The 144,179-nt window shown below is 41.5% G+C and overlaps 1 protein-coding gene and 1 non-coding gene across 6 annotated transcripts; both read right to left on the bottom strand.

Annotated features, from left to right (window-relative positions):
• Positions 1-53,486: 53,486 nt before the first annotated feature.
• Positions 53,487-53,590, bottom strand: LOC116276033. Its single transcript, XR_004185488.1, has one exon. It is a non-coding gene; the product is annotated as a U6 spliceosomal RNA (small nuclear RNA).
• A 27,071-nt stretch (positions 53,591-80,661) lies between these two features.
• On the bottom strand, positions 80,662-133,436 carry MTHFS (methenyltetrahydrofolate synthetase). Of its 5 annotated transcripts, none has more exons than XM_017960847.2 (3): positions 133,203-133,436; positions 123,894-124,155; positions 80,662-81,133 (listed from the first exon to the last, which is right to left on the bottom strand). In XM_017960847.2, exons 2-3 carry the CDS (start codon positions 124,099-124,101, stop codon positions 80,901-80,903), a joined length of 441 nt encoding a protein of 146 aa, XP_017816336.1. In that variant the 5' UTR covers positions 124,102-124,155; positions 133,203-133,436; the 3' UTR covers positions 80,662-80,900. The 5 variants fall into 5 exon arrangements, with proteins under 5 accessions (XP_017816336.1, XP_017816338.1, XP_003901337.3 ...); XM_017960849.3 differs by lacking the exon at positions 133,203-133,436 and adding an exon at positions 132,076-132,305; XM_003901288.5 differs by lacking the exon at positions 133,203-133,436 and adding an exon at positions 131,663-131,988.
• Between the last annotated feature and the right edge of the window lie 10,743 nt (positions 133,437-144,179).

Genomic DNA, 144,179 nt, shown 5'->3' with positions numbered 1-144,179 from the left:
CTACCATGCCCGGCTAATTTTTTGTATTTTTAGTAGAGATGGGGTTTCACCGTGTTAGCCAGGATGGTCTCCATCTCCTGACCTTGTGATCTGCCCTCCTCGGCCTCCCAAAGTGCTGGGATTACAGGCGTGAGCCACCGCACCCAGGCTCATCTTCCAGTTTTTAAATTTTGTCCCATGCTAATCAGCTCTAAAGTATCACACCTCCAGTCTGTCTGACCGATGGGCTTTCTTCCTATGTGAGATGATAAATTCCTGGGTCCGTTAAGCCTTTTTGAGTTTACTTGCATTTGAACACACTGTAAACAATACATTACCAATATCAGCCAGTCATTGAATTTCGTTAACTGTAACAGAAAACTCAAGAGAAGCTGAACCAGGCATGGTGGCTCACATCTGTAATCCAAGCTACTCAGGAGGCTGAGTGAGGAGGATCGCTTGAGCCAGGGGATTGAGACCAGCCTGGGCAACATAGCAAGACCTCATCTCAAAAAGAGGGGCGAAGAGAGAGAGAGAGAAGCCTAGTAAGAAAGGAGATTATTTCTGTCCTGTAATAGTAAGCCTAGAGACAGATAATTCATGGCATTGGTTTATTGGCTCAAGGATGTCAGGGCTAAGATCTCTAAAATTATCTTGGCTTTTTCCTCATATTTGGAAAAAAGATGCTTCAGCTCCAGTCATTGTATCTGAGTTCCAATAATGGGGAAGGACCACAAGGAGGAAGGCATAGTGTTAACTTTAAGAAAGCAAAACTTTATCAATAATCCCCAGAAGGTTTTTGTTTCCAACTACTGATTTCAAAGATGGTGTAGAATAATAGTTTTTCATCTGAGCACAATGCCATTCTCAACAAAGGAGTTTTTGTTTGCTTTCTTTCGTTTTAGTAAGGAAAAGGAGGAGAATAGCTACTGGGTAGAAAAACAGAAGTTTCTGCCATATCACTTTTTAATGTTGAGAGCTGAAACTTCCATTGAAAGAAGAATCTGTGTCCTCAACTGGAATATCCAGAATCCAATCAAAGTAGGCAATGAGTAGTCAAAAAGTACCATGCATGAATGATCTCTGACACCATAAAAGATCTAACAAAGGAGAAGTTTTGTAACCAAAGGGGATACAAGCAAGGGATCTGGACAACAAAGGTGAGAGTTTAAACAATCATCTGAGCATGGACCTTGAGAAAATCACGTCAAGGAAATGGTGCTTTGCCTCAGCCTGGGAGCTGTTTGGGAATGAATGAGTTGCAAGTATTGCTAGTCCAAGGTTTGCTGAGACAGTAAGTGGAGAAGCTGTCTGTATGGGGAAGGAGAGTACAAAAAGGTAGCTCCACAACCTCACTTAAACGATGTTATTCTTCTATTCAAGAGCTTTACTAGCTGTTCCCAGATGGAAAGTGAAACCCATGCAATCATCTTCCTGCTCCCCCAATTTTCTAATAAAATGTCTAAGAACATAAAGACAGAAAAATATGTATCAGCACAATGGAGAGTACCATCAAAGGCAAGAAATTTTATAGAATTCATGTAGATTGAAACTGGTTGAAGAAATTTTTATTCATCTCCTAGTTGATAGCATCTAAAGAAAAAGCTCTTATAGGCAGCAAGTGGGATGTATCCCTAGTAGAACCATTCTTCAGCCATTCTTTTTCTCTTGTCACTCTGAGATTCAAATTCCTCATACAGCTGGTCTCTGTCTGATATTGTCCAGTGGTATGCTGGTTAACGTGTAACAGTAAGCTCTCCAGGGAGCGAGAGATGGTTCCTGGTGTGTGGCATTTGCTGATTTCCATGATAAATAACTCCACTAAGGTCAATTTCAGTTCAGTTCTTTGTCACTGAACAAAGAGTTGGAAAAATATGTGCATAATTGTCTCTCATAAGCTAGTGAAAGCTAGCTGTACTACACCACTGGCATTGTGGCACAGATTTTGAATGCTCTGTTCTGGGTTTGTTGTGGGTTGTTGCTTTTTTAAAAAATCTTTTTCCTTTTTAAATTTCATTTAGCTAATTCTGATTAACTTATCTTCAGGTTCACTGATCATTTCCTTGGCTGTGTTGTGTCTACTAATAAGCCCATAGAAAGTATTCTTCTGCGTTACTATGTTTCTCAGTCCTAGCATTTTCATCCAATTATTTCATAGTTTCCATCTCTCTAATAAAATCAACCATCTGGTTCATGCATGTTGCCCACCTTTTCCATTATCCTTTTTAACATATTAATCATTGTTGTTTTAAATTTCCTGTGTGACAGTTCCAACTTCTGTGTCATATCTCAGTCTGCTACAGTTTATTTCTTTGTCTCTTCACAGTGTGTTGGTTTCTTCTTGCTTCTTTGTATGCTTCATAAATACATGTTGAAAGCTGATAGGATATGAGAGAATATATTAAGTAAGTATGACACCTGGAAATGCCTTTCCTTCTGCCAGAACTTTAATGTGATATTTGAATCAACTTAGTTGGAAGTTAAACAAGTTTTGGAATTTGTTGTTGTTATGGTTAATCTCAGTGTTCTATAGTCTTCAAAATTCTCCAGTGTTGCTTTTTGTTCAGAGTGGGGGCTGGTATGCCAGAGAGGGTTTCTTAACATATGCTCTACTCACAACTTTGGGGCTTCCCTTCGCACTGAATTTCAGAGAAGATTTCCTCCCATGCTGCTGTCCCTCTCCCAGAATATCCCACTGTTACTTGACATTTATTAGCCTGATGAGGTGGGTGAAAAACAGGGGGCAGCATTTTCAGTATTCTTAATTAAACCTCAGACATGGACAGGCACTGTATCCACAAATCTTAAGGGTGGAATATTTTCAGTGGTCCTTCCCTGCCCCCAGTTGTAGGTCTGGACTGGTCACATATCCTTACCCATCTCTTAGGGGCAGAGGGTTTTTTCTATTTCCTTCCACCCACTGCAATGCGTTTTCACCTGTGCCCTATAGGCAAAGTACTTTTCCCTATCCCACAGGACTTGGGACTTTTGTCCCAGAGAGAAGATGTTGTTCCACTCCACCAGTGCTGCACCAGAATGGACACTTTCTTAGGACTCTTACCCTGCCCCTAATCTTTTTTCTGAGCACCTGTTGAGATCCTTGGAGAAGAGTCTCAGGTGGGTGGGAATTCCCTTTGTGTCTGTGGTCCCAGATACTATATATTCTCTCACTAGCCCACACTCTGCCTTTAACATTTTGTTAAGGTTTTAGCTGAATTCTTCTTACCAGCATCCACTGTCATCTACCCTGGGTAAGGAAATGCTCATGACCCATCTCTCCTTGGTGATGCTGCCTTTCCCTAGATTTTATTTCAGTCAGTTGTCCTGCAGCCTCAGCTCTCTGACGAATTCAAGAAAAGTTGTGTATTTGTAGATTTCCAGTACTGTCTTAGCTATAAAAATGAAAACTAGTTTCTTCCCTGCTCTCCACATCCCAGGCAGAAACCAGAAGCCCCAAATATGGACTCTCCATATGTAAATTATAAAAGGATGCTGTGTTCATCTGTAAAAATAAATTTCAAAATCTCTGTGAAATATATATATTTCTTTAAATCTTATTCTCAAAGTTATATAAACTATTTTGCTATTATTAAAACTTGAAGATATGAAACTGGTTTGTTGATGGTCTGAACTCAGTGGGACACAAATATTAATTTTTTTCAGAGTCTTCGACTCTGCCTTGTCTATTTCTCTTATCAACACCTTGATGACACTTAGGACAAAACCTACATAGCTCTCTGGTCACTTTTAGGTAATTTTTTAAGGTCCAGTTGCATTTAAAACTTAAACTTCTTATCATCCTGTCTCCTCTCCCAAGTGTTTTCTTAGTTACACTGACTGACCATCCATGCCCTCCATATAGCAGGCACTCAAGTGCTGGTTCTTGGGGAGGTTAGAGGCAGCAGGGCATGAGTTTTTCAGAAACGTACTCTCCGTGACACAGGGAGATGGCTCTGGGACCTCTCTCAATGTGGAATATTTGGTATTTATTTTCCTCAACTTTAAGGCATTGACAGCAATTCTAGACAACACAGAAAGCCATGCTTATCAATATTCTTTCACACAAGCTTCCCCTCTCTGGTATATCTTCTGCATTTCAGAAAGATAAACCACATTCAATAATGTCATCTGATTATCTTTGAGCAGCTCCCCATCACTAAGAGTACAATGCTTAAATTCCTTAATAGGAACTACTGTAAGGGAAAAGGGGCAAGGAGCTAACATTTGCTGAAAGTCTACAGTGCGCCAACCACTTTACCTGGGTTATTTTATTTGAAGCTTATAACCCCCTTGAGAGGTAAGTCTTATTATTCTAAGTTTTTAATTAAAGAAAGTCAGTCACAGGAAGATTAAGTAGTTACCTACAGCACATAGCTATAAGCATAGATGTGGGATTTGAACCCAATTCTAAATCTAAACTTAAAACCTGAACCCTGGTTTCCAGGGCCCAGTTGATCCCACTACTACACTTCGCTGCCTTCCTTCCTGATGTGGAACCTCTCTCTGTCTTTGAGCAGGGGCTTCCAACCTTGGCTGCAGATTGGAATCACCTGGGAAACTGTTTATGAGTGGGTAGGGGTGGGGGTGGGGGTGGTCTGGAGGAGGATAGCGTTTGAAAAGCCCCAGGGATTTTAGTGTGCAGCCAAGGCTGAGAACAGCTGCTTTAGAGCTCATCTCTGACCTCTTTCTTCCAAGCGCTCTGCTCTAACCTCAGAGATTCTTGGGGGGCTCTCCCACATGGGGCATGCTTATTCCACCTCCAGGCCTTTGCACATGCTATTCTCTCAGAGTTGAAAATCCCCCCCATGATTTCTCATCATACAAGATTCAGTCCCAGTGTCATCTCCTCTGTGAATCGTTCCCCAGACCCCCTTGGTACAGTTTCTTGCTCCTTTATCCTTAAGGCACACTATGTATAAATCTGTTGCCATTTATCCCAAGTTATTTTAATGATTATTGAATAATAATTCTTACCTTTGAGAATCTGAGCTCTTTGATAAATATTCTCTGTTTCTCCATCTCATAACATCATCCATGACCCATATCAGGCCTTCAGAAATATTAGTTAAATTAATAAATTTCACTTTCATAGGAATAAAAATCATAATTTTGCAAGGAAGACTCTACTTGCTCTCAGATTCTTCTGTCTCCACCTAAGGTGAGCTTGACCTTGAAACCACATGGGTGGAGTCTTGACATACAAAGAGCAATAAAGCAGCTGCAGGAGAGAGCTGCCCTTGCAAATGTAGCCCGCCCCTTAAGGTGACAGCTTATGTGGCAGCTGGTATTCTGCTACCACAGCCAGGCCCAGCTCCTGGCCGGGCCCTTCCTTGCTTGCCTGCTGTCCCATTCCCTGGGCTCCATCTGCAGAACAGGACAGCTCCCATTGCCCTTTCTCTTCACTCCAAGGAACGCTGCATTGTGGATTTAACTTGAAGTTCAAAATTCCCAGAAACACTCCACTTTAGAATAGTGACCCTCAGGAGTGGAAAGTAAGGCTGGCATCCAGCACTTCCCATCAGAGTCTATGAGCCACTGTCATATATATCTTCGCTTATAAGCCTCTAAACTCCTCTCAAAAGTAGGCATTATCATACTCATTAAACAGATCAGGAAAGCATGGGTCAGCAGGAAAAAGGGACTCATCGCTCATTGCACAACTAATCAGAGACAGAGCCGGGATCCAGTGCCAGCCAGGTCCCCAAGCCCTGGAGCCAGCACCTCCATCCCTCAGGGCTGCCTGATTCCACTGGGGACATTCCTAGGAGGTGAAACAGAGTTTCTCAACCTTGGCACTGTTGACACTTTGGACTAGATAATTCTTTTGTACAGGGGCTGTGCTGGGCACAGTAAGATGCATGCCTGGCCTCTATCCATTAGATGCCAGTAGCACCTCCCAGTTATGACAACAAAAAATAAAAATTGCCAAACAACCCCTGGTGGCAAAATCCCCCATGGATGTTCACAGTGTAAAGGATTGGACCCCATTCCAGTCTCAGATCTTGCTTGCAAATAACCGAAACTGATCCTGGTTCACTTAAGGGGAGAAAAAAGGGATGCATTGGAAATGGTATTGGATGACTCATAAGATCCATGGGGATGCTGTAGAATAAGATTCAGAAAAAAAGAGGAAGGAACAGAGGAAGCCAGATCACCAAAATCACACCACAGGAAGATTTCATTCATTCTTCCAACAAATATTTAATTTAACACCGATGGACGGAATGCCTACCATGTGCCAGGTCCTTAGGATACATCAGCAAACAAAACAGACAAAGCTCTCATCCCCATGAAGCTTAGATTCCAGTGGGGAAAACCATAAACAATAAACATTTTAGAAAGTAAGTAACATGGTATATTAGAAAATGGCAAATGCAGCCTTTTTTAAAAGTAGAGGAAGATAAGGGGGAGATGTGGATGCTGAGAGGGGATAGGGAAAGATAGGCCTGATTTAGTCTAGCTGAGACATCACTGCCACATGCAAGTCACTCACTACTTCTGGCACCTGCCTGCTGCCCACTAGAGACCATGAATATCAATTCTGTCCCGAGACTGTAGAGGTCACTGCTAGAGGAATGAATTCTCTGTCCCTTGCTTCTCAGCATCACTAACTCCAGCTTTATTGTCTCAGGTAGGAGCATCTGCTTGGACAAGCCTGGATCACATGACTGCATCCCAGCTCACATGACTACATCTCAGCTCCCCAGACATGGGATGGCAAATGTCTGGCCATTTTGGCTTCTATAGTAGGACATACACGTCAGATGCCGGGCTAAAAAAAATAAAAGAATGCCCATTGTGAGGACATAACCTCAGAAATTAGGCCAACAGGCAGGGCCGATGAGAGGAATGAGGTAAAGAGATCAGCACACATTGGCAGAGGCTTTATGAGATGAGATTCTGATTTCAGAGACCAGCTCAGTGGAGCCCATTATGTGTCTTCTTATAAACAGTTCCTTTAAAAGAATCCAACAAACTGTAAATAATTCTGTACAAACTAGATTTCCACTTCAATGAGTCTGTGTTAAGCAAAGTCTGATGAAGAAAAATCGAGCCATTTTTAGATTGCTGTTTCCATAACCAGCACTGAGTATCACATTTAAATTTGTAGGAACAGTGATTAGGGCATGGGGGGTCATCTTTTCAAATGCAGCATCTCTCTCCTGTGTTGTATTAAGCACCTCTTCTGGCTGTTTGCCTGAACACGGGGTCTTGATTCATCCTCTAATTGTTGTCAAGATGCAGTTCAGTCACGAAGGTCAAAAAAACAAAATGTCTAAATCAGCAGAGAAATGAACAGTCATGCTCCTTCCCGTTTCTTTAATCTATTTAAGCCAATTTTGCATCTATTGTTTATGAGATTTTCCTATTGGTTGGTGGCTTTGCAGCACATGTTCAGTCAGGACACATTGCCACAGCCATCCTGTTGTTGATGGCCAAGAACTACCAAGATTAGTAGGTAGCCATGCTATACCAGACACTAAATATTTGAACACCTCTCTGGTAGAGCCTCGGGGGAAATTGGCCCTTCTTCTATGTAAGTCATGAAACAGAAATTTGGAAGTGACCTTACAGGGTATGGGATCCACTTCACAGGAGTGAAAACAGAGGCCAAACAAAAGCAAGGACTTCCTTAAAGATACACAGTAAGCCCCTGACTTCCTGGCTTCCTTCCTGGTTCAGAATGAGAATTAAGATCAGCAGAACTAGAGCAGCTCTGGCCAGTGGAAACACAACACAAGCCACAAATGCAAGCTGCACGTGTCATTCTAAATTTTTCAGGAGGCACATTTTTAAAAGATAAAAAAAGAACCAAGTGAAATAAGCACAAATAATATATATTTTATTTAACTCAGTATATCCAATGTGTTATCATTTCAACATGTAATCAATAGAAAAATTATTAATTAAGTCTTTTACATTTTTACTAAGTCTTCAAACCCCAGTGTGTGTGCATTTTCTACTTGCAGCACATCTCCGTCAGGAGTAACTGCACGCAGCTCCTGAGGCTACCATATTGGACAGCGAGGGAGCCTGCTCTATTTTTGCATCTGGGAAGTTCTTTCTCTAATTAACCAATGAGTTCTCAAAAAAATCTTTTAAGAGTTAGCAGAATGTGAAAAAAAAATAGTGTAATCATTAGAAATTTCCGGTTGGGCAGTTGGATGAATTTCAGTGCCTTGCAGTGTATTTCCAGGGAGGATTCAGTGCATTTCCCTCTCTGGCAATTTTAAGGAACAACTGGACTCCACAAATAGTCATTGAGGGCTGACAGTGCCCCAGGTACTGAGCCAGCTGCTGAGGATGCCCCATTAACAAGACAGGCTTTCCCTCTCCTCAAAACCCTTGGCCCTCAGCAGAGGAACGATCTGTGCAAAGAAGGGGCTGGGGATGAATCCACACCATGTCTGTGATCATGGGATGATAGCACCACTCTGTGGGACACCCATGGCCACTGGAAAGAGGATGGAATAAAGTGCTGGAATGCAGAGTGCTAATAAAGCACTCCTCTTCTTTCTAGGGCTTTAACCAATTGAGAGATGCCACAGAATTCAGATGGCTATCAATGTGTCAGTCTGATGGCTGCTAGTTAGCTCCAAGGATAAAATAGTCTTCCTTCTCCTTTCCCATGAGGGAACTCCTAGTTACAGAGAGAACAGCTGTAACTCCTAGTTACACAGAGAACAGCTGGACACCTGTGTCTCTCCTCACCAAGAAGCTAGGCCTGCCACATGCAAGAATGCATGAAAAATTCCCAGAAAATGCCATGAAATATGCCCAGAAAAAGAGGGCCAATGAGAGAGGAAATTAGGCTCTACAGGGGCAATGCCCTATTCTAACCTCATTATCAGGTGAGCCATGCCAATTGCGCTGGGGGTGAGAAGAGCGGTGCCTTCTCCTCAACCCCTCCATGACTCTGGAAGCTCCCAGGAGCCAGGCTGGTCAGGGAACAGTGGTTTATCTTACTCAAGGTGACTGTTCTACGGCCTTCACAATGAAGCACTACATGGTCAGCCGGGAGCATTGGTGTCCCCTGAGAAATGGGACAGAAAAGGGAGACCAGACTTTCATCAAGACAGGCCTGCTCCTCCTTTCCGTGTGGCTCCTCTGCAAATAGCAACCTCTCCTTCGGGAGTGATGGCAGTTCAGTTTTTGCCACCATTCTAGAACTCTGGGATGGATCCAAACAGCATATTAGCTAAAGGCCATACTGAACTTTAGGCCAAAAAGGCAGTCACTATTCTATTTCTAATTTTAAATTTTGCACAGCCACATTGTTTAGATAGCCCACTCAGAGAGTAAGTAACAAATACAAATGACAACACAGAATTTCTCCAAGAATTACAATGCCAATCATATAATAGTGCTCTAAGTTGGACCTCCTCTCATGTCTAATTTCCCAAGAAAAGTTGAAGTCCAAAAACATAAGTTCCCTTCCCTTGTAACTTGAAGTTCATGCAAATTCTCATGGTTTCTTTTGCTCACTGATCTTTCAATTCAATCTGTCAATCCCAGCAGTTAAGGTTACAGCCTGACCAGAGAGAAGCTTCTGTCAGCCACTCTCAGTCTGGGCTCTTTTCCGGGAGTGGTTTAAACTCTTTCAGGCTCAGTATTTTAGACTCTAAGTGTCCATAGGCTACAGAAAGATATCAGAGCACCAGCCTCAGCCACCATCATCCTTAGATGCCAGAGAAGTTGTCCCAGGGGACATTTAATTTTCAGGATGCGGTGCCCAATGTCACCCAGACCCACATTGCTATTGTTGGAAAACAATCCAGCAGAGATTTAGTGGCCTCCAAACAGAAAAATCGTGAAAGGAAAGAAAAAGCCTTCTTTTTTTCAGTTGTGCCAGGATGCTGGCCCATCCACACTGGTCATCTAGAGTTCATGACCAGCGAGCGTTCACTCCAGTGGAAGAAACTTCTCATCAAGGGTGCAGTTGTGCTCCCAAGTCCTTCTCCTCCCCAACCAGGGAGAAGGTGGACGCTCTCTCAGCCCCGGGCTTCCTGTGGAAACTCAAAGAGAGGCAATATCCTCCACCATGTGCTTTTTCCCCAAATCTTGCCTTTTCAGCTTTTAATTTCTTGTGCCTTAGTTAACCTTCTCTGCTCTGATGGGAGTATAAAAAACATTTCCACCCACTCTTTTCCTGTTTCAGCAAGATTTGATTTATCCTGGATGCCAATCCCTTAACCAGAGTTGAAAAAAAAAGGATGAAGGCAAAAACAAGCAAAAAAAAAAAATGTATTTGCCTTTTACCCCCAATCCTCAGCAGTGCACAAACTAAATGCTAGAAATCAATGCATGTGCACTTGAACCTGGTGCCCCAGGGACTGGGGCAAAACAACATGAGGGTCTACCTCCTCCCCTACAGTCCAGGAGACAGCAAAGACCTCGCCCTCTTCATGTGGGACTCTGAAGTCCCCAAGGAGTGAAGCTGCTTCCTCAGTGTCAGCTCCCTAAGAAAGATCGTCCTGAGACCCAGAGAGGAAATAGCTACTTCAGTCTGAGAATAGACTTCCGCATGCTAAGGTCCCAAACAAGCCCATCTTGACCTAAGGTAAACAAGGCAAAGCAATGCTTGGGTAACCCACTGACCAATGAGGTCCACTCATATGAAAGAAGCCTGTTTGGCCAGCACCTATTTCAACCTACTACACACGTAAAAACATCAGTCGTGATGCAAACTATTGCAGACCACAAACACCAAGTGGTCTAACTAAACCTTCCAAGCTGTGCCAATCAAATCTCACCATGCAGGATTTTAGTTACCATGCTGTTACTGTTTCTCAGTAGGGTTTCCCAGTCAGTATACCATATGTTGAAGATTCAGGGCAGTGATTAATTACACTCCTCTCCATTTCATAATATGGAACACACCAATCTCATGGAAATCAAAATATCTATTTATTGCTGGCAAAGTTGGATGAGGTTAGAAAATGGAAATTATACCCAAGGGCAAAGTGCTTTTTCTCCATCCAACTGCAAGCAGAGGATCTAGACAACTTCAGGCTGCCCTTAGGGCCTCCTCACCGTGCCCTCGCAGGGGCAGAGCCTGCCCCATGTTGCTCATTGTGTGCAGGAAGCAGAGAAGAGGAGAGGAGGCAGGTGCTAACAAGATTCCAAAATAGGCCGGGCATGGCGGCTCACATCTGTAATCCCAATACTTCAGGAGGCCGAGGTGGGTGAAATGCCTGAGACCAGGAGTTCAAGATCAGCCTGGGCAACACGGCGAAAACCCATCTCTACAAAAAATTATCTGTACACAGTGGCACACACCAGTAGTCCCAGCTACTGGTGAGGTTGAGGTGGGAGGTTGAGGCCACAGTAAGCTGACATCGTGCTACTGCACTCCAGCCTGGGCAATGGAGACTCTGTATCAAAAAAAATAAAAATAAAAAAGTCAGGCAAGGACACATCTGTGTGATGGCATTTTTCCAAACCTCACCCATGAAACAGGTACCCTGCCACTGCCTCCAAGGGAGAAACAAAGAAGGGGTGGAGGAAAAGGCAGAAGCCATCTCCCAGGGCTCTCAGGGTGCAAGTTCCCAATGCAGGGAGATGAAAGGGATGGTTCCTTTGCAGAAATATGTGAAGAATTAGTTTTGCTAAAACTCTTCAGAAGTCAGTGGAAAGTTGGTCGTCGAGGGACCTTAAGACCCCAGGGAAGCTAATTGACTTGTTCACGGTCATACAAGAAAGCTCCTCTGAAATCCTAGACCTCCTGGTGCCCCAGTGTGTGCTCTGTACTGAAACCACACAGGCTTATCCATGTATTTTTAAGCTAACAATGATTAAGCACTTACCATATGCCAAGTATGTGGTATTACATTTAACTTATACAAGAATACTATAAGAAGGGGACTATTATATCCATATTATAGATATGGAAATTTGGGCATAGAAAGGTTAAATAACTTATCTCTCTCTCAGTACAGTGTGTACTGCCTGCAGTCCAGCGGGTGCCTGCACCTGGAAGCCAGGCCCCTTGTCTCAATTACTGTTCTCCCCAGTCTTGACTTGTAGGAGGTCCCTGCTTAGGGATGGAACACGCCTGGTAGGATTGTTTGGGAACCCTCTCTCTCACCTGCCCAAGAAGAGACTCACCTCCTCATCTCCTATATTCACAAAGACACCACCAGATATTTCTTTGGTTTTGAGGTAGAATGGCAAGCAAGATACTGTCCCTGCCCTCTGGAACCCACAGTCTTCTCAGAAAGACTGACCTGTAAATAGAGTATTATAAAACAATGTGGTATTGCTGAAGCAGTATTGCTGAAGCAGGGATGTGTACAAGCTGCTGTGGGGTGTATTAGTCCATTCTCATACTGCTATAGAGAACTACCTGAGACTGGGTAATTTATGAAGAAAGGAGGTTTAATCGACTCACAGTTCTACAGGCTATACAGGAAGCATGGAGGCCTGATTTTAAGTTTCCCTCCTAGGAGGCTCCAGGAAACTTACAATCATGTTGGAAGGTAAAGGAGAAGCAAGCACATTTTACCATGGTGGACCAGGAGAGAGAGAGAGCAAAGAGGGAAGTGCTACACACTTCCAAACAACTAGATCTTGGGAGAATTATATCACGAGAACAGCAAGGGGGAAGCCATCCCCCTGATTCAATCACCTCTCACCAGGCCCTTCATTCAACACATGGGGATTACAATTTGGCATGAGATTTGGGTGGGGACACAGAGCCAAATCATATCGGGGGCATAGATGAGACTGTGATTAACTCTGTATCAAGCAGGGTCCTGGTAGGACCCATACGATGCACCCAAATAGGTTCATTTGAAGACAGACTAAGAAAGAGACTACCTACAAAGGTGAAAGCAAAATTAAATACAACACCTGGAACAGCCTGAAGACATCACCACTCCCAGCTGTGTCAGACAGCCCTCTGCACCCATCTCCCCATTCCAGATTCCAGTAACTACACATTATCTCCAGGAAAGGTAACTTTTAAGAACTATTTCTGTGGGCTACTAACTGGATCCCTGTTAGTATACATTAAGGAGAGTGCGATAGCAACCCTTAAAATTGCTCTTGGCTGCTGGATATATTTTGCTGCATGCAATATTGACTTATGCTGGGCTGCTTGGAAGTAGAGCTCTTATCTAGATTACCTATTTACAGAGATTCATAAAATCATGCATTCTGTAGGAAGCTTGGTAAAGGCAGACAGATGGAGGCAGAAGATATGGGGGATGAGACTTGCTGAAAATGTAGATTTGAGACAGGCTGAGCATAGTCTTGCTGTCCATGGAATGCCTGCCGGGGAAATACACAGAGAGAGTCCTGGGTCCAATCCAAAAAGTGAGAACTGGACCAGGAGGTGAGGGAAGAAACAAATCTTCACTGGAGAAAACTACAGGAAGGTTGATTGACCGAGGCAATAATCTATGAGGATTGAGGTGCCAGAAAGCTAGTAATCAAAGTGAGTACTGAATAGAGAGAACTATACGTGCCTGAGACAGTGTGCACTTGAAATGTTTTGCTGACCTAGGATCAACTCTAAAAACGGCAGTCTCCAGTTGGCATGAGATTCCACCAGACTCTCTCAGTTAAGGACCCATGGCAGCCCTGAGCAAGCTAGAAGATGAAGCCCAATAACCAAATGTGCTGGCTGAAGTCAAGCCATCAGAGTTTGACTTGGAAAGCTGTGTTTATGTTTAGACAGGAATCCTTTCCTAGCTTTCAGGATTTCTGACTTGGAGTGGGAGAGAAGGGAGTGATAACGGCACCTACAGTGGAAAGAACAGAGGCTAAGTTACATCATCTGCAGGGATCCTCGTCCTGGTCTTTCTTTGAAGGCAGAGGAAATGGGATACAAAACAGTCAATCAACTGGGTCATCAAATGCCAAGAAGAGGTGGCAAAGCCAACAGCAATGGAAATCTCAGGAGGGTCCTACAGGAGAACAAAGGCCTGGCACTGCCTGTTCTCCACGCCACACTCTGCACTCATGTATTAGGCAGTTCTTGCACTGCTTTAAACAAATACCTGAGACTGGGTAATTTATAAGAAAATAAGTTTAATTGGCTCACAGTTCTGCAGGCTATGCGGGAAGCATGGCCGCATCTGCTTCTGGTGAGGGCCTCAGGAAGCTTCCAATCATGGCAAAAAGTGAAGGGGGGCAGGCACATCACATGGCAAAAGCAGGAGCAAGAGAAGGGGAATGCAGGTAGTTGTAGGGTCTGGGGTACCATATGCCACACACTTTTAAATGACCAGCTCTTGCAATCACAAAGACAGCACCTAGCCATAAGGAATCTGCCTCAATGCTCCAAACATCTCCCACCAGGCCCCACTTCCAGCATTAAGGATTACAATTCAACTTGATATTTGGGTGGGGACAAATATCCAAACTATATCAACTCACATACCTAGACACTTGCACAAAGCGCATGAGTGTATTTGGAGACCTGTCCCTTAGCTGGGTGAGCTCTAAGGGTCAAATGCTAACATAAAAATAACTACCCTTGCCACAGGTAATCTTTAAATCTAGGGACCTGGCCACACTTGTAAAGGGAAAGTCAAATACGGGTATTTAGGCTGAAATGGGCATGTTTTTCATAAAACAAAGCATCTGAGTACATCAAAGAACTGGGAAGGAGGCTCCACTGTACTGACAGTTCTGTTATTCAGCCAGAATTTAATGAGCTCTGTCTGAAATAACATCACTGAGAATGCTTGCAAATCATGTTTGCTAAGAGTAAACAGCCAAATTTTCAATACACCTCACTTAGAAATTAGCATAGTGCCTTGAGAGTAATTAAACATCATTACTTTAGAACCAAAATGTCCCACACAGTGGAAAAATAACTGCATACATAACTGTCTAGATACTCCCTTAAACAAAAGACAGCCTAGTCGAATAGGGAGATGGGTGATGGAATTGGGTCGAATTTTATATTGGTCTTGTTTTTCTGTGTGAACCTGCCTTAAAGTCCCACAGTGGTGGTTTTTATAGTTTTCACATTTTGTTTTCAACTAAGAATAGAAAGTTCTTTCATGTTGACCTGAGAGGCTCATATTCCCTCTTTAATATCATCATGCATCTTATCGCAACTTCAGTATTTATGGGTACTTCCTGCCTTCTCATGTTGAAGCCCTAAGAACACAGTGAGCCAGGACTCCTGGCCTTGACCCCTCACAGCACACACACACACCAGGTCTAGAGCAGGGTTTTCAACCATGGCATTCTTGACATTTCAGGTAAGATAGTTCTTTGTTGTGAGAGGCTGTCCTGTGCATTGTAGGATTTTTAGCAGCAGGTACCTGTAGTACCCCTCCCCCAAGCTGTAGCAACCAAATATGTCTCCAGACATTGCCAAATGTCCCATAGAGGGCAACATCACCCCTGGTTCAGCACCACTGGCCTAGACAATCAAGGTCTGCATGGAAGCCCTTCCACCTTTTCAAGGTAAATGGGGAGTCAAGGGCCTAACTCAAGAAACGGACTTGCAGACATTTGCCTTGAACTCTAAAATAGACCCCCCAGTCTGGGTGCCGGTAATGTCAGCTGGTGCCAGTAATGTGCAACCGGCACAAGAAAACCACCAAACCAGTTTCAAAGCTACCCTGTTTTAGATTGTGATTAAACTGTTCGGAAAAATGTCCTTCCCTGTTAAGAAGTATCTGACAGAAAGTCAGATGTAAAACAACCAAATAAAGCAAATAAGTCTTCAACATAAAGTGGTCATTAATTTCTTTTTTTAAGTGACAGGGTCTTGCTCTGTTGCCCAGGCTGGAGGGCAGTGGCATGAACATGTCTCACTGCAGCCTTGACCTCCTGGGCTCAGGCAATCCTCCCACCTCAGCCTCCCAAGTAGCTGGGACCACAGGCATGCACCATGACACCAAGATAGTTTTTTAAAACATTTTTGTAGAGACAAGCTCTTGCCATGTTGTCCACACTGGTCTAACTCCTCAACTCAAGTGATCCACCCACCTCAGCCTCCCAAAGTGCTGGGATTACAGACATAAGCCATTGTGCCGGGCTGGTTATCGACTTTTTTTTTTTTAAAGAAGAGGATTTAAAATAATTAATAACTTAGCAAAGGTTGGTTGGTTGATTGATAGTGGTGTACATCCCTGTCTGCTTCCCACAAGTTTTTAAGACACTAAAGTGGTTCTTTTCCTGAATGAGCAGAAATAGTCACAAGTGTTTTCTAATGGATTTTTTATTGATATATAATATTTGTACATATTTATGCGGTACATGTGGTCATTACACATTCTGTGCATTTGTCAAGTTTTTGTGCAAAAGAAGAACAGCCAGATGGCTGGTTAGAAGCAGCTATAGTGCGTCGCACTCACAGAAAGGAGCACAAGGGACAAGTAAGCACAGCACCTTCAACTGAAACACCCAGGTACTCATATTGAGATTATTCAGGGAAACAGCTTGACCCATGTAGAATGGAGGAAAGCAGGGCAAGGCAATGGCTCACCCAGAAGTGACATGGAGCCAGGGGAACCCCTACCCTCAGCCAAGGGAAGTGGTGAGTGAATGTGCAACCCCAGGAAACCACGCTTCTCCCATAGATCTCTGCAACCACGGACCAGGAGGTCCCCTCATAAACCCACTCCACCAGAGCCTTGGGTCTCACACACAGAGCTGTGTGGAGTCTTGGCAGAGCAGCTGCTCAGGCATGCACAGAGACCCAGAAGCTTTATATACTGCAGCCCCAGGATCCCCGGCAAAGATGACTGCAACTCAGGCAAGGCAAAAGGTCTGTACATACCCCTAGGAAGGGGGCTGAATCCAGGGAGCCAAGCAGCATCAGTCTGCAGGCCCCACTTCCATGGTACCTCACAAAAAAAGACCAACAGGCTTGGAATTCCAACCAGCCACCAGCAACAGGGTATTGCCTACCTGAGATGGGAGGGAGCTCCCCCTTTTTGCTGTTTGGACAACTCAGCCTTTCCAGCCTGTGGGCTTCGGAGAGTCCAAATGGACCAGAGGAGAAAGGGATTCCATAGCACAGCACAGCTGCTTTACCAAAACGTAGCCAGGCTGCTTTATGCAGGACCCAGATCCATTCCTTCTCACTGGGCGGGACCTCCCAGACAGGGCTTCCAGCCACCCAACCCATATCCAAAGACTGGCCAAGAGTTCTGATTTCTCCATGGGATAGAGTGTCTGCAGGGAGGGCAGACCACCACCTTTGCTGTTTGGGCAACTCAGCCAATCCAGATTGTGGGCTTTGGAGAGCCCAAACCAACTGAAGTGGAGGCAATACCCTAGCACACCACAGCTGCTTTGCAGAGGCATGGCCAGGCTGCTGCTTTAAACAGGACCTCAATCCATTCCACCACACTGGGTGGGACCTCCCAGCCAGGCCCTCCAGCTACCCCCAGCCATGTTCTGCAGCCAACAGAGTTATCATTTCTCCCTGGGACGGAGTGCCTGGGGAATGGGGCAGCCCGCCACCTTTGCTATTTGGGAGTCTCAGTCTTGGAGAGCCCAAACCAATGGAGAGCTGAAGGGATTCCCCAGTACAGCACAGCTGCTCTACCAAAACACAGTCAGACCACTTCTTTAAGAGAGTTCCTGATCTCATTCTACTAACTGGGTGGGACCTCTCAACTGGGGTCTCCAGCCATCTCCTACAGTGCATCAAGGCCAGCAACAGGTCCGTACCCTCCTGGGATAGAGTTCCCAGAGGGAAGGGCAGGCTGCCATCTTTGTTGTTTTGCAGCCTTCACTGGTGATACCTCCAGGTACCAGAATATCTGAGGTGACTAGAGTATGGAGTGGACCCCCAGCGAACTGCAGGAGCCCTACAGAAAACCGACCAGCCTGTTAAAAGACAGACAAACAACAACAAAAACACACACAAAAATAAACCTCATCCAAAAGGTCAGCAACCTCAAAGGTAGACAAAGAAATCAGCATAAAAATCCTGAAAACTCAAAAAGTCAGAATGCCCTCTTTCTTCCAAGTTACCCTAACACCTCTCCAACAAGGGTTCAGAACTGGGCTGAGGACAAGATGGCCGAAATCACAAAGTAAGCTTCAGAAAATGGATAAAAACAAACTTTGCTGAGCTAAAGGAGCACATTGTAACCCAATGCAAGGAAGGTAAAAATCATGGTAAAACAATATAGGAGCTAACAGCCAAAATAGCCAGTATAGAGAGGAACATAACTGACCTGAGAGAGCTTGAAAAATATACTACACGAACTTCACAATGTAATCACAAATATTAATAGCAGAGTAGACCAAGTAGAGGAAAGAATCTCAGAGCCTGAAGACTGGCTTTCTGAAATAAGACAAGCAGACAAGAATAGAGAAAAAAGGAATGAAAAGGAATGGACAAAACCTTCGAGACATATGGGATTATGTAAAGAGACTGAATCTATGACCAACTGGGGTACCCGAAAGAGATGGGGAGAATGGGACCAATTTGGAAAACATATTTCAGGATATCATCAAGGAGAACTTCCCCAACCTAATTAGACAGGCCAACATTCAAATTCAGGAAATGCAGAGAACCCCAGTAAGATACTCCACAAGATCATCCCCAAGAAACATAATCATCAGATTCTCCAAGGTTGAAATGAAAGAAAAAAATGTTAAGGGCAGTCAGAAAGACAGACCAGGTCACCTACAAAGAGAAGCCCACCAGGTTAACAGTGGACCTCTCAGTGGAAATCCTATATGCCAAAAGAGATGGGACCAATATTCAACAGTCTTAAAGAATATAAATTCCAACCCGGAATTTCATATCTGGCCAAACTGAGCTTCATAAGTGAAGGAGAAATAAGATCCTTTTCAGACAAGCATATGCTGAGGAAATTCATTACCACCAGACCTGCCTTAAAAGAGCTCCTGAAGGAAGCACTAAATATGGAAAAGGAAAAATCATTACTAAGCCACTACAAAAACACACTGAGGTACACAGACCAGTGACACTATGAAGCAACCACAAAAATAAGTCTGCAAAATAACCAGCTAGCATCATGATGACAGGATCAAATCCACACATAACAATACTAACCTTACATGTAAATGGGCTAAATGCTCCAATTAAAAGACACAGAGTGGCAAGCTGGATAAAGAATCAAGACCCACTGGTATGCTGTCTTTCAGAGACCTATCTCGCATGCAAAGACACACATAGGCTGAAAATAACGGGATGGAAAAAAATTTATCAAGCAAATGCAAATCTAATATCTGACAAAACAGACTTTGAAGCAACAAAGATCCAAAAAGACTAAGAAGGGCATTACATAATAGTAATTATATAATTTAACAAGAAGAACTACTATCCTAAATATATATACACCCAGTATAGGAGCACCCAGATTCATAAAGCAAGTTCTTGGAGACTGTCAAAGAGACTTAGACTACCACACAATAATAGTAGGAGACTTTAACACTCCACTGACAACACTAGATAGATCATCAAGACAGAAAATTAACAAAGATAGTCAGGACCTGAACTTGGCACTGTATCAAATGGACCTGATAGATATCTATAGAACTGTCTACCCAAAAACAATAGAATATACATTCTTCTTATCACCACTTGGCACTTACTCTAAAATGGATCACATAATTGGAAGTAAAATGCTTCAGCAAACACAAAAGAACTGAAATCCTAACAGTCTCTTGGACCACAGTGCAATCAAATTAGAACTCAAGACTAAGAAATTCACTCAAAACCATACAACTACATGGAAATTAAACGACCTGCTCCTGAATGACTTTTGGGTAAATAATGAAATTAAAGCAGAAATCCAGAAGTTCTTTGAAACTAATGAGAACAAAGATAAAACATACCAGAACCTCTGGGACACAGCTGAGGCAGTGTTAAGAGGAGGAATTTATAGCACTAAATACTCACATCAAAAAGCTAGAAAGATCTCAAGTTAATAACCTAACATCACAACTAAAAGAACTAGAGAACCAAGAACAAACAAACCCCAAAGCTAGCAGAAGACAAGAAATAACCAAAATCGGAGCTGAACTGAAGGAAATGGAGACATGAAAAACCCTTCAAAAGATCAACAAATCCAGGAGCTGTTTTTTGGCAAAAAATAATAATAATAATAATAAAATAGACCACAAGCTAGACTAATAAATAAGAAAAAAGAGAAGATTCAAATAAACATAATCAGAAATGATAAGGGGGATATCACCACTGACCCCACAGAAATACAAGTAACCATCAGAGAATATTATAAACACCTCTATGCAAACAAACCAGAATATCTAGAAGAAATGGATAAATTCCCAGACACATAAACCTTCACAAGACTGAACCAGGAAGAAATTGAATCCCTGAACAGACCAATAAGGAGTTCTGAAATTGAGGCAGTAATAAATAGCCTACAAACCAAAAAAAGCCCAGGACTAGAGAATTTCACAGCTGAATTCTACCAGATGTACAAAGAGGAGCTGATATCATTTCTACTGAAACTATTTCAAAAAATTGAAAAGAAGGGACTCCTCCCTAACTCATTCTATGAGGCCACCATCATTCTGATACCAAAACCTGGCAGAGATACGACAAAAAAAGAAAACTTCAGGCCAATATCCTTGATGAACATTGATGCAAAAATCCTCAACAAAATACTGAATTCAGCAGCACATCAAAAAGCTTATCCACTACGATAAAGTGGGCTTCATCCCCAGGATGCAAGGTTGGTTCAACATATGCAAATTAATAAATGTGATTTATCACATAATCAGAAGTAAAGACCAAAAACAAAAGACACACAATGGATGATGGCCAGGTGTGGTGACTCACACCTGTAATCCCAGCACTTTGGGAGGCCGAAGCAGGCAGATCACCTGAGATCAGGAGTTCAAGACCAGCCTGGCCAACATGGTGAAATCCCATCCCTACTAAAAATAACAAAAATTAACCGGGTGTGGTGGCAGGCACCTGTAATCCCAGCTACTTGGGAGGTTGAGGCAGGAGAATCACCTGAACCCAGGAGGTTGCAGTGAGCCGAGATCATGCCAATGCACTCCAGCCTGGGCAACAAGAGCAGAACTCCATCTAAAAGAAAAAAAAATATTATCTCAATAGATGTAGAAAAGGCTTTGCTAAATTTGCCATTTCTTCATGTTAAAAATTCTGAATAAACTAGATATTGAAGGAACATAGCTCAGAATCATAAGAGCTATTTATGACAAACCCACAGCCAATATCATACTGAATGCACAAAAGCTGGAAGCATTCCCCTTGAATACTGGCACTAAAGAAGAATGCCCCCTCTCACCACTCCTATTCAACATAGATTGGAAGTTGTGGCCAGGGCAATCAGGCAAGATAAAGAAATAAAGGACATTCAAATACGAAGAGAGAAAGTCAAACTATTTTTGTTTGCAGGCAATGTGGTCCTATATCTAGAAAATACCATTATCTCAATCCAAAAGTTTCTTAAGCTGATAAGCAACTTTAGCACAATCTCAGGATACAAAATCCATGTGCAAAAATTGCCAGTATTCCTATACACTAACAACAGGCAAACTAAGAGCCAAATCATGAAGGAACTCCCACTCACAATTGCCACGAAAATAATAGGAATACAGCTAACAAGGGAATACTCTCTACAAGGAGAGCCACAAACCACTGCTCAGATAAATCAGAGATGACACAAACAAATGGAAAAACATTCCATGCTCATGGATAGAAAGAATCAATAGCATGAAAATGGCCATATTGCCTAAAGCAATGTATAGATTCAGTGCTATTCCCATTAAACTACCATTGACATTCTTCACAGAACTAGAAAAAAACTATTTAAACATTCATATGAAACCAAAAGAAAAGCCCAAATAGCCAAGACGATCCTAAGCAAAAAGAACAAAGCTGGAGGCAGCATGCTACCTGACTTTAAACTATACTACTGGTGTACAATAAACAAAACAGCATAGTAGAAGAACAGATACATAGACCAATGGAACAGAATAGATAACCCAGAAATAAGACTACACACCTACAACCATCTAATCTTTGACAAACCTGACCAAAAAAAGCAACAGGGAAAAAATCCCTATTTAATAAATTGTGCTGGGAGAACTGGCTAGTCATATGCAGAAAATTGAGAATGGACCCCTTCCTTGCACCATATACAAAAACAAACTCAAGATGGATTAAAAACTTAAATTTAAAACCAAAAACTATAAAAACCCTAGAAGAAAACCTAGGTAATACCATTAAGGACATCGGCATGGGCGAAGATTTCATCATGAAATCACCAAAAGCAATTGCAACAAAAGCAACATTTGACAAATAGGATCTAATTAAACTAAAGAGCTTCTGCAGAGCAAAAGAAACTATCAACAGAGTAAACAGACAACCTATGGAATGGTAGAAAAATTATCCAAACTATGCATCTGGCAAAGGTGTAATATCCAGCATCTATAAGAAACAAACAAATTCATAAGAAAAAAAAAAAACATAAAAAAAGTGAGCAAAGGACATGAACTGACACTTTTCAAAAGAAGACATACACGCAGCCAACAATCATATGAAACAAAGCTCAACATCACTGATCATTAGAAAAATGCAAATCAAAACCAAAATGAGACACCATCTCACACCAGTCAAAATGGTTATTATTTAAAAAATCAAAAAACAATAGATGCTTGTTGCAGGAAGTCAGGGACCCCAAACAGAGGGACCAGCTGAAGCCGCGGCAGAAGAACATAAATTGTGAAGATTTCATGGACATTTATTAGTTCCCTAAATTAACACTTTTGTAATTTCTTATGCCTGTATTTACTGCAGTCTCTGAACATAAAATATGAAGATTTCATGGACACTTATCACTTCACCAATCAATACCCTTGTGATTTCCTATGCCTGTCTTTACTTTAATCTCTTAATCCTGTCATCTTCTTCGTAAGCCAAGGAGGATGAATGTTGCCTCAGGACCCTGTGATGATTGCATTAACTGCACAAGTTGTTTGTAGAGCATGTGTGTTTGAACAATATGAAATCTGAGCATCTTGAAAAAAGAGCAGGATAACAGCAATGTTCAGGAAACAAAAGAGATAAGACTTCTCGCCACCAGTGAGCTGGACAGAACAGAGCCATATTTCTCCTCTTTCAAAAGCAAATAGGACAAATATCGCTGAATTCTTTTACTCAGCAAGGAACATCCCTGAGAAAGAGAATGAGCCCTGAAGGTAGGCTTATAGACAGCCCCTTTAAGGTGTGCCGCCTTTTACGGTCGAAGCCGAAGGGATGAAATAAGCCCAGGTCTCCTGTAGTGCTCCCAGGCTTATTAGGAGGAGGAAAATTCCTGCCTAATAAATTTTGGTCAGACAGGTTGTCTGCTCTCAAACCCTGTTTCCTGAAAAGATGTTATCAGTGACAATGCGTGCCCGAAACTTCATTAGCAATTTTAATTTCGCCCCATCCAGTGGTCCTGTGATCTCGCCCTGCCTCCACTTGCTTTGTGATATTTTATTATCTTGTGAAGTACGTGATCTCTGTGACCCACACGCTATTTGTGCACTCCCCCTTCCCTTTTGAAAATTGCTAATAAAAATTTGCTGGTTTTACAGCTTGGGGAACATCATGGATCCTGCCAACATATGATGTCTCCCCTGGACACTCAGCTTTAAATTTCTCTCTTGTGCTCTTTCTCTGTATTTCTCAAACCAGCCGAGACACTTAGGAAATAGAAAATAACTCACGTAACTATTGAGAGCCGGTTCTCTCGACAGACGCTGGCAAGGTTGTGGAGAAAAAATGGAATGTTTTTATACTGTTGGTGGGAGTGTAAATTAGTTCAACCATTGTGGAAAACAGTGTGGTGCTTCCTCAAAGACCTACAGACAGAAATACCATTCGACCCAGCAATTCCATTACTGGGTATATGCCCAAAGGAATATAAATTGTTCTATTATAAAGACATATGCACGAATATGTTCATTGCAGCACTATTCACAATCGCAAAGACATGGAATTAACCTAAATGTCCATCAATGATAGACTGCATGAGGAAAATGTGGTACATATACACCATGGAATACTACACAGCCATAAAAAGGAACAAGATCACATCCTTTGCAGGGACATGGATGGAGCTGGAGGTCATTATCCTTAGCAAACTAATGCAGTAAGAGAAAACCAAATACCACATGTCCTCACTTATAAGTGGGAGCTAAATGATGAGAACACATGGACACATAGAGGTGAACAATACACACTGGAGGGCAGAGGTTGGGAGGAGGGAGAAAATCAGGAAAAATCATTAATGGGTGCTAGGCTTAATACCTGGTGATGAAATAACCTGTACAACAAACCCCCATGACACATGTTTATCTATGTAACAAACGTGCACATCCTGTACATGTACACCTGATCTTAAAATAAAAGTTAAAAAAGAAAAAAAGGAACAACTAGGTAACATGTTATCTTTTTCTTTCTCTCTGTTTTTGATGGGGAAGAGAAAGATGAACAAAAGAGTAAGGGTAGCACAATGCAACTGAAGGTCTTTACCCAATGGAGAAAGAAAGGAGAAAGGGCATTAACATTTATTTTGAGGCTGCTCCATACTAAGAACTTCACTGGCATGTGTATCCTCATTGGAGGGTTGTGAAGTGGGTTCACCATGCACTAGTTCCCAACTTGTCTGAGTCAGTGAGACAGAACACATTCATACACAAGTAACAAGAAGCAGGTTCATTACTTACAGATACACAGCAAGGGATGACAGAAGCCTAGCATTTACTGTGACCTGGTCCCCCCAAGCTTAGAAAAGCTGCCTGGGGTGGATGGAGTCTTATCTTCACATGGCACACTTGTACCACAGCTGAGGAACCCCAAATGGCAGCCTGTCCCAAATTATATACCTCTGGGTAACATGACACACTGGGCTATGGTGTTGAAGAGCATCCTGTTCTCCACAGGGGACTTAATAGAGCCTAGGCTGTTCCAGTCAATTCCCCCTTATCTCAGGATGTTGCATTGCCAGCACATTCTACAGTTATATTTGAGAACTACAAATGAGACAAGTGCAGGGGAGAAACTAAGTCAGCTCAAGGCCACCCAGAGAATTCTCCTACAAGGGTCACCTCGTCCTTTGCATTCAGATAGAATTGACTCAAACTTCCTCTTTTGGGCTCTGTGGGGAATCCAATCCCTCTTTAAGATTTCTGTGAATTCCTTCAGCCTTAGATTCTCACGGGAACACCTTTACTCAAATGCCCTGTGCCTTCTGGGTTCCACTCACATCCCACACCATTTGTTTCTCCCTCAAACATGGGGCACAATCTTTTTCTTTGACTTCTCCAAATTTTATTTATTTATTTACTTATTTATTTATTTATTTATCATTCTTTCTTCTGCCTTTCTTTCTTCTGCCTTTCTTTCCTTCCTTCCTTCCTTCTCTTCCTTTCTTTCTCTCTCTCTCTCTCTCTTTCTTTCTTCCCTTCCTTCTTTCCGTCTGTCTGTCTTTTAGTCTTCCAAACAAACGTTTGTTGGGCATTTACCATGTACTCAGCAACTATACTAGGCACTGAAGACAGACTGATGAGTGAACTCAGACATGCTGTCATGCAGCTTACAGTAGAAAATATGGACCAGAGTCAAATAATGATACAACTTGATACAGAATCATAGGGTCATAAGAACAAAAGAGCACCTGACAGCAGAGCAAAGACACCAAGGAATTTCAGGTGTTGGTGGGAGGGAGAGTCTAGGGTGGGTTAAGGAGTGATGAAAGGCATGGCTATAATTTTCAAGAAAAAAAAAGGTGCATGTACAAATCAATGAGTATTGCAAATGTAATTACCAATACCCAAATAAGATACAGAATAGTTCATCTCCTCAGAAAGTTATGTCAGTCCTTTCCAGTCAACCTCCAACACCCTCACCCACAACTACCATTGCTTTTATTTTTCTCACCCTCAAATAGTTTTGCCTGTTCTCAGACTACAGTGGAATCATATGGCATACATAGTTTCACATACCATGGCTGCAGTGTGAACAGCAGATTGTAGAGAAACAATCGTGGATGTGAAGTGGCCCAGAGAGAGATAAAGACCATTCAGACAACCATAGTGATGGTGGGGATGGAAAGAAAGTACATGGATTTAGGAGGGAGCTATTTCTCTCCTTTTTTTTTTTTTTTTTTTTTTTGAGATGGAGGTTCACTCTTGTCACCTAGGCTGGAATGCAGTGATGCAATCTTGGCTCACTGCAACCTCTGCCCTCCTGAGTTCAAGCAATTCTCCTGCCTCAGCCTCTCAAGTAGCTGGGATTACAGGCACCCACCACCATGTCCAGCTAATTTCTTGTATTTTTTGGTAGAGATGGAGTTTCACCATGTTGGCCAGGCTGGTCTCAAACTCCTGACTTCAGGTGATCCATCCGCCTTGGCCTCCCAAAGTGCTGAGATTACAGGTGTGAACCACTGCACCTGGCCAGAGGGAGCTATTTCTAAGGTAAAATCAACAACGAAGGACTGGATGTAGAGCTTGAGAGACAGGTGTCATGGGTAACATAGGCATTAGTGTGTTTAGCAGACTTTGAAAGTTTGGAAACTTGAAAAATTCCAATAGACCCAACAACTTTAAATTGTGCATAAGAATGGTGGTTCCTTAAAATATTAAACATAGAGGCCGGGCGTGGTGGTTCATGCCTGTAATCCCAACACTTTGGGAGGCCGAGGCAGGTGGATCATTTGAGGTCAGGAGTTCGTAACCAACCTGGCCAACATGGTGAAACCCCATCTCTACTAAAAATACAAAAATTAGCCAGGCATGGTGGCGGGTGCTTATAATCTCAGCTACTCAGGAGGTTGAGGCAAGAAAATCACTTGAACCCCGGAGGCAGAGGTTACAGTGAGCCAAGATCCAGCCACTGCATTCCAGGCTGGGCAATAGAGTGAGACTCTGTCTCAAAAAAAAAAAGAAAACATAGAATCACCATGTGATCCAGAAATTTCACTTCTGGGTATAGACCCCAAAGTACTGAAAGCAGGAATGTGAACAGATTTTGTACACCCATGTTCGTAGTAGCATTATTGACAATAGCCAAAAGGAGAAGACAACCCAAATGTCCATCAACAGTTGAATGGAAGAATGGATAAACAAAATGTATATACATACAATGGAATATTATTCAGCTTTGAAAAGGAATGAAATTCTGGCATATGCTACAGCATGAGGGAACCTTGAGGACATTATGCTAAGGGAAATAAGCCAGTCACAAAAGGACAAATAGTATAGGATTCCATTTATATCTTGGCACCTAGAACAGTGAAATTCATAGAGACAGAATGTCGAATAGTGATTACCAGGGGCTAGAGGGAGGCCGAGAATAGGGAGGTAGTGTTTAGTGTTCAGGTTTGGGTTGATAAAAAGAGTTCTAGAGCTATATAGTGATGATGGTCACACAATAGTGTGAATGTACTAAATGTCTGTACGTTTAAAAATGGTTAAGATGAGGCCAGGTGTGGTTTCTCATGCCTGTAATCCCAGCAATTTGGGAGGCTGAGGAGGGAGGATTGCTTGAGTTCAGGAGTTCAAGACCAGCCTGGGCAACAGAGCAAGAACCCCATCTCTACAAAAATTAAAAATAAATTAGGCAGGTGGCACATGCCTATAGTCCCTGCTACTTGGTTAGGTAGGAGAATCACTTGAGCCCAGGAGGTCAAGGCTGCAGTCAACCATCATTGTGTCACTGCACTCAGACTGGGCGACACAGAGTGAGATCCAAAAAAAAAAAAGCTAAGGTGATAAATTTTATGTAATGTATATTTTGCCACAATAAAAAAATCTATTCAAAAAGTGTGATAACATCATTGAATATTCATTTTCTGTGTCAAATTTTTAACTATTTTTTAAAATGACACATAAGACAATCTTCTTAAAACTCACTGGGCATTTCTTCAATAGTCTGAAAGCTCTCCTGGTAGTTTTCCACAGGTCCCCACCCATCCACAGTCTCAGTCCCAACCACTGTCTCTGCATCCTCCCCGCACCATCTCTTCTCTGCTTCACCCCAAGTTTCTGTCAATCCGGTTATTAATGTTTCTTCCATCTGCTGCCCTGGTTTCTAGTTCCACCTTATCTTCCATGAGCCATCCTAATGAGCCTCCAAAAAGTCCTACATTTTTGTTTAAGCTGGTTTATGTTAGGTTTTCACACCAGGAAGCCAAAGAGTAAAGGACTTCATTTGTTTATAGTAAATGCAATGCAAAAAATATGACTATTGAAATCAAACCTACCACTAATATCAATAAATGTATGTAGGCTAAATGCGCTCACTCAAAAAAAAAAAACTGTTAACAAAATAAATATAATCCTGTTTTTTCAAGAAACACATACGAAACTATGTAATCAGAAAGATCAAATTAAAAAGTAAAAAATTAATTTTAAACGGCAAAGATAAAAACAGGTGTCGTGGTCAAATATGCTATCATTCAGAACTAAAAGCACTAGACAAGATAAAGAAGGATACTTTATAATGCTAAAAGCTATAATGTACAATGATTTATGTTATTATTGTTGTTAATCTGTATGCACAAAATAATACAGCAACAACTTTCACAAAGCAGAAATTACAGAAGACAAAAGGAAAACTAGACAAATTCACACTAATAATAAGAGAATTTAAAATACCTCCCTCAGACAAATTAAGGAAAAAATATTTAGCAAGGATATAGAAAATCTAAATCAATCAAAAAATACATCTAACAGCTATATATTCAAGTCTATATGCTGATAATCTTCTCAGGTACATATAGATCAGTTATGACAGGAGACTATATTTTAAGTTACAAAGAAAATCTAAATTAATTGCAAAAATAGAAATGTCAAAAACTTATAGCCACAATATAATGAAACTATAAATTACTGACAAACTATTTGAAATAATGCCTTTTACCTGAAAATGTTTTAAAACTCTTTATTAAACAACTTGGGTTGAGGGAAATGCAAACTGAAATTGCAAAATTTCTAGAAAACCCCAATAATGACAGTACTAGATACTAGTCACTAGTATCTAGAAATACAACTAAAGTAGTGTTTTTAGAGAAAAAAAATCTATATATCCTTAAATAACTATATCAATAAAGATAAAAATGAAAATAAGTTATTTAATACCCGACTCAGCTAATTAGAGAAAGGAAAATGAAATAAACCAGAAAAAGACACAAGGAAAAAATTCAAAAGAATAGAAGTAGAAATGAATTATTAAACAAAAACTCCAAAACTAATATATTTTTTAATTTATCAATTAAAAAGAAGTAGGGGAAAATGTGAGTATACAAAATAAGAAATTTCAAAGAAGAAATATTCATGACACAGGAAATTTTTAAATCATCAGAGATTAGTATGTACAAACCTATACAAATAATTTTTCAAAAATGAAGTGAATAACTTCCTGGGAAAAATATAATTTACCAAAACTGATCCCAATAGAGATATAAAGTCCAAATAGGACACTGTCACTGAGGAAATAAAGTCATCAAAGTGCATCTCCAATGACCCCTAAAACAATCACGAGGTGCAAATGGTTTCACAGGAATGTTCTAACTAAAGTTCTAAAGATCAGATTATTTACAATGGTAGTATTCTAGAGAATAAAGGATACACATGTAAAAATATTTTAATACCAAAACCTACAAATATTTCACAGAAAAAGTCTAATCTCACTTAACAATAGGAATGTAAAAATGAGTAAGTTTAGAGCTCTAGGTACATGAGGACCATAGATAATAATATTGGTCTAAATATGGGATTCATGCTAAATGAATATATTTCAGATGCTTTTGCCTCAGAAAAGTGGGTAGCGATTTGAGATAACAGATATGTTAATTTGCTTTCCCATAGTAACCTTTTTACTATCTGTATGTATCCTATAACATCATGTTACATATCTTAAACATATACAATAAAAATTTGTTTTTGCTTTCATTTTGTTTTGTTTTGAGACAGGGTCTCACTCAAGCTGGAGTCTCACCCAAGCTGGAGTGCAGTGGTACAATCATGGCTCACTGTAGCCTCGACCTCCCAGGCTCAAGCAATCCTCCAACCTCTGTCTCCTGTACCTGGGGCAATAGGCACAAGCCACCATGCCCAGCTAATTTTTGCATATTTTATAGAGATGGGGTTTTGCCACGTTGCCCAGGTTGGTCTTGAACTCCTGAGCTGAAGCCAACCTCCCGCCTCAGCCTTCCAAAGTGCTGGGACTACAGGCATAAGCCACCATGCCTGGCCTAAAATTTTTTTTAAAAAACATTATTAAATAGAGTTTAACACCAACAACAAAAATACATCATGACTAAGTATGATTCATTCCAGGAATGCAAGGAAGGTTCATATTAAGCAGTCTGTCGGCCAGGCACGGTGGCTCATGCCTGTGATCCTGGCGCTTTGGGAAGCCGAGGCAGGTGGATCACCTGAGGTCAGGCGTTCAAGACCAGCCTGGCCAATATGGTGAAACCCTGTCTCTACTAAAAAACATAAAAATTAGCCATGTGTGGTGGCAGGTTCCTCTAATTTGAACTACTCGGGAGGCTGAGGCAAGAGAATGGCTTGAACCCCGGAGGCGGAGGTTGCAGTCAGCTGAGATCATGCCACTGCACTCCAGCCTTGGTGATAGATCAAGAATCCATCCTCCCACCAAAAAAAAAAAAAGAAGTCTATCAATATAAGTCCCCATAATAACAGAGTTGAAGAGAAAAATCACAGAATCATCTTCATAAGTAATAGGTAACTGTAGTGATAGGAACTTCTAGAATTTCTCTTATAGTTGCTTCTAGTTTCCCAGTGAAATAGGAAACAAGGTCATCAGCTGAGAGTGAGAATTCAAGAACAGGGAAAAACATGAAACATGAAATTGTTGTCTAAGAAACTGTTTATCTTAACTAAATTAAATAAAACTGTTTCAACCATAGAAGACTATTTCTACAATGCTCCTCTGAAGAAAGATATTTTTCTAACTCCATGTTAGCCAAATCCATCCCTTTTCTCCAATTCAAATACATTATTTCTGTTCTGTCACTAACAGAACTTGAGGCCTTAAGTTCCAAAAATGATTCCTATAGAGTTGAAACTCTATAGGAATATCCTATCAGTACCTTCCTCCTAGGCAGTCCCTAACCTCCCTCTCTGCTCCCAGTCTCACCTTCTTCTAGTTCATATTTTATGTTCAGGCATTCAATGTAAATTCACTAATAATTAATAAAACAAACTCATCTTTCAAGATGATATAGATATCATCTCAATTCCATATCCAAGAATTTATCCCACAAATATATTGGCCCATATATTTAATGGTATACGTACATGTATGCTCACTGCAGAATTATTTGCCTAGAAAACAACTAAAACGACAATCAACAAGAGACTGGATAGAAAACATTGTTACCAGCATACAATGGAAAACTATGCAGCCTTGAAAAGAAAGTTAGGTAGATCTAGGTATGTTGATCTGGAAAGCTGCCCAGGCTATATTATGAAGCATAGGGGAAATATATTTTAGAACCATATTAATAATACAATTCCATCTTTTTAAAGCTGTGTATGACAAATAGGAATTCATCATTACCCAGGAAGTTACATATCAGTTGCAAGGGTATGAAGAAGTAAAAAAAAAATTGTTTCAAGATGAGATCTTGCTATGTTGCCCAGGCTGGTCTCGAACTCCTGGGCTCAAAGAATTCTCCTGCCTCAGCCTCCTGAGTAGCTGGGACTAAAGGTATAGGCCATGATGCCTGGGTCCAAAAACCTTTATAATAATAAAATATTATTATTAGCTCAGGTGCACTGACTCACACCTGTTATCCTAGTGTTTTGAAAAGCTGAGGTAGATGGCTTGAGCCCAGGATTTCAAGGTTACTATGAGCTGTGATCATGTCATTGCACTCCAGTGTGGGAGACAGAGTGAGACCCTGTCTCAAAAAAGAAGAAGAAGGAGAAGGAGAAGAAGAAAAAATGCTATGAACACTTTCTGTTTCTAAAATTAAAATTAGTGCCCAAACACATCCCATGCCAATCGCAGGTAAACACTTTAACCAGTTTCTGTCAACCCAGTTGGCGTCTTCCTCAGGTGGCTACTGGTCCACAGGAAACATTAGGGGATGTACTCACCACCTCTGCATCATTTTCAGAAGCACTAGGTTCTTCGGATGCTCTTGTGCCACTATTTATAGGCGCAATCACTAGAGCACCTTATAAATCATCAGGAAATTAGATCTCTTACTTGCCAAGTGACTTGTTTAAGGTCATGTATCTAGTTAATGGCAAAGTTAAATCTTGATCATGCTCTTATTCCCAAGGTTGTGCCACTATTTATATCGTTCAGCTGCCTCATCCTAGCCATCCTTCAGGGCTGCCAATCAGATGTCACTTACTCCATGAAGCTTTCCAGGATGCCCTTAGCAGGAAATGATGTCTTTTTTCTCTGAACCACAACAGGACCTGAGTCACTCTTGTGGACTTTGTTGCTGCCTGCTTTGCTTGCACTGCTGATGTAAGGACATATCCTCCAAGTTCTCTTTGAGGAGGGTGCATTCATTAACTACGTTTGTGTAACAGCCAGGGTCACGATTGGGGTGAGGCAAATTGGGGGCCCTGGAGTACCCAATTTAATGAGGAATTCACTCTCAGAGTCACACATGTACAGGGTTATTTGTCTCACCTTAGTTCTAACCCTGATAACATTTGATAGAAATAAAAGTCTACCATATTCTGTAATATAGTATCCTGTGCTGTAAAAATCAGAACAGCTTTAGATGGGTGGGTCAACCTCCCAAGGTCAGCCATCTAGCCGTTGATGACACAGGGATTCCTATGCTCTTAGACTTCCAACTTCTAACATGGCATAGAGGCCGGGCGCGGTGGCTCAAGCCTGTAATCCCAGCACTTTGGGAGGCCGAAACGGGCGGATCACGAGGTCAGGCGATTGAGACCATCCTGGCTAACACGGTGAAACCCTGTCTCTACTAAAAAATAAAAATTAAAAATAAATAAATAAATAAATAACATGGCATAGAGCACCACACTGGGTTCCTGGGGAAGACTAGAAGGGGAGGGAGACTAGAAAGATGGTGATGTGGCCGGGTGCAGTGACTCACGCCTGTAATCCCAGCACTTTGGGAGGCTGAGGCGGGCAGATCACCTGAGGTCAAGAAATCGAGACCATCCTGGCCAACATGGTGAAACCCCGTCTCTATTAAAAATACAAAAATTAGCCAGGCGTGGTGGCATGTGCCTGTAGTCCCAGGAGGCTGAGGCAGGAGAATCGCTTGAACCCAGGATGCAGAGGTTGCAGTGAGCCGAGATCACGCCACTGCACTCCAGCCTGGCGACAGAGAGAGACTCTGTCTCAAGAAAAAAAAAAAAAAAGAAAGAAAAAAAAGAAAGATGGTGAGACATGAGACATGGGTGTCACCTCAAAATGCTCATGTAACAGAAGGAGCCCTGGACAGCAGCTACTAAGTTCCAAAGTTGATTGCAGATGACAGGCAAGCTCCCTTTGCCAAATTCCATTTTCTGCCATTTCCAAAACAGTGATTTATTAAATAAATCATGAAATAATTTAAAATTAGATAACAAAGTAAAAATAAATTGGATAGATAAAATGAGGCTATTTATCATTTTCTTTGTCTTGGGGTCTGAAGCACTTCCTTCCATTTGTATTCACAATTGAATGTGCTCATTGCTAGGCTGAGTTGGCCAGTAGATGAATGAGGCCAACCAGCCAGCTCCCAACATACTCCTCTGGGCCATCTAGGGGGTCCTGGTGCTCAGGCTCCATTCTAACCATCTGCCAAATCACTCCTTAGAGATGGGGAGTGGGGAATTGAGTTAGGCCTCTATTTGCCGTAATGCAAATAAGAACTGAGGATTCCACATGGGCACAAAAAGGGGAACGACAGACACTGGGGCCTATTCAAGAGTGAAGGGTGGGAGGAGGGAGAGGATCCGAAAAAATAACTAGAACCAGTTACTAGGTTTAGTACCTGGGTGACGAAATAATCTGTACAACAAATGCCCACAACACAAATTTACCTATATAACAAACCTGCACATGTATCCCTGAACCTAAAACAAAAATTAAAAGAATAAGAAAATTAAAAAAAAAAAAAAGAAGAAGAACTAAGGGTTCCATGGACTTGTGGCTGAACTGTTCTTAGATTCCGAAGAAGCTTCTCAAGCAAGGCCACTCTCTATGCCCCCAGGTGGATGCATGATCCGAAAGTCACTCTCCTTGGACTTGATATTGCTAAGAACAGCAGCCAAACCAGTTGAGTCAGTATGGAACAGCATCCAGGGATGACGCTTGCATTTATTCTACCAAGATAGGCCGAATCAGGAGCCTCCTTTAAGTTAGCTTGATCTGTCCCGAACTGCTGGCCTTCTTTATCTGTGCCTGTGACATCTTCCAACCAATCAGGAGACATATCCATAATGTATCCTGTCTCATAACTTCTCTATAAAGATGGGTGAGATATGGTGTCTCACTCTTATTCCTCCCCTAATCTGACAGTCTCTGGGGTAATTGGAGCAAACGCAGCAAAAACTCATTGGTTAAAAAAAAAAAAAGAAAGAAAGAAAGAAAGAAAGAATAAAGAAAAAAGAAAGACTTTCAAGTTGATGAGTCAATTTAAAGACAGCAAGAAATTCTTAATCCTTTTTGGCTGATGGGCAATCATCAAATCACGTTATCACAGACCTCTGTTCCTTAGTGTTTCTTATGTTTAAACTGTCCTTAGTCTTCTCAAGAAGACTAAAGACAATTACACACTCTATCATAATTAATTGCTGACAAACAAATAAACTAAGGACCTACTAAGCACCTACCCTGGATAAAGCACAGGGTTAGACATGGAGGTAGAATAACGAAGCAGATACCAGCTCTCCTGAGAGCGCTGGATAAAAAACTCACTTGTGGTGGAATTAATAGAAAATCAAGTCCTGGGAGGGATGAGGCTGACGAAATGACAGACCTGTAGCACTGGGAGCTGGGAGCGAGGTTCGAGGAGGCCAGTCCACTGTGTCTAGTCCTTTCACTGTTTTGAACAGGTGGTTCATTCTGCTTGAAATGGTTTTTTTCCCCGTTTTCCATCTAGTGAGCTACCTCTCATCCTTCTGGCCAGTTTTGGTCAATCAGAGGATAGCATTTGGGGCAGGTGCACCTTGAGAAGAATGGAACCCCACGTGTAGGATAGTTTGGCCAGCATTTACCCATTTCCCTTTCCCAAGGTTATCTGCCAAAAAAAAAAAAAAAAAAAAGCACTGGGTCTTTCAGTTTCACTGAATGCCCCTGACTCAAAGCTATGTCAGGGAAGTCAAACTGCCTGCATGTGAGAATCAGGACCATCTCAAGACCACATTCCTGAAATCTCAACTTTAAGCCTGACTGGTTAGAAGACACATCTTCGAATTTACACCTGCTCCTTATTATGTTCCTGATCGTTTCTCTCCCCAGAGCAGCTGTAGTTTCCCCTAAGGGCAGCTCTGCCTGTGGCCCTGTGAATAAACATGTCTCTCCAGACCAAAGGAGTCACGGGGGCCTTTGTAATGACAGCCTATGATTACTCACTTAAGTAGGCTTGATGCTGTTGATAGTGCTGTTTCTGAAAGGAGAGCTGACATGTGGAGAGAAATTTGAGGCTTTACCTGTAACTTTCTTTAGCAGCTTTATTGCGATATAATTCACATACCATATAATTAAGTAGTTTAATTGTACAATTGTAAAATTAATTTAGTTTAAATTGTACAATTCGATAGTTTTAGTATGTTCACAGAGTTGTGCAACTATCACCACAAGCAATTTTAGATCACTTTCACCATCCTAAAAAGAAACACCATACCCATTAGCAGGCACTCCCCATTTTCCCCCAACCACCCTACCCCAAACAAGACACTGCACTTTCTGTCTCTATAGATGTGCCTATTCCAGATATTTCATATCACTGAAATCATACAGTAGATGACCTTCTGTGTCTGTTTCTGTCACGTGGGATACTGCTTTCAAGGTTCATCCATGTCATAGCATACATCAGTACTTTATTTTTATGGCTATGTAATATTCCATTGGATGGATAGACAACATTTTGTCTTCATTCATCAGTTAATGGGCATTTGGACTGTTTCTAAATTTTGGCTATTTACATTCAACATATTTGGCTGTATGTTCAAGTTTTTCTGTGGATGTGTGTTTTCATAGCTGTTTATTTGCTGGATCATATGGTAGCTCTGTATTTAACATTTTGAGGAACCCCCAAACTGTTTTTGTAAAGTGGCTACATGATTTTCCATCACCACCAGCATTGTATGAGGCCTCCAATTTCTGCCACATCCTCATTAACTCTTGTTATCCTCTGTGTTTTTTATTTTAGCCATACTAGTGGTTGGGAAGTGGTATCTCATTGTAGTTTTTATTTGCGTTTCCCTAATGACTAGTGAGTTGAGCATCTTTTCATGTGCTTTTTGGCCATTTCTGTATCTTTTTGTTTGTTTGAGACAGGGATTCACTCCCATTACCCAGGCTGGAGTGTAGTGGCGCAGTCTTGGCTCACTGCAACCTCTGCCTCTCAGGTTCAAGTGATTCAAGCCTCCCAAGTAGCTGGGTTTACAGGCACGTGCCACCTCACCCGGCTAATTTTTGTATTTTTAGTGGAGACAGGGTTTCACCATGTTGGCTAGGCTGGTTTTGAACTCCTGACCTCAAGTGATCCACCCACCTTGCCTCCCAAAGGGCTGGGATTACAGGTGTGAGCCGCCATGCCCAGCCCATTGTTATATCTTATTTGGAGAAATGTCTGTTTAGATCCTTTGCCCATTTTAATTGGGTATTTGTCTTTTTATTATTGAGTTGTAAGTGTTCTGAATACCAGCCCCTTATCAGGTTGCAAATATTTTCTTCCTTCCCATGGGTTCTCTTTTCACTCTCTTGATGACATCCTCCGAAACACAAAAATTTTTAATGTTGACACATTTGCTTTTTTTTTTTTAGATGGAGTTTTGCTCTTGCCCAGGCTGGAGTGTAGTGGCGCGATCTCAGTTCACTGCAACCTTTGCCTTCCAGGTTCAAGCAATTCTCCTGCCTCAGCCTCCCAGGCAGCTGGGATTACAGGCACCTGTCACCACGCCCAGCTAATTTTTGTATTTAGTAGAGATGGGGGGGGTTTCACCATGTTGGCCAGGCTGGTCTCGAACTCCTGACCGCAGGTGATCCACCCACGTCGGCCTCCCAGAGTGCTGGGAATACAGGCGTGTACCACCATGCCTGGCCCCAACATTTGCTTTTACTTTCATATTTAATAAACCATTTCCTAACCCAAGATCATGAAGATTTACTCCTATGTTTTCCTGTAAGAGTTTTGTAATTCTAGCTTTGACATTTAGGTCTTCGATTCCTTTCAAGTTAATTCTTGCATATGCTATGAGGCAGGGGTCCAGCTTCACTCTTTTGCATATGGATATTCAGTTATCCCAGCATAGTTTATTGAAAAGAATAATTTTTTCCACAGTTAAGTATCTTAGTACCTTTGTCAAAAATCAATTGACCATAAATGTGAAGGTTTATTTCTGAAGTCTCAATTCTACACCATTGACTTATATGTTTGTCCCTGTGCTAATACCACACTAGTTTGATTACTACAGGTCTGTGGTGAGTTTTTTAATATTTATTTTTTATTTTTTCAGTAGAGATGAAGTCTTGCTATGTTGCCCAGGCTGGTCTCAAACTCCTGGGCTCAAGCAATCCTCCTGTCTCAGCCTCTTGGATAGCTGGGACTACAGGTGCATGCCACCATGCCTAGCCTAATTCAAAAAAAAATTTTTTTTGTAGAGATGATGTCTCCCCATCTTGCCCAGGTTGGTCTCAAACTCCTGGGTTGAAGGGCTCCTCCTGCCTCAGACTCCCAAAGTGCTGGAACTACAGTCATGAGTCACCACACCTGGCCAGAATAATATTATATAGACCAAATTTGCATATTCCAATTAGCATCGCCTAACTTCTCTCCCCCAAGCAAAAAACATAGTAGAGGATGCCTTAGTCTGATTAAATTTAAATATTCACATAGACCTCAGCTGTCCCTTGGTGTGTGAATAGCGAGTATATTTGGCCAGATGTGATGGCTCATGCCTGTAATCCCAGTACTTTGGGAGGCCAAGGCAAGAGGATTGCTTGAGCCAAGGAGTTCAAGACCAGCCTGGGCAATATAGTGAGACCAACTCTATAAAAAACAAAAATAAAAAATAGCTAGTATATCCAATTACATCAGATAGAAAACCATTCTCACCTCCGTGTTCTAAAAATGGACTAACTTTGCTTTAAATAAATTAATTTCTTCCTCTTCATGAACTTTAAGTGGAGGCTTACTCTGCGAATCAGAATGCATACCTGAAATTCAGGTTTCAACATGTACTAAATGCATTTTTGTGAATTCATCCTTTGGGGACCAGACCTATGCTTTGTATATTCCATACATAGTAATCAGGTAAAATTAATCATACATTGCTGAGCTTGCAAACTGTTATCTTTACCCTTGTGGTGCTGGAGAGCAGAGAACCGAGAAGTAGGAAAGTAAATGAAAGACAGCAATTTACACAAATGATGTTTCATAAGCTGTTGTATGAGGAAAACGTTAGTTACTACTATGATCGTGATGATTAGTATTATCAGAGTAGAAATCAGGAGACCTTGATTCTACTCTCTAGCAAAGTTCTGTCTTTGTTAGTTTTCTGACGTTGGAGATCCTTGGCCAGATGTGATGGAAGCTGGGCTTTTGTCCTGTGGTACCCAATGAGCAGAGCAGGATTTCTATTTTTATTATTATTTTTTCAACTTTTATTTTACATTCCAAGGTACATGTGCAGGATGTGCAGGTTTGTTACACACACATACATGTGTCATGGTGGTTTGCTGCACAGAACAACCCATCATCTAGGTATTAAGCCCAGCATCCATGAGCTATTCTTCCTGATGCTCTCTCCTCACCCTAACCCCGACAGTCCCCAGTGGATGTTGTTCCCCGTGATGTATCCATGTGTTCTCATTATTCAACTCCCACTTATAAGTGAGAACATACCATGTTTGGTTTTCTGTTCCTGTGTTAGTTTGCTGATAACAGCTTCCAGCTCTATTCATGTCCCTGCAAAGGACATGATCTTGTTCCTTTCTATGGCTGTACAGTATTCCATAGTGTATGTGGTACAGAGCAGGATTTCTAACCCACAAGAAAGGACTGAAAGAGGCTCTCTCTTTTCTGAGTTGAAGACCACAGGCCTCTCACATTGGGATTAATCTTTGGAGATTGATTCCAAACTCTCAGACTCTCCATCTCTTCCACCTCTTTCCCCTCCTGCCCTGCCACACTCTACCCACTGCAATCAGAAAAGCTGAGCCCACACACAAAGAACCTGAGCTTTGGAAATACAGTTCATTAATGGCAGGTGTGTCTCCCATGAGGAGAAAGTGGAGGAGACACAGTCATCGCTATCTTATGCAACACACTAGGATTTTTGATGCAAGACATGCAGTAAGGTAACGGGTGAATAGTCCTAAATAGCCTCGGTTTGGAGTCCTGGAAGAACACTACATGCGTCTGACCATACAAAGAGATTTCCATGCTCAGTTCCCTAGGCTGCTAGACGTGAATTGTCTCCGTGCAGCTGCTGAGAAGATGGAAGAACAGGTGTCCTCTTTGATCAACTGAGGCTACCATAAGTGCACATCCCATGAAGTCATTAAGGCCATCTAAAACTAAGTGGCCACATAAAAGTCATTAAGGCCATATAAAACTATATTCCTTGTTCACAATCCCACCAGATACAGAAAGATGGGAAGAGGAGTCTAGTCCTTTCTTCTTGTTCCCAAGTCCTCTTCCACCAAGGCAGATTATCGTGGAAATATTGCAGGATCTGGAATGAGGTACCTGGATTAAATCCCAGCTCTCCCACTTAGAGACCATGTGACTTTGACTGACTTTGATTGGCCCTTTGACTTTTTTTTTTGTTTTTTGTTTTTTGGGTTTTTTTTGAGACAGAGTCTTGCTCTGTGGCCAGGCCGTGCAGTGGTGTAATCTTGGCTCACGGCAACCTCTGCCTCCTGGGTTCAAGCGATTCTCCTGCCTCAGCCTCCCAAGTAGCTGGGATTACAGGCGCCTGCCATGGCGCCTGGGTAATTTTTGTGTTTTTTAGTAGAGACAGGGTTTCACCATCTTGGCTGGCCTCAAACTCCTGATCTCGTAATCCACCCACTTCAGCCTCCCAAAGTGCTGGGATTACAGGTGTGAGCCACTGTGCCTGGCCCCTTTTGACTTTTCTAAGTCTTGGTCTCTCCATGTGTAAAATGGGGGTCCCCTGAACCACCAACCTCACAAGGTCTTGGTGAGAATCTAATGAGATAATGGTTGCAAAACCCCTTTGAACCAAAATGTACCATGTATGTGGTGACTTTTCTACATTCCTCGCTAGTTTGAGGTAATAAGCACATAACTGTGACCACCAGAAAAAAAAAAAAAAAAAGTCACCGCAAGTAGCAGTTTTCTCTCCTGGTGAGGACAGTTCAGTAAAGGCAACATCTCACTGTGAGGTACAGGTAAAGCTGAGCTCTAGATCTAAATATGAGTGTATCTGTGGCCACCAACACCCTTTTACAGAAAGAACAAGGCCAACATTTTATTCTCCCTATTGCAAGGCTGTTGACTGTCCCAGACACCAAAGGGGAAACTGTGACATGGTGGCCATGAGCATTCATCTCACAGATCTCCAACTATAAGGAGAACAACTGACCAAGGACGCTGGCTGCTTTTGAAATATATTATCATGTTTGTGCCCAGGTAAAGCTTCCCAAAGCCGCTTCCAGCCATTGACTAAGCGCAGCAGGGCTACTAAGGTGAGCCCTCCAACGGCTAATTGTAGCTCTAGGACTCCCCAACAGCTTTGCCAAATTTTTCTTTGACTGCATAGCAGTCTAGAAGGCTTCTACCTATCTTTTCTTTCCACAGTCCTTTACTCAGTACACACATTCCTCATCCAAAGAAAGAGGCCTGTTCATAGTGCACACAGGGGGCCAACTTCATATGAATCACGTGGTGTGAATGGTATGGACTGAGGCCCCTTGACAACCACATGTTCCGTAGCTCTGTGTTTCCATTGCCAAAGGAGGCATCAGTCAAGAAAAGGCAATAGGGAAGAAAATAAGGAGGAAAAGGATTTTTTAGTTTTAAGGAATAACTATTTTTGAAAAATAGAGCTTGACAGAAACATTAGTTGAGGAGTAATCCGAAGACTGCATCAACTCTCATAGAAGCAGGGAGGCCCCTGTTCCTGAAAGTGCTGAGTCAGAGGATTGTGGCTATTTTGCAGGGATTTCATCACATGATATGCAGGGGGTGCTGAACTTGATAAATCTGTAAGATCTGTGACTTTAGAAGTCATTCAATTCAATACAAACATGAGTCTGGATAATTCCAGTACCTTAGAGTTGAAATGATCCTGAGTTCCTGCCTCTAAATGACAAATATATTTATATGAAAGTGACCAGTGGACATCAACTCTTACTTGCTCCTGTTCTAGACCTTGAAAGAAACTCCAGGTGGCCAGCTAGACCCCAGTGCCACCCTTCCCAGGACATTAGCACCCTCAGTGGGTGTGGGATCCAACACCAGCCTCCTTGATGAGGAGCACTGGGCACTGGGCTGCCTCCAGAGCCCTTGACTGCTCATGCCCCATGAGTACCCCCTGTGCTTGAGGACAAGGCTGTCACTTCCTAGCATCAGCAGAGGGTTGTCACAGAGCCAGGCACAGGAATACACTAGGGCAGCATGGCGATCCCATGTACACACAACCACAAAAGGCTGGTATCCCATCTCCACTGGGAATTGAGAAGATTCACTGGTTCCTGGGGCTCTGCTTGAGGGGAAATGGTAGGTAAGGAGGAGATCCCTGCTAACTTTTCTCCATAGGAGAAGAGTAAACTTTGTCCTGGGTGGCTTGTCCTTGGCCCACCTGCCATTGTAGGAAGATTCATCCACACTCCTCCAATTTCCCACCACTCTGCCCTCAGCCTGCTGTGGCTCAGCTCCAGCCTCCATCACTCCATGACTTTGTTCTCATCAAGATCACCAGTGACCTCCAGATTGCCAGATCCAAAGCCCACCATCTGCCTCCTTACTGGGTTTCTCTCAAGCCTTCTTTTGTCTTTAATCCCTGCACATCACTCCTTCAACAAATATTTATTGAGCACTTATCAAGGGCCAGCCACTGGCCTAGGCACTGGGAACACAGCAGTAAGAAAAAGCAGACATGATTCCAATCCTTATGGAATCTACACTCTAGCAGAAAAGTCGTATGTTTTCCAAATAACCACACATGCAAATGCCGAATGGCGCTCAGACTCTGTGACATAGGTAAAACACTAAAAATTCTGCAGAGAATTGAGCAGGTACAAGAAGAGGAAAGAAAAAAGTTAGGATTTTTAGCTTTTAAAAAAATCACTACATATACATAGAGAAGGTACAATAAATTTTACGCCGGTTCATGGTAATCTGTGTACTAAGATACATAGCTTTAACAACTCAAGCTCACTCACAATTCAGTCTGACTTCCACAAACTAATTTCATACTACTGTGTAGTATGAAATAGAACAAGACAAATATTCTAATCCTTTATTGAAAAGCTGTGCTAAACTTTGCATATGTTATTTAAGTAGTGCTAGGTTTTATATAAATCACCTTTTCTAATCCTTTCAACAACCCATAGGAAAGTATAATTATCTCCATTTTACAGATGAGAAAACTGAAATTCAGAGAGTTTACCAAGCTGGCACATGGCAGGCTCTGAATATAGACCCAGAAGTTTCTTTTGACCAAAAAAACTGGAATATCCAATCTTGCATATGCAAATGAAGCTTGTTCCATTCAAATATGTGCTCTAGAGACCACAAAATAGTCTTTCCCTAGAAACAGCTTTGTGAACCTGAAGTACAATCTTCTGAATGTTCTCACTGCAGTCAAAGCTTTGACCTCGAAGAATGGAGTTGATTTTCAACAGTCATTTGGAGCGTAGGCTGGTTGCATTGGGAGGGGGAGGTCAGAGTGAGTCATAGAGCACACCTGTCCTCTCATCTGCCAGCCATCCTCTGTGATGGAATGGGCTCTCCCTAGCCCAACCACAAGTACCTCTTCTGACTCTTGAGTTCAGGGTGGCCACTCATGCTACCTCATGCTTCTGTCCAATGTGTCTGGCCCCAAAAGTGGGTATATGATCCAAGTAAGGCAAATCAGAAAATCTCTGTTAGATTTAGCATATCAATGTTGGAAAAAAGGTGTCTCTTCTTTTTGGGTTGTGTATCAATTTCCCATTGCTGCTATGACAAATTCCAACAAGCTTCATGGCTTGAAACAACTTGAATTTATTCTCTTACAGTTCCGGAGGCCAGAAATCTGAAATCAGTTTCAGCGGGCTAAATTCAAGGTGTCAGCAGGGCTGGTTCCTTCTAAAGGCTCTGGAGGAGGATCTTTTTCCTCACTTTTTCTAGCTTCTAGAGGCTTCCCACATTCTTTGGATTGTGGCTCCTTATTCCATCTTCAAAGGGCATTACTCCAAGTTCTGCTTCACTGTCCCCTCTCCTTTTTCCACCTTCAACTTTCTTGTCTTTTTTTTTTTTTTTTTTTTTTGAGACAGAGTCTCACTCTGTCATCCAGGCTGGAGTGCAATGGCACGATCTCAGCTCACTGCAACCTCTGCCTCCCGGGTTTAAGCAATTCTCCTGTCTCCACCTCCCAAGTAGTTGGGACTACAGGTGCACACCACCACGCCCAAATATTTTCTTTCGTATTTTAGTAGAGACCAGGTTTCATTGTGTTGCCCAGGCTGGTCTTGAACTCCTGAGCTCAGGCAATCCACCCACCTCAGCCTCCCAAAGTGCTAGGATTTCAGTCGTGTGCCACCGCACACAGCCAACTTTCTTACCCACCTCTTATAAGGACCACATTGGACCCACCCAGCTGATAATCCAGGATAATGTTTCCATCTCAAGATCCTTAATCACATCTGCAAAGTTTCTTTTGCCAGGTAATGGAACATAGTCACAGGTGTCAGAGATTAGGACATGGACATCTTTTGGAGGCCATTATTCTGGCTAATATAGACTGCAGGTTTTGGGGCTGCCAGTGACTATGACAGCCATGTTAAGAAGGCTTGACTGTAGGGTATGGGGTGACTAGAAAGAAAAAAAATAATAAGAGAGAGGGAGAGAGCAAGAGAGAGAGAGAGACAACAGCACCTTTGAACTTCTAGATTCCAGTTTTCCCCAAGAGAACAACAGAGTGAGAATTCTGGGCTGCAACAGGGAGAAAGCCTGGCTAAGAGATAGAGAGAGATGTGTTTATGGCCTTTAACCCAGCTTTGCCCACAGCCAATTACACTCTCAGATATCCAGTTGCATCTTGTCACGAGGAATTAAAAGTGAAAAAGTACCATGCTTTAGTCAAGAGGGAGGTGTGACTACTAAGAATAGATACTGATTTTCTTTTAGTGAAAAGTAACTGACCCTAAAGCTGCTCCTCAAAGACAAGTACTAGAGCGAGCAATAAAATAAGTACATAGGTTTTGGGAAAGGCATCTGGCATCTCCAGATAACTGTAAGAAAACAGTGCTCATTTCGAAAGGTATATATACTTGTAATTTTTCAAATAATTTAATATTTTATAGAACAGACACTCATTGTTTCTTCTCCTACCCTTTAATTCATCCTTAGAAAATGCATCCATGATTTATTCTCAAAGAACCACACAATAAGATCACTGTTGATTGGGTCAGGGGCTGATACCCAACCTAACCTGAACCAGTTAAATTCTCTCCAGGCATTTGAAATTGGAACTCAGAGCTACTAGTTATAATTAAATGATGCTTACCCAGAGAGTCAGAGAAAGGTAGCCTCTACAGAAAGGAACCATGTGAATACGCAGAGAAACAAAGGTGGGAGGGGCCAGGGAGAGAGAAAGAGAAAGCAAGCAAATATTTAAATAATAATAATAATAATAATAATAATAATAACATTTAGGAAATCTGGGTGAAGTGTATCTTGGAATTCTTGGTATTATTCATGCAACTTTTCTCTAAGTCTCAAATTACGTTTGTTTGTTTATTTATTTATTTATTTATTTTGAGACAAGAGTCTCACTCTGTCGCCCAGGCTGGAGTTCAGTGGTATAATCTCAGCTCACTTCAATCTCCACGTTTCGGTTTCAAGTGATTCTCCTGCCTCAGCCTCCTGAGTAGCTGGGATTACAGGAGCATGCCACCACACCTGGCTAATTTTTGTATTTTTAGTATAGACGGAGTTCCACCATGTTGGCCAGGCTAGTCTTGAACTCCTGACCTCAAGTGATCTGCCTCCCAAAGTGCTGCAATTATAGGCGTGAGCCACCACACCCAGCCTAAAATTTTTAAAGTTTCAATAAATAAGTAAACAATATAAACACTCCAAGTAAAAGACATTGTTAAGAAAATTAAAAGATGAGTGCAGACTAGAAAATATTTTCAAAACATGTATCTGATAAAGAACTTACATCCAAAATATATAAAGAACTCATCTAAATAATAAAGAGATTAACCCCAACTTTAAAAGTGGACAATTTGAACAGTTGCTTCACCAAAGAAGATAAACAAAAAAAGATGCTCAATATCTTTATTCATTAGAAACATGTAAATTAAAACCACCTTGGGATACACTTACATGCTCACTAGAATGGCTAAAATTAAAGACTGATAATACCAAGAGTTGTCAAGGATGTGTGACAACTGAAACTGTCATACATGATGGTGGGAATGCAAAATGGTACAGCCATTTTGTAAAAGTTTTATAGTTTCTTATAAAATGGGACATGCACTTACTCTACAGCCCAGAAATTCTACTTATAGGTATTTACCCATGAGATAAGGAAACCTAAGTTCACACAAAGGCATGTGCTTTATTCAGAAATGAAACCCAAATATGTATCAACTGCTGAACAGATAAATTGTGGTGTACCTATACAACAGAATACTACTCAGCAATAAAAAGGAAGAACTACTGATACATGTGAGAGCATGAACAGCTCTCAAAAGTATTATGCAAAGTGAAAGAAGTCAGACACCAACAGATACTGTAGAGTCCATTTCTATGAAATCTTCACAAAGCAAAACAGTGACAGAAAGCAGATCAGTGATACCAGCGGCCCAGGTGTTGGGAGGGGACTGGCTGCAAAGGGGCTCATGGGGGTGATGAAATGATCTCTTTCATGATTGTGGTGGTCGTTACACAACTGTGTATCTTTGTCAAAGCACATCAAATTACAGTTTTTGAACTGATACATTTTAGAGTATGAAACTGATATTTAAAGTTGACTTTTAAAAATTCTCTTCTCCCTCAAAGCAAAGAATACATCAGGCCTCCAAAATAAGAAGCTAGTCTTTCACCAGCTGTTTGAGAGAAGGAAGGAGAAAACACCTAATTTCTCTACCAGGTCATCTTGCCTCACTTATAAAGCATCTCCCTTCACTTTCATAAGTACATGGATTTCTCTTACTTGCAACCAAAAGAGTCCTAAGATATTTCTGATGGAAAGAAAATTAAGTTTCTTAACTAACTCAGGGAGTCCAAACTACCTAGAAACATAATGTCATAAAATCTTCTAATATTGTATGCAGATGGCTTTATCCCTTCTGGAATGCTAATTTTCAGCTTGCTGTCTTCCTAACATCACTCCAGGCATGTTCAGTGCAGTTCAGCACCCAACTTGTATGACATGTATTCCAGGACTAAACTCATCATCCTGGCGGAATGGTCTCAACGTTCATTATTCTTAGGGATGGAACAATTTAAAGTTCAATCATCTGCAATTGCTCTGTTGAAGGAATAATCTCCATATAGATGAAGGCAGCCCAGTTCCACCTTTGCTTGGACTGTAGCATTCTCAAAGCTCTGTGTTTCCAGCAAAGGGGGAAATGGCAGAGCCCCAGGTCCCATCTAACTCCCAAGGACTCCTGAGCCAGTAGCTCTTGCCTCCTAGTCCTTGGGCCCCTGTGACAGCTCCATGGAAAATACAACTTCCTTCCGGTTATGAGCCCTTGTTGTACATGCTGAGAACAACAGCACTGCCAGGCAGCAAGTGTCACACAGGGACTACCCTTGGCCACAGCATAATGGCTCGTCATGGCATTACAATTCCATCTGATGCTGGGAGTTTCATCCAAGACCAGCAGCCAAACGTTTAAGGGTTTGTATCACGACAAACATAATTATGAGACAGAAAGGGCCTATTAGTTCTACTATGCAATTTTAAATCTCAAACTGTCAAAAAAAATACACATACACACACACACACAAAAAAAACCCTCTTCATCTTCTCATTTGAGAAGGCTGTCATTATTCCAGGGTCCCTAACAGCTCCCTCAATGGCTGGTTAAGCACCGCTTCTTAGCTGACAAGACCTCATTCCATGTTGGTTCAGGTTAGATGCAGGAGGCTGGGCCAGATGACCTGAGGAAGTTCTTGGATTCCATAAGCTCGAGTGTAGGATGCTGGATAGAAGAACATGCCTTCCTTATTCATTTTTAATTAGGAAATTGAAATTGCCACTAACAGGTTTCTGCACATGTGGGTCCAAGTGTGCACACACTGGCATTTGTGTGAATGCGTGAGTCTCCAGGGACATGTGTGTGGCCGTCCATGACCGATTATCCGAATGCTCTTCTCTAAGTGTAGATTGTCTCAGGGCATGAGGACACCCTTCACATCCTGGGCCTCCCTGCCAGCTCTGTCTCCACACTCTTATCCACTCAGTGCTGCATATGCACAGCCTTATGGGTCCTGGTGATGGAAAGGAAAGTGACCTGAGCAGCAGGCCAGTCCTCCAGCACTAGGTCAGCACTAGGCAAATTGATTTACCTCTCTGATGTATCCCTATTTCTCTGTCTGCAAAATAAAGACAAGAATATTTAATCCCTAGGGTTCATGGGAGGATTTGATGAGCAAACACGTGCAGAAGCATGTTGTCAGCATGTTTATTGTGTAGTCATAATAATAATGGAATAGGAGAGTATGATGCAGCAACAGTGCTTGTCTTAGTTTGCATTCTTACACAAGTAGACTCTGTGATAAGGATTCAAGGTCAAGTAGTTTGTTTGGGGTGGGTAGTCGGAAGGAGACAGAGAAGAGAAGTCAGCCAGTAAAAGGCCTTGCCAAACCAGCCACCTTTATGGGTGACAGGAGCTTATCCCACAGGAACACTGTGGACAGTGGTATGGAATACACTCCTCATGTTACCCTTGCCTGAGGGAAATGATGGAGTTGCACAGCAACTCTGCCCCGGCCAGGATCTGGTGGACGGTTAGTTTCTTGGCATTTGCAGTCTGCTGTACACAAGGGCCAAGAGCTGCAGACCCCAGTATTTGGAATGTGGCCAGTTCCTGCTGAACCCCAGACCGGAGGGCCAGGAGCACAGGCTTGGTAGCAGCTGCTTCAAGTTGGATCGTTGACACTGCAGAGCCATGTTTCACAAGCAAGGAACTAAACTTGGGACAGACTTGGATTCCAAAACAAGAAGTGCAAAAAGGGCAATTTCAGGAGGAAGATGAGCCAAAAAGGGAGATCTTTCAGGCCTCATGGCATTTGTGCCTCTTCACAAAAATAATTATTTTTCTGCTCTATGTAAACCTTGAACTAAGTGCTGTAGATATAATGCTGACCAAGACAGAATCTGCCCTGCCCTCCTGGAGTTCTAGTGGGAATGCCTGCCTTAAACCATCACAAAAGCAAATAAGCAATTACAAATAGTAACGAATGGTAAGTACATGTGAGTGTAAGTTGAATTGTGGATGAGGGTGAGGGGATGTCAGGGAAGACATCTCTGAGTGACATTTGAGCTCAGACCGGAAGGATGAGTAGGGGTGGTGAGGTGAAGGGGAGGGAAATTCCAAGCAGATGGCTTAGCATGTGCAAGGGCCCAGAGGCAAGAATGAGCTTGGCACTCTCCCTGCACTGGTGAAGGGAGCTGGAGCCTGGTGAGAGGGAGGGAGGGGAAAGGAGGCTGAAAAAGTAGGGAGGGGTCAAACCAGACAGCCTAGAAGGCATGAGAAAGACAGTGGATTTTATCCTAAGTGCTGAGGGGCCAATGAAGCATTTAAAGCAAGGGAGTGACCTGATCAAACTCAAATCCAGGAGAGCGCCTTTGTGGAAACAGGATCCCTGGAGCAGCTCTGATCATCAAATGCTCTCTGAGCCCAGCTTCATGTGGAGTGCTGGGGGTGACCACACTCTGGGAGTTCTGGTTGGCATAGTGCATGGTAGGCATGCTGAATTCTATAAGAGAGGTCCAAAGAAAAAGGCTCAGAGGAGTTGAGCAGGGGGATCCAAAGAGCCCTGCAGGGGGAAATGGCATCTGAGCCAGGGTGAGAGTGTGGGTGATGCTGGACCTGAGTGTTGGTGTGGAGAGGGTATTCCAGGCAGAGGCGCCAGAGTCAATAAAGGTGAAGCTGACCAGGCAGTTGTCCTCTCTGCTCCCCCAGGCGGTGGGGCCCAGGGAGGAGGTAGCCTGAAGGGGCACAGCTCCTCTACTCACTTGGCCACCATTTTCAGCTTCTTGGCTGCCAGCGCAGGTCCCAGTGATGGCTTAAGCACCTGGACTGGCTGCTCTGATCCCTGTGGGGCATACGGTCACTCAGGCTGGGCTGGAGATCCAAGATACCTAAGAGACAGCAGGAAGCCACCCAAGGGCATAGTTGGGCATTGGTTGGGGAGGCTGAGTGGTGGGGTCATTTACCTTCTAAGTCAAACTCACCCTAGCCACAGTCAAACCCAATGCAACAAGCAAAAAAACGACAACTCGTTTTCTGTTGGAGAATTTCAGCAAACCTCTGTGTGTGTGTGTGTGTGTGTGTGCGCATGTATGCACATATGTGTGTCATTGTGACTATGCATTCGGAGGGGTTTGTGAATGTGCTCCCACGTCAATGTGCATGTAAATGACAACAGCTCACGTTCACTGAGCTAACCACATGCTCTATGTTCTCACCTAAATCCCTCTATTTAATCTCCACCTTATTAGAAGAGAACATTGTTGTCCCCACTTACAGATGAGGAAACTGCATGTTAGATTAGTTTTCAAAGTGGGATGTGAGCTACACTCCTATGTGCCAAATGACTTTTTGCTTCTAGAATTCTAAATCATGCATCAACTCTTAGCAGGAAAGAGATTTTCACCTTTCCTCAAGGTCATGTGGCAGAGATAAGAACCCACTTCTTTCCTGTAAAGCCCTTCAAAACACTGGCTCTGAAATAAAAAGCATAACATTTTCTAATGCAGTCTATTATCAGACGACTGCCACAAATATTAGGAAGATGCACACAATCCACTCCAGAGAAAGAAAAGTACTCTGGTACAACACAGCATTAAATGGCACGTCTCCTGACTCCTCTGTTTTCTAATAAAGAAAGCGATGACTCTGATCTCTGAAGACATCTGTTCTAAACCCACCATGTGACTTACCTCTTTAAAAAACAAACAAATAGCATTTAATTTGCTTGTAAAGAATATCGTTTTTAGGTTTCCAATGTATTAAAAAATTATAGGTAAAAGCATTCAAATCATCTTGGCTTTCCAATCTCTTAAATCATTTCAGCTTTAGGTCTGGCATTTGACAACCCAAACTGACTTATAAAGTGCTCATGTTAATTAGCATGGAGGAATTGTGTATCCGTGTGTGTGTGTGCGTCTGAGTGTTTGTATGTGTGTCTGTGCGTGTGTATGTGAAGTTACTGGCATTCCCTTTGTGCTGACTCCAAATAAAGCCCTGAAAGGCTTTGGAAGTCTTCCCTGCCCTTTACCCTTTTCCCTTCTTTTCTGAGAATTCTTGAAGCCTTCAGAGCAGGGCCTGGCACACAGCAAGCACCAGGAAGTGTCAGCTACTGGTCTAATGACGGTGATGGTCGGCACCATCACCACCACACCCTTTGCTCCTGTTCCTACTGGGAAACCTGCATCCCCTCAGCCCACAGTAGGAAAGAGCCTCCCATGGCCCTGCACACCCTGTATTTTATCCTAGAAGCCAGCAGAGTACCTTCTCACCATGGCCCCCTGCATCTCTCCACATCCACCACCTTGGCCTTCCCTGACTCCCTCAAATTTGCTTCTCCCTCCCACGATAGACCCTGCACCCTCTGTTCCCAGCTTGCACACTCTTCCTCCTCTCTTCTCCCAGTTAACTCTGGCTCATCCTTCAGATGGCTGCATCAGCATCATCTCCCCGACTTAGTCCACTCCCGCTATAACGGACCTTCATCACACCATGTCCTGCTCCTTCAGAGTGTGTGTCACAGGAAAAGTTCACACTTGTCTGGTGATGACCTGCCCTTCTCTAGAGCATCGCCCCTGTTAGACTGAAATTCCAACAAGGCAGAGCCATGGAGCCCCAGAGCCGAGCACAGCTGATCTGGAATGTAATCGGCACTCGGTAACATTAGTTGCATGATTTTACAGAAAGGGGTTTGAAGTAACAGTGCGAGAAGGACGGGACTAGAAGAAGAGTGACAGTGAAGGGAGAGAGAACAAGGCCAGATGCTTGCATTGGCTCTCCTTCATCCACCCTCTAGGCCTCTCCACCCCTCAGCCTGCCTCCTGTCCCAGCCAGGAGACGCAGATCCGTACTGGGAGCTTCAGAGCCCATCTGGCTGCAGCACGGTCACTCTGCTCTGAGCTCTAAGGATGCACCTGGTATATCTCCAGTGACAAAGTGATTCCAAATAATACCCAGGCCCTGTCCAACCCTCCTCTCTCCGCTCCCTGCCCTGAAGGGGAGTCTCATCACATTCCAGCGCCATCTGCTTGGGCACAGTGTGCCAGGCCCTGGCTGAGGGCCCCTGCTGGCAGCAAGGGTTCCTGGGCCACCATGGAACCAGCACCCACAGGAGGCAGGCAGTGTCCAGACACATGATCTGGGTCAGGGACACAGTGCCAGCTGCTGAGTCTCACAGAGGACAAGGGGGGCAAGATGGAAGTGTCTGTGGGTGGCACAATGGTAGAACAGCCAGCTCTAGGTGAATCTGCCCTAAATTCAAAACTGTCACACAGCAATGAAGGATGGCATCCTGCTGGCAAAGGTGTGCCCTGAATCCAAAGGGTCAAATTAAGGAAGGAATCCAGGAATGGCAAGGTGGGGAGTCTGGCTGAGCATCCTAAGGCCCAGCCTGGCTGGAGAAAAGTGGCCTTATCGTGGTCCTCATGTACCCACTGGGGACAGGCTCATAGGTCCCACTAGCACAAGGGGACACAGGGGAAATCATTCAGACAAAGAGAGTGGCCACCAACAATGAATCCAGGGTGTGTGAGTCCACAGCACTGCCCACTGCAGCAAGGTCCTTGGTGTTAGGATGAGGCTGCTGCCGTCTGCTCTGCTCCAGGCTCACTGGCGGCCACTCCCTGGGTGCAGGAGTTGAGCTGGAATTTGCACCTCCCAGATGTGGGTGCGAATTCCAGCTCAACCCTAACCAGTAACCTTTACTGTGTGACCTTAGGTCAGTCAATGAACTCCTCTGAGCCTCCACAGTCATAAAATGGGAACTATAAATCAGCCTCAGGTGGTGGAGAGGAAGAGTTGTTTAGTCAAAGCCTACTATGTGCCCAGTGGTGAGGAAGGCTCTGGAGATATTGGTGAGGAAGGCTCTGGAGATATCACTGTAAGCAACACCAGGCATGGCACCTGCACTGGTGGGGCATACAGCCTAATGACAAAGATGGATGTTAAGCATCTCATCCTGTAAATAAATGTTTCATCACAAACTGCAATAAACTGTAAGAATAAAAACACCAGATGCTGGGAAGTGTTTAACAGGAGGCCTTGACCTAGTATAGGAAAAGGAGGTGCCAGCAGTCTTCCTGGAGGAAGTGACAAGTAAGCAGGGTTCTGATAGAGGGAGGGGGGCACCCACTGTGTCTGAGGGCGAAGGGGCCGGGGAGCATTCTAGGAGAGCAAGGGACACATGCAGCAGCTTCTGGATGGACTGAGATGAGAGAAGGCCACAGAATGCAGCCAGCAAGGCAGAAAGCAGCAGGGGATCCCAGAGGGCACTGCCAACTTGACAGGACTTGGTGACGAGCATCCCAGGGATGGCTTAGCAGCCACCAGAATGACAGCACCCAGCACTACCCACAAAAGAGCATCCTAGTTAGAAACCAGGCCCAGCAACTGACCCTTCCCGGGATGCTTTCTAGGTTATTCAGATGCTCCTTTGTGAGCATAGAGCAGCCTTAGTTCCAAAATCTTGATCCCTTTACCCCCAAATCAGGCCTTCATCCCAGAATACCTCTCTACTATTCCTCCCAGGAAGCCCAGCACATGATTCTCAGGAAAATGGGGTTCTGGGAAGCCTGTGTCAAGATGCCAGGATTCTCAGAGTAAGTGTGCAGTGAAGGGAGGCACCTGGTCCACCTGTCCACTCCACAGGATAAGCACAGTATTCATATGTAGAAATCTCTTTGTCAAAAGACCAGCAGGGATCTCTTTTTTTTTTTTTTTTTTTTTGTTCATGGAATGCTTCACAAATTTGCATGTCATCCTTGCAAAGGGGCCATGCTCATCTCTGTATCGGTACAATTTTGGTGTCTGTGCTGTCGAAGCAAGCATGGAACTCATTATTCAATCCTTAAGCTCCTCCTTCAAGACCCCTTTTTTTTGAGCCACTGCCCATGAACTCCAAAGGTACAGCTTCATAAAAAGGTAAACACAATACAGCGGTTTCCCATCTCTCACCTACTCTAAATCTCTGCATCTTCAGTCTCTCCCTCTGTCTGCGTCACCTCTTTTAGAGTGCAAAATTAAGCAAAAAGAGCCTGAAAAACCCCTTCTAATCAATAATTCAAAATGTTGGTCTCCTGTGACTTTTTTCATTACAATTGTCCAGGTCAGGCATTCATGAATTCTCCAGGATGGAGTTCCCTCCTGGGACACCAAAGTAGAATTAATGTTGTTTTGGGGTAATTATGTGTTTTTTAATTATCCATCTTTTTCTTTTCCTAAACAGCCAGAAAGAATTGTTTATAAATAAAGAAAAATGTTATGGTCTCACAAGTTGGGCATTTGTAAAGAAGGAGATTCAAATGAGCGTACAAATTAGAGTAACAGAAAACATTTTGGGTATTTGCTGAGTCAAGAAAGATGCATTTAGAAAGAGGTGAAAATAGTTCAAGCACCGTTTAAAAACTACTGACATGACATTTCAGCTTTGTAATGAGCACCACTGAGGCATCAGTGGCCTTGCTCTCTATTTTTTCTTTTTTTCTTTTCTTTTTTTTTTTTTTTTTTTTGAGACAGAGTCTCCCTCTGTCATCCAGACTGGAGTGCAGTGGCGCAATCTCAGCTCACTGCAAGCTCCGCCTCCCGGGTTCACGCCATTCTCCTGCTTCAGCCTCCGGAGTAGCAGGGATCACAGACACCTGCTACCACGCTTGGCTAATTTTTTGTATTTTTAGTAGAGACAGGGTTTCACCCTATTAGCCAGGATGGTCTCGATCTCCTGACCTCATGATCTGCCCGCCTCAGCCTCCCAAAGTGCTGGGATTACAGGCGTGAGCCACCGCGCCCGGCCGTTTTTTTTTTTTTTAAGATGGAATCTCACTCTGTCACCCAGGCTGGAGTGCAGTGGTGTGATCTCAGCTCACTGCAACCTCCGCCTCCCAGGTTCAAGTGATTCTCCTGCCTCAGCCTTGCAAGTAGCTGGGACTACAGGCGTGTGCCACCACACCCAGCTAACTTTTTTATTTTTAGTAGAGATGGGTTTTCACAATGTTGGCCAGGCTGGTCTCAAAGTCCTGACCTCAGGTGATCCACCCGCTTTGGCCTCCCAAAGTGCTGGGATTACAGGCATGAGCCACCATGGCCGACCCTTACTCTTTCTTATGCTCTGCCTCCTCCTCTCCTGAACCCCCAGCCCATTACTCTTTCTTCCTAGCTGCAGCAGACATTGCTAGTGACTTAGCTAATACACATTCTCTCCTTCTCTCCATATTCTATTCCAACAATAGGACTCTGATTTTGTTCAGCATGGCAATATGTCCAATTAAAAATACCTCTCCAGTTCCTCTGCAGCTAGACTAGGTGAACCTATTCAGCGAATGAGATGCAAACAGAAGTTTACTGTGTGAGAACTTAGGAAAACAAAACCGACTCAGCTGGCATGGTCTGTGCCTTTGCCTTTCTATCTTCTTTCTGCCTGGAATGTGAAAGTGAAGGCTGGAAGAACAGCAGCCATTTTGCAACCATGAAGATAAAACTCACACATTAAGAATGGCAAAGCAGAGAGCCAAATGAAACACGGACAATTGGACTTTTGGTTTATCCTTTAAGGAACTGAACCAGTCCTGAACAGGCTTCTTTAGTATTCTTGTTACATGTGAAAAACCAACTCTTGTGTGATTACACCACAGTTAGAAGAGTTTTCTGTCATATGCAACCAATGCAAGCCCTAAATGACATACATTTCTATATATCAGGACACTCACAGAGCCAACTATCATCCCAACTATCATCCCAATTTGCATAAGCATCCCTCTTTTGGACCCAACAATTTTGCTGACTCTCTGTTCCAGAAAGAGGCTTTAGCAAGGCCTAATATGGAACCTCACGGAAAACTGTCCTCCACCCACTTAAAACAAGAAAGGACAATGGGCACTTCTGCAGGTTCCATCAACCTGCAGACAGGGAATGCATAATTGAATGATACGGTTTCTGAAAGCAGTAACCTCAGTGGCTACAATGAAAACCGTCCATGATGGTTCAAGCTCACCTCACACTTGCTGGAGCCCCAGCTCCTCAAATCCCTTCTGCACCAGCACATCATCTAGGTGACCCCAGGCTACCTGAATTCACCTGGCCTTGTAGCTCCCCTGACACAGGTGGCCACCCCATCCTTCTTGAAGCAGCTTCTTCTCTGGGCTTCTACAGGACCACTCTCCCGCTTCCCCATACAGCAATGGCTTTTCTCTCCCTCTCCTCCCCCACCTCTATTTGGTTGATTTCCACAGGACCCACTCTGGGTGCTCTCCTTTAACTCTCTCAGTGGCCTCCTCCAGGCCCTGCACAATCACTTATGTGCTGGTGACACGAACATTAGCCTCTAACCCTACCTTTCTTTAGAACTCCAGCCTCTGACATCCAACTGTCTGACACCTCCACTGGGATGTCTCACAAGAATCTCAAGCCCAGCATGTCAAAACTTAAATTTGTATTTCATGCAAATCAAAACCTCAATGAGGCACCATTTCACACCCATTAAAATGACTATTATTTAAAAATGAATGTTGACAAGGTTATAAAAATTGCAACACTTGTGCACTGTTGCTGGGAATGTAAATGGTGTAGTTGCTATGGAAACAATATGGTTTCTCAAAAAGTTAAACACAGAATTCTCCTATAGTCCAGCAATTCCACTTCTGAAAAGTGAAAGCAGGAACTTCAGCCCTTATTTGTACATCAATGTTTATAGCAGCACTATTCAAAACAGTCAATAAGTGGAAGCAACCCAAGTGTTCATTGAGAGATGAGTGGATAAATGAAATGTGGTATATCCATACAATGGAATATTACTCAGCCTTGAAAAGGAAGGAACTTCTGACACATGCTATAACATGGAAGAATCCTGAAGATATAATGCTAAGTGAAATAAGTGAAATAAGTCAATCACAAAAAGATAAATACTGTATGATTCCACTTATCATACTACTCCTAGAGTAGTCAAATTCATAGAAACAGAAAATGGCATAGTGGTTGCCAAGGGCAGGAGGGGGGTCAAAGAATGAAGAGTTACTGATTAATGGTCACATAGTTTCAGAGTGAGATGATGGAAAAATTATGGAGATAGGTGATGGTGATGACTGTACAATAACGTGAATGTACTTAATGTCATTGAACTGTATACTTTAAAATGGTTAGGATGATAAATTTTATGTTATATATGTTTTACTACAATAAAAAATTCATTTCACCCTCTCTTTCTGCCAATCTTCTCTAGTACATACATGGCAGAAGCACCCACCTGCCCAAAACCTGACAGTCATCCTTGACTCCTCCTTTTCCATTTTCCTCTACAATCAAACCCTCAGCAAGCACTAACAATACTACCTTCAAAATGTATCTTCAGTATCCACCCACTTATTTTCACAACAACCACTTGACCCAAGGTGCCCTCATGTCTTACTGGGATGACTGCAAGGGCCTCCTGCCTTATCTCCTCACATCCTCTCCTGCCCTCCTACTAATCACTCTCCACCAGCAACCAAAGCAGCCACTTCCCTGCTTACCACCTTTCCATGGCTGTCCAATGTACCCAGTGCATAAAATCCTAACCGTTTAGCCCTGCAGCCTTGCATAATCCATCCTGTGACTCTCTCTCCAAGTTTACGCCACATTTTCCATGGCTCACTCTTCTCCACCCAAATTGGACTGGAAAAAAACCAGGGCCTTTATCAAGCTGTTCCCTGCCTCGGATGCGCTTCCCACTGGTCCTAGCATAAATCTACTTCTCTTATTTTTCAGGTCTCATCTTAAAAGTCATTTTCTCAGAGAGGCTTTCTATGGCCCCCTAACTAAAGTAGGTCCCCTCTGTTATTTTCGATCATAGCATCCATTTGTAACTCTGTGTCTGTTGATTTGTGTAATGTCTATCTCCACTGCTAGACTGGGAACTCCAGAAAGGAGCAACAATCTTTGTCTTGGTGACCACTGCATTCCAGCCAGAGCCAGGCACCACAGTAGGTACTTAATAAGTGTTTGCTAACTGAATAAAAATATGGAGACTGCTAAATTCTAGTATTTCCATCAGGGGCCAGCAGCTTCTAACCAGGGACAAAGTGGCTTATCTCCCTATTATCCTTAGATATCTACTAACAAAAGTTACACTTTTCATCCCAATGACGTTAGGCTGTGTGCCTAGATGTCTCACAACCACAGAGAAGAATGCTTCCACCAGGGGACACGCCAGTGGTTCCACTGACCTGGATGCTGAGTCTGCCACCCAGCCACTCTGAGCCCTTCTTGTCATTGAGTCATCAGGCAACAGGGGTCACTGCACTGGTGGGAATGATTGATCCTGACTCTCACGAGTGAAATGGGTTGGTCCTACGTAATAGGGTAAGGAGGAGCATGTCTGGGATTCAGGAAATACTCTGGGATGCCTTTTAGTACTCCCTTGTTCTATGATTAAAGTTAATGTAAAACTAAAATACAACCCAGTTCAGGCAGAACTGCTCATGGCCGTGGCCAATGATCAGCAAACTATAGCCCACAGGCCAAATCCAGCTTGGTAAATCCTGTTTTTGTAAATAAAGTTATTGTTGTAACACAGCTATTCCCAGTTGAGTAGTTGTGATAGAGACTGAATGGTCCTCAAAGCCTACATTTTAATATATGACCCTTTACAAAAAACATTTTCTGATTCCTGGCCTAGACCTACAACCTGCCATTCTTGCTGAAGGCAAAGGAAATGTTGAATGAACAATGAATAAAGGTGGTTGTAAATACCAGCTATGACCATGTGACCGGTTGCAGAAATAAGGATTATAATATTTGTGAGTATGTCTTTCTAATTTTTATATACATGTTCATATATATGAACCACATATGTGTTTCCACCTCTACCATTCCTTTATCATCTACATAGATGGGGTTAGTAGCAACTGCACATGTATCTCAGGATTTAAGTTAACATGTATCAAAGGGGGAGTGTGAAGCAGCTAAGACAAGAGTAGACTTAGTCCAAGACAAAAAGGGGTTTTCCACCCTCTTCTGGGGAAAGGGTGAGAAAGTGTTTGGCTCTGTGTGCATTGGTTGTGTCATGTTATGCAGAAGCATGACTCTGCTCTTGTCTTTATTTGGAGAGTATGGTTGAAGGTGATCCATGTGGGTGTCAAGTTGACAGAAGTGGACCACAGTGACTTTCTAATGTGACAACTTGGTTAAGATGAACTACATTTCCCAGAACTCCCTCTCCTGTAGGTTTCCCATTAGGGCAGGGCCCAAGGGAAATCCTTATAGGAGATTTGGAGAGAAGAGAAGCAGCAGCCTTTTGGTCCCGCATGCTGCCACTGATCTGACTTGCAGCCAGGCCTGCAAGTGCTCCAGCTTCCCCTGCATCCTGCTTCAGCTTCTCCAACTCCCAGGCCAGGAACATATGCTTGGCTGCAGGATGAGGGGCCCCGGCTTTTGTAGAACACCTATACCATCAAGGTCAGAGGCAAAAGAAGCAACCCAGGACCCAGTCCATCCCATGGTCTCCAACTTGTGCTTGGGGGTTCCAGCATGCTCTCGCTCTCCTCTACTTCACATCCATCTTCTCTACCCAACAACCTGGTATGTGGACTTCAAGCTCTAGCACAAGATGCAAAAGCCAAATTCCTCTAACAAATCCTATAACAAAACCTGATATATATTAATACATGCAGGACCTCCTGGTGGTTCTGCTTCTCTGATTGAACCCTGAGTGATACACCAAGTAGCTACTAAATTCAAGGTACACTTGAAGTGGTGGCGAAGAGGAACAGACATAAAACCATAAGCTCACGTTATGATGGAAGGAAAATGGGCTAAAATTGCTCAAATAAAAGGGAAGAAAAGGATAAAGCTACAATACAGGCATAAACAATGTGCTCCAGGGACATGGAAGAAGCAAACACTTTGGAGATAGCCAGACCTGAATTATAATCCTGGCACCACCCACCACCAGCTGTGTGACCTTGGTAAATGTCACCCAGGAGTTGTGTTTGCTCCTTCCACTTTCCTCTCTCTGAAAGGGAACTTCTAGGAAACAGAATTGTTTTTGACAGTGGGGAACACGTCAGGAAAGATTTTATATTAAAAGCTGTCACGTTTCACCTTGCAGGAGCGTGGTTCAGCAAAGCATTTTTCCATCTTGTGCATTTTTCCATCTTGTGCATTTTCCATCTTGTGCATTTTTCCATCTTGTGCATTTTCGTGGGATAGTGTGGGAAAAGGTCATCCTGCAAATATTCAAAAGCAATTTCATGAAACAGTGGGCTCTCATCCATCTGCTGTAACAAACTGGCTGGGCTCTGTGGAGCCTTAAGCACTATACATTCAGCGAAATTATGAGTCCCACTGGGGATATATCGTATTTTTTTCAAGGCTGAAATGAAAAGATATACAGGGTACTGTATACATAGGCCTATTATGCTGGGGAAAATATCAGAGCCAGTTTTTGCTGTTTATGGAAGATCAATAATAAATCAACCTGTATAATCTGCAACTGACTGTTTCATTTGTTCTTTAATGTTCCACTGATCTTTTGGAAATGAAGGAACTTCACATAAAACATGTAGTTTGATGAACTTTAATCTTACCCATAATTGGATAATAAAATTGGGTACGTGCAGTAATTAAAAGGATTGTGATGAAAGAGTCGATCTGCAGTTTCACATTGAGCTTCTTCCATAAACCAAGGAGTTCAGTTCAGGGCATATTAGGAATCAAAAAACAGCCCCGTGGGCTAGAAAGCTACATTTTTATTGTTGTTGTTAGAGGGAAAGGTATTTATGGAGAGGATACAGACCATGTCAGTGAGGGCTAATATTATCACCTGGGGAGCTCTGAGATAAGGACATCAGTTTTAAAGATTAGGCTTCGACCTGCTAGTGAGCAGGAAGTAAACTGCTTGGTTTTTACTTAAGTGAGTTCATTTTTCCAGGCTATCTTTAGATTGGTCCATCTATTACACATTTTCCTTTGCTGTCTATTTTACAGAAATGCAGACTTGCAATTTGCACGTAAGCCTGCATGTGCCAAATCCTTGTTTCTGGGCTCTCCAGTAATGCCTGTCATGCCTGCTCACAGCCTTAAAAACGTCTCTCCTTTGCCCAGCTAAGCCCTACGGGGCTGGCTCCCACTGTTTTCTTGAGGCCTCCAAGTACTGGTATCTGACCCCCAGGAGCCTGAGCTGAACCTCCAGCAAAGCTACCATTCCTAGAGCATCCCCTCAACCTGGAGCAGTTCTCTCAATGACTGTTTTCTGTTTTTCAACACTTTTCCTAGGCTATTTCAGTCCTGGCCTTGATCTGCTCCCAACACCCCCATCCTCAACTACTAACTGACCCCAGACCCAACCTTGTGGATCATCTGCCCTCCAAACCAGCTGTAACTCAGCCACTGCACCAGGTCATTAGCCAGGCTACTCTAGTTCCTTCAAATGCTTGCCCTCCAATGACCCTTAACAAACCTTTCTTTGTATCACAGTACATGAAAATAAGGTGAGTTTCTCCACTGGAGAGAAGCCTGCAGGGGTGAGAAAGGGTTCCAGAGATGAGGGTCAGAACTGCACTCTAGTCCTACCACTGGTAGCTGGAAAAGAACTGAATTTGGAGATACCCAATTATCAAGTGATGGTAAAATAGACAACAGCCCACAGAGTGCTGATCTACAAGGCACAGATGTGAGATCAAAGTAAAACAAGGGTTAGCAAAGGGACTGATAAAGCACTGAACAGACATGAATGCTGCTACACAGGGCCAGATCTGCTTTAGATGAGGAAACTGCCCATCAAAAGAGCTGAGGTGACCTGCCCAAAGCCTCACAGAGAACAAGAGGCAAATTCAGGACTAGAATGCAGGCCGGCCAGTCTTCCCACATGCTAGGAATTTTTGTTTTCTTCTTCTCTTTTTTAATAATCATATTACTTACATTTTTGTGTATGATAAAACACACAAGACCGACATGGTAACATTTTGCATCCATTGATCTTTTTTCTATGCTCGTTCCTCCCCACCAAAATGCAATTATTATGATACACTGCTTTTATTTTATTTTTTTTTAAAAAAAGAGCTTGAACATTCCTCCTCTTTAAATATTTGTGTATGATGTTTTTAATGACAACAGAGTGTACAACTGGCATGAATGTAGCAACCCCTTATTATTGTATGGTTGTATTTCGCTGGGTAGCAGCAGTCATCACTATTACAATAAAACAGCCTCATGCTGAATATACTTGTCTATAACTCTTTGCAGATCACATACATTATTTCACTAGGATGAATTCCTTAAAGTAGAATGACAGATTCAAAAGTCATAGAAAATTATAGATTTTTGTTATATTCTGCCAATTTTCTCCCCAGAAAGACTAAAAAACATACACTCTCCCAGCAGTATGAGTGTCCATTTCCCTGCATCATAGCCAAAACTTGACTTGTCTGATAATTTTTTACTACTCACATGGTTTCAACTTGCATTTCTTTGATGAAATGTGAAATTAAATAGTTCTTATATTTGTGGCTATCTGTGTCTCCTCCTGTGTGAATTACCTGTTTATGTCATTTGCCCCTTTACCACTGGGCACACTTCATTGTTTCCCTACTGATTTAAGTAGCACTTACTGGGCAGCCATGGACTAGGACAATCATAGACCTCCAAAGTGGGAAGCATCCCCACATGAGCCAGAGAGAACCACAGGAACTAGTCTTGCTAGATAGCCCTGAGAAAAGGAATTGGACCATTTTGCCCTCCTGCATGAGCTCTGCTTCTGCTGACAGCTGGTCCTGGAGAAGGCTGAAGCAGTTGAGGGAGGTCCACAAGAGGACACTACAGCCTCTGTTCTGAATTTGGAATGGGGGAAACAAGATTGGGGTGGAGGTGAGGAGAAGAGAAGGGAAGGACAAGAGAAGAAAAGGAGAAAAGAAGGTGGGTGAGAGACGAAGGGGAGGGAATTGGTGCAGGACAGTGGGGAATCCACTGGAGAGGAGCTAGCAGGAGTGAGAAAGGGTTCCAGAGATGAGGGTCAGAACTGCACTCTAGTCCTACCACTGGTAGCTGGAAAAGAACCTAATTTGGAGATACCCTCAAGCAGGCAAAGGAAACTTACATTAGTGGAGGGAGGAAGGGAAGGGGCAAGTGACTACTACAATTCCCGAGCCAAGTACCCTGGGCTTATCCCTGATCCCCAGAATCCAAGTCCCTGTCCACAATATCCCTCTGCCTTCTGCATGAAAGCCATTGCAAATTAATGTACCTCTAAGAGGCAAATAACTTCTTCTTAGATTGAACTGCTAGCAAAAGAGCAGTCATTTTTCATCTCTGATTAAAACGTCCATGGAAAAAATTAGAAATAATTCAGCAAAGAGAGCTACCACTCATGGAGTTACAGAATGCAAAATAAAGTCGAAGGCGGTGGTAAAGGCATGCCCCTCTGCATATCAGAATAACCAGGCTCTTTCCTGCCACTATATATACAGGGTTCATTGCATGGGTGGGGTCACTAGGGTCACCAGAATATGCTCAGGCAACCATAGCAAAAAGGATTCTAAAGAGCCACTTATTCAGTGCTTCTCAAGTGTGCCTTTGTTAGAAGCACTTGCTAGCACAACAAACCAGTCTTTTTTTTTTCTGGAAATTCTGGTTCAGTACATCTAGGATAGTACCAGAAAAATCAACACTTTTAAACAACAGCCTAAGGTGTTCTTATGATGTGGCAAGGAGTTGATTTTGTCCAGTGCATCTTACATTCAAATCACCCGAAGAGATTAAAAACCATTATCAGGGAGTTCCATTTCTGCCTTTGATAGGCTAACATGTTCAGATCAACTCTACTACCAAGAACAAATAGAAATGCCCTCTTTGAACACATCAGAGAGCTATCAAATGTGGTGAGGTCTTAAGGCACCAAGATCTCAGAGAGAAAGAAAGCACAGAACTGAACCTGATACTTGGCACAGCTTTTTGCCTCAAAGCATTTGTTGATTCTTAAGAAAAAGTTAAAAGCTGAGAAGTTGGGCTTGTAGGAACTGATCAGCGAAGAAGCCAAGAGGAGAAATGAAGTAGAAACTGGCAGCCAGGAGGCTACAAAGCTAAGCAGAGCTTTGCTGCCCCACCATCCTGGGGAAAAAAATAGTTCAGCCATCGCCAAAAAGGAGCGGCCCCGGTATGCAACCCAAGCTTTCAGAAGGAACTCCTGAAGACTGGGAATAAGGACTAACCCAAAATTAGCCAGTATTCACAAAGACTAAAGCCTGGCTCCAAATATGCTCAATCCCAGACTGGATTATAACAATCTGCCCCTATCCTAACTTCCAAAAGCAGAAGTAAATGCTCTAAGGGGAAAATAGCATCATCCAGATGCTCAAATTCTCTCTTCAGTTTTTCATACACAATGCCTGACATTTCAATAAAAAGTTACAAAAACAAGACCAGGTGTGGTGGCTCTCACGTCTGTAATCCCAGCACTTTGGGAGGCCGAGGTGCGCAGATCACAAGGTCAGGAGATCAAGACCATCTTGGACAACATGGTGAAACCCTGTCTCAACTAAAAATACAAAAAAAAATTAGCCGGGTGTGGTGGCATGTGCCTGTAGGCCCAGATACTTGGGAGGCTGAGGCAGGAAAATCGCTTGAACCTGGGAGGTGAAGGTTGCAGTGAGCTGAGAGACTGCGCCACTGCACTCCAGCCTGAGCAACAGAGTGAGACTCCATCTAAAACAAAACAAAATTTAAAAACAAAAACTTTTTTAAATAAATGAATTGTAAAGCATATTGGGAGATGTGAAAGGCCAGAAACCAAGAGAAAAAATAGACGTAGAAAGAAAAAGCTCTAAGGAGACTCTGATGTTGGAATGATCACACAAAGACTTTCAAAATAACTGATTAATATGTCCAAGAGAAAATTAATTTTAGCAAAGAGTTAAAATCTATTTTAAAAAATCAAATGAAAATTCTAGAACTGAAAAATACAATAATTAAAACTAAGAACTCAATAGATGGGTTTAATAGCAAACTAGACACAGCTGATAAAAAGATCAGTGAATTCAGAGATAGGTCAATAGAAAATATCCACACTGAAAGAATGAGAGGAAAAAATGAATGGAAAATACAGGTGGTAGTAGAAGGGTGTGTATGGGACATAATGGGACATGGCAAGTAGGTCCAACATACATGTAATTGGAGTCCCAGAGAGGAAAACAATAAATGGGTCAGAAACAATTTTTACAGAGAAGATGACTGAGAATTTTCCAACACTGACAAAACATATCAAATCACAGATTCTAGAAGTGTTATGAACCCTAGAGGAGTTCAAAGAAAACCACATTTAGGCACATGTAGTGAAACTGCTAAAAAACAAACACGAAAATCTTAAAACAACCAAAGTTAAAAAGTAAATCAATTTTTAATTTATTAATCCATTATTTACTTTCATTATGTATTAATGGTCAATTATATCAGAATCTCTGAGAGTTAGGCCAGGGCATGGGGCAAGTCGAGAGGACTTTTTACAAATATACATTCTAGAGCAACATTAGAGATTGTGACTGAGCCAACGTGGGGCAAGGCCCATGAATCAACATTTTCAGCCATCAACAATGGAGTTGATTCTGATGTAGAAGTTCACACACTACACTTCCTCAAACCTAGCTCTGTCCTTCTCCCTTTATAACTAAGGAAACAGAGGCCCAGCCAGGTAAGACTGAGGTCAGCTCAAGGTTATACTGTGAATCAATGGCAGGGCCACAGATAGCACATTGTACAGTCACAGGGCAATTCCAAGAAGCAGTTCTCCTAACCTACAGGCATCCTAGTCCACAGCAGGGAAGGCAGGGGCCCCAAGTGCCTGTAAGGATTCTTAGCCACAGGAAAGATATCAGGAAGGGGTTGAAAATACTTGCTCACCTCTACAGGACAGACATGTGTGAGGCACTTTTACAAATCTCTTTTGATTCCAAAAGTGGGCCCAACTCTATACCGTTTATCCAAATTACTATACTGTATTAAATGCTTGATCCATTATCTCTTTTAACCTTTACCACAAGTCTGTGAGGTAGATATTATTATCATTCCTCATTTTATAGAGGCACAGAGAAGTTAAGTGACGCATACAAGGTCACACAGATAAGTGAGGGAGTCAGGAAATGAACCTATTTCGAGTATACATTACTCCTCTGTTCTATTGCCCAAACCTGACTCCCCTATCCCACCCACCCACCAATTCTCACACACTAACCCTGCAGGTCAAAGGGTGGTTTCTTTATCATCTCCAGCTCTAGACTGTTTTTGGTGATGGGATAGCCCAATGGAGCAAAAGGAGCACAGGAACTGGAACTGGACCCCTAGGTAATCACCCTAGCACTGCCACTCCACTCTGTGGATTCACCAATGTTCCTTCCCTCCCGTGGTGGTCAATTTCTTCATTTGGAAAAGAGGGGTTTTCATACCTATCTCATGATTGTGGTGAGATTAAATACCTTTGAAAGCGTGTCACTACTCCAAATGTGAGCTCCAGAGTATGGCTGACATGGGAGGGGATAAGTGTGGGCTCTACTGTTCTTGGAAAGACCTGGGCACCGTGTCCCATGGTGGCTGGCTGCATTGTGGATGGCTCCCAAGAAGCTGGAGGCTCAGCCTGCAGAGTGACGCTGTGCTGCCGGCCTGCAGTGTGCCGCAGTGTTCATTTCCGCAAGATCCTACGCCTTCCCGAGGTGAGCTCATGCTCTGTCCACTATCTGCACAGCCGACAATTCCCACATTATTAAATGGCTCGCGTGGCTGCACTTGTTTTATAAAATAGCATGAGCAGCCATGCAGTTATCTATAGGTTTTTCAATAAACTTGGAAATCTGATCATCTCCGTCTCTGAAATTTCCCTTCTGGTGGCTGATGTTGATGAGATTTTTTTTCCCACTTTTATCTAGGCTTTAATAAAAGTCTGATAGATTAAATGGTATGAAAAAAATGCTTTTACAAGTGATAATAATACAGACAGGGATAATTCTGGGCAAAACTGTCAAGAAAATAAAATGAATGAAAATAAAATACCCTCCCTTCTCCTTTTGTTAACTTTCGTCTCCCTGGGGATTGGAACTGTTACCTACCTTCACCCTGAGCTCAGCGTCCTCAGGTAATTTTCTGTGATATTTGGAAATCCTTTATAGCCCCTTTGCCCCTAGAAGAAAACTCCTATTGTGCTGCCTTCTACTAGATAACATGTTGGGGATTTAATAATCACATGACAAAGATCTTTCCTTTGCAGACAGGCCTATCTCCCTGGGGCTCAAGGGGAAGGATTAGGGAGGAAGAGAGGGGAAGGTCAAGAAGAAGGTCGGGGGTGAGCAATAAGAAGAGAGAAGGAAGAAGAGACAGAAGGATAAAGGGAGGGAGGAAGAGGAAGACGGGTATGGATGGGAAGAAGGGGGATGTGTAGTAGTTGGAACATCTGCAGAGACTGAAAAAGCAAGAAATATAACAACTTGGTGAATGACACAAAGGCTTGTAAGGAAATCAAGAGAAAAGCCAGGTTTGGGGAAAATGTCAGAGTCCAACAGAATAGACTGGCCAGCTGGGGATGGGTTGAATCTTGGGCCTTCATAAGCAGAGAGAATTAAGCCTAAAGGGCATGCCTGAGCTAACAGAGACCCCAGTGGGCCCAGCCCTTCCTTGGAAGGAGCTGATTACTGCAGACCTGTCCTGAAGGGCTGAGCTAAAGCAGCTGCTCTTGCCGTGGCCCAGGGTGTCCTGGTGGGAGGCAAGGTGAGGACTTTGTGGCAGCCTCTTTGGCCATGTGAGGACAGCCTGGTCTAGCAAGCAGGTGTAGGTCCTGCAGGGGAGACCAAAGCTAAGCACCACAGGAAAGGAGCCCTATTCCCAGCCTTCCTGGTGCGGGCCCAGTGTTTGCCCCTTCAAATCTGTCACATTCCCACAGAAGCCTTTGTGAACTCAGGCACATGAGGTAACTCAAGCAACCAGGCCCAAAGTCAGCTGGCAGCTTCAGGACCCCTGTGAGGGCTGGAGAAGAGAGCCAGGAGTCCTCCCCTTCCCCTGCACTCCAAATGAGGAGCAAGTAAAGGGCACTGAAAAGAACATGGGCTTTCAGATCAGAGGACATTTGGTTCCTTGGTTCAAATCCCAAGCCAGCACTTCCTTGGAAGATGGCCTTGGCCTCAGTTTCCTGTTCTATAAAATGGGGACAGTGATACTTCATAGTGTTGTGAAACTAGATATGCTAGTATATGTAAATATATGGCAAGTAGCAGTTCCACACTTCCACTTCCCCAGCTCCATGTGCACACATGGAAGAACCAGAGCAACACACCTATCCTTTCACTCCTCCCCTCACTCCTGCTCACTCTGGGTGGTGAGTTTTACAGAAGGAGCAGAGCATGTCGGATTCAGCCCCATCTGGTTTCTTTCTTTTGGATCTGACCCCCCACAGGAAGAGTGCTCTGTGCCATGCACTGAGCGCCTGCCCTAATGAGAAAGCCTACGGTGTCTGGCCAGTTCTTCTCGTGACTGGTTTGAGAATGGATATGTCTGATGCAGGAGTCTAGTACAAGGATGTAGCTGTATATCCAGGCTACATCCACCAATCCATTATCAATCAAGCTGATCTTCTGACCTAGCCCCATATGACCCATGTCTGTCTGTCAGGTGGTTCTGAACTCACAGGAGGAACAGTGATATTTGGTGGCTTTCTGATACATAGAAAGTACTTATTAGAAACGGCTACATATGTATCCCCAGAGGCAGGGTCCTTCCACTAAATCTTCTGGTGACTCTCAGTCCACCTGAAGGGACACTTATCCCCCTATATAAATAAGCAAGAATTGGTCAGCAAGCCATAGTCTTCCATTTCAGTTGTATGATGGACCTTGGGAAAAACATCAAGAGTTTTATTTCTAACTTGCCTCTGTCCCAGAATCTTGACACCACTCTGTTCTTTGTCAATGTGTTATCTTAAATGAGCCACCACATCCTCTGCTTAGAGCTCCCATCCTCAACCCACATATTTATTTGACTTCCTCCAAGAAAACTTCAGATACCATGGTCTGGAAGACACAGGTTGCTTCTCTTTCCTCTCCACTACCCCAGGTAGTTCTGATCACAGGGCCCTGATTCCCAGCCCAAACAAGGCCAATCAGAGGCTCCCTTCCAGGGATTTAAATATGGAGCAGAGATACCCTGGTGGTACCCTAAGAGGTTTAAGAGGTTTAAAAGTTTCCACCACTAAGATCTCTGGGGCTCCCCTGCTTTGTGTCCTTCCTGCTGCCTATGTTTAGTTTGATTTTGCAAACTCCCCAGTATCATTCTGTTGTAGTTCAAGTTCCCCAGGAAACAGATTGAGCTGGTGATTTTTGTGCAGAAAGATTACTGGAAAGTGCTTTCAACAACAACACCTGCGAGGGAGGAAAGGAAGCGGGATTGAGCAGAGACTAGGACCTGAAAGGAAATTGTGCACTGCACATAGGCCTCAGCCAATTCCTGGCGAGCTGGAGCTAGGATGCCTCTTCAGAGGTGTCCTGCCTTGAAGCAATGGAGGCTTTGCACCTCCAAAATGACCAGGTATTGGATGTAGGCTGCCACCAAGAAGGGGCTGTAACCTTGGGCAAGGTGGCCCTCTTTAGCCAAGGACAATTGCAGGGGAGGCCTCAGCTCAGAGCTATCTCCAATGAACATCCTAGGGGCTGGAGGAGAGCATACCTCAGTCCTAATGAGGAATCGGGAGGCATGCCACAGCATCTACTACTCCTTCCAATAGCTCTCTTTTTTTCTTAGTCTTTGCATGAAGCTAAGAACCATAACTAATATAAAGTAATCTTAGACTATAGACTCCAATTTAGAGACTACAGACTCCTGCTCTTAGAGACCCTCTTCAACATCTAAATCAAGGTTTATCTGTCCACCTCACATTACCCCCGATTCAAAAACCAGAACAAGAACAAAAACTCACATCAACAGGAACACTGTGCAAGCTGTTAAGCAGTGTGGGGTTCTGCATGGCAATCAGTCTATGACTGTCAGCTTTCCATTTCCAGTAATGATGTGCAGAAGGATGTTAGATGGGACTTCTCCTTTGGTCTAGAGTTTTCCACAAAGCAAGGACAATAAATGACAAGTATCCCCATATTCTAAAGAGAGGTAATGAATATGTTTAGACTGGGTCCCCAAAAAAGCAGTACCTGGGACAAGGAATTGCATGCAGAAAGTATTTTGGGAAATGATCCCCAAAAAACAGGAGTGGGGACTGGGAAGAGGGAAACAGAGGGAAGGCTAATTTGAGGGTGAATTATCCACCTGGTTGCCACCATGGGCACAGAAGTTCGCTGCAACTAGCCTGACAATCCTCTCAGGAATGATGGAGAATACACCTCGGAATTGTCTGCGTCTTAAGGGTTGGAAGAGAAGATAATTTATCCACTGGCTTCTAATTCACACTACCCAAGCATTCATTACCCCTTGAAGTGTTAACTACCACACACTTTCAGGTTTGCACATTCACCAGAATGACTGAGAAGGTCCTTGCAAGGGTCTCACTCAGATGTGACATCCCAGGGTTGAAAATCACACAGGTAAGAAGTGCTGTCTGGCTTCACCTGTATGCAGCCAGTCTGCTGTACCCAATGGCTAGAGGGAAAAAAGTGGTCTGAAAGGATGTAGGTGCAGGATAAGGGGTGTCCAACATATAAATCCATGTAGGATTTACCAACAGAGAGCCAGAATGACTCTTTAGTCACCGCCACCATCCTTCTCCAGGCTGTATTAGAAAAAAAGAGATTAAGCAGACTCTTTGAAGAAAGAGGAATTATAAGTGTAAGGGTGCTGTGACATTTTCCTTCCCCTCCCCACGATTCCCTGCCATGACTCCAAGCCAAGTAAAGGCTGCTTCAGAGCATGGAAGTGTTTGCCAAAAGAGGAATCTCCCTCCTGGCAGAATCAGACACGCTGGTGCTACTATCAGTTCTGGGAGGAGAGCAGCAACAGTTCCTGGGAGAATGTGACATGTGACTTCCAGCACTTGGGGAAGTAGCAGAACTCTGATAGTTGTGGACTGTCTGGAGCAGCCCTCAAGAGTAGCATGGGAGCAGCTGACATTTCCAGTCTGATGGGGCAAGTATGCAGCCAATTACCTATTTAGCCAAGTAGTCACCTTAAGTGGAGCTATTAATAGACTCAAGTCATCCTGAAAGGACTTGGTCAAGAGGGCTGCCAGTTGGGCTAGGGAACTTCAGGGGTGTGCTTCTGTAGGGCAAGATCTGAGCAGAGACTGTCAGAAGTAAGCTAGAGAATGGTGCAATACACACAGTGCCAGCAGAGGTTCTCCACAAAACCCACAAAGGAACTGGAAGAAAATCAGCTGGGCATTTGACATGTAGAAGGCACTGATGGCCAGGTTATACTAGCATTGATTCAGGCCAGCTTTGCCTTTCTCCTTGACTGTCAGAACCTTCAAAGCCCGAAGAAAGGGTGTGGAGCAAGGAAAACGAAATTCTACACCAAGACTACATCGGAGCTGGGAGAGGAGGGGGACATAGAAGAAAGAAACAAGCATAAAGCTGGATAAGAAAAAGAAATTTTGATTTAAGATTGGGCTGAACTTTTTGATCCCTGAAAATGGAACTTCTTTTCATATCTGAAATGTGGCAAAAAAAATAAAAAGATTTTCCCAAAATATGTTCCTGGGCAGGAAAGGCAGATCCAATCGATCTGAAAAAGGATAATTTGATTGTACCTTCCAGGATTGGGAGTCATCCTTGAAACCAGATGCAGGCTGTGGTCCTCACCAGATGTTAGCACCTGGAGGACCAGAAGGCGTATGAGACCAGAGAATATACCGGGGACCAGCTACACACCTGCAGAATACCACTGGCTTGAGGGCTATGCTTCCTCCACCCTATGTGGTTTTTTTTTTTTTTTTTTTTGAGATGGGGTCTTGATCTGATGCCCAGGCTGGAGTGCAGTGATACAATCTCAGTTCAGGGCAGCCTTGACCTCCCAGGCTCAAGTGATCCTCCCACCTCAGCATCCTGAGTAGCTGGGACTATAGGCACGTGCCACCATGCCCAACTAATTGTTTAACTTTGTAGAGACAGGATCTCACTATGTTGCCCAGGCTGCCTATGTAGCGTTGGTGTGAGAAATCATCTCTACCAGACAAAACCTGAGGCACCTGTAGACAACTACATATGATTCTTATGACTGGCAAGAGGGTATTCCAATTTAAGCTGAGCTGCCCCATGTCTGTCTGTGATATCTGCCTATTCTCACATTAAATTGACCTCTGGATAGCAGATTTTAGATCCCCTATAGAAGTGTTCCTCTAATTTTAACATGCAGAAGGCACCCTGGAGTGTTTACGTAAAATGCAAATTTCCAACCACCGTTCCCAGAGATTCTGATTTAAGAGGTAGTCTGTAGAAAACAATTTGAAAAATAGTGCTCTAGAAAACAGTGCTGTCCAATAGAACTTTCTGCGATGACAGAAATAGAGCACTATTCAATATGGTAGACACTAGCCAAATGAGCCTATGTAGCAGTTAAGATGTGGCTACCATCTTAACTGCTTACCAGGGAAGTAAGTTTTAAATTTTATTTAATTTTAATCAATTTAAGTTCAAATTGCCCCATGTGCCTAGGGCTTCCACATCGGACAGTGCAGCCTAGAATCTTGTTACTCAAAGTGGGCAGCAAACCATAAGCAGCAGCAGCAGCAGCAGCACCCAGGATTTGTCAGAAATGCAGAATTTCAGGCCCCACTCTAGACACCTCAGACCTACTGATTCAGTATCTGCATTTTATCAAGATCCCCAGGTGATTCACGTGCCAATAAAGGTGAATACTCACTTTCTAGAATATTTTGGTGATTCACTGACTCTTCCATTCCCGAACCATCCACTATCTGTTAACACAGTTTTCTTATTCTAGACTAATTATCATATTCAATTGTATAAATCTAGTTCTTACCCCGCATTGTTGGTACCTAGCATTATTGGTCTGAGGGGTATAAAAAGTATATGTGTGTGTGCGTGTGTGTGTGCGTGTGCTTGTGCGCGCACATGGAGGAGGGTGAAGAGAAATGGGGATGGGGAGAGAGAGAGAGATAACGCAAGGTTGTAGCCAGGTTGGAAAGGGCCCTATCTGTAAGCTAAGGGTTTGGACTTTATTCCTTGGGCAATAGAGAACCATCAAAAGCTGTTAGGCAGGTAGGTGGCTTGGGCAGAGTTATGTTTTATGAAGATAATCGTGGAAGTATGGAGGACGGCCTGGAGGAGATGGCCACACAGATAACTAATCTCTACTGTCCACTGGTTCTTACATTACCTACAGGGAGCAGGACTTGCTATCTTACCCCTAGATTTGAGGAACAGCAAGTACTTAGGACTTACAGCAATGTATCCATTCTACACAGTCAACATCTACATTATCCCAACCCAGATCTTCAGACTAATATAGTATTCTTTATCTCTAAGCTTGGGAGGAAATAACATTTTTTGCATTTCAATCCTGGAGAGATTATTCCTCAGTGAGAAACCAAATGTTTGCAATTTATAGTAGTGAACTCTTTGGGATCTGACTCACCATTGAAACAATTTGCTTTGAAAGTGTACTTTTTAAACATACTATTTTAAGATTAAAAGGATAAATATGACATTCACGGGACACATAATAATCAAAGCAATAAAATACAATAGGTTTTCCTTCAGATATCTTTTTCACTGGCAATTATGTGGTCTGTTGTCATCATAAGCCTCAATATTAAAAATGGTGGCCAGGCATAGTGATTCACGCCTGTAATCACAGCATTTTGGGAGGCTGAGGTGGGCAGATCACCTGAGGTCAGGAGTTTGAGACCAGCCTGACCAACATGGAGAAACCCCGTCTCTACTAAAAACACAAAATTAGCCTGGCATGGTGGCGCATGCCTGTAATCCCAGCTACTTGGGAGGCTGAGGCAGGAGAATCACTTGAATCCAGGAGGCAGAGGTTGTAGTGAGCTGAAATCACACCATTGCACTCCAGCCTGGGCAACAAGAGTGAAACTCTGTCTCAAAAATAAATAAATAAATAAAATAAAAAAACAGTTGCAACTGGTGATGGGAAGAGGGAGGAAATGGAAAGGCGAAGAGTAGGGGACTTAAAAAGTATTTCTAGTTTTTAATCTAGTCTTGGAAATCCTTTGATGTACTCAGAGATAGATCCTGGCAGCCAGGGGAAGTCTGAAAGGGAAAGACCCACAGGAAAGGGATCTGTTGTTTCCTAGGTGACAGGGGTCTTAAAGGCACTCTGTTCTTAAAAGAATAACTTAAAGAAGTTATTCCACCCAAATACTGCGGGCAAAGTAACAGCCCCAACCAGAGCACTCAGACAGAAGACAAAAAGGCTTGTATCGGGATACAAGTGAACCAGAAAGATGAAGAAATCATGGGGAGGCCAGTACCAGCAAGAGGCTACACACATATACACAGTCAGCACACACAACAGAGGAGGGACTGATGGAGTTCATGACTCAGTAGCTCAAGCAGAGCCACTAAGTGGAGTGACCAGTGAACCTAACCCATTGGGGTTTGGGAAGAAGACATTAGAACCTCTACTAATATTTACTTTTCATCTTGAAAAGACAAAAAATTGTATTTTGCTAAAAGTTAAAATTTAGATTGACATCAGCCCCTCCCTCCACTTGCAAATCAGAAGGTCCTATGTCAGGTACAATATACAAACTGTGGTGGGAGGTGGCAGGGGTGCAGGAGTTAGATAATGTGGGAAGTGTTTAGTTGATTTCAGCATATTGAGATGCACTGCAGTTCCTAGGTATCTGACCAGACGCAAGGGCTTACCTATTAGGGAGTTTTCACTAAACAAAGCCACTGGACAAGTAGCTTAAAAAGATTCTTGCAAAGAAACAGCAGACCAAGGATAATTGTAATACAGGTTGAATATCCCAAATCAAAAAGCCAAAATCTGAAATGCTCCAAAATCCAAAACTTTTTGAGTACCAACATAAGGCCTAAAGGAAATGTCCTTGGGAGCATTTCAGATTTCAGACTTTCAGTTAGGGATGCTTACCCAGTAAGTTTATAATGCATATATTCCGAAATCCAAAAAAATCCCAAATCCAAAATACTTCTGGTCCCAAGATTTCGGAGAAGAGATATTCAGCCTGTAATGCAAGCAAAAATGACAACACTAGCTGATACTTCTGTTTCTGGTGCAAGCTATTCATCAGCCAGGAAAAGAAAACATTAAGTTTTACCAAGAAGTCAGCCAAAAAAATTGAAATTATCACAAAGATTTTTTAAAGTAGGTATCTGTGTTAACCATGGTTAATGATGGACCTCACTCTTCAGATACACACAATGAAAAGTGTGAAGCCATCACAATTAGCAGAAGCTACAGATCCAGAAGATGAGACAAACCTCCACAATGTGTTCAGCAATACTTAACATCATGAGATACTAATTCCAATACTTGTTAAGCAATGCTCACTAAATATAGTCATAAATGTTTATAAACTTTTCACAAGTTTTCTCACTTAATAGCAAAAGACAAAAAGTAACATACCATTTAAAAAATACTTGTTCTTCATATCATGGAAATATGGATGAAATACTGGTGAAGCAATTTCGGGGGAAAAAAGTTCTGATGCATCTTTTTGTCAGGAAGTACCATTGGATGACAAGTAGAAAACACTGCTGACAATCTGAAGAAATAAGTACAGGAATAAATTTTTCAGGGCGTGAGGTTGAGTAGGATAGATGTTTCCAACATGTCTCCTCTTACAGCACCACTGCAGGAAGAAAGACATTAAGGTAGCGATGAAGTGGTGAGGATATATTTCTCAAAATTAATCTACCTTAAAAAAAAAAAAAAAGTTTGTTTTATGAGCAAACTAAGTCTAATCCCTGATGGAATGGCTACTTTGACTGAAATGTTTTTTTAAATTTGAGATGGGGCTGGGCACAGTGGCTCACGCTTGTAATCCCAGTACTCTGGAAGGCCGAGGTGGGCACATCACTTGAGGCCAGGAGCTCAATACCAGCCTGAGAAACATGGCAAAACTCCAACTCCACTAAAAATACAAAAATTAGCTGGGTATGATGGCACACTCCTGTAATCCCGGCTACACGGGTGGCTGAGGTAGGAGAACTGCTTGAACCCAGGAGGCGGAGGTTGTAGGGAGTCAAGATCACACGACTGCATTCCAGAGTGGACAACAGACAGAGGCCCTGTCTGTAAATATATATATATATAAATGTGAGATGGTAGATTCCACATTAAGAATTGAGCAATAGCATTACTAAATAATTCACAGGCAAGACATCCCATGTGCTGAGGGTATCACTGATGTGAAGTTTATAAAATTAAGACCTTTAACATATAGTAGAATATTTACAACTCTTTGGGATGCAATAGGAAGTACCCACAAACAATCTTTGATTCACTTAAATTTCTCTGATCATCTCAAGCTAAAATACTTTTAAAAGAGCTGTAAACTGGCCAGGCGTGATGGCTCACGCCTATAATCCCAGCACTCTGGGAGGCCGAGGCGGGCGGATCATGAGGTCAGGAGTTCAAGACCAGCCTGGCCAACACAGTGAAATCCCGTCTCTACTAAAAGTACAAAAATTAGCTGGGCATGGTGGCGGGCACCTGTAGTTCCAGCTACTTGGAAGGCTGAGGCAGGAGAATCGCTTGAACCCGGGAGGCGAAGGTTGCAGTGAACCAAGATTGCACCACTGCACTCCAGTCGGAGGAGGGGGGACACAGAGAGACTTTTGTCTCAAAAAATAAATAAATAAATAAAGCTGTAAACTTAAATATTAGTTTTATGTGTATTTTTTGCACAAAGAGAAAGTATTCCACATTTTCTGACCTTTCTGAGATTGTAAATGGCCACTAGTAAACTTCAAAGTAATAAATACATCTCATTTGAATTTTCAGAGTGAAAGTTATATTTCATCACTGAGACAGAAAGGAACTACTTTCAGAGACTCGTAGTATGGAGAGTGCATATAAAAATGGCTATTTGGAAATATTTTCATCATTATATGACTGTGTTGTCAAAACCTATTAATAGTGTGACATCTACAAACACTTTCACATCTACACAACTAAAAAACTTGTAAGCAGAACTTTTCTAACTTGATTTAAAATCTTTGAAAGAATTTCAATAAGCTTCGAACCTATTTGTTTTTTATGTGTTTTTGTTGTTGTTTGGGGTCTTGCTCTGTCACCCAGGCTGGAGTTCAGTGCCGCAATCACAGCTCACTGTAACCTCGAGCTCCAGCCCCCACTTATTAACAAAGTAAATGTGCAGCACCTTCTGATTAACATGCAAAAACTACGTATTCACATCAAGAAAATGGATATTTACCAGCCAGATTTAAATTTTAAAAAATTTATCTTTGGAAAATTGGTAAATAGGATTGAAAATTTTAGTAGGTATAGTTTTCCTTCCATCTGAATCTGCTTCTCTAGAAGGTATCTTTTTCAGCTCTAACAGCCCTTAAGACCAAATATTGAAATAAACTGAAATCAGAACCAGAATTTTGAATCATTCAAAAGGTGTTAAAATAAGGTTTTCAAAAATAGTAAATGTCCAAAAAATTTTATTTAAAAAACATTGCTTTTTAAAAAGTTCATTATAAATTGTATATAATATATTCTACTTCAACATCATCTCATGCTGCTCTTGATCATATTGCTGTTTTTAAAAATGAGTATATTATACTTATTTATATATGTATAAAATATATATAAACAAGTATATTATAAATTATATATCATATATACTATGTCAACATTATCTCATACTTCTTGTGTGTATATTTTATGTGTATGTTATTACTCAGAAAAATTTATTATTACTTTAAGCATATAAATAAACATATTTGGGGTGGGTGCTTATAGGTATTGGAAACTACCATTAAAGGGCAGGAGGTCTATGACCATCCAGGAATAGGGAAGAAGACAACCATAAAAAGCAAACAAGAGAGCACTAAGAAGGAAAAGTAGCACAGACAATGCGACACACATATATGGACTGCCCAACACAACGCAACGCAGTAATAGAAAACTTGTTCTGGAATAATCCAAGCCTGAGACAATGCCAAGGGGATAGAATCTCAGCAGCAAACAGCAACCAACATAAAAATGAGCAAGCGCACAGCACAGAGAGGGCAATATTCAAACTGGTTCATTCCTTCATCAGGAATTTATTGGCTCTTCGACATTCCTGCAGAAGAATTAGGAAGGAGGCTTACCCTCGTAGCCATGAAGACTTAAAACTGTGAGAACTAAAGCAATCTGGGACTGGTGCTGAGACAGAAAAACATAGCAAAGGGACAATGAATAAGCCAGCAAACAGATTCACATATATTGGAGAACTTACTCTATAACAGACATAAAGTTACATATTCAATAAATGTTGCTGGAACAATTAAAAAAAAGAATTTATTGGCTCTTTATTTTGCATGTCTGTGGTAGATACTGGAATAAACCATGAACTTGGCAGAGAATTTGCCTTTGAGGAGATCGTAGGGTAGTGGAGAAATTAAGCATGTAAACATATGACTAAAGAGCAGTGTGATCAACTGAATTTCAATGATCTCTGTAGGGAAAAAAAAAAAAAAAAACTGCGACCAAGAACTGAGCTTCTGTAGTAAGACACTCATGCCTAGACACATTTATCAATCTCCTAGTTAGTAAGACTTTGTGATTAAATGTGTAATGCTCTTGACTAGAACGTTATATAGTTTACTTTCTAATTAAATTAAGCACAGTTCTGTAGTATATACAGCAAGCACAGACCTATGTTGGGGCCCTGATATATTTCCAATTTCCCAATACTTGAAATTGTTTTTGTTCAGATCTAGTTGCTATTTCTCTTCTACTCAGATTGTCCCCTCATCTGAGACGCTCACCATTCTTGCTTCATGTTAGCCTGTACTGAAGTGCTTGCCTCCTGAGTCTAAGGCCTTGTCTTCAGCCTCTGTGTATGCCCTAATCAGAGTTACAGTGTTGTCATCACCTGCATCATAGGGGCATTTTCTCCCTTCCAATACCCTCTGCACAAATATTGTGCATTACTGATCACGAGGGAGTGCTTCTCTTTCCAGGCCAGAGACCCTATGGCCCTCTGACTTCTCTTGAATCTCAGCACCCTGCATTTTCTGGCCAGTTAACTCGGCATTCTGTCCGCACTTGAGGAGCTGGTAGAGTGGTTTTTAAATGCTCTCGTTTAATAGAAGAATAACATAGACTGAGTTCAACAATACTAAACTTTCTAGACCTGCAGCAGGTCAGGAATTTTACTGCTCAACCATTTCAGACCAACAGTCATGTCAGCTACATTAACATTCATTTTAACCTTAGAGTCAAAATAATACTTACCAATATTTTTAACCAGTACAATAATGTGACTTCATAGCTTGTAAGAATTCGGTTTCCTTCCCATTTCTCATCGTACATATTATATTGTACAAATCCATATTTAGCCTAAATGGGTTTTTCAAATGTATTTTTCAAATGTTTTTACTTTTGCGCATAAAACATCAAATCTATGCTATTATCCAAAGAATAATGACTGTTTTGAATGAAACACTTCCAATGTATTCAATTATTTCATTAAAAAATTATCACACACACACACTATATGTCTAGTTGTCTACTAAGCATAAGAAGTATAAAGATCACTTCTCTTCTTTGGAGCTCACAGTACGGTAAAGGGGACAGATATGACAACAAATAATTTGATACGTAAGACAACATGATAAGCAGATCAATGGCCAGGGCCATTCAGACAAGGGAAAGAACACTCACTCTGCTTGGGAAAGTAGCAGAGGACTTCACAGAAGAGGATGCAATGGCTGAGTTTTTAAGGGTAAACAGCCTTCTAGATGAACAAAAGAAAGAGCATTTCAGACAGAGAGAAATGCATGCTTACAGTGTGCAAAGGGCAGAAGAAGCCTGCAGTGCTCAGTGTTACAGAAGGAGAAGATGAGAGTGGGGAGACAAGAAGCTAGAAAAAGTAGATGAGGAGACCTCTCTTAAGGAGCTTTGTATACAACAGAAGCCATCTGTTTGCTACCCAGGAGGTTCTGATCAGCCACTGAAAGACCTTAGTCAGGGGTGCTGCACGATTAGATTTGTGTTTTCTAAGATCAGTTTGACCACAGCTTGAGAAATAAACTGGAAGAGGCAAGATGGAAGGCAAGGGAAGCAGGTGTGACACTCTTGCCTAGTCCAGCTTAGAAATGCTAAAAGGCTGGACAAAAACAGTGACAGGACAATCGAAAGGAGAGAATAGATTTAAGAGGCATTTCAGAGGCAAAATCAACAAGACCTGGTGACAGGATGGACAAGGGGTGTGAGTAAGAGAGCCGTGTCTATTAAGACTCCTGGGTTTCTGAGGATGACCAAATCATCCCCACAACAAAATTATTGCTCCCTAGCTGTGGTGCCATCTGCCAACTTTCAACCCACAGCAAATTTCATTTCCAAAGTAGAAACCATGAGTAAACAGAAATAATTTCTAACTTATAAGATACCAGATCTTAAACTCATCAAGTGCTGATACATGCAGTGATGGTAACCAATAAGTAGAGTGAAAGTATTTAAATCATAAAAGGTTTCCCTCTACTAACCACTAAAAGCTACAAAGTGTCCAACATAAAATTCTAGAGTGAGTAAAGGAAGTCATGATGAAGTGAGATAATATTCTTAGGGAATTCTGTATCCAAAGCAAATACCAACAAATCAATTAATAGTCCCCAAGTCTCCATGCACCTGCCAGGACTGACCAGGTCACGACAGGACATAATAAAATACAGTGTCCACTCCCAGTGAGCTTACCTTCCTCTCGCACTCAGTCGGGGCACAGTTCCTCATAAATATTTAACTTAAGTTGCAAAGTAGACAGATCAACTTGTTACATTAACACCAGGAGGTTAAGCTGAAAATCACAGGCTGATAGCCTCCATTTCAATGAATATTCTACTAGTCACACTTCTATTGGTTTTTAAAGATAGTTTTATATAAGGTATTTTATAATTACAATTTTAAAATGCAGTCTGTATTCACAAAAATTAGTTGTACAATTTCAACTAATTTTTGACACGGGAAAAATACACATACTTTGCTTTACTCTCATATAAAACACTGATTATTCGGCTGTAGTAATCCAGATTTAAGATGCTGATGAGTCTTCGTAAAGGACTTCATCTACCTTCATGTCGTTTTCATTCACTGGGACCTGGAGGCAAATCTGTTCTTTGAAAGCCAACGCTAGGGTGTAGGGCTTCACTTCCTGATGCTGCAAACAGCGCTTCAAGTAGGCATCATAGTAGCCCTTGCCCCTCCCCAGTCGGTTGCCATGTTTGTCAAACCCAAGGCCTGGCATGAAGATGAGATCGAGTCCCCCTGCGGAAAAGAGGAACAAATTTAAGAGGATTAATTATTTCTGAAAGATCATTTCAGGATGTGTTTTTTGTTTTGTAATGACATCTATTCTTTCTCTGATTTCTAAAAATAATTTGTGACCATTAATAGCCAAAAAGCACAGAGGTGGACAAAAAAGGAAATAAAACTTACTCAGCAACTCAGTTAAGTCTCTTATTCATCCTTCCAATAGATACTTTACATATATCTGTACAAAAGTGCCAGATTCCCAGGCCTCATTCATAACTAGTTAAATAAAGAGAATCTCCAGAGATAGATAGGGCCCTCTTTTTTTAGTATCCTGGTGATTCTCCATACCTGTCAGGTTTGGAAATCAACGCCCCAGGATAATGACAGTTGGAGGGCGGGAGAGGGTCAAGGAGGAGCCATAAAGGACAGAGCTGTTCTCAGGGTCAGTGAGCAGAAAGAAAGTCCACTGTCAGGCATATCAAGCAGTTCAGACAGCCTACTCCCTCCTCATTTCCCCTCCCATTGGAGAGGCAAGGCCAGGCTGCCAGGCTTCCCCAGATTCATGTGAGAGCAGGCTTTGACCTACTCAGGGACATTCCAAAGGTACAAGATGGGGACCCACAACTAGTCCTCTAGCTAGAACCCTCTCAAGTAACACGAAAACCAGAACTGGCTATGACATTATCAGGACAGAATGCTGAAGCTCAGGGTGGGAGGCAGGGTCCTGGAGGCTGTAAAAACCCAACTGCAGGAAGGGTGTGTGGGGATTCCCATGAAGATGGCAATAAAGGTCACTAGGTGAAGGACCTCCATGAGGGAATGGTACTCCAGCCTCTGGCAAGAAACATGGGGTACCAGTGTTAGCACAAGAGCCACATTACATGTGCAACCCAGTGGTCTGCCCTGTGGCCTCCTTGTACTGAGTCTTGTCCTCCTGACAGCTGTCCTGGGGGCTTCTGGGTGACCTATAGCTTAGTCGTGGACTAACCATTCACATAGCATTGCTGGCAAGATATACCAGGGTTGGAAGCCATGAATTCTCTGGAACAGGGTGTTCAGAGTAGAGAAGATCAGACTGCTAGTACGGCTGGCCCCCGCTATCAGCAGATATTCTGACTACCTACAGAACTGTGAGGTGAACTCAGCTTCTCTCTGGCTCCCAGCATACACCGGTCACCCCTGCCTGCCAAAATCCAGCAAAGCATGCCTCAGATTACAGTAATGACCTTCCCCTGTAAACCTGCTTGTCTATTTCAATTCCAACTTGCTAAAAAGATCCTAGTCACTGACTTTTGTCTTTCCTCCCTGCCCCGTCCAGCTTATTGATAGTGGACTGTGAATTTGGACTTTACTCCCTCGTGTCCTCTTTCTGTTGCCAGAGCACCGTCAGGCTTGAAGTTCAGTTCTGTCTTCCATACCTAGAACATACAATGCGCATACCTTTCTAAGGATTCCTGCCTCTTTACAGTATGACAACGTGCTCTGTAAGGTCCTCTGGAGGACACACAGTCTCTTCCCTTCATGAGGTGGCAGTTCAGTTAGTACAAAATATATCCACATGTAATATCCATTCCAATGCACAGCAGCAGTCTCTGCCAAATGCCTCAAAAGCAACAGAGACAAATACTAGAGACCTCAGCAGCGGGAGAGCAAACGCTGGGTGGTCAGGGAAGAATTCACGGAAAACTCAACTTGACCTGGATTTTTAAGATGTGTCAGAGTTGGGTCTAAATATCTTTCAGAAACCAAAAGAAGGGTGGCAAGAGCCGAGTGAGGGAGTAGGAAGTGGGGAGTAGTTTACTTGCTGGGACAGAAGGATCAAGCTGAGGAGTAGCAGAAGACATGAATGTAGAGTTCACCAGGTACAGGCATGGAGATTTGGGGTCAAAGGCACAGAGACCCCCTAGAACACAATAGCAAAAAACCAAATAACCCATTTAAAAACTGGGCAAAAGACTTAAACAGGCTGGGCACGGTGGCTCATGCTTGTAATCCCAGCACTTTGGGAGGCCGAGGCGGGTGGATCATGAGGTCAGGAGATAGAGATCATCCTGGCTAACACGGTGAAATCCCGTCTCTACTAAAAATACAAAATATTAGCCAGGCGTGGTGGCAGGTGCCTATAGTCCCAGCTACTCAGGAGACTGAGGCAGGAAAATGGCATGAACCCGGGAGGTAGAGCTATCACACCACAGAACTCCAGCCTGGGCGACAGAGTGAGACTCTGTCTCAAAAACAAAAAAGACTTAAACATACATTTGTCCAAAGAAGACATACAAATGGCCAACAGGCATATGAAAATGTACTCAACATCACTGATCATCAGGGAAATACAAATAAAATCTTCAATGAAACATCACCCCACACTCACGAGGATGTCCAATATCCAAAAAATAGAAAACCACAAATGTTGGCAAGGATGTGGAGAAATTAGAACCCTTGTACACTGCTGGTGGGGATGTAAAATAATGCACCCATTAAAGAAAAGAGTATACGGGTTCCTCAACAAATTAAAAGCAGAACTACCATATGGCTCAGCATTCCCACTTCTGGGTATCTATCCAAAAGGATTGCAAGTCAGGGTCTTGAAGAGATATTTGCACTCCCACGTTCACTGCACCATTATTCCCAAGAGCCAACATATGGAAACAACCTAAGTATGCATCGATGGATGAACAAACAAACAAAATGTGGTACATATATTCAATCAATATTATTCAGCCATATTAAAGAAGGAAATTCTGCAGTATGTAACCCATGGATGAGCCCGAAGGATATTATGCCAAGTGAAATCAGTCGGTCACAAAAAGACAAATACTTTATGATGCCACTTACATGTGCTATCTAGAGTAGTCAAAATCTTAGAAACAGAAAGCAGAACGATGGTTACCAGGCGCAGGAGAAAGCGGGAGACAGAGAGTTGCCATTCAACGGGTACAGAGTTTCATTCATGCAAGATGAAAAAATTCTAGAGATCTGCTATACAACTGTGCTTACAGTTAACAATACTTTCCCAGGCACTTACAACTTTCAGGAGGGTAGATCTCACATTATACGTTATTTACCACAATAAAAAATTTTAAAAAGCAAAGAGACCAAAAGAGAAGCCAGGAGAATAGTCAGGATTCCCACCAGAGTCAATACACAAGAAAGAAAAGGCAGAATTTTGGAACATCCACATTTAGGCAGTTGGAGGAAAAGAATGAAGAAATGAAACAGAGATAAGAAAACAACGTTCTCAAATCCCTTGAGCACGAGTTAATCTTACTGCCTCTTTTCTTGTTACTCCCTGTACTTTGATCACAGCTCTCACTGAAGTCTACCTTGTACCACAGTTGATGGTACACGTCTCTGTCTCCCTCACCAGACAGAAAATTTCTTTGAGGGCCATAATTTTTCCAAGTCCTATTTCATCCTTGGATTTTAATAGAATTTTAGGCCAAAGAAACTCTGAAAAATGAGTATTTGGCTTGCAGAATGGATCAATCCCAGCATGACATCCCCTATTTTAGTAATTCCAAAGTACATAAATTTGGCTCAAAGAGGCAAAAAAATAAAATAAAATAATAAAAATACAACTTTGTATGGCTGCTTTTTCAAAATGAGTTTTACACTTGAGAAGCAAGAGGAGAATGGTTTTTGGATTCCCAGGTAACCAAAGCTCAGAAAAGGCCCCTCCTACGTGGAAGTCCTTGCATCATACATGGGGTATTGTTGTTGTAGCCCTGCCCACAGAACTGTTCCTGCTGCTCCCTTCAACCACAGGGATCACAGGTTGCTCCTGGCCTCAGGTCCTTAAGATATACTTCCTGGTCTGCTCCCACTTCTGCTACTTTGTATATCCAAGTGTTCTCCCTGAAACACATTGTGTATTCTTTGTTTGACTTTATTTGTTGTCACCCTTGAAGCTCTTCCTGTGCCTTACCACCATCTCCACATGCATCACCCACCCGCCACACACACTCCTGGGGCTCCTCACACTTTGGGAACACTATGCTGGATGTTTTTCCTCCTCAAAGGTGACAGCTCAGTGGGGTTTAAAAATCATGCAGAGGCTCAACAAGCTTCCCTCACACACACTGGTCCCACTAATAGAGGTAGACACCAGAGACACCTTCACACACCACAAGGTTAGAACTCAATAGGGGAGACAGAAGAAAAAACTTAGTCCATGCACAGTTCATATGCCTCTGGTATGGCTCTATTTTCAAATCAGCCAGGGCTCATTAATAGTGTCCACTGACAGCGCAATGTGCAAGAGCCAACCTGCTGTGATTTTGTTTAATCCTGTGTGCACTTACTTCACATTCTGTGCTAGTGGGCACAGAGCTCTCTAGACGTCACAAGATTGTTCTGTAGAGTCACGGTTTGTTGAGTGTTTTTCTCCAGGTTTCACTAGCTTCTAATGTGATCTTGCATTCCAAAACTGCAAAGGTAACCTTTGGAAAACTCACCCAACCCACACACACTGCATTTATTTGCTCAAAAACATCTTCTGTCTTTTCATTTGGTGCTGGCTCTGAAACAGCAGTGCCCTCTGGAGTCAGTCTGATGTGGTGACTCCACATCAGAGGGCATGGGCCCTCAGGCTATTTCTTAGCTGTGTGATCACAAGCAAGCTACTGCAATCTCTGTGCTTCCATGTGTTTTCTTATCTGTAAAATTGAGCTGGTCATGAAAACTGTATGAGATAATGCAGCGTATCTGTTCACAACAATTATATTTATTAGGATAACTTTCTATTTTTTTTTAAAGAAAACTCAGGCACTATTTCTTGAACCAGGTAGCAGGGAAAGAGGTATAGTTTCTCCAATACTTCAAGTATTTTTTTTTTTTTTGAGATGAAGTCTTGCTCTGTCGCCTGGGCTGGAGTGCAGTGGCCGGATCTCAGCTCACTGCAAGCTCCGCCTCCCAGGTTTATGCCATTCTCCTGCCTCAGCCTCCCATGTAGCTGCGACTACAGGCGCCCGCCACCTCGCCCAGCTAGTTTTTTGTATTTTTTAGTAGAGACAGGGTTTCACTGCGTTAGCCAGGATGGTCTCAATCTCCTGACCTCATGATCTGCCCGTCTTGGCCTCCCAAAGTGCTGGGATTACAGGCTTGAGCCACCACGCCCGGCCTTCAAGTATTTTTTGACCAGAGCTTTTATAATCTTACCTTAGAACTGGCTCTCACATGTTCCCTCAGCAAAGGGGTTCAGCAGAGCAAAAAAAAGGAGGAAGAAAACCAGGGGAGAATGAAGGTATAGGATGCAGATTAGCAAATTTTTCCTACAAAGGACCAGAGAATCAATAATTTAGGCTTTGCAGGCCTTAGGGTCTCTGTTAGAACAACATAACTCTGCTGTGTAGTATGAAAGCAGCCAAAGACAAATGTAAATGAATGAGTTTGGCTGTGTTCTGATAAAATTTTGTTTACAAAAACAGACAGAGGGCCAGATTTGGCCCATGGGGCTGCAGTGTGATAACCCCCATCATAGAACATAAGGAAAGAGAGTTTCAGGGACAGAGAAGTAGACACAGTGTCAAATGTGGCAGAATGGACAAGTAAGGTAAGAACACAAAAATATCTAATAGATTTGGCAACTAGGGAATCAACGGGGCAAGGATAATATCAGTGGAGAGATGGGGACAGATGCTGAGCTGCAGAATCTTCGTTGACCAGGAAAAAAGCCTAGGTAGTAGGCCTTGAAAAAAAGTGAAGAAGTAAGACTCTATAAATGCCTCTACTTCCTGAGACAGAAGTATTAGGCTCTGAGGATTCAGTTCACCTTCACAAAACATTCTTATTAATTCTGGCAGCGAGGCAGCCTGGGCCCCTGACACCTCCTAAGATGTCCTGAACTCAGACTCCCTGTCCTGAGCTTTGCAGAATATAATCAGTTCAGCCAGTGGACTGTCTTTACTGTAATACTGAAGAGAAGGCTGAAAATAAGTGTTAGAGCCCATGAAGTATGTGGGCACCTGCCTACCTGCACACCTTTGCTCCTGTGATGCTGTTCTTCATTCCTGTAAGGGCCTTCTACTCTTTTTGTTAACTTATTTATCATAACAATTATAATATCACAAATCTTAAACTTCCATCGAGTCCGCCCAGTCCATGCAGTTTGGTGTGACCAGCTCTTATCCTATACTGTAAGAATGCCTGTGGTCCGTTAAGTAGTAGGACTCCTTCTCCCTTCCTTCTGGGAGCAGAGCTTTTGTCTTTCCCCAGAGAATTTGAGCTCAATTCTATTTACTATGAAAAAAAGAATGACAGTGAAGGATATAAGGGCTATAATGAGTAGTCTCCTTGTTATATTTATTTTAGCTTCCTGACTATATCCAAGGAGTGACTTGTTCAGATTACCCCATGAGACACCTAACTCTTAACCAAAGTCCTGCTTCTAAAAGAGAAGGACAGCACAGAAACTAACATTTGTACAGTGCCTACAATGTGTCGGGCAAGATGCCATACCCTGGAAAGAGAAGGATAAATAAAACCAGCTGGTCAGTACATCTACCTAGGGAGGCAGGAGGGTGGGAACTATTATCCCCATTTCACAAAAGAATAAACGGATGCTCAGAGAGGTCAAATTACTCCCTAAAGTCATTCAACTCATAAGAGACTCAGCTTATAAGAGATGAAGCTGAGGGCTTGCTGTTCCAAATGGATAATGATTCAACAATATACATGGCTTCTATTGCCAAAAGATACAAATGAGATTAAGTAAAGATATGGAGGAAACACAACAAGGCCAAGCATCTTGGAGGCAGTAGAGGAGAGGGGTTTAAGTGTGTAGGATTCTAGACAGGCTGCCTAGGTCTGAATCCAGCACTACCACTTAATAGCTATGAAACATCAGTCAAAATTACCTTCACCCAAAATCTAGAATGGATAAGCATATTAAGATGTAAAGAGTCTCTAAGCTATTAATACCAAATGTCAACTTAATCAACTGCAGCATGCCTACTCCTCAGGCCACGTGGCTGATTACAGAGAGACACAGGCACTTCCATCAGACATGCTTCTAAAACATGAAGAAGCTGAAATCCTAAAATAAAATACAGAACCAATAATTCATGATAGCTCTTGAGGCAGAACTGTCAAAAATCAATACCATATGTTTTGAATTCATTATGATTGCCTTAGAAAGAACAGACTGAAGCACAACCTCCTTGAAACACTCTTCATATAAAACAGTAGAGCACATAGAAGGTAATAAAACCTTTTACATGACTGCAGCAATAAAATATATTCAACTTCTGATTATATATAAAAATTGGGTTTTAAAAAAAATATGGTTCCCTGCAAATCTATAACATACTTAAGGAGGAGTTAACTGAGCCACCTATTATGGACCGCTAATTTTTAAAAATTACACTGTAAACACACCTTCACTCTTTCTGCTATGAATGGTCACAACCTATTTTGGTTATCTGGGAATATTCACACCGAATCAAACACACTGTAGTAAGAATCATCTATTAAAGACATGATCATCATAATTGATCACTTCTGCATTGTTACTATAAAATTCTTTCTCTTAACTTCGATACTAACATTTGCACCAGAATATAGGGACCATATCTGTCACAAAAGCATTAGAAATAAGTACCAACCCCATGTGAGATAGCCCTTCTCCTAGTATCCCTGGGTGACACAGGTCATTCTGCTAATCAGTTAATGAGGTATTCAGAATATAAGACAATCTGTGTGTGTCTTATATTTAAAACCTAAGTGTATTATGGGTTCGAGGCTTTCACTCAACCTTATGAACACTACGTGTTTAAATGAAGGAAGTAGGAGGTGACAGGAATTTATACTCTTCTAAGTAAAGCTGAAAAAGCAAATAAGAAATGTGAATAATATTTAGCGACTTGGCTGCTGAAGATCTCACAGCAGCACTCTCCTCCTACCTAATCCAAAGAGCCTAGAAAAATATCAAGGACAACAGGCCAGAAGTCAAGATAAAATGGGTTATAGAAACCAATCCTTCTATCCATAATACAGGTTCACCCCTTTAAGGATATCACAGGAAGGATACGAAAGAAGAGTGGCTACCTCTGAAACAAGGTATTAAGTAACAGGAGACTTGGATGAGAAGAATATTTCACACTTTCACAGTACTCTTCTGTATGGTTTAAATTTTTATCATGTGCATATGGAATCAAATTTTTAAAAATATCATCCTTATAGTACATCAAGGACAAGAGCCTTGGAGGCAGTCCTGTACAGCAGTTTATCTGTGCAGGCTTCTACAGAGACTGCCTGGGCTTGAATCCCATAACTACCGTTACTAGATAAGAAACATTAGTAAAGTTACTGAATTAGTAAAGTTACTCTCTTTGAAACCCAATTTCTTCTCCTTCAGACAAAAATAATGCTATTTTATAGGGATTAAATAAAGGAGGTAAAACTCTAGTAAGTGTTCAATAAATTACAGCTGTATTATACTTGGGGATATGAATAATGCCTATCCTCTTCCTGTTGACTCTGAAAGTTATTTCTTGAGTCATAATACTAACACTCCAAGAGCCAGCTTGCAGATTTCCTATAAGCCCAAACCATGGGCAAGGGTCGGCCTAGCTCTCTACCGCCACCTCCTGTCAGCTAGCAACATGCAGGTGAGAGCGGTCCGTAAGAAACTGCTCAAGCCTTAGGCAGAGCAGGAGCCCTGATGGCTCACTGAAATACACAGTCTCCGAAACAGGTGTGATAGGAAAGCATTCCTCTGTTAGAAACAGCCTTTCTCTTTTAAAGGATCCTTTGAGGTGTATCTGTTTACAAACCAAGAAAAATGAAGTTGCTCTTTTACAATCCCTTTCAGCACATTCAGCTGTGTGCTAGACACTGTGCTAAGCTCTTTGCAAACATGACTTAATTTAATCTTCCCAACAGTTCTGTGAGGTATATATTGTTATCCCCTTTTTTCAAATGGGAAAATCAAGATGATGTAATTTGCCCAAAGTCATACAGCTAGGATATGCAGGCATGGGAATGTGAATGGTGGTGTAGCTCTAGTGAAGTGTGGAAACTCTTTGTTCTTTGCCTATGAAATTAAAGCAGACAGGGAAAGCTCTGCTTATTTGCCTTGGTGGCAGAATCAGTCAAACTGGATGCAGCAGCTGTACCAGTCAGGTCAGAACCATGGTGAGGGACAGATGGCACACTCAAACCAAGGAAACGAGAAAAGATTAATAAAGAGATGGAGATGCTTAGAGAAAGCAAGAGAGATGGTACAGTCCCTGGGGTAGCTGACCGTACCATCAACTTGACCTGAAGGTGCAAGGGGCAGGAATGCGGAGGGCATGGTTATAAGAACCCGCAGAGCTGCGATGAGAAGGCTGCCTGACTGGAGTGTGGATGTACACTGGGGGCGAGGGGTAACACCCTGCAGCCTCTGGTCTTCATTGCTGCCTGCTGATGTAGTCCACAGAGGCTGGTCTTCCCCACCACTGAGCAAGTAGAAAAGATAGACAGTGGATCTAGAAGAGGCCAACCAAAATCACCTAGCAAAAGACCGAAATGTGGTTATTATCAGTGGTTACTCTTGGCTTGGAGATTTGGGCTTATTTTTAATTTATTCTTTATGTCTTATCTTTATAATAAGAACAAAGCTATTTCCTTTAGAAAAAAAACTTTTTATCAATACTCAGAAAAATTTCCAGTCTTCTTTTTGAAGATGTACTTCAAACATGCTAGCTATTTTCTTAAGTATGTTTTTTATATCTTAAGCCTACTACATTGTCTAGAAAATAACTCTAAAATTATATCAACAGATAATAATAATTTGATTTATACTATTTTCTTAGTCAACATCATCATCACCATCACCATAAACAACTACAATTGTATATGAAAGAAGCAAGCTAGGTTGCTGCAGACTGAAAAGTGGGAATGGTGTCCCAATACTTTACCACTGGGGTTTGCAAACTATAGCCTGCAAGTCAAATCTGGTCCACTGCATGATTTTATAAATAAAGTTTCAATGGGACACAGACACGCTCTGTCTTCACACTAAAATAGCAGAACTGAATCACTGCAACAGACACAGACACTGTATGGACCACAAAGCCCCAAATATTTACTATCTGGCCCTCTGCAGAAAAAGCACCCTGCCAATCCCTACTTTACAGCTTCTGCCATAAGGTTTTTAACAACAACAACAAAAATCTATATATCAGCTTATCCTATCTTAGCAGATATTGACAAAAATAAATCTTACTGGAAAAAAATATAATTTAAACTCTCTTTACTGCAGATATGTAAAAATGCTCTGTAGAAAATAGGATCCACATCAGCAGTAGCTTAATCTAAATGGCATTTCTAAATGTTATATTTATTTGGCATCTGAGTTGTTGATTATCAGATGGACCTAAAAATGAAACGGAGAAGACATTACAAAACTTCCTATGATTTTTCACTAACTGTAGGCAACCCCTGCTTGTCTGATTTTACTCATCTGTAAAATGGGTGGATGGAACTTTTCAATATCTTTTTTATTAACTTTCATATTAGGTTCAGGGGTACATGTGCAGGTTTGTTATACAAGTAAACTCATGTCCTGGGGATTTGGTGTACAGATTATTTCATCACCCAAGTACTAAGTATAGTACCCATTAGGTACTTTTCCTGATCCTTTCCCTTCTCCCACTTCCCACTCTCAAGAAGGCCTCAGTGTCTGTTGTTCCCCTCTTTGTTCCATGTGTTCTCATCATTTAGCTCCCACATATAAGTGAGAACATGCGGTATTTGGTTTTCTGTTCTTGTGGTGGTTTGCTTAGGATAATAGCCTCCAGCTCCATACATGTTGCCACAAAGGACATGATCTCATTCTTTTCTATGGTTGCATGATATTCCATGGTATATATGCACTACATTTTCTTTATTCAGTCCACTAGTGATAAGCATTTAGGCTGATTCCATGTCTTTGCTATTATGAATAGTGCTGCAATGAACATATATGTGTATGTGTCTTTATGGCTGAATGATTTATATTCCTTTGGGTATAGACTCAATACTGGGATTGCTGGGTCGAATGGTAATTCTGTCTTTAGTTCTCTGTGGAATCACCACATTGCTTCCCACAGTGGCTGAACTAATTCACGCTCCTACCAGCAATGCATAATCATTCCCTTTTCTCTGCAACCTCACCAGCATCTGTTATTTTTTGACTTTTTAACAATAGCCATTCTGACTGGTATGAGATGGTAACTCTCTGTGGTTTCGATTTGTATTTCTCTAACGGTGAAAAAATTTGAGCATTTTTTCATATGCTTGTTGGCCATGTATATGTCCTCTTTCAAAAAATATCTGTACATATCTTTGCCTACTTTTTTAATTGTTTGTTTGTTTTCTTCTTGTAAATTTGTTTAAGTTATTTATAGATTCAATATCTCAGATCTCTTTAGAATCAAAGCTTAGTGACTCTGAGAATTTAAGGAAAATTCCTTGTTTATCTGTGTGACTCAATCAAGAAATAAATTAAGCCAGTCACACACAAAAACAAACATTATATGATCCTAATTAAACGAAGTCTTGAAAGTAGTCAAACTCATAGAATCAGAAAGTAGAATGGACCAGAGGCTGAAGAAAGGGGGGAAAGAAGAACTGTTCAATGGGTATAGAGTTTCAGATATGCAATATGACAAATTCTGGAGATCTGTTGCACAGCAATGTCAATATACTTAATACTCCTGAACTGTACCTTTAAAATGGTTAAGATGGCAAATTTTGTTATGTGTTTCCTTACCACAAAAAAAAAAAAGAAAGAAAGAAATTAGGCATTGAGGGAAGAGTCTAAAGGGCAGTCCATCCTATGCTCATGTTCATGTGAGGGTGTATTCAACAAAGAAAAGTCTCTTGAAAGCAGTGAAGAACAATTTCTTCAGATACAGAAATACAAGGGTGTTTTGGAGCTATTTCTGTTTTTCTCAGTTTTTAGGAGATGAGCTCTCAAAGTCACTTTTTTTTTTTTGAGACAGAGTTTCACTCTTGTTGCCCAGGCTAGAATGCAGTAGCCCTATCTCAGCTCACTGCAACCTCCACCTCCCAGGTTCAAGCCATTCTCCTGCCTCAGCCTCCCAAGTAGCTGGGATTAAGGGCATGCACCACCACACCCAGCTAATTTTTGTATTTTTTTAGTAGAGACAGGGTTTCATCATGTTGGCCAGGCTAGTCTCGAACTCCAGATCTTCAGGTGATCCACTCACATCGGCTTCCCAAAGTGCTGCGATTACAGGTGTAAGCCACCATGCCTGGCCCACTATTCTTAATTAGTTATTGCATCGTATGATTTCCAAGCCTTAAGAGTTTAGTAAAATGGAAACTTCTGTCTGCCTTTCGCCATTTTGTTTTTTACCGAACTGTTAAATGAGCACTTGAAAGTCCTGCAACTGGCCGGGCGCGGTGGCTCAAGCCTGTAATCCCAGCACTTTGGGAGGCCGAGACGGGCGGATCACGAGGTCAGGAGATCGAGACCATCCTGGCTAACATGGTGAAACCCCGTCTCTACTAAAAATACAAAAAACTAGGCGGGCGAGGTGGCGGGCGCCTGTGGTCCCAGCTACTCCGGAGGCTGAGCCAGGAGAATGGCGTAAACCCGGGAGGTGGAGCTTGCAGTGAGCTGAGATCCGGCCACTGCACTCCAGCCCGGGCTACAGAGCAAGACTCCGTCTCAAAAAAAAAAAAAAAAAAGTAAGTCCTGCAACCTCTCTGGTTCAGTACATTTAACTAAAATAAAATTACATGGTACATTATATTTCTTCAGCTTGCTCTCTTCCTGTACACCTAAGAGGACTCATAGTTCAGCTAATATGAGTCTTGGGCCACCTAGAACAAATTCTATTACAGTAAGTCTATGATAAAGTAACCTATTACTTTGAAATAATAGTACCTGGATTTTATATAATGTCCTTTTCCAGTGAGTTCCAAGTGTCTTTTTCACTGCAACTAGGCTTGTTATCTGCTTCAATAAGTCTTCTGGTGGGGGAGAAACTTGCTCTTAAAACCCAGAATCTCCTAGGGCACAGTGGCTCACGTCTGTAATCCCAGCACTTGGGAGGCCAAGGCAGGCAGATCATGAGGTCAGGAGTTCGAGATCAGCCAGACCAACATGGTGAAACCCCCGTCTCTACTAAAAATACAAAAATTAGCTGGGTGTGGTGGCGCGTGCCTGTAATCCCAGCTATTCAGGAGGCTGACACAGGAGAATCGCTTTAACCCAGGAGGCAGAGGTTGCAGTGAGCCGAGATGGCGCCACTGCACTCCAGTCTGCGTGACAGAGCGAGACTCCATCTTAAAAAAAAAAAAAAAATCCTCCCTAAAACCTTCTAAAACAGCTTGACAGGAAAAAAGAAGCAGAAAAAAGTTTCTAACGATTGGTACTTCAATCAAAATTTAATGGATTCAAATCAATAAATAGTCATTACTAATACCTCACTTTATGGAAGGCCATGCCCAAGGAACTATAGAGAACACAGAGATAAGTTGCTATCAATGTCCTCTAGGACCTAAAAACCTGGTCAGCTAAAAATGCATCTAATCTGTTGTCTGTAAAGAGATAATTAAATAATTGTAATAAGGGGTAGAGTAATACAAGTTCCAAGGTAATAGATACAAAGGAAGAAAGTTGTATTCCTTTGAGAAGGGAGTTAAACACAGGAAAACCTCTCTAGGAAGGTGGCCTGTTGTATCAACCATGAAAGGATGAGTCTTTTAGAGAGGAAAAGTCTTTTGGAAACAAGAACATCTGGGTTTTATCCCTCCTCTGTTTGACTGTGTGACTGCAAACAAGTCATTTCCCACCTAGGCCCGTTCTCTTATCTACAAAATGAAAAATTGACTTAGATGATCTTCAAATCTCTTCCAATTCAGATAATCCCCTGTGCCAATTAAATAACTAAAGGATATACAAATTGGGAGACTGCAGACAAATCCATCTCCGTGGACTAACAATAAATTTGTCAAACACTGACATCTGCTGGAAATTGAGAAAACTACTCAATCCATCTCATAAATAGCCTTTAAAAACCTAGTCTTGAATACTTTGTTTTGAAAACACATTATCAAAGATCCAAGTTTCTTATGAAATTAAATCTTTTAATATTATTTTATCAAACTTAAGAAAATTTTGAAGAAAATAACTTTAAAATTACTTCAGAAACGTCTGTTTCCATTTGGAAATTTGGGACTGTGCTCCCATGCTTTCCTATATGACAAAAATAAGCAGCTTAACAACACAATGGACAAACTTCTATTCATCAGAACAACAAATATAAACTGATCCGGAATACACTTAACCAAGCTCTCAAGGGGATTTTGGAAGAGAAACTAACAAAATTCTTTTAAAGTTAATCTTAAAAAACACACGTAGAATAGTCAGCTAAATTTTTCAAATTAGAATAATGGGGCAGGACTCATCCTGCCAGGTATTAAAATCCATTGAACAGCCATCATACATCTGTATTAATCAAAACACTACGGCACTAGCGCCAAAATAGGCAGATTCCACAGATAGGTGGAAAAGACAAAAACAGCCAGATACAGACCCAAACATATATAAGAATTTTGTTCATGAAAATGGTGAATCTCAAGTCGACAGAGAAAGGGTAGATTACTCATTAAATGTGTTCAGACACCTGGCTAACATTTATTTATAAAACATATTCTTGGCCGGGTGCGATGGCTCATGCCTGTAATCCCAGCACTTTGGGAGGCCGAGGCAGGCAGATCACCCGAGGTCAGAAGTTCAAGACCAGCTTGGCCAACATGGTGAAGCCCTGTCTCTTAAAAAAATACAAAAATTGGCCGGGCGCGGTGGCTCAAGCCTGTAATCCTAGCACTTTGGGAGGCCGAGACGGGCGGATCACAAGGTCAGGAGATCGAGACCATCCTGGCTAACACGGTGAAACCCCGTCTCTACTAAAAAAGTACAAAAAACTAGCCGGGCGAGGTGGCGAGCGCCTGTAGTCCCAGCTACTCGGGAGGCTGAGCCAGGAGAATGGCGTAAACCCGGGAGGCGGAGCTTGCAGTGAGCAGAGATCCGGCCACTGCACTCCAGCCTGGGTGACAGAGCGAGACTCCGTCTCAAAAAAAAAAAAAAAAAAAAAAAATACAAAAATTAGCCAGGCATGATGGCGGGAGCCTGCAATCCCAGCTACTTGGGAGATTGAGGCTGGAGAATCGCTTGAACCCAGGAGGCAGACGTTGCAGTGAGCCAAGATCGTGCCACTGCACTCCAGGCTGGGTGACAGAGCAAGATTCCATGTCAAAAAAAAAACTTATATTCTCTCCCTATATACATAAGGATTCAAATATAAATTCAAAAAGGATTAAGACTTTAATATTTAAAAACACAAAATACTAAGATAAAATGATGATTTATATAAACTCAAGAGAAGTAAGACCTCCTAAAAATAAAACCAAAGGCAAAAATCCTAAAAGAAAGGATTAATAGACTTTACTAATAACACTTTAAAACATCTGTATCCTCCCCCACAAAATACAAAAAATTAAGAAAAAGGTTTAAAAATGAATACAAATTGGCCGCGCGCGGTGGCTCACACCTGTAATCCTAGCACTTTGGGAGGCCAAGGTGGGCGGATCATGGGGTCAGGAGATGAAGACCATCCTGGCTAACATGGTGAAACCCTGTGTCTACTAAAAATACAAAAAATTAGCCGGGCTTGGTGGCAAGTGCCTGTAGTCCCAGCTACTCAGGAGGCTGAGGCGGGAGAATGGCGTGAACCCAGGAGGCAGAGCTTGCAGTGAGCCGAGATCACACCACTGCACTCCAGCCTGGGCAACAGAGCGAGACTTCATCTCAAATTTAAAAAAAAAAAAAAATGGATACAAATTATTTGCAGCATACATGACAGACTAATGGTTAATCTTTTAATATGTAAAGAATTGTTACCAACCTGGAAGAAAATAAATGAATACCAAAAGAAAGATAAATTTCCGGAAAGAAATGGGACAAAGAACAGCACTTTACAAAAGATGAATTAAAAAGGTTAAAAAACATTTTAGAAAGCTTACTATATATTTTGAAACTTTCATAAGGAATGTATTTTAACCATTGTAACTTTTAAAAGAAGTAAGGAGAAATTAAAATTTAAGGATTATTTTTTTGATTAGTACTTCAAAACAAAACCAGAAATACTGATAAGACAAAATTAAGTTACTTCCAAGGTTGAAAATTCACACAACGGGATTATAAGATGCCCCAAATGAATTTCTTCTGAGAATAATTTTTTCAATATATTAATGAGGTTTCCTGTTACAGTGTGCTTTCTTAAGAGACTTATTAAAAGGGGCATATTTCCTTCGGATACAACCTCATGGAAAACTACTATTCAAAATTAAAGACTTGACTTAATTACAACTTCCCTTCTGAAGCCTTCTCACGCATTTTAGGCAAAGACCACTCTCCATCCTGGGTCCCCAGAGCACTCTAGGCACATCCCAATGGGATCCTTAGCACCAGATTGAAATCACTAGTTCACGTGGAATAGTCATCATCATCATCATCATCATCAAGCACTTATATGCAGTGGCATTGTACTAAAAGTTTTATGTAAATTTCCTATTTAATCTTCAGAACAATCCAGTGAAGCAGATATTATTACCATCATTTTCAAATTATCAGAGGTTTAGGTGAAGGGGTTTACTCATGTCACTCAGCAGGATGCAGCAGAATCAGTAACTAAACTCAACTCCACCTAAGACCAAAACCTTGATCCTAACCACTCCTTATCCATCATCCCCTCCATACAGCAGTCTTCCCCAGCGAAGTGTGAACTCCTGTGGCCAGACACCACTGCCCCTTATTTATCTTTTTGTTTCCAGGGCATCATATGGAGGCTGCCACACAATTGGTAGCCATTAGTGTATGTTCATTAGTTATTTCAGCCATTCATTCACTCAGAGAAAGGTCAACATACTCTCATGTGTTAGTGATGAGTATGTAAAGTGGCATAACCTTATTTGGTAAGCAATACAGAAACATCTATAAAAATTTAGAATTCACAGCCATTTCATGGATAGAAGTTGATCCCATGGACTTACTTGCATAACTATGCAGAAACATATCTATCAGGATGTTCTTTTTTATTTTTATTTGTAATATCTAAAAAACAAAAGCAACCCAATTAGCTATCAACAAAAGACTGGTTAAATAACTTAGAGCACCTCAATGCTATGTAACCATTTAAAACACTATGCTAAATCTGTATGTGTTGCTATGAAAAGAGTTCTACAGTTTATTAACAAGTGAAAAAGCAGGATGCAAAACAAAATGTGAAGTCCGATCTTATCTGTATAAATTTTTTAAAAGGATACAAATATATACATCTAGAAGGATACCCAAGTATGTTAACAGTGGTCACATCTGGGGAACAGGCTGGGAAGAAGAGGGGTGGGACTTTTTCTTTTATACCCTTCTAAACCATTTAAATTATTTACCATGTAATTAGTTAGACTGGCAATGTAATACTTTTATGAATGAATGAATTGTTGCTCTACTGTTCGGGTTTTTTTTTTTTCCTTTTTGTTGTTTTTAACACCAACAAAGACTAAGATGAAGTACAGTTAACTTGGGTTGGCCAAGATGGCTAGCTGTGAATCCATCCTCTCATATTCCTGTTTTTCATTCAAAGACTATATCCTTATCTTAAAGATTTGGCAGCTTGTGCATACATATCCCTCCTCCCCACCCCCAAAAAACTAACTAACACACCCTATAAGTAATATCAACCTTTCCCTCAAATTTTATTTGTTAAACCTTCAAAGGGTACATGAGAAAGGCAAGTCTTACCTGTGGTCAGCCAATTAAATCTGCTTTTATTTATGGTTTATCACTAACTAAACATACAGCTAAAAGGACAAAGTTAATTACTACTCTTGAAAGGAGAAATTGAAAATGCTGATGGGTGAGCAGCAGGACAATTCTTGTATTTCTAATGTCTTACTCTCATTGATCATATCAGCCCTCACAAAAGACTGTCTTGCCTAAAGTTACCATTCCTTATTGCAGCATCCTTTTTCATTTTATTCTGCCCTTTCTACGCAAAAAGAGGTACCAAAAAAAACTATCTTTACCTGTAGTCTCTTAATTCTAGCAAATTAATATCAATTTCTATATATTTGAAGATTCTGCTATTTTCTCCTTTTAGCTAATCCCTTCCAAATTTATATTTATAGTTCCTCTCTACTTTTATAAATTATACTAGGCTACAAAATAGTTTCAAAAACATTTCACCTAGAAAACCTCATCTAGAAAGGCAAATTGATCTTGGTCTGTCTACATTTGCCATGGCCTCATCCCCTAGCCACTAAGATCCCTGTTTGTAATCTCAGGTCTCACCCCAAGACCATACTCTGGCAAGTCCTGAATCAATATCTCTTATGTCTTGACCTCCAGAGCTATATATCCAACTAGCCATCTACCAGCATTTCTGGGAGGTCCCAGAGCAACCTCAAATGGGATTCACTATGTGTCTCCCAACCCCCACATCTCCTCTCTCTTCTGCATTCTTTGCCTAGGTTAAGAGCATCACATGCAGATGGCAAAGCCAGACTGTCCTTCAACAGCCTCAAGTGGCCTGGAGACTCCACATTCTGCATATGTCAGAACTTGTTCCATCCTCCCCATTTCTAAAAGTGGTCATCATTTCTCATCCATTCGAACCCATCAGATTCCCAAGGGATGGCCCACACCTCGTTTCTTTGGCCTTCATCTCACCTAGCCTGTCCTCCTTATTTCTGGCAGAAAAACCTTTCACAAACGTAGAACTAGTCATGTCACTCCTATGATTAAAGTCTTTCAATAACTAACTCCCAGCACCTACAAAATAAAGTTCAAATCCCAGATGCCTGACATACAATACCCTTCACAATGTGGGCCTCCAGCCTCAGCTCAGGCCATGACACCAACCGAATCACAACCTGTCTTGAGCTGAGTGCAGCAGAGGCTGCTGGTTGCCCATCCGGACATCATTCTCTGTTTCTCCTTAGTAGTACAAAACGAACTTTATTCAGGAGGCCATGAATCCCACCGCAACACCACATTTCTCACCTTCCCTGGTAGTTATGTATGACCTTGTGCCTAAGTTCTGACAAATGGGACTTTCAAAGTGAAGGATGCTCTTTTTCCCCCATCACCCTCTCTTTCCTCCTGCTGACTAGAATTCAGAGTTGATAGCTGATGCTTGAGATGCCAGGTAGGACCATATGGCAGATGTGGCAGATTTGTCCCTGATGACTGTGGGGCCTCTACAACAGCCACAGACTATAAATACAACTCCCAGACTTCTCTCCCAACCATCTCACTGATATTTTGCAGTCTTCACTGATATTTTGGAGTTTTCTGTTATATACAACCAAATCTGATTTTAACTGATAAGCTGCGCATGCCCTTCTTTTACCCACCTCCACAGCACATGACGGCAGCAAGGAAAGGCACCGTGTGCCATCCCACAAACTGCATGCCTTTGGGGAAAGCAGACCTGGCAGGAAGACCTGGCTCTGCCTTTTAACTGTGGCATGCCCATAAATAATGCTCTCTCTGAGACTTACCTTCTGCAACTGAGAGAGTAAGAATCTAGAAATTCTTATGAGATAATAATATAGTCATGATGAGTAAGCTTACATATGTAAGAGCACTTAGCATAAAGCTTAGCACTTAGTAGACAAAGGGTAGCTACTCATAATTTACCCGTATCACTGTCTCTGTATAAAAACTCCTTGGGGCCAGGTACAGCGGCTCACACCTGTAATCCCAGTACTCCGGGAGGCTGAGGTGGGTGAAACACCAGAGGTCGGGAATTTGAGAACAGCCTGGCCAACATGGTGAAACCTCATCTCTACTAAAAATAAAAAACTAGCTGAGTGTGGTGGTGCGCGCCCATAGTCCCAGCTCAGGAGGCTGAGGCAGGAAAATCACTTGAACCCGGGAGGTGGAAGTTGCAGTGAGCCTAGATCGCGCCATCGCACTCCAGCTTGGGCGACAGAGTGAGACTCCGTCGCAAAAAAAAAAAAAGTCCTTGAGAGTAAATGTCCAGAAACTGAGCTTTCATAGTCCTGTACACACTTTCTGGTGCTTCAATACAGTGTAAGAAACTTGAGTCCTAAGCAGGATCCAGGCTTATGACAAATTAGTACCCCCATGCTTGGCACAGTGTCACACACAGTAGGACCTTCAGAATATTTGTTACACAAGTGAGTGAACCAATACAACACTTTAGAAAGGAAAAGAAAAAGGCAGAGTGTACATAATTGATCACTGGGTTCAGCTCCTGATTTTCATTTGCCTAATTCTGATTTCTTTTTGGCCTTAGGCAGATAGAATAGAGAGTATTTTTATACTAGCATTTACACTTTTTTAAACAACAAAAACCAGTTTTTAAAAAGTCAAAAAGAAAACACCCAAAAAAATAAACGTTCACTCCAGGCAAACTTCCAAATATTGTGATATGTTTTCTCTTTGTTTTAGGGGAGAGGTTCACAATGAAACAAAATATTACAGCAACCTTTTGCAGATTCAAAAGGTTAAATTCAAAATGTTATCAATAATGTAACTCCCACTGTTTTTACCAAGAAAACCTTGATCCATAAAGATACACAATTTCTATTACAAGAAGATGAAGTGGAAATGTACCTGAACTTGTAAAACTGTCATTACTTAAATATGTCTTAAAATTCAAGATAAAGACCTTCGCACAAATATTTGACTTTCTACTTTCATTTCCAGTGAACTGAACAAAGGAAAACAAACTTGGGAAAAATGTCTATTATGATTAGAAACCAGGGAAGAATGCCATACCTAAGTTGGAAACTTTGAGGTATTTCTGCAAGATATAATTTAGGAAAAAGGGAATTTGATAATGAAGTACATGTTAAAGAAAAGGCTGCCTTGCGAAGAGCCGGAAGGAAACCAATGTGGAACTGCAGTCAAGCCCCGAGCCAGGAGGAGCAGGTATATATATTGTAACAATGGGTCTCTGGACAGTAAGCTGCTAAAAAGCAAATCTTGACCCTTCTTGGGCCTCAGATACCTAGTGCAAAGCAGATTTAATGAGGAAGACCGACTCAGCCCTCATCCCTGCTTACCCTCAGCAGTGTAGCACACTGTGGCAAAATGTGGGTATGGCCATGACTCCTAACAAAGCCTCCATGTTTGGATCTTCTGCCCCTGTAAGTATTGGGCTATGCTGAAAACAAACAACTACGGAGAAAACAAATCCTTCATACAGTGGCAAAGCTCCCTCCAGCAGGTGCCTACAATAATTGCGTATTCCCTTCTCCCCTCAGTTTACTGAATCTTTCTCAAGCAAAACGAAATGTAGCAAATTTAAACTATTCCCTTCTTTCTTTCTCTATCTGGGCCTGAACACCAACCACACAATCTCTAACAGAGCCCATCAGAACTACCAATAGCAGGCAAACCTAAACTTCTTTAAGGTGAGAGAAGAGAGAAAACAGTCACTGCAGTTTGAAATTTTATACTTTTTTTTTTTTTGTACTCAATGGAGTAAAATCAATATGCTCTTTCTAAGGAAATAAGACCACGTAGCAAAAAAAAAAAAAAAAGGGACAATGAAGTTTCCTTTAGGCCTCTGTATGTATATTACCATATGTCACATATGACAAATTTATCCCATTTTCACTCATTATTGTCTAAGTATTTTTCTTGTAATCCAGCTAAATCTTTATTCTCTTGTAGCTTATTATAACCATCAAATTCTGAAATATTTCCAAACATTTTTAAATGTAGCTAAATGAAAAAATAGAAAAAAAATGTAATGATGGTCATAAAAAAAACCAACAGAAGTTTTCCAAACACATTTCTTAACAATGCCTTAGTCACTGGTAAATTACTAGAGCTAGTATACATGAGACACAAATTTCTAATTAACGTACTAAGATAATTTTTTAGAGAAAGTTTCTATCAGAAATCTAAAAATGACAATTTTCTAAATATACAGATGAAAAATCAGCACTAAAAATCTAAAGTTCTTTTTTAAATCTTCAACTTGGAAGAATATCTCCAGTCAATACAGAGACCTACAATCTACTGGGATCATAGAAGAATGCGCACTAAAGCTTTGAGTGGGGTGTGTGTGTGTGTGTGTGAGCGAGAGTATGAGCGAGAGAATGAGAGAGATCACACACATGTGAGAGTAAGCCCAACAATCCAACGTTGGTATAGACCATGCTAATATTTTTTATTTTTTATTTCAAGCGAGGTCTGAATTTTCTCTAAATATTTTGCAGTCTGTAGCACAGTGCTAGCAGACAGTAAAAGTGATAGCCAAGGTGTTGCATGCAAAATCAAGTATCTAGCTTGTTTTAAGCAGACTAAACTTAAATAGGAATTTCCAATGAATAAAGCAGATTAGGGAGAAGCACAAAATATGTAATAGCTTTTACTTTATATTAACTTTTTCTTTCCCATTTCAATGCAGCATTCAATATATAATAGTGAATTTCCTGCAACTTCTAATATAATTTCATGATGTTGAAAATAAGTCATTATTGAAAGAACTCAGTATCAGGTTTCCATGTGGAGCAGATTATTTCTTCATAGAAGATAATCTTCTTAGATTTAAAGTGAAATACCGCACGTACTATGAAGAGTTTGGGGAAAGGAGAGGTATTTCTTGGTGTGATGGCTAATTTTATGCATCAACTTGATTGGGCCAAGGGATGCCCAGACCAAATATTATTTCTGTGTGTGTCTATGAGAATGTTTCAGGATGAGATTAACATTTGAATGAGTGGACTCAGTAAAGTGGACAGCCCATCTCAATGTGGGGTGGCCTGAACAGAATAAAAGGCAGAAGAAGGAATTTGTCCCTTCTTTCTTGCCTAACTGCATGAGCTATGCCATCTCATCACATTTCCTGCACAAGGACTAGAATTTACACCATAGGGTCCCCTGGTTCTCAGTCCTTCAGACTTTGAGTAAAAACATCACCACCTTTCCTGGGTCTCTAGCTTACAGACAGCAGACTTTGAGACTTCTGGGACTCCATAATTACATGAGCAAATTCATTATAATAAAGCTCCTAAAAGTATAGATAGAGATGTATATAGATGCATACACACATGCACAAACATAAAACTTACTGGTTCTGGGAACCCTGACTATGCACTAGGTGCATTTTTTTTAATGTAAAACTTTTCATGAAAAATGAAAAAACAGTGAATGTTGGTAGCTTATTTGATAATACATACAGTACTTTGGGGTACTATGGCTACATCAGGTCATAAGTAATAAAAGTAAATACGTATTTATGCCACCAGCATTTAATAAAATATACAAAAGGAAGGAAAGCAGACTCTTGACAAAGTATTTTCAGTCATTGTACTTACTTAAAGAGAAAACAACTCTAGAAGTATCCTTACTTTGTTGTGGTATTTAAGTACTATTTTAAAAGTTAAATTCTTTATCTCTCACAATAAAGATGGGGGAAGAACCAGTTTGAAGAATCAGTGCAAATACTTCCCATTAAAATAGACATATTTAAGGACAAAGCTTTTAACAATGAGATTTGAGAATATGCTGCATCTATAATATAAAACTAGAAAACACAGTCACACAAAAGAATAATCTGAGATTTGTAATAATTGCTTAGAGGTTTTTTTGAGTTTTTGTTTTATTTTTTTGAGATAGAGTCTTGCTCTGTTGCCCAGGTGGGACTGCAAGCATAGCTCTCTGCAACCTGGACCTCTTGGGCTCAGGAAATCCTCTCACCTCAGCCTCCCGAGTAGCTAGGACTACAGGCGCATGCCAACACAGCCAGCTAATTTTAAATATTTTGTAAAGATGGGGTCTCACTGTGTTTCCCAGGCTAGTCTTGAATTCCTGGGCTCAAATGATCCTCCCACCTCGGCCTGCAAAAGTGCTGGGATAACAGGCATGAGCCACTGTGCCTGGTCCACCTAAGAGATTTTTTTTTAAAGATTAATAATTTTAAAATTTTAATGATGGCAAAGGAATAACAGGATAGACAGAAGAAAAACCCAAATCAATAAAATAGACAAGACAGGGAAATTCTGTTATAAATCCAAATGATTTTGAAAGTGATGGGCATAAAAAGATGAGAGAAATATATTACAGATCCAGAAGAACCAAAGTAACTATAATAATAATTTCAAAAACAGAGGAAAGAAGGGATTATCAAAAAAGATAGTTGAAAATACTTCCCTGGAGTCAAAAAAGACATGAAACTTTAGGATGAAAGAGATGACTAAATACCAATTAAATCACAAAATTAATGAATATTAAATTTGGAAATTTCAAAAATAATAAAAATTCCTAAAAGAAGCCAAGCAATGAAAAAACAAGTTTCTTACAAAGGAAAAAACGAATGTGACATCAGACATCACTTACAATACTAACCGCCACAAGACAACAGACTGGTTGTCTAGAACACAGGTCACAAACTATAGCCCTAAGACTGAATCTGGTCTGTTGCCTGTTTTTGTAAACAAAGTTGTATTGGAACACTGTCTGTTTTGGTACTGTCTGTGGTTTCTTTCATATTGCAGTGGTACAGTTGAATTATTGTCAAAGATTCCATGGCCTGAAAAGCCTAAAATATTTACTATCTGGCACTTGACAGAAAATAATTGCCAAATCCTGGGCTAGAATTCTGGGTGGACAAAAGAAACAAAAACAAAAAACAGTGACCTCAGAATTCTATCCTATTCAAGAATTCACTGATGCATACAAAGACAGCCTCAAAAATAAAAGCATTGTGAAAACATACCACTCCATGGACCATGCTGAAAAAATTACTTAAAGGAATATTCCATCTGACCAAGAAATTAATCAAAATATATAAAGCAAGAATAAGGAAGATATGCTATAACAGCAGGAACAAGGAACCATGATGAACCCAGGAAATTTAGAGTTCAGTTTAAATGACTGTTCTCTATAATATAGTAAGAAAATAATCGAATGTCAACGAAAAAAATTCCTTAAAGAATATACACATCTTTAAACTACTATTAATTTTAAATACCAGTTTATGGTGACAAAAGCTAGAAAGAAAAAGCGCATTGGCTGGGTGTGGTGGCTTACACTTGTAATCCCAGCACTTTGGGAGGCCGAAGCAGGCGGATCACCTGAAGTCAGGAGTTTGAGACCAGCCTGGTCAATATGGTGAGACCTGTTTCTACTAAAAATATAAAAAATTAGCTGGGCGTGGTGGCACATGACTGTAATCCCAGCCACTGGGGAGGCAGAGGCAAGAGAATTACTTGAACCTGGGAGGTGGAAGTTGCAGTGAGCCAAGACTGCTCCATTCGACTCCAGCCTAGGCAACAGAGCGAGACTACGTCTGAAAAAACAACAAGAACATTGGGAAAAATGGTCAAAATCAACTTTTCGAAACTCCAGAAATTAGCCAAAGGCTTACAACAATCCAAATGTTTATTCTCTATAAGAACAGTGAGCTTTGTGTCTTTTCAACTTGTCCCATTCCCATCCCCCTCTCCCCAGCTTCATGGCAAACTTGAAAATCAGCAGCCTCACAACTAAAGTAGCTGTGACAACCACCAACAGCCTGGCAGCCAATGGAGGGGCAGAACAGGTTTGGAGCTCAACAACAGCTCCATCCCAGAAAACTGTCACTAATTAATTTGTCTGGCAGTTCCCCGAAAAAGTGCATTGTCAGGTCTTATCTTTACTTGATCTGACTCATAGCTCTCTCTGTGCAAAAAGCCCTATCCCTAGGACATTTATTTTAAAAATCAATGGCAATTGTTTAATATCACAGCTGTCTGGGGCAGCAATCCAGTTAGAGCTAACAAGAGGCTAACCAAAAAACTTAAAAGGAAAAATTGGGGAAGAAGATGTCCTGAGGAGGCTTTGAAAAGCTCCGACATATTCCAAGGAATCTAGAAGGCTATCTACGCAAATATGCATGGCTGTGTGAATGCCCGTAGAACCTTAAAAGGCCCTAATCTCTGATCTCTGGCTGACCTTGAAGTTCTATGCAAGCAGGAAGTGAAAGTTAAGGCAAAGTTGTTAACTTACCTTTAAAATGGTGAAAGTAGACCCCAAACAGAGGCCCTCTAAAAACAATGAGAGATTGGCTCAAGGCATTTAAGGAAATCTCTCATTGATTAGCTGAAAATTAACCTTAACAAGCACAAATGGCAACGGCTACACATAAAGAATACGGACTTTACAAAATTGATCCAAGAAAATCACTAAACAGGTGGCTGAGAGCAGTGGCTCATGCCTGAATCCTAGCACTTTGGGAGGCTGAGGTGGGCGGAAAGCTTGAGCTCAGGAGTTGAAGACCAGCCAAGGCAACATGGCAAAAACTCATCTCTACAAAAAATACAAAAATTAGCCAGGCACGGTGGCGTGCACCTGTAGTCTCAGCTACTAGGGAGGCTAAGGTAGGAGGATTGCCTGAGCCTGGGAAGTTAAGGCTACAGTGAGTCATGATCACACCACTGTACTCTAGCCTACGCAAAATGGTGAGACTCTGTCTCATTAAAAAAAAAAAAAAAAACTAAACAAATAACAACAACAAACAACAATGACCAACAACCATAATAGGATAAAGGGATCTCATAGCCCTGCCACGTTTGAATACTTTTGTCCCCTCCAAAATTCATATTGAAACTTAATCTCCAGTGCAACAGTTTGGGGAGAAGTGCCCTTTGGGAGGTGATTGATTCATGATTCTTGAATGCATTAGGGCCTTTATAAAAGGGCTAGATGAAGGGAGTTTTTCCCTTTTTCCCCTTCCACCTTCTGCCATGTGAGGACACAGCATTTCTTCCCTCCAGAGAACACAGAGTTGGAGACATCATCTTGGAAACAGAGACTAAACTCTCATCAGACAATAAACTTGCTACTGCCTTAATCTTAGACTTCCCAGCCTCCAGAACTGAGAAAATAAATTTCTGTTATTTATAAATTACTCCATCTGTGGTATTTTGTTATAGCAGCACACAGGAAAAAAATTGGAATTACCAAACAAAGAATTTAAATTAGCTCTTGCAAATATGTTCAAAGAACTAAAGGAAAGCGTGTATGAAGAATTTTTTTAAAGTATGAGAATAATGTATCACCAAATGGATAATATCAACAAGGAGATGGAAATTGTTTGTTAAAAGAAGGAAAAGAAAAACCACTACCACCAAATAGATATTCTGGAATTCAAAAGTGTAATAACCAAAGTGAAAAGTTCACTAGAGCCACTCAAGAGCAGATGTAAACTGGCCAAAGAAAGAACAAGTAAACCTGAAGGTAGGTAAATTAAGACAATTCATTCTGAGAAACATTAAGAAAAAAGAATGAAGAAAAACAAACAGATCCTCAGAGACTTGTAGAACACCATCAGGTATACCATAACACATAACAGATAACACATACGAAAACAAGTAAGACATACATGTGCTGGAAGTCACAGAATAAAAGCAAGAAGGAAAAGAGGAAGAAGTATGTTTGAATAAATAATAGCTAACAACTTCCCAAATTTGATGAAAAACATTAATATGAACTTCCAAGAAGCTCCACAAACTTCAAATAAGATAAAAAAAAAAAATGCACACCTAGACACATCATAATCAAACTGTCAAAAGAAAAAGACAAAGAATCTTAATAACAGCCAGGCACAGGGGCTCATGCCTGAAATCCCAGCACTTTGGAGGCTGAGGTGGGTGGATCACTTGAGGTCAGGAGTTTGAGACCAACCTGGGAAACATAGTGAAATCCCATCTCTACTAAAAATATCAAAAATTAACCAGGCATGGTGGCATGCACCTGTAGTCCCAGCAACTTGGGAGGCTGAGGCACAAGAATTGCTTGAACCCAGGAGCCAGAGGTTACAGTGAGCGAAGGTCACACCACTGCCCTCAAGCCTGGGTAACAGAGTGAGGCTCCGTCTCAAAAAAAAAAAAAAAAAAAAAATCTTAAAAGCAGCAACAACAAAAAAACATAAATCACTAGAGATCCTCAGATCCTCATAAGATTAACAGCTGAATTGTCAATGGAAACCTGGAGGCCAGAAGGCAGTGAAAACAACAAATTCAAAGTGCTGAATGAAAAACACTACCAGCCAAGAATTCTATTTCCAGCAAAACTTTCCTTCAAAAACAAAGAAGACAGGATGCCAAGACAATGCAATATGAAAAGAATCATCTTTTTAAAGACAGTGCTGGGACAACCAAATATCCATATACAAAAGAATAAGTTGACCCCAACTTACACTATTTACAACAATTCAGTCAGAATACATCAAAGACCTAAATGTAAGGCTAAAACAATAAAGCTCTTAGAAAAAAACAGAGGCATAAATCTTCATGACTTTGGATTAGGCAATGGTTTCTTAGCTATGACACCAAAAGCACAAATAACAAAAAATTATTGCATAGGACTCCACCAAAATTAAAAACTTTGCTTCAAAGGATACCAACAAGAGAGTGAAAAAACACAATGGGAGAAATACTTGCAAATCACATATCTCACAAGGAACTTATTATCCAGAATACATAAAAAACTTAGATAACACAACAGTAAAAAAGCAACTCCATTAAAATTGGGCAAAAGATGTGAATATTTGAAGAAACAATCATTGGCTCACCAGTAAGCTATACAGACACAGGAGCAGCACCTAGGAAGCCAGGCCAAAAAATAAATCTAAGCACACAAAAATTGAGCAGAGATATCTATAGACACATATCACAGAGAGACAGATTCTACAGGCTAAGAGCAAGCTAGTTACCAAAAAAACAAACAAACCAACAAAACACTTTAAACAGTAAATCAGAATCCAGAGATACTACAAGATATTGTCAAAAAGATTTCAACAACAAAAAAAATATAGGACATGCAAAAAAACAAGAAAGTGACCTACAATCAAGGGGGGAAAATCAGTCAAGGAAAATGAAGTCTAAGTGGGCCAAGATGTTTAATTTAGCAAAGACTTCAAAGCAGCCATTATGAATATGAGTCAAGAATTTTTAAAAATTCTGTTCAAAAAAATAAAGTAGGCCAGGCGCGGTGGCTCACGCCTGTAATCCCAGCACTTTGGGAGGTTGAGGTGGGAAGATCTCAAGGTCAGGAGATCGAGACCATCCTGGCTAACATGGTGAAACCCGGTCTCTACTAAAAACACAAAAAGAAAAATTAGCCGGGCATGGTGGCAGGCACCTATAGCTCCAGCTACTCAGGAGGCTGAGGCAGGAGAATGGCGTGAACCCGGGAGGCGGAGCTTGCAGTGAGCCGAGATTGTACCTCTGCACTCCAGCCTAGGTGACAGTGTGAGACTCCATCCCCATCCAGAAAAAACTAAAGGAAACTAATGTTCCCAGAATTAAATGAATATATGACACCAATGACTCAACAAATAGAGAACAGCAATGAAGAAACTGAAACTTTAAATACGCATCAAACCCTACAGTTGAAAAGAACAACTGCCAGGCACAGTGCCTCACGCCTGTAATCCCAGCACTTTGGGAGGCCAAGGCAAGTGGATCACAAGGTCAAGAGATCAAGACCATCCTGGCCAACATGGTGAAACCCCATCTCTACTGAAAATACAAAAATTAGCTGGGCGTGGTGGCGCATGCCTGTAGTCCCAGCTACTTGGGAGGCTGAGGCAGGAGAATCACTTGAAACCCGGGGGCCAGAGGTTTCTGTGAGTTGAGACCACACCATTGAACTCCAGCCTGGACGACAACAGCGAAACTTCGTCTAAAAAAAAAAAGAAAAGTACAACTACTGAAATAAAAACGCATCACATGGACTCAACAATGGGTTTGAGATGATGGAAGAAAAAAGGCAGTGTACTTAAACAGATCTATAGAAATTACCCAACATGAAAAAAGAAAGAAAAAAAGACTGAAGAAAAATTAACACAGTCTAAGTGACTTGTGGGACAATATCAAGAATACCAATATACTATACGTGGAATAAGAGTCCTAGAAGGAGAAGAGAGACAATGTGGCAGGAAAACAAATTTTTTTTGAAAAATAATGGCTGAGAATCTCCTATAGTTGATGCAAAAATTAATCTACAGACCCAAGAAGCTCGATAAATCCCATGTAGGATAAAACTAAAGAAATCTACATACGCCAGGCACGGTGGCTCATGCCTGTAATCCCAACATTTTGGGCGGCCGAGGCAGGTGGATCACAAGGTCAGGAGATCAAAACCATCCTGGCCAACATGATGAAACCCCGTCTCTAATAAAAATACAAAAAAACTAGCTGAGCGTAGTGGTGCGCACCTGTAGTAGTCCCAGCTACTTGGGAGGCTGAGGCAGGAGAATTGCTTGAACCTGGGAGGCAGAGGCCGCAGTGAGTCAAGATTGTACCACTGCACTCCAGCCTGGCAACAGAGCGAGACTCCATCTCAAAAAAAAAAAAAAAAGAAAAGAAATCTACATTTTTACACATCAGAGTCAAACTGCTGAAAGAGAAAAATAACTTACTATAAACAGGGAAATACAAAAATACAATGAATGACTGACTTCTCATCAGAACAACAGAGGCCACAAGGCAGAAGAATAACACTGAAAATGCTGAAAGGAAAAAAATATATATGTCAACTAAGAATTTTATATTCAGCAAAACCCTTTCAAAAACAGAGGCAGAATAAGACATTTCTAGATAAACAAAAACTGACAGAATTAATTACTGGCAGAGCTGTATGAGAAAGACTAAAGAAAGTCCTTGGGGCCAAAAGGAAATTACACTGGATGGTAACTCAAATTCACAGGAAAGAATGAAGAACACTGGAAATAGTAAGTAGGAAGGTAAACACAAAAGACTGTTTTTTTCTTTTTTCCTCTATTCCTTTTTAAAACATAAGCATTCTTAAAGCAATAATTACAATACTATTTGTTGGATTTATAGTACATACAGATGTAACTTATATTGTTGTACGAATTAGGAGGAGAAGAGACACCTTGGGGTAAAGGAGGAGGATCTTTTCTGAGTGCACTCAGACCCAGAAGACTCAACATCCAAAAATTGGGCCCAGAACAAAGACAGCACTTGACTCTTATACATACTTCTTTTTTTTTTTTTTTTTTTTTTTTTTGAGACGGAGTCTCGTGCTGTGTCACCCAGGCTGGAGTGCAGTGGCGCGATCTCGGCTCCACCACGCCCGGCTAGTTTTTTTTTTTGTATTTTTAGTAGAGACGGGGTTTCACCATGTTAGCCAGGATGGTCTCGATCTCCTGACCTCATGATCCACCCGCCTCGGCCTCCCAAAGTGCTGGGATTACAGGCTTGAGCCACCGCGCCCGGCCCTTATACATACTTCTAAAAGGGGATGGGCTAACTTGAGTCAGGCTTACACTGGTGCAAAGCGAAAGCAAGGAAACAGAGGCAGGACTGTTGGAAGCAAGTCCCCCAAAATCTGGCCATAAACTGGCCCCAAAACTGGCCATAAACAAAATCTCTGCAGCACTGTAACATGTTAATAATGGCCGGAACACCTGGCCCACCCAGGGCGGAAAACTGCTTAAAGGCATTCTTAAGCCACAAGCAATAGCATGAGCAATCTGTGCCTTAAGGACATGCTCCTGCTGCAGTTAACTAGCCCAACCTATTTCTTTAATTGGGCCCATCCCTTTTAGTTAAACAAATATCTATAGAAACAATGCTAATGACTGGCTGGCTGTTAATAAACATGTGGGTAAATCTCTGTTGGGTGCTCTCAGCTCTGAAGGCTGTGAGACCCCTGATTTCCCACTTCACACCTCTATATTTCTGTGCGTGTGTCTTTAATTCCTCTAGCACCACTGGGTTAGGGTCTCCCTGACCGAGCTGGTCTCAGTACAGGACAAAGAGAGTTAATCAAATTGTAACAGGTTCAGAACTCAGGATTACACATGACCATTGCTATGCAACTCAGATGGCCATTATCTAGGTTTGCCCTAGTGTCTAGCAAGCCTTATTCCATGGCCTTCACTATGGTGCCAGGTGGCCATATCTGAGGCCTGCTCAGTCAGTTTATGACCTTCACTCCACTCCTTAGATAAAACAGAATACTTGAAGTCACTAGTTACAGAAAACAGGAATCTATAAACTCATACTGTAAAACAAAGGAAAATTTGTTTTTCTTCTCCCTATGTGGAGTGAGTGGTGAGAGAATCTCCAGAGCACATTCTTTTGTTTCCTGGCTTCTTCGATATTATTATCAAGACTTTTCCTGGGTCTGGACTGTGCCCATTGCTGCCTCTGAGACAAGTCAGCCTAATATAGGAAAGCTTATTTCTTTTTCTTTTTATTTTTCTTTCTTTCTTTAATTTCCTGCTTCAATATGACAATAATAACATAAATGGGGAAGGAAGAATGGAATTATATAAGAAGAAAATTGCTATATTTTACTGGAATCAGGTGAATACTAATCTGAAACAGACTATACTAAATAAAAGATGTAATCCCTCCAGCAACCACTAAAACAATTTAAAACATAGCTTAAAAATCAACAGAGGAAATAAAAGAGCACTTTAAAAAAAAATTCAACACAAAAAATTTTCTTTTTCATATGTATCATGCTTTTGAAATTCCACTAAATGACCAGTACTTCCCAAATTTTTCACTAAGGTAACTGCAGAGAAAGTTAAAATCCCTGGAGGGTCTGCCTGCAGGCCTGCCCACAGAGCCAGTTTTTGCTTTAATATTTTGTGTTTTACCTTTAAATTTTTATCCTTTTTTTTGAGTTGGAGTCTCACTCTGTCCCCCAGGCTGGAGTCCAATGGTGTGATCTTGGCTCACTGCAACTTCTGCCGCCTGAGTTCAAGCAATTCTTCTGCCTCAGCCTCTTGAGTAGCTAGGCTTACAGGCACCCACCAGCATCCTCAGCTAATTTTTATCCTTAAAATTTGTGAATTTTATTTATCTTCTATATGCTACCTTTGTGATTGTGTTTGTTATAAAAATAATGCGTGGTTTTGTATGTTTGTATGTTTCTTTTTCTGGTTTATTTCTGCTAAAATGTTTAAGTCAAATTAATAGTTGAAGAAAATTTACCCAATAGGGCCTGTAATAGATGCATGCCTTCTTGAGAAGCAGAGGCCTAAATCAGTGGCTTTCAAACATTTTAGAACCTACAGTAAGAAAAACATCATGACCCATTTTATACACAGCACATGCATATACATACACACGCGCACACATATATACACACAAAACTCTGACTAAAATCAAAATTTCTTTCCTAGCTCTTTCTTGTTTTTTAATTAATCACAGGACTTCTTGCAAGTGATTCTGGTTCCCTGTGTCACTACATCCAAAGAACGCTTAAATTTTTACAGTGGATTTGACTGCTTTAACCCAAAGTAATGACATGGGCAGTTAGGAAGATATTTTTTGTTTCTGTTCAATTTCCATCTCATAATTTGCTGCCTACTTCATCTAACAGTAAATTAGCTTATTCGGCTTTTTTTTTTTTTTTTTGAGATGGAATCTCACTCTGTCACCCAGGCTGGAGTGCAGTGATGCGATCTCAGCTCACTGCAAGCTCCTCCTCCCAGGTTCACACCATTCTCCTGCCTCAGCCTCCCAAATAGCTGGGACTACAGGCACCCGCCACCACGCCCAACCAACTAATTTTTTTTTTGTATGTTTTAGTAGAGACGGGGTTTCACCATGTTAGCCAGGATGGTCTCGATCTCCTGACCTCGTGATCCACCCGCCTCAGCCTCCCAAAGTGCTGGGATTACAGGCGTGAGCTATAACGCCCGGCCTCTGCTTGTTTATTTATGGATAATAATCAATACAAATCTGATTTTGTAGATGACGATTAGCATAAAAGATAAACATTGATGGATCATGTGCTATTATATCTGCATTTCTTTGTAGTACTATCAGTCATTCACTCAATATACAATTTTCAGGTGTACTTTAAAAAGGATGTTTAAGTTACTGAAGAAAGAGATGGTACCTCAGATTCATCAGGGCACTGTGCTAAGCCCAAACACACCAAAAAAAAAAAATGTTTGAAGATTATTTATATGTTTCTCTAAAGTACCATCAGGTGAAAGTTACATGAAGCCATAAGCTTAATATGGAGAGTAATTTTCTAACCTTTTATAAAGTGGGGTAAATGAAAAGGGATTCCCTATTAAATGGTGGACTCCTAATCCCTGCAAGTAGTAAAGCAAAAACTTTTAAATTACACATATAGGATATAATAAAGCAAATCCAATAACAAAAGGTATGCTAGGGTGTTAAAATACAGGGAGAAAACAAAGGAAGAAGTGTTTAAATATGACTAAGAAATCTAAGAAGACTTTTGGAGGAGGCAGCATTTAAGCTGGGCATTCATTTACACACAAGTCTTTACTACCCTAGCTTGAAATTTAAGGTTCAGAGGAATAAACTAAAAAAAGAGTTTATTTTTTCTAACACAACTTCACTCCTCTTAAAAATTCTGCCCTTCCTCTGAATTAAATGTATACAGAAATATATATAAACCTAATAGACATTTTAATGTCTCAATTAGGTGATAAAAGTTGATGGCCGGGCGCAGGGGCTCACGCCTGTAATCCCAGCACTTTGGGAGGCCGAGGCAGGCAGATCATGAGGTCAGGAGATTGAGACCATCCTGGTTAACACGGTGAAACTCCGTCTCTGCTAAAAATACAAAAAATTAGCCGGGCATGGTGGCGGGCGCCTGTAGTCTCAGCTACTCAGGAGGCTGAGACAGAAGAATGGCGTGAACCCAGGAGGCGGAGCTTGCAGTGAGCCGAGATCGCGCCACTGCACTCCAGCCTGGGCAATGAACAAGACTCCATCTCAAAAAAAAAAAAAGTTGAGTTGGAAAAGCAGTTTAAATACCTGAAGTTCTATATATAGCGAGATTTAAGTCACCTGGGTTAGTCCTTTTAAAGATAGTTAAGTGTTCAATAGTAAACTCAATGAATCATTATGCTTGAGTAGAACATTTAACAGGCTAGCCCATCTTGGGAAGAATAACAGGCCATAACCCCTAAGGAACTATCTTTTAATCTTAATGGGCTGGGAGTTAACAAGAAGTAAATTACCATTCTCTGAAATGAGGATGTATTCTAAAGCCGCTACAAAAGATAAAATAGATAATTCTGAGACAAGCCCAAGGAAGCCTATCATGAGTGCACTTATAATTCAAATGAAAGGCCCTGATAGAAATCAAAGCTGTAGCTGGTTCTTCCTGTGTATTTAGCTGAATACAAAATGACTGAAAAAAAAGCTTAACTTTGAGACCAGTGTACTTTTAGATACATATGACTCAGTCCAAGTTCTTACTTGGGAAAATATGACAATGTTCCCATGCACACAATTACCAAGGGTACCTGTTCCATGAATAACGGTTTTAATGCAGTATGCTGTCAGGAGAGAGAAGAAAATCTAGGTAGTAAAGCAATCTTAATGAATGAAGTGTGAAGAAAAATGGCACTTCAAAGGGCACTGGAGTGGAAACCAGAACTGGGTGACCTCACATTATCATTAACTGCCTGTGTGTCCTTGGGGGAGTGACTTAACCTCCCTGGGTTGCAGTTATCCCATCTGAAAACAAAGAAGATGAAGCAAGGACAGTAAGGGTTCACTCTCCCTCCCACAGTGCCTAACTCAGGAGGCAATGTTCTCAATTGTCCAGAGAGGGAGGTCACCCAAAATGCCTACAATGGCATGTGTGATGTGAAAAAGCACATTCCAAAATTACAGTTGCTTTCATTTACTTTTAGTCATAACTTATTTCAAAAGTTCAAATACAATTAGTGAGGAGGATTTTTGTTAAGCTAAAGAAACACGTGTTAAAGGTTTAGAAACACTTTCAATGAGAAGATAAGCTGTAACTCATATCAAAATATCATACCATGTAGGATCTTATAACTACTTATTTCTAGGCTTAGTAAAAATTAAACATTCTCATAGACATGCTGACAGTCACTGGTGGGACCAGTGGTGTTAGAGTCTCCACAGAATATTATTAAAAATACCCAGACTGTCAGAAAATAAATGTCTGTTATTTAAGCTGCACTGCCCACTCCCCCCAAAAAATAAAAAACAAACCCAGAGACTGTACTGACCCAGCAGCTGTTATAGATTTGACTTGGCACATGGGCTCAGGAAACAGTCTAAGTATTACTCCATGTACTTAGCCTTACAGACGAACACAGAAGAGGAGATATGGCAGGTTCAGCATCTTTACCTCATCCAGAGCCCAGCAGCTACCTCAGTACACTGCTTCTTTTGCCTTCTCACTCACACAGGGTGCAGCAAGAGCCAAGGGGCACATAGGCCACCTTCACACAGAGAAGCTGCAACCTCCATTTCCTGCCCATCTTTTGTAGAGCTCTAGTTCCACAGACCCAAGGCTTCCATGCCAACTCACAGCTCCCAATTCAGGTATAGTAGCACACAGTAACAGGCAGGTACAGGTACATCCTACGTTATCACAACTCTGTGGCTTCCCAAAAACTAGTGCTGAGAGAAGATAAGTTCCAAGGATATTCCCCCAGGCAGGTCCAGCTTAGTCCAGGACTGATGTTAACTCTTTACTCACAAATATAAAAAATGTTGGTTGGGTGCCGTGGCTCACACCTATAATCCCAGCTCTCTGGGAGGCCAAGGCAGGAGGATTTCTTGAGGCCAGGAGTTCGAGATCAGCCTGGGCAACAGAGTAGACCTGTCTCTACAAAAAAATTTAAAAATTAGTTAGTCAGGCATGGTAGTGTGCACGTGTAGTCCCAGCTACTCAGGAGGCTTGGGTTGGAGGATCACTTGAGCTCAGGAGTTCAAGGTTACAGTGAGCTATGATTACACTCCTGCACTCCAGTCTGGGTGACAGAGTGAGACCTTGTCTCTAAAAACAACAAGTTACAGCACCTTATAAAACAACTGACTCTGGTATACTTTTTAATGTGTCCCTGTGTACATGCATATAGTTTTTTAAATCCAGCTTTTCTTTTATAGCTATAAAGTGTTGATCATCTATTCATTTACACAGGCATTCTTTGAATTCAAAACTGTTAGCTTCACCTCAAGAAACCTTTACTGAAAGTCTACCACATAAACCACATGACTATGTACCAGGGATACATATGATTTAGAAGAAGGTTTCTGCTCCTAAAGAGTCTAAGTCTATCAGCAAAGAAAAGGGATATACTTCCAAAAAGAATTAATAAAACATGGTAATATATGTGAAGTGCCAAGTACATAAGAATTAAGGAAGAAAGAGACCAGTACATTGTAGACAGCCAGGGAAGGTTTGGGGAAAATAATTTCTGCTTACTGTTAATAACTACCATGTATTGATCTCTGACTACATGGCAAACTGTACTAGGCACTTTACATATATCATCTTACTTTATCCTCTCAACAACACAGTTAGTCAGTACTGTAATTATCTCCAATTTTCAGATGGGAAATTTGGACTTTGAGATGTTAAGTAATTCTGCCCAAGTGGTAAAGGCCAGATTCAAACTCAGATCAGTCTGACTCCAAAGCTAGTGATCTTAAGCACCAGACTAGAAAAGACTATCCTGAAGAAACATATAATATATTCTAGCCTGGAAAACGTTATAAACAAAATCACTTTCACAGTAAAGCACATAACATTACCCTATGCCTGACCACTCAACATCAGCAAAAACAACAGCATCCACAGCAGCAACAAGGGCATTTTTACTGAGCACCTACTATGTGTCAAACACTATTCAGACATTATCTCATTTAAGCTCCATAACAGATATGTAAGGTAGGTCTGAATCCACTTACAGGTAAGAAGACTGAAACCCTGAGAAGTTAAGTGATCTTCCCAAGGTAACACAATTAGAAAGGAGCAAAACTAGAATCCAAATCCAGGTTGGTCTGATTCTGAAATCCATATTTTCCATTACTAGGAAATACTGTCTTCCAGCAGACCACTTTGGCTGAAATAAGGAACTGTACCAAGGAGGCACAAGTATTAAGGCAGAAAGGCAGGTAAGGCCCAGAAAGTGGCCTGAATGTTTGGATTTCATCCAATGTCCCTTCTTTTGGCAACAACCAGCAGGAACCATTGTTTGCTCAGGTACACAGATCTATTCAGCATACAGAGAAGGCCTGAATAGGGTAGATGACCCGTACAGAAAGGTACTTTGGAAAAGTTAATATGGCCAGGAAACCAATTTAAAGTTTACTCCAATGGAACAGATACGAAGAATGAAAATTGTAGACAAAGAATTCTCCCAAAACTGGAATTAGAGAAAGACAGGTGATAAAAACATTACAAAGAAAAATCTGGTAATAACTGGATGGTGGGAAGGAGGCAAGGATAATTCCATGTCTACAAAGGGGCTGCTAACAGAAATATGAAAAACACAAAAAGAATAAGAATGAATTTCGACATGCTGAAAATAAGGAACAGTGAGACATCTAAGTGTTCAACGAAAGCTGGAAAAGCTAAAAGTTCAACAAAAAGTTGAACAGGACAGCAAAAAGGAGAGAGCCTGTGACATGCCAGCACAAACCTGCTTCTGTGAGAACAGGCTAGTTAACCCCAGAACACTGGGAACCAAGTCCATGCTGTTCCCTGCTATGTCCCCATCACACCTCCCACAGAGCAGTGCTCTACACATCTTTTCTGAATAATTATGAGCCAATACAAATTTCTCCAGCATCCCGAGGATATCATGACTCCATCAAATATGCCTTGATGAAATCCATACCCACTATCTTTTATTATATTCTTGCAGATGCCATGCAATCCTAAGAAAGAAAGAAATGAAGTCAATGTGAGCTACTCACAGTGAACCAATCATAACCCTCCCAAAAGTACTGATCATGAACAACCTAGAAGGGTAGTTCAAAGACTCTGTCCTTGATGATGCCTCACTCGATTACTTTAAAATGTTTTATTTGAGGACTAGAAAGTCTTCATTATGATCATTAAGTTATGGCTCAGGTACCTACACATAGATATTAATTCCCAAAAGCCTCCAAGAAGATCATAAGTTAAAAATCAGCACTGGCAAAGCTATGACTGCAAAGAGCCTATTATACTCTGCAGAATTTCAGAAATGATTGATAGCAGAGGTGAGTTTAGTTTTGACTCCCCAGTATCCATTCCCCCTTGTTCTGGAAACACAACAAACACTCTCACCCTACTCTCAGCTCAGTGGTTTGCGTAGGGCTGCCGAGCTGGGCATATGACCTAGTCTACGTCAATTGGCACTTCTTTTCTTCCTGGTCACAAAGAATGGGTCAAGGACAGGCACGTAAGACCCAGGCCTAAGCCAGTCAGCCAATTTCATATCTCTGGCCATAGTGATTAATTTCAAGATGCCCATTTGGGTCAAGAAGAGTTAGGACCAGGACTTTATCAGACTGTTAGAAAACAAACTTGTTCTTTATTGCTAACAGTAAGGATGCCATGGAACCTAGAGCTGCTATGGGCCACCATGTGGCACCAGTAAATGAAACTGATATAGATGGAAGCAAAGCCAAAAGGCAGAGATAGACTGGATCCTAATGCCACTGATCCAGCCAGCCCTTCTGTGAACTTTTCAGTCTCTGGGCCAATAAAATCTCATTTTTGCTTAAGCCAGGTTGAATCAGACTATATACTTGCACTGGAAAAATTCCTGCCCTAATCTAATTGCCCAAGTAGCCCTCACCTTGAAGATAAACTTGGGAAAGAATCCGACCCTCTATTTCATTTAGCAATCTATTTCTTTTGCTACATATATAATACAAGAATAATAGCCCATGGGAAATTTTTGCTTAGGAACTTATCATTGCAACTGAGGACACAAAAGCTTACTCTTTTCTAAGCTCTGATAATGTGAGCAAACAAGAAAGATAAACAGACAACGAAAGCTACACCAAGGACAGTCTGAGCTCTGATCAGCTAGTCCCAAACATTGTAAAGCTAGATTTATGCTTAAGCACTGAAGTTGCCACATTTTAAGTTGCTGATGCAAGTAGACATCCACATTACAGAGGGTGATGTTAGGAGACAACAAACAGCCGAGGCTGCCTACTCAAACATTTCTATAAACAACAGCAGCAAGCTTTGACCTCAGACTGCAGTTTCAAGAAACTGTGGGTATAATCCTCTATCCCTCTGCAACCCAGATTGCAAGTATCTGCAAAGAAAAATGCATGGGGGAAAAAAAGTCACTGTTACTACAAATACAGCATGAATAAATGCTATAAAGGAGAAAAAAAAATGAACAACCAGTTGTGGGGTATTTTTGGTGGACTTTTTTCTATTCAGAACCATATTCTAAATTTCTATTTTTAATATTCAGTATCTTTTCATTTGACACTTATATTTGACATATACTATAGGTTAGGATATTCTGTTTATGTTCATTTTCTGTCTCACCAGCTACAGTGTGAGTCCCTTCAAATCAGGGCCTTATCTTTCCAGACCTAAAATAGTATCCGACACAAAGTAGATGTGTAAAAAGATCTGCTGAAAATTACCAAAATATTAACTACTTGGCTAGTAATGAGTTTATCTTATAATGAATAATTCCGACTTCCTTGCTTAAAATTAATATATTACCATTTATTCGATAGCTCCTATGTGCCAAACAATGTGCTAAAAACCATACACAGGCCAAGTGTGGTGGCTCACGCCTATAATCCCAGCACTTTGGGAGGCCAAGGCAGGTGGATCATCTGAGGTCAGGAGTTCGAGATCAGCCTGACCAACATGGTGAAACCCCATCTCTATTAAAAATACAAAATTAGCTGGCCATGGTGGCACATGCCTATAATCCTAGCTACTTGGGAGGCTGAGGCAGGAGAATCGCTTGAACCCAGCAGGCGGAAGTTGCAGTGAGCTGAGATCGCACCATTGCACTCCAGCCTGGGTGACAGAGCGAAACTCTGTCTCAAAAAAAAAAAATCATACATAAATGATTGACTCACTTATTTGGATTGAGATTATCCTAATCAGGAAGTGCAAATAAGTTAAAAGGAAAAATAATGCTTCTTCCTTACTCTTTTCGCCGCTGTACTTGAATAGAACTAGAACAAATGCACAGAAGTTCAAAGTGATACACTTTAGCTCAACCCAAGGAAGATGTTCTAGAAGGAGCAGAGCTGTTCTAAAAGGAATGAGCTGCCTCTAGAGGAATTGGTTACTGGAGGAAATCAAGTAAAATTTCAATTAGAGATGATGCAAGCATTGAAGGAGCTGTTAACAGTATTTGGGAATTGGGACAGTATCCTGGGTTCCACCATTAAGCCTGCAAGTCTGGAGTAGCTGCATTAAGTTTGAGCAAAGTCAGTAGTTATAATTTCCCACCTTTTCTTATCTATAACCCTAGACTGTTCTCCAAGATACTCTGTATTCCCTTATTATCTCATTGCCTTGAAATGCTTGCAATCTTTCCCCTTGAAAACATGAAAGAGTTGTAAAATGCTGACATTCATCTGGCCTATTGATGCAGGACATGAAGGAAGTAGATCTGAATATATTTTTGGTGCCTAAACATCTAGCAAAGCCCAAGACTAGACAATACAGGGAAAGTTAAACTAGCAAAGTACATAATCCCTCCACTGTTATGAGTCCTTGACCCTCTCCCCTCCCACTCCATCATACTGACTTTATAGGCAATGGCATTGTATTGGAAGGGGCAGAAACTGAGTAAAGACTGCATAAAGTTGTGCTGGGGCTTCTTTGCAACCATCTAAGTCTCAGTCAAAAATATACATCTCTAAGATGGGTTTCAGGCATTATACTAAAAAATAATACCCTGAGCTTATTTTGCTTTCAGCTCTTTACCTGTTTCATAATGATAAAACTTCCCAAGCATCTGTTGGCCAGAAAACAGCATGTATTAAGACCCAGCAGTAGAGAAGGCAAAGTGGAGTTGGGAAACAGAGATACTCAGAGTGGCTGGAACTCAGACTATGAAGTGGGGAGTAGAAAGATGTGAAAATAGTAAGACAGCAGGGCCAAGATCAGGAAGAACCTCATTAAGTAGTGTTTACTTCAACCTAAGGGCAATAGTAAGTCACAGAAAGACTTTAAGGAGGGGAGAGAAGTGGCAGATTTGTGTTTTCAAAATCTTGTTTCAATTATTTTTAAATAACCAATAAAGAGGAAAGAGAAGATACAAGACATGGAGAGAAAGAACAGTTAAAAGGCCTTTCCAGGAATGCAGGCAGGAGGAGATGTCAGCTTAGACTGCAGTAGTAGCAGTGGGTTAGAGAGAAATGGACAGATTCACTAAATATGCAGTAGGTAAAATCATCAGGACTTAGCAATAGACCACATGTGGGGCATGAGAGAAAGAGGGGAGTCAAGGATGACCTGGAGACTTCTGGCATGGCCAGCTGGGTAGCTGGTGGTGCCATGTACTGAGATAAACACATGGTAGGTAGTCAAGGCTGAGGGGACCATGACTCAGTTTGGAACATCTCATGTTTGAGATCCACATGTGACATCCAAGTAGAGATGTCCAGAAAGTAGTTTTCAGGTCTGAACTGGAGATATAAGTGCTAATTAGCATTAATAATAATATGCTCATTAGCAAGCAGACCATAACTGAAACCACAGGAAATAATGATTCAGGAAAAATACATAATTCAGCCCACAAGATAGGGCAACAATATGTGAGAAGTCAACAATATTATTTGTTTACACTTCACAGTTTTCAAAAGGCATCACATCCTAAACCAAGTAATACAGGTGTCATGGAATGTAGGCAAAATACAAATTAATCCCTACAGGAAAAGCAGCTCCCACTGACCCACACATAACAGGTGGATCTGAGATCTAACAACTGGTCATAACCTAATAACAACCTAACACCATAATACTCACCTGTGGACAAGGCCTCCTCCCGAACATCACCCTCACCAGGCTGAGGGATATTCCAGGATGTTTTGGGAAGTAAAGAAATTTCCTCTGGTGATTCTAGTCTCACCATATCCATGTGATTGCTCTGGAACTGATACCGAGGGATGAAACAGACTTTGCCTCGCTGGAAAATGTCCTTGATAATCTCTTCTGTCTCAATTTCATCTTGCATGCTCAGAAAGATGGAAATTCTTTTGGACTTTTGATACTCACTGTGGGCAATCACCTAAATGGGAAATTATGGCAATTATATTTTCCAAGACTATTATTTAGTAACTCCCCTTAACAGTTCTTCCTTTCTCTCTCAGCCTTGTCCAATTTCTTTAAATATTAAAAAGAAAAAAAGAGGGGACAGGGCAGAGTGATATAGTGGGTCAGACAGTGTTGCATCCTGAAGCCTGACTTTTAGATTGGGACTCAGCACTTACCTGCTCCTTTTATCCCTTCCTGGTACACCCACTCTGGTAGGTGTGAAAACCCATTAAAAGGTCACTGTGGAGACAAGCTGTTTATCTACAGAATTCCAGGCTTGATCCCCACCTACCCATTTTAGTAGTCTTCGGTCATTTCACATGCTTTCCCTAGAGTCTGCTTTATTTTATCTCCGAATCTTGGCTCCCACAAGCTTCTCCACTCCTTGGATTGTCAGGCTTCTCTCTCTTCCCAAATTCTACCCATTTAAAGTCCAACGCAAGCCCTAACTTTTCCTACTTCTGCCGAACCCTTACTACATTTAGAGTTAATATATAACAATAATGTATTGTCATGAGTGGATCACTAATTGTTTCATGTGCCCTAAATGTGGTATCTCTAACCGGTCCATGAACTGAGCTCTCTGAGGCAGAGAACATGCCTTATAATTCTCTCTTAGCTCTGCCATCCCCATCCCATTTCCTAAAATTCATCTGTTCAAATGAATATCAAAATATTCACAATTATGGGGTGGGAGCAGATCCTGATGAAAGAAATCATTTTCAATTGAATCATCCATCAGGCAAGAGAAGGGAACTGAGCTTTGCTCATCATAGAAATGTCAACAATCTCAGGAACTTATCCAGACTCAGAAGTTAGTCCTTCACTCTCCCTTTTCCTTTTCTTTTTTTTTTTTTTTTTTTTTAATATATAGACAGGGTCTCCCTCCGTTCCCCAGGCTGGAGTGCAGTGGCACAATCTGCAACCTCTGCCTCTTAGGCTCAGGCAATCCTCCTGCCTCAGCCTCCAGAGTAGCTGGGACCACAGGTGCAACCACTATGTCTGGCTGATTTTTCGTATTTTTTTGTGGAGACAGGGTTTCACCATGTTGCTCAGGCTGGTCTCAAACTCCTGAGCTCAACTGATCCACCCACCTGGACCTCCCAAAGTGCTGGGATTACAGGTGTGAGCCACTGCGCCTGGCCAGCTCTCTTTTTTTTCCCTTCCTTTTCTGTTCTTCCCTGTTTGCCAAACTAAAAAGAAAAGAATACTTTTCTTATTCTTTATCAGACTTTTTAATACTTTTGTTATTATTATATAATTGTAAGCCATAGAAGTAGCTTATAAATATGACTAGCAAAAAGATACAGGAATAGAAAGTCAAGTTATTACTAATAAAAAAGGAAACACAGAAATCAAGTAGATAGAACACATCAAACCAGTCTAAGAAAGAAAGTTAACTCTCACATTCTGAAAATTTACAAAATTGTTTTGAGGCCTGAAATGGGCAAAGAAAGGAAATGTGAAACCTAGACCTGGGCAGGCCTGGGGCTTTGGGTTGGATGCCCAAAAAAAAAAAAGTTAAGTATCCTTTTTGCTCTCTTTACAGCAGAATATAGAAGATCAAGAGTTGAATAAGCAGTAATAAACATCAGTTAACATTCAGTGTGAGACTGTGCATACATATTTATCTTCCTTCCTCAAATCCCATTAATGTGACGGTAAAGAAGCACAAAAAAGAAAATCCATTAGAGTACTGAGAACAAGGGAACAGAGACCTAATTTCTGTAAGACAAAGAGTGAATGGGACAGTATTTTGCTGACAAAACAGCAGCAGATCACAACACTCAGAGAATAAGGGTGCAGGTCAGGCAGAATCCATTCCTCCCTTGAAATCCCAAAGCAACTATAAAAGGCAGAGGAAATCCCCATTAGCTAAGACACCTTCATTCACAAATATGTACAGACAATAAAGGATCATCAAACATTTTGAAAAGTCAAAATACAAAATAGAAGGATGGAAAAAAAAAAAACAGGAAGGGGAGAAAAAACGGACAAAGAGGACAGATAATTTTTTGAAATTCAAATTAGTTTTCTCAGACAAACTCAAGAAGATAATTGCATTTCTAAAATAACAATAGACTGCTGGGGAGGAAGCAATCAGGGAATCATGAAATAATCAATGGAAACTAAAATTGTGATTAGCAAAATTAAAACAACTTAGGAGACAGCCTTGGAGTAGGGGAAAAGACAAAAATAGGAAAAATGAAAAAAATGTTAAGAAATACAGAAGATCAATCTATGATTTTTATTATCTGATTAACAAGAGTTCCAAAAAGGCACAAAGGAAAAAGAAATAATCAAAGAAGATATACTTGGCTCACACCTGTAATCCCAGCACTTTTGGAGGTGGAGGCGGGTAGATCATCTGAGGTTGGGAGTTCGAGGCCAGCCTGACCAACATGGTAAAACTCTGTCTCTATTAAAAATACAATCCCAGCACTTTGGGAGGCCGAGACGGGCGGATCACGAGGTCAGGAGATCGAGACCATCCTGGCTAACACGGTGAAACCCCGTCTCTACTAAAAAATACAAAAAAAAACTAGCCGGGCGAGGTGGCGGGCGCCTGTAGTCCCAGCTACTCGGGAGGCTGAGGCAGGAGAATGGCGTGAACCCGGGAGGCGGAGCTTGCAGTGAGCTGAGATCCGGCCACTGCACTCCAGCCTGGGCGACAGAGCGAGACTCCGTCTCAAAAAAAAAAAAAAAAATACAAAATTAGCCGGGCATCGTGGCGCATGCCTATAGTCCCAGATACTTGAGAGGCTGAGGCAGAAGAATCCCTTGAACCCAGGAGGCAGAAATTGAGCCAAGATCACGCCATAACACTCAAGCCTGGGCAACAAGAGCAAAACTCTATCTCAAAAAAAAAAAAAGTAAAAGAAAAACACTAGTCTCCATATTGAATGGGGGCCATGGGTGCTGAGCAGAACAAGGAAAATAATTTTAATTTTGAAATTCAAACTATCAATCTAGTATGAGGGTAAAACATTTCCTAATGTATATTTAAAAGTTTACCACCCCCATAGATACTTTCTCAAAAAAAATTATCTGAAGATATACTCTAATAAGATGAAAGGAAAAGAATCCAAGAGAGACAAAGATACTAGACTCAAAAAGTGGCCCTAACTCAGAAGTGGAGTAAGGAGGAACCCCAGGGCAATGGCAGTGCAATGGGCCAGAGGCAACCAGACCAGAAGAAGCAAGGGGCTGGAGTGTTTTCAAAAAGAGAGTGGATTTATTTTAACAGACGATGAAAAAGAATATATTGATAAGACAAACAGATATTCTTGATTTGTCAAAAAAAGAAAAATAAAGGCAATCAGAAGCTCCTGGAAAAATACAGAACTAAATTAGAAATACGCTCCAAATGGGAACAAAGTAAAACAGAAAATGATTTTGAGCAATTATGGAGGAAAAGAGAAAAGCTTTGGTACTAACACTTGAAGCATTACCTTCCTAGTTACACCTATCTAGTGACATAAAGTCATGTCTTTTCTTACATATTCAATCATACAACTTGGTTCTGTGATGAATACCATCTATAGAACAAAAATACAGCTGGGCGCGGTGGCTCATACCTGTAATCCTGGCACTTTGGGAGGCCAAGGTGGGTGGATCACGAGGTCAAGAGGTTAAGACCATCCTGGCCAACATGATGAAACCCTGTCTCTACTAAAAATACAAAAATTAGCTGGGCGTAGTGGTGCATGCCTGTAGTCCCAGCTACTCGGGAGGCTGAGCCAAAAGAATCACTTGAACCCGGGAGGCAGAGGTTGCAGTGAGCCAAGATTGTGCCACTGCACTCCAGCCTGGAGACAGAGCAAGAGTCCATCTAAAAAAAAGAAAAAAAAAAATACAAGGTATGTATTCAGTGCTTTACATATTTTTGTAAATACTGTTTACTGTAAATACTATTTACTGAAATCTCAAGTTTGGAAATCGGTCACAAATACTGCTGAGTAGACTCATTATAGTTACAGAGCAAAGTTTAAATATTACAAAACCTGGCCGGGTGTGGTGGCTCATGCCTGTAATCCCAGCACTTCGAGAGGCTGAGGCGGGTGGATGATGAGGTCAGGAGTTCAACATCAGCCTGGCCAAGATGGTGAAACCCTGTCTCTACTAAAAATACAAAAATTAGCCGAGCGTGGTGGCGGGCGTCTGTAATCCCAGCTACTCGGGAGGCTGAGGCACAGAACTCCCTGAACCCGAGAGGCAGAAGTTGCAGTGAGCCGAGATTGCGCCACTGCACTCCAGCCTGGGCGACAGAGTAAGACTCTGTCTCAAAAAATAAAAAATTACAAAACTTGACAACATAAGTATAACAATATAAATGTCAGAAACTGACAGAGGGAGTAGAAAACATAGTGAGTAAAGGGACACTAATTTCCCCATCTTATTAGTTAGAGAATCAAGATATGACATAAAGCTGAATTTCTTCACCATTTAAATTACTTCTCTGATAAATTTCTAAGTTATAAAAAGGTACAGTGACAATAAGAATAAATATGCTTTTCTAAATGAAAGACATCATTTAACACCTTTATTGAGCATTCACTATGGCAAAACACTACACAGTACACCGATGTTTCCAGAGATGATCCATTGGTTAGTCATGAAATCAATAGCAGGCTATAATTTTTAAATGAAATAGAATAGCAAATATTAAAGTTCGAGTCAGGCACAGGGGCTCACGCCTGTAATCCCAGCACTTTGAGAGCCAGAAGCAGGAAGATCATGAGGTCGAGTTCGAGACCACCCTGGCCAACATGGTGAAACCCCGTCTCTACTAAAAATAGAAAAATTAGCTGGGCATGGTGGCACGTGCCTGTAATCCCAGCTACTTGGGAGGCTGAGGCAGGAGAATCGCTTGAACATGGGTGGCAGAGGTTGCAGTGAGCTGAGATCATGCCACCGCACTCCAGCCTGGGTGACAGAGCAAGACTCTGTCTCGGAAAAAAAAGAAAATATTACATTTCATTGTATGTGGTAAGAGCTGTAAAATGTTCCTTGTATGTGTATATTTGTTTGTACAGAGTAAAATGTATTTATTACTGAGGGTCATGGGTCTGCTTTTTAATTTTTCTCTCTCCTCCTTTAATGCCAGCTCTCAGTTGTCATTCTATTGCTGTCAGTGACTCTGTATCTATGTAGCCACTATTCCCATCTATAGTTTATGAATTCTAATCTTCTATGGACAAAGACAACATAGAAGATTAGAAACTGAATTCATCTTTATTTCCCCCATGCGCCTCCAAAATTTGTTCCACTTCCTACATTCTTTATGCCCAAGGTTAAACACCATTATACCCAGCTCTAAATTTTGGAATCATAAGTGACTCTCCTCCCCTTCCAGTATTCTCTAACCTCTTCCAATCAGTTGCCAAGTACTGCTGTTTCTCACTTAACAGTCTCCCATTTGCCTCCTTTCCCCCTACCTTCACTGCCCATGCTCTGGTTTGCATCTTTTTCATCTTTCACTTGAATTGGCACAACAGCCCCTTACTGGTCTCCATTTTTTTTTTTCTTTCTTCATTCCTCAACCCATTACCCAAATGCTGCCAGTATACCCTTCCTAAAGGACATATCAAAAAATAGGTAAAGCACTGAATACATCCCTTTACACACTTCTTTAACTCTCACAATCGACCTACAAGAGTGATATTATCCATTTTATAGACAAGGAACCAAGGGTTCTGAGAGATTATGAGACCTGTCCAAGGATATACAGTTAAAAGACAGTGGCGCCAGATTAAACCCAGATCTGTGTAGTTCCAACGCCCATGCTAAACTGTATCCTGTCATCTCTTGCCTAAATATCCCTACTCACACTCCCCTATCTCATCTTTCCCTTCACCTGAAAAAATTCATCTTGTTCTCCAAAATTCATCTCAACATTTTGCAATAGAAAGCTTTCCAATTCCCCCTCCCCAAGGCTACATTTCCACAATATTGGTGTTTACCTTTATCATATATCTGGCTTCAATGCAATTCTTTATTCATGTCTGTTTCCTCTTTGAGGCTATCTGCTCCTTTAGAGCAACAATCATCTTTTTCATGTCCACAACCCAGTACATAGCCAAGTGTGCACTACTTAGATATTCAACATATGTGAATGAATTAGCTAAATTTTAAACAACTAGATATAGACAAGAGTCTATATCCTTTACATATACTAAAACACCCAGCAATGCTTCCTCATAATAGCTAAAATAATTGTTTGAACGACCGAATTAACATCTGTATAGATTCCCTCATGCACACCTACATAGATGAAGAGAGGGGTGAAATAAGTATATTTGATTTACTGCTTTAACCCATTGGCACCTTGAATTTGAGCAAATAACGGATAATAGAATAGTGAGGGGTAATTAAGAAAGCCTGATGGTATAACTAATTCCAAGGAACATCAAGTCTCCAAATATCCACTGGTGTCTCTGAGGCATGATGCTGGGAAGACAGATCATCAGTTTGACTTACAACAGAATTACACATACGTACTTATTCAGGGGACATTAAATTTTTCTTCCTCTGGTGTCTAACAAAAATGAGTCCCCAAAAACTCTTTAGAACATGCCTTCAAGACAGGATATGACTCCCATTTTATTGATAAGAAAACTGACATTACATAGACAGACTAAAAATACATAGCAGTGCAGTCAGTGAAAGTAATAAAACAGAGGTCTGCTAACCAACAAACAGGGACTCTCACTCATTCCTCTCATTTCTCTCTTCTGTTTCCTATGTTCTGGGGAAGCCTGGGTATGACAGCCACGTCTTCCTTTCATTCACTCAAGAAAAAGCATTTAATGTTGACCAACTCTGAGACAGGAAAGGCCTAGGCCCTGGAGCTACTGAGACACAGCCTTAGCCCTCCATATGCTTAGTGAAGTGCAGTCAACATCTGAGTTCTGACCTTTGGCATCTCCACATTTTTTTTGGTGTTCCCTTGTCTGAAGCACCTGCATCTTTCTCTGGCCATTTTACTAATGTAACTGGAGTCTGACTCGTAGCTCATTAACTTTAGGACTCACTGAGGGAACCTGGGCACTCAAGAGTTCACCCACCTCCTCTACCACAACTTTCTGTTCTCACCCTGCTCTCACCACAGTACCGTCATCCCCACGGAGGAGTTTTCGAGCACCAAAGGTGCCACCCATGCAAACGAACTCCCCTCCCAGAGATAAATCTGTCAACCCCTGCCGTCCTCTCGCTCTTTAGCCCCACAACTTTCACTACCAGGCCCCCTCTCCGCCACAGTGCGAAGAACAGCCAGACTACGACCAGGGGACGGGCGCGCGCCAGGAACGGGCGTGCGGACGCCGGGAGGGGAAACGTGCGCGCGCCTGGAGGGGAAACGTGCGCGTGCCGGGAGGGCCTAGCCCTGCGCCTGCACTGACCAGGCACGGATGAGCAATCCGTGGCCGCCAGGCGTTCAGAGAGTCTGTCCGCCGCGGCTTCCGCTACAGGCGGCCTCGCACCTTCTGGGTCAGTACGCGGGACTGACGTAGCCTCTCCTCGGCGCTCATCGCCCGCAGACGCTGCTTCAGCTCTCCTCGCAGGCTCCGCTTGGCGCTGCTCACCGCTGCCGCCGCCATCTCACGCCCAAGCCCAGTCCAATCCCACCCTCGGCGCCCTGGGGTTTGGTCTCCGCCCCTGGCCGCTCCCAGGTGGATCCGCGGCCTAGGGGCGGGTCGGGACTCGGGGAAGCGCCCCCACCCCGCTTCCGGGACGCGGGCCCTCGGCGCGCCGCGCGCTTGCCTGGCCTCCGGCCATTGGGAGCCACCCCTCGTGCGGCCGCCGGTGGTCCGGCCCGCCCTCCCTGGCTACCGGGAGCTCTGGCGAGGCGCCGTCGCTGCCCTGCCGCCTGACCTCCCTGAGCCCGAGCCCTCACCCGAACCGCGGAGGCGGCAGCGCCACTGGCGGGGATGGTAAAGACGGCCGGCAGTACCCACGGTGCCTGGCATCTCTTGTACTGTTGAGTACTGGGACTTCAGGGGCCAGAAAAGAAGGGCAAGGCAGGACAAGTAGCGAAATCGTCACGAGTCGCTTAACTCCAGGGATATGTCTGACAGATGCCCCGATTTCCTTCTGGTGCAAACATAAAGAGTGTAGTTACAAAGTTACTACACACCTATGCTACACACCTGTACAGCATATTTTGTACCAAATACTGTGGGCAATTGTAGCACCATGATACTTGTGCATCTAAACACAGAAAAGGTAATGTGTTGGTTGGCTACCACATCAGTAGGTATTAGGAATTTTTCAGCTCCATTATAATCTTAAGAGACCACAGTGGTTGATGGAAATGTCCTTATGTGATGAATGTATAGATCATACATAGTCGGGAACATTGTTAAAGCAGTAACTGTAGTGTAAAAGCCAAATTTTGTGGATTCTAGTGTGAATGTATTCCAGGTCATAGTGCCCATATAGGTACTTCCTGTTATAACCATCAGTGACTGTTCATTCCCACCACTCAGCTCTGATTAAAACACAAAAATGAATTAAAACTGAAAGCAGTTTGGGAGGTGGGTGAGGCACTTGCAGGAAGAGGTAAAAGAAACTGTGAAGTCTTCAACTGCTCCGAGTAGACAGGCGCCTCAGATTGCATAGATGGTTGCCTCTCAGATGTGACTTCCTAAAACCAGAGCTGCCTCTTCCAAAACTACTTCCCTACTGACAGCCCCAGTGTCCTAATCCCCACCGTTAAGAATCACACCTCCTAAGTAAAGCATAAAAGTGCCCGGCGAGAATGCACATGGCTTGAGAGGGGAGATCTGGCTTCTTTATGGAATCTATCAACAGCTTCCGGGGAAAGGTAATGCAAGTCCCAGGGGGATTGTGTTGTAAGAAGAAGGGAAGGCCAGGCAGGTATAGCGTATACATATTGCAATCAGATTTGCTGACCTAAAAATTAGAACACGAGGTCTAACAAACTACATAATTTTCTAATCTGTTCATTTTTACCAAAAAAAAAAAAAAAAATTAACACTAGCTCCAGGTTGAATCACTTACCTAATTTTCTTTGTTCAGAATATCGCAGAGTATCCTGCATATCAGGTTGCCATATCCATCAACCCCAAATGGCAAGCCAGAGAGAGAAGGCTGGGGAGGAGGCATCAGTGGGAACTCTAAGCAGCCAGGGGCACTGGAAACTGCAGACAGCATGGGAAAGAAGGAAGGAAGGAGGGAAGAGGGAAGGCGACCTGAGTCTGCTTCTAGCCTGAGTCTGCTTCTCAGTCTAGTCTGCAGTCTAGCCTAGTGACACGGAGGACTTTTGGGTAATGGGCACACCTTAAAAGTCTGCAGAAAAGATACCCCCTTCCTAATCATCATCCCATAATTAATTGCCTGGCTCCTGTGTTGAGCTTTACCCTTTGGCTGAATTTCCAGGCAGACTCCAAAAATGAAGACAAAAATGGCATATAGAGAAAATTACATACAATTTATTTATTAAATAGGGATAAAATTTCTGTAACTCTAGAAGGTCGAGTTACATCATCAAAGTTGTTTATTTAAAAGTAGAAGTATGTGTTGGCAGTCGTTTTCTTAAGAGTCAGAAAAATTAGGCCGGTTTCACAATATGGAGTGTCCTTTCTGGTCAACAGTATTGCTTCAGAAGAGATAGCATTTCACAGATCTTTCCTGTAACTTCTAGAAAAGTCATCCAGCCAGATTTAGGCTCAAGCTTCTTTACAAAGCCATTTTCCTGAGAGAATAAATTTAACATTTTAAAAAATCACTGGAGATTATGCTGGAATAAAAAGCAAAAATATTTTCATTTAAATAATGCAAATAGTTAATCTTCTACCCCTTCTGTCCCTCTAAAGGAAGCATTGTGTAACAGAAACACAGTGTGACCTACATCTGTAATTTTAATTTTTGGTAGCCACATTTTAAAAAGTATAAAAATCGGAAAAATTAATTTTTAAGATATATTTAGTGATGATTTCAATATGTCATCAATGTCAAATCACTAATGAGATATTCTTTTTTTTTATAACAAACCTTCAAAATCTCATATTTAGTACTTACAGCACATTTTAATTCAGACTAGCCACATTTCACTACCATAGTGGACAGCAAGCACAGCTCTAGAGGATAAAAAGTATTTTGTTGTTCTCGTTCTTGTTTAATTGTCCATTGATTTCAATGCACTTATATTTGTAATATGAATTCTATTATACAGTAAACTGCATTGTATTGAAACTCATGAGAACTCACAGTAAATCCAAATTAAACCAATACCTTTGAAGCTATGAAAAGGTTGATGGTTTCTTTTATAATCTACTCTCTTTGTGATTGGACATAGTTTTAAAAATGTAGGATAACCCAATTAACTGGACATTTTATTTAATTTATCATCTATAATCATAAAATCCTCACTGAAAAGTACCTCTGAGATCATCTAGCCTAATGCCCTCTCTTAACAAATGAGGAAAGTGAGGCCCACAAAAAAAATAAGTTATCTAAGATTAGGTAACCCTTTGGTGCCTGGATCTGGATTAGAATGCAAACACCCTACTTCTTTCCACTCCATTCATTTCCAAACAAGTGCAAAAATACTCAAAAATTGTTAAAATAATTTTTTTCAAATATTCATTTAGCAAACATTTGTGTCTGCATCTTATAGGTTCCAGAACCTAGGGTTACAAATGCCTGCAAGTAGCTCAGAGCATAGTGTAACTTAATATTGAAACATAAACCAAGCATAACCCTTTGATAGTTGGGAGAGATTTGAGAGCTCTGTGGTGCCTTGGAATCATTTTATAAGCATCACTGGCAAAGCACATGAATACCACCAGCCAGGGGGATTTCATTTGAAAGATTGCCTAAGAAAGCCATTTTCTGCCTACATGTTAAGTGTGCATTGTGCTCTGAGACATGCTGTCATGCCTTGAGAGAGGAAGGAAACTGCCCCTCTCTCTTCTTCCTCTTTCCCTCTTGCCAGTCCATACTCATAGATTACACTCTAAGGAGGTATCCACTTCATTATGCTCCTTCCTAAACCCCATGTTTCACAAGTATGATGAGGCCCTCTGAAATGATTTTTATTAAGATGATAATCATTGTCTACTATCATTGAGCAGTTAACATGTCATATACATCAATGTCTAAAGAAAGGACAGGCCGGGCGCGGTGGCTCACGCCTGTAATCCCTGCACTTTGGGAGGCCGAGGCGGGAGAATGGCGCGGACCCGGGAGGCGGAGCTTGCAGTGAGCCGAGATCGCGCCACTGCACTCCAGCCTGGGCGACAGAGTGAAGACTCCGCCTCAAAAAAAAAAAAAAGAAAGGACAGTGTACAAAGAAAATATTGATGAATTCAGCCAGATGAAGATTAAAAAATTTTTTTAACTATGAAAAACTAAAAAGAACAATACAGTAGGAAAATGTTTACATATACCATGAAAGTGTTCATTCAAATGTGAGAGAAAATTCTCAGGCCCTTAATAGTTTAAAAAAGACAGACCATTAAAGACAGAAATATAAATCATTCACAAGTATATGGGAAAAACATTAATAGTAGTTAAAGAAATGTACATTTTAACAAAGTCTTATTGTTTTTTAGACCTACTAAATTGGCTTTATTTGATGCCTATTAAACCCTCAAAATTATTAATAGTACCATCCACACTGATAAGGTTGCTATGACATTGTTCTATTGATATAATGCTTTTGGAAAGAAAATATGTTTTCCAGTATGCTAGAATATTGTAATTCTACACACATCTTATGAACCAGTTATTGCACTGTTAGAAATTTATCATGAGGCAGTCTTCTAAAATATTGGAGGGTAGGGGGCACCAGAAAAGCATACCCATGCTTCACTATTGAAGTATTATATCTAAAAGGGGAAAACTCTGGGCGAAGTGGCTCAGAACTATAATCCCAGCACTTTGGGAGGCTGAGGTAGGGAGATCACTTGAGGTCAGGAGTTTGAGACCAGCCTGGCCAACGTGGTGAAAGTCTGTCTCTACTAAAAATATAAAAATTAGCTGGGCGTGGTGGTACATGCCTGTAATCCCAGCTACTGAGGAGGCTGAGGCAGGAGAATTGCTTGAACCTGGGAGGTGAAGGTTGCAGTGAGCCAAGATCAAGCCACTGCACTACAGCCTGGGTGATAGAGTAAAACTCCGTCTCAAAAAATTAATAAATAAATAAAAGGGGAAAAATCAAAACCAAATTGTCTAACAGTTGGGAATTAGTTAAGTAAATTATGATATGACAAATTAATGAAATAGTCTGTAGACATTAGAAATTAATGCCTAATGTTAACATGGAGTGAGACAGCGTTGAAAATATTTATATGTCACACCAAAAAACTCTTATGTACACCCTAATTATTGCATACAATGTCTGCATGTGGGTATGTTAGGGTGATGGGAGTGACTTTTCTTCCTTTCAAAAATGTTATTTTCAAATGTATTTTCTTTAATGATGCTATTTGTATCTCAAGACCATTATATGAAAATAAATATACAAATAAGGATTCAATATCCTATCAGTAATGTAGTAGTAAATAAGAATTGTTCAGGCTTTATTATTTCTGGAAATAGTGATAGTTTATTAAATTCAGCTACCTTGGTTTCAACAAAACCTAAAGCATAAAATAATATACCGTATTGGTAATCCAAAGAAAATCAGAACCTCATAATTTTTAAAGATACAGGCAGCCAGGCACAGTGGCTCATGCCTATAATCCTAGCACTTTGGGAGGCTGGGGTGGTAAGATTGCTTGAGCATGGTAAGTCAAGGCTGCAGTGGGCCATGATCACACCACTGCACTCCAGCCTGGGTGGCAGAGCAAGACTTTGTATGAAAAAAAAAAACAGGCAAATATCATGCTTTCTCACTTCTCTAAAGACTATCCCTTTGTTCACTCAGGAAATAGTCATTGAGCATTGGCCACATGCCAGAACCAGTTAAAGTGCTGGAAACACAGTGGTGAAGAAAGCATACAGGATCTCTGTCCTCACTAAGCTTATGTTCTCATGGCAGACACAGACGATAAACAGATAAGCAAATAAATATGCAATGGGATGTCCAGTCATGAAAACTATTATGAAGGCAATAAAGTAGGGTAGGGAGACAGAGAGTGACAGTGGTACTTTCTTAGATGGGGTGATCAAGGAAGACTTCTCTGAGGAGAAGAATTCCTCAGAAGGGACACCTGAGCAAAAAGAAGAGGGAAGGCAGGCAAACTTCAGGCAGAAAATTATTCCAGGCAGAGGCAACAGCAAGTGCAAAGGCCTGGAGGATGGAGTGTGCTTAGCTTATCCAAGGAGGCTGGAGCTGTGAGAACACAGAGGAATTCGTAGAAAATGAGATTTGAGAGACAGGTAGAGGCCAGGTTATAAAGGGCTTTGGGTAACTCATACTCAGGATGTTGTACTTTTGTTCCCAGGGTGAAGGGGCACCTTGGAGAGTTCTGATTCAGCCAAGATCCGATCTAATTCAAGTTTGTAACATCACTGTGGGTACTATGTGGAGAACAATTTATAGCAGATAAAGGATGGAACCATGGAGTCTGGCAGGAGGCTACTGACAGAGTCAAGTGAGAGAGGAAGGTGGCCTAGATGCACAGGAGATTACAGCATTTCAAGGGGCAGCCAGGGGGATTTGCTGATGGATGGATGTGGGCTATGAGAGACAGGAGTCCAGGCTGACTCCCAAGGTTAGAGAACTAGCACTTAAGAGAGCTTGACTGAGGGGCCCCAGAGAGGTGCTTTTCTCTAACTCCTGTGTCAGTATCACACATTTCCGCCTGACTTGGTCCTTTATTTTTCACTAAATGATTTTAAAATCTCAAGTAAAAATTCAAAAGAAACAGAAAAATTTTGCCCCAAAACTTATTTAATAAAAGGATATATATGAATACTTGGGATTATATCACCTTGCTGCTAGATCTTTATATGTTTGGAAATGCCTTTGCCAAACTGAATGCTTAGTCAATCATCTGTATGTCTCTGTGTGCCCATTTATTTGGCCTCAAATTAACCAGACTATTATTTAGGGTAAGAAGACAACAAAGAAAATAGAAACCTCTTGGCCTAACTCTGTGACCCAAGCTTTAAAAGATGAGGTAGTTTAGCAGACACCAACTCTGACTGTACATCCACCTACTTTCCAGAGGGCAAAGAATTACCTATCTGACTTCCCTGGAATTTCCCATATAATAACCCTCATAGTTGCATAGTATTTGACAGCTTGGAAAGCACTGTTTACAAAAGTATTTTATAATTGTTTAGCTTACTAAAAGGTAGAGTAAGATTATTTCATTAAATGTGCCATATAATAAATTATCATATGTCATAAAACATGATATACATTATATAAGGAATCTAGTCAAGAGTACCTCAGTAACTTACCCCAAAGGTTATATATACACCTCTGAGTAGGGAGAAAACCAGAGTTCAAATCTCCAGTTTCAGTGTTGCTTCACTTTCAGATCATTCCATCAGCAAATATTTATTTGTTACCTTCATCGACAGGTCCTAGGCATCGCGGTACACAGTGATGATGCATTAGAAGTGGACATGGTTTCTCCCCGTGGAGCTCAATTTCCAAGCATTCTTTCTACTCCCCAGCTATGCAGAGGAGAATGCTTCATGAAGAGGGAGAAAGAAAAGAAAAGAGCCACCTGGTTCAAAGGAAGGGGTGATCCCAAGGGGAGAGACATGAGTTTCATCTCAGGATCATTCTAATGGTTTTGGGGAACCATCCTTTCCTCACATGAATGCTGAGAGCAATAAGAATGGCACTAAGCTCTCCTCTCAGATCTTGTGAGAGTACATCCCAACTCTCAGCACTTCAAATTAGGAGAGGGACAGGAGGAAATCATGGTAAATGTGGAAGGAGAAAAAGAGAGAGAGATGAGGAAGCCACAAAAAGACGGCAGAAGGCAGGCGAGGCAAGAGAAAAGAGACAAGCTGATAAAAGGAGAGAATAAGGAAAGAAGTTATGAGTCCTATTACTGATAAGACCAGTCTTGTTTCTTCCCGATGAGGATCTGTTTACATGGTAACTAGTATCTAACTGTATTTGATCATATAATTTATGGAAACGAAATAATAGATTCCCTCAATGGAAGCTAGGTAATACTACTATTACTAACAACAACCCACAAGCTTGTGGTAATTACTCATTTTTCAGGAATTGTTCCAAGTGCTTTGTTTACATTAACTGATTTAATCCTTATACAAGTCCCAGGAGATAGGCTGCAATATTTTCCTGTTTTGCAGATGAGGAACCAAGGCTTGGGAAGTTAAAGAAACTTGTGAAGTCCGAGGTCAGGCAGTGGGGCCATACAAGCTGTTTCAGTGAAACCCCATCTCTATTAAAAATACAAAAAAAAAAAAAAAAAAAAAAAAAAAAAAGCCGAGCATGGTGGCAGGCGCCTGCAGTCCCAGCTACAGCCTCCCAGCTGCCTGGGAGGCTGGGGAGCTGTAGAGAAAGAAAGAATGGCATAAACCAGGAGGCGAGGAGCTTACGGTGGTAGAGATCGTGCCACTGCACTCGAGTCAGGTGAACAGAGGAGATCAAAGAAGACAGAGGACAGGGAGGAGGAAGGAAGGGAAGGAGCAAGGGGAGGAGGAGGGTAGGGAGGGAGGAGGGGAGGGAAGGAAGGAAGGAGATCAGTCAGTCAGTCAGTCAGTCCGTCTTAAACCGATAAAATAGATCCTGTCATCTCCAGATTTCAGTCGACAAAGTCAGTTATAGATTTTATGTTTTATGATCAGTGATTTCTTGAGAGTTTTTTCAGGCAAGTTAAAGCCAGTGCTCACATCTTGATAAAGTTCTGAGTGCCTCCTCTACTCTTACCTCTTCTTGTGGGCCACTGACTACTAGCATAAAGTGGTGCTGTTTCCCTGAAAATCATTCAGGATAAATTCATTCATTTAGGCAGTTATCCAACATCACTATGAAAAGAAGGTAACAGTTTTCCATGCCAGTTTGTACTGACCCAAAAAAGCACTGCCTTTCCTTAAGAAGATGAATGTCTCATCTGAGCTGGAAAAGGAGCACATAGATTGCTTTGAAGTGACATCTTCAAGAGTATTTATTTCATGTCTACAACCTGAACTATTCAGGTGGTTTTTTTAAAAAAAATCACATAGATTGCTTTAGATGACATCTTCAAAATTATTTATTTCGTATCTACAACCCTGAACTATTCAGGTTTTAAAAAAGAGAGCTTGGGAAACTTTAGAAACAGGTATTATTATTATTGCATTATTATTGCAGGCCAATGTGTGTATTTGTATCTACATGGGAGGTTCATCCATACACTCATGTTTACATCTGTACCACCCTCGAAAGATGAGGGTACTGCTAGAAATTCTCAGAGACAATTCCACACCCTTTGCTAACAATGAGTTCCAGGAGCTCACAAAATTTACTGTGGAGAAGTTAAATTTTTAAGTAATATTTATTCACTGTCTGTGTGTTCCAAGTACTAAGCTAGGCATTGGGAATACAATCCAAACCCACATAGAGCCTGCAAACTAGTAGAGTATTTCTCTGCAGGCTCACCTGTGGTCCTCTGTGCTAGAGAACGTTTGCCTTCACCTGAAATCTACACAGTGCTGCTGAAATTTCCACCAGTTCTCAAGTATAGCCTCCCACAGCCAACCAGAAGCAAACATGACAAAACATTTCGCATGCTTCGCCCAGCCTCAGTCAGGCTGAGTTAGAAAGAACTAAGTTCCAGGAAGAATGTGACTGAGAAAGGGGAGTAGCTGCAGTAAGCTCTATCATGCAGGAAGGCCTTAAACAAAACGAAAAAGGCATCAAGTACAAGATCAATAAATTTGATCACAACAAATTTTTAAACAGTTATAATGACCGAAGACATTGTCAGCTTTAAAGAATAATCAGCAGGCCGGGCACGGTGGCTCACGCCTGTAATCCCAGCATTTTGGAAGGGTGAGAAGGGTGGATCATGAGGTCAGGAGATGAGATCATCCTGGCTAACACGGTGAAACCCTGTCTCTACTAAAAATACAAAAAATTAGCCAGGCGTGGTGGCGGGTGCCTGTAGTCCCAGCTACTTGGGAGGCTGAGGCAGGAGAATGGTGTGAATCCGGGAGGAGGAACTTGAAGTGAGCTGAGATCGTGCCACTGCACTCCAGCTGGGGGGACAGAGCAAGACTCCATCTCAAAAAATTTTTTTAAAAAGGGGTAATCAGCAAACTAAAGTTAACTGCCACATATATAAAAATAATTTGTATCCAGAATATTCAAAGAATTCCTACAAATCAATGAGACCAAATAATAGGAAAATGGGAAAAGGTTGTAAACAGGCAATTCCCTGCATAAGATTTACAAATGGTCAGTTAATATACGAAAAGATGCTCAAATGGAAAAAATATTTAACCTTACTGGGAATCAAGGAAACAAGAATTAAAACAAGATAAACTCTGTAGTTTTTTAGCCCAACAAATTAAGGAAATTATAACAGATTGCTACAAACTAACCTTAGTCAGCAGGGAGTAAGCAGGGGAGAAATGGATACTCTAACAAGCTGCTGATGGGAGTGAAGCTTGGTGGGGCCACTTTGGAAGGCAAGGACCCAGTAAATTAAAAAATGTACGCCACCATGACCCAGCATCTACAACCCAACATCCACCCTGGAAAACTACACACACGCACGAGGAAAAATGATATTCAATAAAGCATTGTGTGTGATAACAAACTTGAAATAACCTAAACAGCTATCAGCTATAAATGGCCACTCTACAGCATTTACATACAATAGAATATACATAGCACTCTTAATAATACTATTTTAAATAACTTTGGATAAAAAAATTTGCAGAAGTACTACCATGTACTGTTTTTACATATACCCATGTAAATATATGTATGCAAAATCTTTATGTATATATAAAATACATAAACATGCATCTACATATATATATGCTTACATAAAACATTTTACATAAAACATATACAAAAAGTTTTTTTACAAAGAAGTATTATGTTAGCCTGGCCAACATGGTGAAACCCCATCTCTTCTAAAAATAAACACCAAAAAAATTAGCCAGGCATGGTGGCAGTCACCTGTATTCCCAGCTGCTCCAGACGCTGAGGCAGGAGACTTACCTGAACCTGGGAGACAGAGGTTGCAGTGAGCCGAGATCGTGCCATTGCACTCCTGTCTGGGCGACAGAGTGAAACTGTCTTAAAAATAAATAAATAAATAAATAAATAAATAAATAAAATAAATAAGAAAGAAATAAGAACTTATATTACCAAAGCCCTAAAACCTACATTCTTTTACAAGTTCATTTTTGCTACTAAAAACTAGTGCAACAGGAGTCACATACAATGTGCTTTGGCTAGTACAGATAATTACTACAAGAAACAGCATATTATGGTAACATAAACCATTTACATTAAGACATTACTTAATTCTGCTATTTACTGCCAAAATTGTCTTTTTCAAATATCATGCCAAAATTACACGAATTTATATAGTTGTAGACATGTTCCTAGCAGAAGGGTAGCGAGGCAGGGGTCTGGGTAAGGGGGAAGGAGAAGGCAAGTAGCCCTTTTGGGCTACCAGGGCATCAGGACCAGGTTCCCTGAGCAATTTGGCACAGGGATTTGAATGCAGGGTAGCCTCAAAGATGGGAGAGAGGAGCAGTAGCAACATTAGCGATCCAAAAGGTTCACAGGATGTGAGCAATACTGCTTTGGGTTCCTTATCTGATATTCCTAAAAAACAAAGTTGCTGTTGTTTTTCACGAAAACAGACTATATAGTTTATTTAGGTAGATATGATAAACGTTTTAATAGTTACACTTGTGCAATTTCATTTTCTAAATGTAAAGTTAGGCTGGACGCAGTGGCTCACGTCTGTAATCCCAGCACTTTAGGAGGCCAAGGCAGATGGATCACCTAAGGTTAGGAGTTCGAGGCCAGACTGGTCAACATGGTGAAACCCTATCTCTACTAAAAATACAAAAATTAGTCGGACGTGGTGGCAGGCCCCTGTAATCCCAGCTACTTAGGAGGCTTAGGCAGCAGAATCACTTGAACCTGGGAAGTGGAGATTGCAGTGAGTCGAGATCAGGCCACTGCACTCCAGTCTGAGCGACAGAGTGAGACTCCATCTGTAAATAAATAAATAAATAAATGAAAAGTTAAAAACAAGAGTAAGAGGCATTCTAAACCACTTTCGGTCATGGGTGCTATCCAATTCAAGAAATTTTTTTTGTACAATTAAATTGTTAAATTTAAAACAAACAAGTATAATAGATCATAAAATCATATCAGCTGTCTTGGGTTCCAATTCCATCAAAAATGCATATCTAAACTTACTGAAACCAAAATTTCTCCATCTGTGACTAGTATAATCTTACTAGCACTAAGTAACAAGGAAAACGTCAATGGCTTTTAATGTATCAGGTTATATTGTGATCCCTACATGACCATGGGGTAATGAAACTGACAAATTTTATCAGTAGGATTTTTTAAATTATAAAAGCAGTTCATGTTCGTATGAGAAAACTTAGAAATCACAAAAAGTACAAGGAAGAAGTTTTAAACAAAGTGCTTCTGTAATCCTACGAAACAGAGCCATGCCAGTATTTTGGTTAATTTTAAAACTGATTTTTAAAATCAGACACTAGATCTAGACAGTATTTTCTTCTTTAATTCATCATGGGAAAGTACCAATTCAATACTGCCATTATTCAGAATCTGTGTGAAATACCTCATCTGTAACTGGCATAAGGGTCATGTAAGAAATTTGGTCTCATCAGTTTATAGCTTCACCTCATTTTAACCTAAATCACTGACAGATTAATTTCATTTAAATTAGTATAACTGAAGTCTTACTATATGTGGTTCTGTTCAGAAACATAAAGATGAATATGGTACTAACCTCCTGCTTAAATTGCTCACAATCTAAACTACACAGACCAAAGCACAAGGTGGCTGTGTTAAATATACTCTAAGAAAGGAAATATAAACAGTGATAATGT

This window comes from Papio anubis, chromosome 7 (genome assembly GCF_008728515.1).
Source record: "Papio anubis isolate 15944 chromosome 7, Panubis1.0, whole genome shotgun sequence".
NCBI lineage: Eukaryota > Metazoa > Chordata > Mammalia > Primates > Cercopithecidae > Papio > Papio anubis.
The sequence above is the reverse complement of the archived record's forward strand: the minus strand, read 5'-3'. Positions and strand labels throughout refer to the sequence as shown.

Bases quoted from the DNA above. Each gene is read 5' to 3' on its own strand.
- MTHFS (XM_003901288.5), bottom strand. From the start codon at position 131,779: ATGGCGGCGGCAGCGGTGAGCAGCGCCAAGCGGAGCCTGCGAGGAGAG. The intron at 124,156-131,662 runs GTGCGAGGCCGC...TTTCCCATTTAG, and splicing joins CCCGCGTACTGACCCAGAAG to GTGATTGCCCACAGTGAGTA. The intron at 81,134-123,893 runs GTGAGTATTATG...TCTTTTCCGCAG, and splicing joins GGAGGAGGCCTTGTCCACAG to GGGGACTCGATCTCATCTTC.